At 35.3% G+C, this 144,179-nt stretch overlaps 2 protein-coding genes and 1 pseudogene across 2 annotated transcripts; all 3 read left to right on the top strand.

Moving 5' to 3' along the window:
• Positions 1-30,310: 30,310 nt before the first annotated feature.
• LOC110662211 (putative receptor-like protein kinase At3g47110) lies at positions 30,311-33,720 on the top strand. The gene is made up of 2 exons (XM_021821120.2): positions 30,311-33,070; positions 33,149-33,720. Exons 1-2 carry the CDS (start codon positions 30,388-30,390, stop codon positions 33,499-33,501), a joined length of 3,036 nt encoding a protein of 1,011 aa, XP_021676812.2. The 5' UTR covers positions 30,311-30,387; the 3' UTR covers positions 33,502-33,720.
• Positions 33,721-42,636: 8,916 nt separating this feature from the next.
• Positions 42,637-106,603, top strand: LOC110662179 (putative receptor-like protein kinase At3g47110; annotated as a pseudogene).
• Positions 106,604-111,983: 5,380 nt separating this feature from the next.
• On the top strand, positions 111,984-115,301 carry LOC131169055 (probable LRR receptor-like serine/threonine-protein kinase At3g47570). Its single transcript, XM_058131364.1, has 2 exons — positions 111,984-114,764; positions 114,843-115,301. Exons 1-2 carry the CDS (start codon positions 112,088-112,090, stop codon positions 115,187-115,189), a joined length of 3,024 nt encoding a protein of 1,007 aa, XP_057987347.1. The 5' UTR covers positions 111,984-112,087; the 3' UTR covers positions 115,190-115,301.
• Positions 115,302-144,179: the final 28,878 nt, after the last annotated feature.

The raw sequence follows: 144,179 nt of genomic DNA, 5'->3' as shown, positions 1-144,179 counted from the left end.
ACATAGTATCTCTAAGAACTGCTAGGATTGAGGTGTTCAATCCTTCTTTTGTAAGCGGTTTAATTCCAACTTGGACTAAGCCTATATGGATGTATTTGTATTGTTTTTCACGGTATTTTTGTAAGGATTTTTAAGACATAAGAGAAATCGTCTCAAAAGGTTTTGTAATCTGAAGATCTCTCTCTTCAGTTTTGATTGTGAAATCAGTTTTGAAAAAATTAAGTTTTGTAGTCTGATAGATTTGATCCTTTTGTACTTTTGGAATTTCCCAATTATCTATATATTTTTCAAAATCTTCAATTATAATTTCTTCACTATTAACTATCTTTCTTGACTCAGAGGACGAGGTAGAAGAGTTTGAAGAAGAAACTGTCCTACAGAAAATTGGATTCATACTTAAAGAATTTTTCTAGGTTGATCTTTTGAGTTAAGTGAGGTAATTGCCAAAGGAATCACTGCCCTAAACACGCCCTCTCGGCTACAAAGACGGGACTTACAACCCAGGCCTGTTTACACCTCTAAAGAAGTTGTCTTATCACCTTAAGATCATCTTACCAACCTCTCAAAAATGTTTAAATGTGAATCCAAATCTTAAATAGAACCTTTCCCCCCCAGGTGCGTCCTTGGTATCAGAGCCTGAGAGGGGAAAGGTTCTATTTAAGGTTCAGATTCACATTTAAACATTTTTGAGAGGTTGGTAAGATGATCTTAAGGTGATAAGGCAACTTCTTTAGAGGTGTGAATAGGTCTGGGTTGTAAGTCACGTCTTTGTAGCCGAGAGGGCGTGTTTAGGGCAGTGATTCCTTTGGCGATTACTTCACTTAACTCAAAAGATCAACCTATAAAAATTCTTTAAGTATGAATCCAATTTTCTGTAGGACAATTTCTTCTTTAAACTCTTCTACCTCATCCTCTGAGTCGAGAAAGATAGTCAATAGTGAAGAAATTATAATTGAAGATTTTGAAAAATATATAGATAATTGGGAAATTTCAAAAGTACAAAAGGATCAAATCTATCAGACTACAAAACTTAATTTTTTCAAAACTGATTTCACAATCAAAACTGAAGAGAGAGATCTTCAGATTACAAAACCTTTTGAGACGATTTCTCTTATGTCTTAAAAATCCTTACAAAAACACCGTGAAAAATAATACAAATACATCCATATAGGCTTAGTCCAAGTTGGAATTAAACCGCTTACAAAAGAAGGATTGAACACCTCAATCCTAGCAGTTCTTAGAGATACTATGTTCATAAACTTCCAGGACTCCTTGCTTAGTTCAGTCAAGTCTAGTTTGTGCAGTGGACCAATATCTTTCGATTGCTATCCAAACTTTACTGTTTCATTAAACGACAATAATATTACAAAATCCCTTATTTTACAAATCAAAACTCACAATTACAAAATGCTTGAAGGATCTATTCCTCTCGCACTGCTTTACAAAATCCATTACAAAGCTATGATTTCTGCTTTTGCTACAAAACATAAGTTTCAGAGTAAAAGAGGAGAAACTTTGCTTTTACAAACTGATCTTACAAAATCCAACACTGTAATCCCTAGATCTATCTAGTGGAAGGACATAACCCTGCCAGAAGAATGGATCTTAGAAGGTGTAGTAGAACCAGAATCTTCAAAAATAGTTGAGCCAAACATTCAATTAAGGCCAATAACCTAGTATGACGATGGAAGAATCAGCCTTAGCTTTAACAGAAGCCTTCAGTTTTCAAATGATTCTTCAACATCCAGTACTGTAGACATAGGAAGAGTGTTTTGTATACCTTCTGTCATTAGTTTACCTGTTACAAAACCAATTGGAATACAAAATATTCAACCTAGGTATTCTACCTCAGACTTACCTAGCTCTTCTAGGTTTTCTACTTCAGAAATACCTAGATCCACTTTACAAAACGTAGATTACTCTACAAATATTCCACATCCAGTTTATACAAATTTACAAAACGAGTCTATTCAGGTTGAAACCCAAACAGAGTTAGAACCTATTTCTCCTACCTTTTCAGCCATTACAGAAAATGTAAACCATGAACTTAATGTGCTTGAAAAAGAATTTAAAGTTGACAAACAATATTTGCATGATAATTTTTATTCTCCTAAAAATCATAAAAAGCAAATGTGATTTTTCAAAAATTTCAATGATCAAAGGAAAGAAATTCAAAAGGAATATTATGACTTTATATACCAACATAAAGTTCATATTCTTTTCTTTGACTGGTTTGAGATGCATGCTAAAAAACATAACATTTCATATCCATTTTCCAAAATTCCAAAAACTTTCAAAAAATCAGAACCAGTTTCAAAACCTTCTCAGATTTCAAAACCTAAACAACAGGAGTTAGAAGACAACCATTCAGAGTTCATTGCGGCTCTAAAAACTCTTCTAAAGAAAACAGAAGAAAAACTGTCTATTAACCCTGTCACTGTTAGAAATAAAGTTCCTGAATAGGAAATTTCATATTGTAGAAAAATACAGTTTGAACATCCTCCTCTTAGGAAAGTAAAAATTTCCCACTTATAACAAACAGTAGAAGCATCCCCTTACAAAATTCCAAATGAAAATAATTCTGTGAATATAAAAAACATTGTTCTACAGAATAATTTTACAAATGCCCATTTGCATACCATAGGTAAGCAATTACAAAAATGAAACAAAATCAACAGGCTACAGTTTCCCAAGTTGAAACTAGGCTGGATACAAAACTGAAAAATCCAATCTTAAAATCATTCCAAGTATCCAAAAATAGTCAAAAAGATTTACAAAACAACAACAATTTTGAATTTATCCAAGCTTTGAGAGACATGAAAACTAGGCTAGAAGCTTCGACTTCTACTCCAGTAGCACCTGAAATACCTCAAACCTCCTAAAGAAGTGTCAATATAATTGAGGAAGATTCAGATTCAGATGTCCAAAGCCAAGAAAACCAGCGTATGCATGCTGAAGAAATTCAGTCTTCAAAACCTTTACAAATCAATCGACTTTATTGGCTGTGGGTAGCAACACCCCTCCCAATAACAGCTCCAGACTTAGGCATAGAAAATAGATTTGAAATTCTGACCCAGTTTAAATTCAATGCCTCTACTATCTATGAATGGAATATAGATGGTATGTCTGAATATAATATTTTGAATTTGCTCCAATAAATGACCATGGCAGCAAATGCTTACAAAACCCAAACCAGAACCCCAGACAGAGCTATTGCTAAACTCCTCATTGCAGGGTTCTCAGGACAGCTCAAAGGATGGTGGGATTATCATCTCACGAACCAACAAAAATCTGAGATTCTAGAATCCATACAAACTTAAGAAGATGGCATGCCAATTCTTGATGAGTTAGGCCAACCAATCCCAGATGCAGTAGCCACCTTGATAATAACAATCTCCTTACATTTCGTAGGTGACCCATCTCATCTTAAGGAGAAGAATGCCGAACTCCTTTCAAACCTTAGATGCAAAAAACTGAGTGATTTTCAGAATTACAAAAACATTTTTTTTACTAGAGTAATGCTTAGAGAAGATTCTAATCAGCCATTTTGGAAAGAAAAATTCCTTGCTGGACTTTTGACCCTCTTAGGAGAAAAAGTGAGGAATAAAATTAAGGAAGTGTTTGGAAATCAAATCCCGTATGATAAATTAACCTATGGTGAACTAGTTAGTCTCACTCAAAAAGAAGGTTTAAAGATTTATCAGGATTTGAAATTACAAAAACCTTTGAAATGAGAAATGAGAAAAACTCGCCAAGAGTTAGGATCTTTCTGCAAACAATTTGAAATAGGAACCAAGAAACCTACTCCAGACTGTGGAGGAAGTTCTAGCAGAAAACCTTGCAAAAAATCATCTCAAAAATACAAAACTCTTCAAAACCAGAAAAAGATTCCTATTACAAAAAACCTTCAAAAAAGACCAATAAACCTAGTCCTTAATCCAAAACAAAGTTCAAAAATTTAACTTGCTACAAATGTGGTAACAAAGGCCACACTGCAAATTTTTGCAAGTAAAACAAATAACTTCATGAGTTGCAATTAGAAGAAGAAGTTATTAATAAGATAACTGCTCTTTTAATTGAAACTGAAGGTGAGTCCAGTAATTTTGAATCCACAGAAAATGAAGAAGGATTACAAATTGATGAATTAATCACAAGTTCATCATCCAGTTCTGATTCTGAAATAGAAAATGAACTATTTATAAAACCCAAATTGAAAATCAACGTTCTTTCAAAATATCAGAAGTTACTCTTAGAAATCATTACACAGGTTGAAGATCCTCAACTACAAAAAGAATTTTTAGGAAAACTTTTAAAAACCTTTGAAAACAAACAATACAAAAACCTTATATTCTGCCCTCTATTGCAAAAAACACATATGACCTTACGGCCATATTGGGTAGAAAGAAGACTTCAAAATAATCAACTGTTTCAGTCCAAATCTTCCAGGAAGAAATAAAAGCTATTAAGGTTGAGCTTAATGAGCTTAAAGAAAACAAGTACAGGACTTAGAAACAATTCAAAAATTACTTTCAAAACAAATCAATGAAGAACTCGAAGAAGAAGAAGACGAAGAAAATAATTTAGAAATTCAAAATCTTGAAAAACCTATAAAAGATATTCTCTTCATTCTTAATGAGATTTCTTCCAGAAAATATTTGATTAGAATTTTGATAGTTTTTTCAAAAGAATTCAAGATCGATATAATTGCCTTATTTGATACAGGTGCAGATTTAAATTGTATCAAAGAAGGTATCGTTCTAAAGAAATTTCAAGAAAAAACTACTGAAAAACTTTCAGCTGCAAACAATTCCAAAATCAAAATTAATTACAAAACAGAGGCTTCAATAGCCAATTCAAATCTTCTTCTAAAAACTTCATTTGTTTTAATAAAAGATATCAGTCATAGTGTTATTTTAGGGACGCCATTCATCAATTTGATTACTCCCTACAGAGTCAACTATGATGGTATTTCTTTTAGAACAAAGAACCAAGATCTTGTTTTCCCTTTTGTTGAAAAACCCAAAACAAAAAATTTGAATATCATCAAGGCTTATTCTATTTTTGATAATCAAATAAATGTTTTGGAACAGGAAACAAGGCAATATTTACGAAAAGAAATTTCTTTACAAAACAAGCTTGTTTTCAAAAATCAATTTTTTTATTACTGCTTATTACAAACTAACCCTTGTGAGTTTTTGCAGATGCTAGAATCATCCAACAATGGTGATTTAGTCCACTTTGGACCGATAGTCCTCTCCAAAACTCTTGCTCAAAAATTCAGAATTAATGTAGCCAGAACTGCATATGTTCCCACAGAAAGGCACCAATGTTTATTAGATAATCTTTGGACTTTAATACAAAACAAACGGTTGGGAGTAACAACTCTCAATGCACTTTGTATTGAGTTTGAGGAAGTTAATAAATATGTGGCTGACCTCCTTAGCAGAATTAAATATCATGAGGATCATATCATGGTAGCTCAATCATTCATTGAGTTTTTACAAAATCAAATTTTATACAAAACCATTACATCCAGAGTTAGTCCATCAGATCCATCCACTTCTAACCAAAATCATCACCTTGAATTACAAAAACAAGAATTTGAAGGCCTAGGATCCCCACTTGATTCTAGTGTAAAAATTCAAAAGCAAAGGACTGAAGGCCTAGGATCCCCACTGGATTCTAGTGTAAAATTACCATTGGCCCTACTAGTTAATGTGGAAAATTATCACTACAGTGAAGTCCTTTTTACTTCACTTGGTGCCAATAGGTCTTTAGAACATTTCTAAACTTGTTGCCTGTCTTTCGAAGAAATTCAGGCAATAAGTTCTTAACGGTCTTCCTCAAGAGATCCGTGAGCAAATATTACAAAATATCATCCAGTCCAGAACCAAAGAATAGTTGGATGTCTTCCAAAAATGTCTCAATTTTACAAAAAGCAATCAGCAAAATCACAATGGATGATCATGGGAATAGGAGTACCATTCAAAACTCCGTTTTCATTGCACTCAGGAACATCCTAACCGATATCCTCTTTGCTATCCAGATTGTGAACACAGCTTAGATTTCAGCATCCCCCGCTTCAAAACAGTCCAGATATCTGGAACTCGATATCTAGATGCAAGACAACTATTCAAATGGGGTATATTAGCTGGAGTCCGAGTCACAAGCTCTGATTGTAAAATAATAAGGTTTTTGGGAAATAAAGTCCTACAAGAAGTCAGAAGACTATTATTACGCTAAAAACCAGTCAATATACAAATCATTTCAACACCTCTAGAAGTATTAGCAAATTGAGAGCTACAACAAACGATCAATTACTTCTAACTGGATACAAAACTTCCTCCTCTCTATCATCTTTCGGATTGGCCATACAATCACGAAGATCACTTTCTCCAACTCAACAAATGGTGAGCAAAGATAGTAGTCGATAACTGGCAAAAATACCGATATCCAGAGTATGCGCTAGTTCATACAGGTACATATTCTCGGATGTAAGTCTACTATGAACATTTGCCAAGTCCAAAACCCTTTCATATTGAAACACAGTACGAAAATTATATGGCTCAAGATGAAAGTTATTACGACTTACCTTCTGTCTCATCAGATGACGAAACGAGTGACGATGATGAGACATGGCACAACTTACAAAATATGATGGAAGGATAAAAGATTGGTCCCAGCTCCACTCCACTAAAAAAAAAAAAAATTAAAGACCGGCAAAAGAAATTTATAGCGGCAAAATTATCCACTTTTACTCTTTATTTTCTTGTTTGAATTTTCCATTTTTGCTCTGCACTTATAATTATTTTTGCACTTTTCTTTTTTCAAAACTAGACAGGATACTGTTCACCTGTCACTGTTCACTTTTACTGTTCACACAACAGGAAGAACTGTTCAAGCACTGTTCACCGACAGGAAGAACTGTTCAAGACACTGTTCAAGTACTATTCACATGTGAAAAAGTTAAGTGGCAGGCACTGTTCAAAATTTACAAAATTACAAACCTGCCCTTGGTCACTTCTATATAAGGAGGCACCCATTCAAGGCAAACCAAGCTTCTTCAACCCAAGCTTCTTCACTTTAAGCTTCCTCAAGCCGAGAGAAACTCCGAAGAAGACTTTGAAGAAAGCTCACCCAAGGCATCGAAGGAAGGAAGAAGGTCGTCTATCCCTGCCCTACCTCTGCCTTACCTACAAACCTACAAACACTGTAACTTCCTTGTAGTAAATCTTAGGAAGCTCATGTGCTGAACAACCTCTGTAAGTCCTACCCGGAATTACATCTCCAAAATCTCTGTACAAATCTTACAAAATTTATAAGATTTTGAAGTAAGTTTTCTTCAAATTCTTTTACAAAATTTTAAATTTATTTTACATGCATATGGTCGGTTCAACCGCCTATCTTGCTTAAGTATACGTATATATATTCATAACGGACTGGCTCTGCCGCCTATTGAATATATACATGTATATTCATATTTAAATTTCACGCTTATTTCTGATAAGTATATATATTCATAACGGACTGGCTCTGCCGCCTATTGAATATATATATTTAATCTTTAATTTACAAATTTAATTTTCATTTCTGAAGATTTCTTTTTCTTATACATTTTATTTATTTCTTTAATTATTTATATATTGTTAAAAATTTAGATTGTTGTTTCTTCCCTGTTAGCTCATCCCCCTTTCAATCCCGGTGCGTCCTTGGTATCAGAGCCTGGGGGGAAAGGTTTTATTTAAGGTTCGGATTCACATTTAAACATTTTTGAGAGGTTGGTAAGATGATCTTAAGGTGATAAGATAGCTTCTTTAGAGGTGTAAACAGGCCTGGGTTGTAAGTCTCGTCTTTATAGCCAAGAGGGCATGTTTAGGGCAGTGATTCCTTTGGCGATTACCTCACTTAACTCAAAAGATCAACCTAGAAAAATTCTTTAAGTATGAATCCAATTTTCTGTAGGACAGTTTCTCCTTCAAACTCTTCTACCTCGTCCTTTGAGTCGAGAGAGATAATTAATAGTGAAGAAATAATAATCGAAGATTTTGAAAAATGTATAGATAATTGGGAAATTCCAAAAGTACAAAAGGATCAAATCTATCAGACTACAAAACTTAATTTTTTTCAAAACTGATTTCACAATCAAAACTGAAAAGAGAGATCTTCAGATTATAAAACCTTTTGAGACGATTTCTCTCCTGTCTAAAAAATCCTTACAAAAACACCATGAAAAACAGTACAAATACATCCACATAGGTTTAGTCCAAGTTGGAATTAAACCTCTTACAAAAGAAGGATTGAACACTTCGATCCAAGCAATTCTTAGAGATACTAGGTTCATAAACTTCTAGGACTCCATGCTTAGTTTAGTCGAGTCTTGCTTGTGTAGTGGGCCAATCTCTTTTGATTGCTATCCAAATTTTACTGTTTCATTGAACAACAGTAATATTACAAAATCCCTTGTCTTACAAATCAAAACCCACAATTACAAAATGCTTGATGGATCTATTCCTCTCGCACTGATTTACAAAATCCATTACAAAGCTATGGTTTCTACTTTTGCTACAAAACATAAGTTTCAGAGTAAAAGAGGAGAAACTTTGCTTTTACAAACTGATCTTACAAAATCCAACACTGTAACCCCTAGATCTATCCAGTGGAAGGACATAACCCTGCAAGAAAAATGGATCTTAGAAGGTGCAATAGAACCAGAATCTTCAAATATAGTTGAGCCAAAAGTTCAACTAAGGCAAATAACCCAGTATGACGATGGAAGAGTCAGCCTTAGCTTTAATAGAAGCCTTAGGTTTTAGATGATTCTTCAAAGTCCAGTACTGTAGACATAGGAAGAGTGTCTTGTATACCTTCTGTCTTTAGTTTGCCTGTTACAAAATCAATTGGAATACAAAATATTCAACCTAGGTATTCTACCTCAGACGTACCTAGCTCTTCTAGGTTTTCTACTTCAGAAATGCCTATATCCACTTTACAAAACGTAGATTTTTCTACAAATGTTCCACATCCAGTTTATACAAATTTACAAAATGAGTCTGTTCAGGTTGAAACCCAAGCAGAGTCAGAACCTACTTCACCTACTTTTTCAGCCATTACAGAAAATGCAAACCATAAACTTAATGTGCTTGAAAAACAATTTGAAATAAATAAACAATATTTGCGTGATGATTTTTATTCTCTAAAAAATCGTAAAAAGCAAATATGGTCTTTCAAACATTTCAATAATCGAAGGAAAGAAATTCAAAAAGAATATTATGATTTTGTATATGAATATAAAGTTCATATTCTTTTCTTTGAATAGTTTGAAATGTATGCTGATTATCATGACATTCCATACCCGTTTTCAAAAATTTCTAAAAAATCCAAAAAATCTACAAAATCAACAATCCCAATTTCAAAACCTTCTCAGATTTCAAAACCTAAACAACAGGAGTCAGAAGATAATCAATAAGAGTTCATTGCGGCTCTAAAAGATCTTCTAAAGAAAGCAGAAGAAAAATTGTCTGTTAATCCTGTTACTGTTAAAAATAAAACTCCTCACAAAAAGAATTCAAAACAACAGGTTTTAAAGGAACAAAACCCTCAAGAAACCTTTGAATTACAAAAGAAACCTCTTCCAAAATCAATCCAAGAATTACAAACAGAAAGTGAATTCAAAATCTCTGAATCCACTAACAATAATAAATCATTACAAAAAGAAGAACTAGTCATTCAAAATTTGAGTACTAATTCTTCAACTTCCTCTTCAAACTCCAACCAGGAGTCCGAAGAAAACATGCCTTTACAAAAATATGGATTAGTTAATAATTCATCCAATTCAAATTCTAAATGTCAACATGCTTTTAAAAAATCAAGAATTAGTCTTAGATGTTTTAAAGCATGAAGAAAATCCTGAAGATCAGAAAAAATTACAAAACCCTCCAATCCAATGCCTCCAAAGAGAAATAAAAATCATTAAGAATGAGCTTAAACAGCTTAAAGAGAAAAAGTCACAGGACTCAAAAGCAATCCAGCTTTTGTTTTCAAAACCCCAGGAAGAATCTGAGAAAAATAAAGAAAATAGTTTGGAAACTCAAAAACCTCCAGAAGATTTTCTTTTCATCCTCAATCAGATCACCTCCAGAAAATATTTAATACAAATTACCATTGTTTTTTCAAAAGATTTCAAAATTAATACAATTACCTTATTTGATACAGGAGCATATTTGAACTGTATTAAAGAAGGAATTGTTCCAAAGAAATTTTATGAAAAAACCACTGAAAAACTTTCAGCAGCAAATAATTCAAAAATGGCTATTAGCTATAAGACAAAAGCCTCTGTAGCTAATGGTGATTTTCTTTTCAAAACCTCATTCGTAATTGTTCAAGATACTCATCATAGTGTAAATTAGGGACTCCTTTCATTAACTTGGTAACTCCCTACAATGTTGACGATGATAATATCTCCTTCAAAACTACAAAACAAACTCTTGTTTTCCCTTTCGTTACAAAACCAAAAACAAGAAATCTCAATATTATAAAAGCTTGTTCCATTTATAATAATGAGATTAATATTTTAATAGAAGGAAAAAAGCAACACTTGTTGTATTTACAGCAAGATGTTTCTTTAATAAGAATTGAAAAACAATTACAAAATGATTTGGTGAAAAGGAAAATTTCTGATTTTAAAACCCAAATTGAAAAAGAAATTTGTTATAATTTACCGAATGCCTTTTGGAATGGAAAACAACATATGGTAGATTCACCATATGAAAATGATTTCGATGAAAAATAGATACCTACAAAAGTCAAACCAATCTAGATGAATGCTGAACTAGAACAACACTATCGTTCAGAAATTTTGGATTTAAAGAAAAAATGATTAATTACAGAATCTAGATCTCTTTGGAGTTGTGCAGCTTTTTATGCAAACAAAAATTCAGAAATAGAAAGGGACACTCCTAGATTAGTAATTAATAACAAACTTTTGAATAAAGCTTTGAAATGGATCAAGTATCCAATTCCAAATAAAAAAGATCTTTTACAAAAATTTCATTCTGCATTTGTATTTTCCAAATTTGATATGAAATCAGGATTTTGGCAAATACAAATTGATCCAAAAGATAGATACAAGACCGCATTCACAGTTCGCTTTGGACAGTATGAGTGGAAAGTCATGCCTTTTGGCTTGAAAAATGCCCCATCAGATTTCTAGAGAACTATGAATGAAATCTTTAATCCATATTCAAAATTTTGCATAGTCTATATAGATGATGTTCTTGTGTTCTCGGAATCAATTGAATAACACTTCAAACAGTTAAGAACATTCTTCTCTGTTACAAAACAAAATGGCCTTGCCATTTCAAAATCAAAGATTTCTCTCTTCCAAACCAGGGTTAGGTTTCTAGGCTATTACATATCCCAATGAACCATTACTCCAATAGAGAGAAGTCTAGAATTTTCAAACAAATTTCCTGACAAAATCTTGGATAAAATCCAGCTACAGAGATTCTTAGGTAGCTTGAATTATGTCTTAGATTTTTTTCTAAATATTAACTGTCTAGCAAAACCCTTGCATGATAGGTTAAAGAAAAACCATGTTCCATGGACAGATCATCACACTGAAGTGATCCGTCACATTAAACAACAGGTACAAACTATTCCTTGTCTCCATTTAGCAGATCCATTAGCCCATAAGGTAGTCGAAACAGACGCCTCAGAGTTAGGTTATGGTGGAATTTTAAAACAGATTCAAAACGGAAAAGAACAAATAGTTCAATTCCATTCTGCACATTGGAATGATTGTCAAAAGAAATACTCTACCATCAAAAAAGAGATTCTTACAATTGTCATGTGCATACAAAAATTTCAAAGTGATTTATTAAATCAAAAATTTTTTATTAAATACTCTACCATCCCCCTTTCAATCCCGGTACGTCCTTGGTATATATATATTTATGCTTCGCCCACCACCCTCGAAGCTTCGGGTAATTATTAAACTCAATCACTTAATTTTATGAGTATTTTTATAAAAATTATTAATTTTATTTTTATAAAACTCATTGAATTTTAAATTATTTTCATAAAAATTACTGTGATAAAAAATTAAAAGTTTTCAAGTTAATCTACTTACATATCAACTATTTTATAAATAAAATTACATAACTAGTGAACGTTGGTGGAGGAAAAAACAAAAAAAATGGAGTGATTTTACAGCGAAGGGAGCAACAAGATGCGTTTTATGCATTTTATTTTTTTTCTTTTCTGAAAAATTAATAAAATAATATAATTTTATTTATAAAATAATTGATAAATTAGCATGTTAATTTGATATTTAATTTTTTATTATAATAATTTTTATAAACTCAAATTAAAATTTAATAAATTTTATGAAAAAATTAAAATTTAACGCAGCAGTGTGAATGCATGTTATATTTCAAGTGTTAATTCTCAATTCCAAGGAGCTATCAGTGCATAGACAAAAAGCACTACCTTGACTCGCAATTGGCTATTTGTATGCTTGGTCCACCAACTAGGAGAAATTAGACATGACTACTGCCTCATGATACTAATTGATTTTTTTTATGTAATTAATTTTTATTTAAATTCAAATTTAAAATCACATAATTCTAATTGAATTATAGCTAATAGTTTTTTACTTTTTTATTATTTAACTATGATGGAATTCTAACTTAAATTTCATAACCTAAAAAATACTTAATAATAAAACTAAAGCTGCAAGTTCATAATATTAATGATATCTTAATAATTTTTTTTTAAATTATTAAATGAAAAATGAATTGTTGAGATTTTACTATTAATTTCATACACCATTAGATATTCATTTATTGCTTAAGTATAATTTGATCAATTAATTTAAACTTACTATGAGTTTTAGAGGCTTTATGATTGTCAAAGTTTTAGGGCCAGTGATAGTCAGATTTTGAGTTATTGAACATTCAAACTAGATTTATGTAGTTTTATGACAAGTTTAGGTCCATTTGAATGCTATTTAATAAATATTAAATTTATGTTATGTAATTAATAATTTTTTATAAATTAATATTAATATAATAATATTATTATATTAAATTAACATATATAATTTTTTATAAATTAATTTTAGTTTATATACCATAAACATATCTTTTTAATATTTAATCAAATTTTCTAATTTACAATTAACTCCAATTAATATTACTTAATTTTTAGTGGAGTATAACCTTTTGGAGAAATGCAAAAAAAGTAAAATAGGGTTTTTTTTTTTTTACCTGTAAAAAATTGATATATGTTACTGAATAATGACTATGTACAAAACGGCATAGTTTTATACAAAAAATTGAGGAAAAAAAAAAAAAAAACTAAAGCTCACTCCATCCAGGTGGCTTGGATATAAATAAAAAACTAAGTTGATTCTTTGAAATTTATTGAATATTCCCCTTGAACTAATTTTAGTGCACTATATACTTATAAATTTTTCAGTCATTTCATTAATTGTGAAATATGAATTTCATCTCATCATGAGAGATAAAAATTGTGCTTAAGAAATGCCTAATAAAATCTTAATTTATAATTTTGATCATAGTTAAAATATTAACTTTCTTATCTATCTTATTCGGTGACATAATGTTTATAGTAGTGTTTAGAGATTAAGATAGTGGTTAATGAAAAACTATCCTCTTCACTTTTAGAGGTTGAAAGAGTGTTTTGACACAAAATAATACTATTATTTTTATATTTAATAGCTAATTTAACAGTTATTTTTAACAAACACTTATATTTTAAATCACTATATAAACAATTAACCACTAACAGCTAACGGCAAGTAAAATAGTTGACAACCACTAAAACAATTAATCACTATCGAAATAACTAATATTACCGAATAGATAAGAGAAAAAAAATGGTCACTCTTGGCAGTAATGCTAAATATTAAAGCTAACAGTCCATTCATAATGAACTGAAAGAGAGAACCATGAATTAAGGCTTTAATTAGCACAGTAAAGGTCAAGTTGATGTGAAGGTTTAATTTTAAAGTAATTTTTTAAATTCGAAAATAATTTTGAAAGATGTTTTTAGTCATCCATAGGAAAATAATTTTGAAAGATGCCATAGCTGTTAATTAATAAAATTTCTACCTTTTTCCTAAAAATAAAATAATAATCTAGTAGAATTCATATATAAATTTAAATTTGACTAACAAAAAGCAAAAAGAATTGATAAAAAAAAAGTTTGCCATAAAATATGCTTAAAATAAATTAAATTAGTAGTGAAGATAATGTTTTCAGGATTTGAAGCAAAAATTAGAATATCAAAACTTATAATTTTGTCTGTAATTAAAAAAAAAAAAAAAATCTACCCCATAAATTGGGCTCACTTTAATTCTTGGGCATACTGAGAAGCCTTACAATGAAACCACGTCTTGGTCTACAAGTTGGAAGGAGTGCAAGTTTCCAATCAAAGAGTAAGTCCACCGGAGAACATTAGAGAGATTGGGTAATTTTTACAGGTCGTTTCTAAATTTTTCTCCGTATTTTATTTATATTTCTTAATTTTAATTTATTATTAAAAAATTTTTAAATTTTAATTTTATTTTATAAAAAATTTTATAATTTGCTATAGCAAGTTTTTAAGTTAAAAAATAATGAGATTATATTTTTTTTTTTGCCTCATTTCTTCTCACACTTAAAAAATATTAGTTATTTCAATAATCACCTGAAAATATTACAACGATCTATTTTCTGAAAAGGAAGAGGATTTACCATTTATTGAAAAGTGCTGAAAATATGCTATTACAGGTTAAAGGAATTTTTTAGAAAATAAACTAAAATTTAAGGATTTTTTTAATAATAAAATAAAGTTAAGGAACAGAAGTGAAACATAAAGATAAAATTAAGGAATGAACTATATAAATTACCCGGAGGAGTTATATCTTCCAACTTTCATTCTATGTAAATAATTCTATACAATATGTTAATCTAATTAGAAATACATATATATTTATAATATATATATATAAATATGAATAAATCGTGAACTGATTAAAAAATATATGAGTAAATTTTTATATTTATGAGAATATCCATATTATAAATTAAATTATTTTAATATATATTTTTTATATAGATTCGAATATTTATTAATAAATATTCATGCAACAATAAATCTTGTTTATTAATAAATAAATTTATTACAATAGGAGTTCACATTTCATTTGATTATATTAAAATTTAAAAATATTATTAAATAAAAATTTCTTTCTATTTTTATTAATAAATTAATTAAAATTAAAATAAATACGCAAAAATTAAAATAAGTTACTTAGACTTTAAATATTTGGAAAATACATTTTAATTTTGTATTAAAATATAATAAAATATTATAATATCAAATTTAAATACTCATTCACCTTAAAATTTTATCTATTTAATTAATTTTTATATTATTATCTAAATATTAAAATATATAAATATTTAAAGTTACATTAAAGAATAAAATTAGAATATGATATAAAATTACAACAATATATTTTAAATTATATAATTTAAGTTTTTATTAACATACTTACGACTTTATATGAATTAGCGAAAGAAACATTGGTACTAATTTATATTAGTAACGAATTTACGTCTATCGCTATAGTTGTATTTTTATTAACATTTTTATAATAATATAAATAAGGAAAGATAATTTAGACAAATCCAATATTCCCCTCCCACATTTATATGTTATATAAAATAAATTTATGAATGTAATTGAATTTGAAGAGGATATTTCAAATAACACATCCTTATAAACATTAAGATAATATGTTTTATGTAATATTGTAATCTATTTGTTTTTTTCCATATAAATATTTTTCCTTAGTATATTTGTTTATGTATTCTAGATTCACAACATTCAATTTTCAAGAATAATCAAAATAGTCATTTGTCTAATTCTATGAATTTTATTGGATACTCACAAATTTTTAGTTATCTCAAATGTAAATTTCATCCTATTGTCAAAGATGAATCATGTGATTCGAAAAAAGATTTTATTAGGTGCTCCGGTAACATATGCTTATTTTCTCACAATGAGACAAAGCCCACATCTCATAATTCATGGGATAACTAAATTCTTATGAGCATATAATACGTTAAAAATTAGTGTATCGGAGTATCTTATAATTTTCCTTATGAAAGTACGTAATAAAACATCATTATTCATAATTTTTTTAGATGAATTTATGATGTTGGTCCAAATTTATAAATGATAATTAATTGCAATAGTTGAATTAAATCATTTTAAGAGAGAAGAAATTCAATCGCTCCTTGCAGTGATTTATTCATAATTTTAGGAGAGCTATGAATTAAGGCCTTAATTTGGAAAGCAAAAAAGTCAAGTTGGTGTAAAGGTTTAATTCCAAAATAATTTTTTAAATTCAAAAACAATTTTCAAAATTTGTTTTGGTCGTCCATAGAAAAAATTATTAAATTTTAACCATATATATGCTTAGCCCACCACCCTAGAAGCTTTGGCTAACTACCATAAAAAAATTATTAAATTTTAATTATTTTTATAAAATTTTAACTATTAAATGTAATCATAATAATTATACTGTATTGAATAATATTTCGTCAAAGAAATTATGGATGGTTGATTTTAAAGAAGATTATTCAATATTCTTGTCGCACATACACCTTTACTAAAAATTATTAATGTTTTATTTTTTTAAAAAAATTTTATGAATGACATTTTTATAAGCAATATAGTATTCTAAAATTTCAAACATGAACAAAAGTCTTGCGTAACCAATGTGTTGGAAAAGAATTCATCCATTAGAGGCTGGCCAAAGGTTAACTCTCAATTATGAGAAGGAGCTATCAGTTGATATATAAAAAGCACTACCTTGACAATTGCTATTGACTATATATATATATATATATATATATATATATATATATATATATTTATTTATTTATATATGCTTTGCCACCTCCCTCAAAGCTTCGGGTAATTATCATACTAAGTCACTTAACTTTATAAATATTTTCATAAAAATTATTAAATTTTAATTTATTTTATAAAATTCACTGAATTTTAATTTGGTTTCATAAAAATTATTATGATTGAAAATTAAAGGTTTTAAAGTTAATATGTTGATATGTCAACTATTTTACAAATAAAATTACTTAACTGATGAATGTTAGTGAAGAAGAAGCAGAAAAAAGAGAGGGGTTTGATGGCGAAAGGGGTAGCAAGATGCGTTTTATGCATCTTATTTCTTTTTTTTTTAAGAAATTAATAAAATAATATAATTTTATTTATAAAATAATTGTTAAATTAACAAGTTAATTTAAAAACATTTGATTTTTTTATTATAATAACTTTTATAAAATTAAATTAAAATTTAATAAATTTTATGAAAAATTAAAATTTAATGACTTCGATCAAAACGCAGTAGTGTGAATGCATGATGTATTAAGAAGGTGCTATCAGTGGATAGATAAAAAGCATTACCTTGACTTGCAATTGGCTATATTTATGCTTGGTCCACCAACTAGGAGAAATTAGACATGACCACTGCCTCATTATACTAACTGATTTTTTTTATGTAATTAATTTTTATTGAAATTCAAATTTAAAATCACATAATTCTAATTGAATTATAGCTAATAGTTTTTTACTTTTTTATTATTTAACTATGATGGAATTCTAACTTAAAATTTTATAACCTTAAAAATACTTAATAATAAAACTAAAGCTGCAAGTTCATAATATTAATTATATCTTAATAATTTTTTTAAAAAAATATTAAATGAAAAATGAATTGTTGAGATTTTAACTATTAATTTCATACACCATTAGATATTCATTTATTGCTTAAGTATAATTTGATCAATTAATTTAAACTTACTATGAGTTTTAGATAGGGGTGAGCAGATTTTGGTTCAAACTGAAAAATCAAACCGAATCGAATTGAATTAATTCAGTTTAATCGGTTTGATTTTAAATTTTAATCGGTTCGGTTCGGTTTTATACTATAAAAATTTCAGTTATTTCAGTTTGGTTCGGTTTTGAAGATAAAAAAATCGGTTAAACCGAACTAAACTGAATAGTAATTTTATATATTCAAATCGAACTAAATCGAACCGAATTAATTTTTGAATTGACTTATTTTTATGAGGAATTTATGAATTATATTTAATTATATATATATATATAAATTGTTTAATTTCATTGATTAATAGTTATTAGGTTCAAACCAAAGTCAAAATTAGACCAAATAACTTGAAAATCAAGTCTAAATTAAAAAATAATCAAGAATAAAAAATGATCTGTTTGAACTGAACCGAATCGAAGCAATTCGGTTCGATTCAATTTTTCTTCAATTTTAGTTCGATTCGATTTGTAAAATATATAATTCGATTTTCATAATTTAATTCAGTTTAATTCGATTCGGTTCAGTTCGAACCGAATGCTCACCCCTAGTTTTAGAGGCTTTATTGTTGTCTAAGTTTTAGCATCAGTCATAGTCAGATTTTGGGTTATTGAACATTCAAACTAGATTTATGTAGTTTTATGATATGTTTAGGTCCATTTGAATACTATTTAATAAATATTAAATTTATGTTATGTAATTAATAAATTTTTATAAATTAATATTAATGTAATAATATTATTATATTAAATTAACATATATCATTTTTTTATAAATTAATTTTAGTTTATATACCATAAACATGTTCTTTTAATATTTAATCAAATTTTCTAATTTACAATTAACTCCAATTAATATTACTTAATTTTTAGTTGGGTAACCTTTTGGAGAAATGCAAAAAAAGTAAAATAGGGTCTTTTTTTTTTACCCGTAAAAAATTGGTATGTGTTACTAAATAATGACTATTATGTGTACAAAACGGCATAGAGTAGTGCCATCAAGAGGAGTGCCATCAAGAGGTGTAAGTTTACAATTGAGCTCCATCGGGGTTGATACTATTTTGCTATCAGTGATGCTTGCTCGAGAAAGTAAGTCGGATGCATACTTGGCTTGAGAGAGATAATAGCCATCAGTTTGAGAAACTTCAAGATCCCAAAAATAGCTGAGAGAACCCAGGTCTTTCATTTTAAAATGCTGATTGAGATAATGTTGAAACTTTGAAATACCAGATGAATCATCTCTTATTATTATCATATCATCAACATAAAGCAATAGAAGAATAAGACCACAGTCAGTTCGGCGAGTGAATAATGCAGAATCATGTGGACTAGAGAGAAAACCAAGTTAAGCAAGAGTGGAACTAAATTTGGCAAACCAGGCCCTAGGAGCTTGTTTTAATCCATATAAGGCTCGCCGAAGTTTGCAAACCTTATGAGGAGAATGATAACCAGGAGGAGGATGCATATAAACCTCTTCTGTTAAATCACCTTGAAGAAAAACATTTTTGACATCCATTTGAAAAAGTTTCCATTTACAAACTGCAGCAATAGCTAAGGGACTGTGAACAGATGTTAATCGAAAGTTTCTTCATAGTCGATACCATACTCTTGAGTGTACCCTTTGGCTACTAAGTGAGCATTGTAGCGTTCAAGAGTTCCATCAGAACGGGTCTTGATTTTGTAAATCCATTTGCAACCAATAGGGGTCTTGTTTGGTGGAAGATTAACTAAATCCCAAGTATGAGTTTTCTCTAAAGCCTGAAGTTCTTCAGTCATAGCTTGCAGCCAAAGAGGGTCAGTACTTGCCTCACGATAAAAACAAGGCTCATGAAGGGTTGCAATAGTAGAGTAACAGTGAAAATCAGAAAGATAATGAGGAGTTTCTCTTACACGGGTAGAACGACGAAGAGTACTGTTAGGAGGAAATGCAGGCGCAGGTACTGGATCAACAACTGGTGCAAGTACTGGATCAACAACTGGTGCAAGTTCAATAGGGGTAGGTGGAGTTGGGCTAGTATTAAGCACATCAAAATCACCTGGATCAGGACTTGGAAATAGCTCTTTGGAGGAGTCAGTGAAAAATAGAGAGTCAGTATTGACAGAGTGATGAAATTTGGAAAGAGAAGAGAACATAGTATTGTCCCAAAAGGTAACATGACGAGAGATGTGTAACTTATTAGAAACAGGATTCCAACAACGATACCCTTTGTGTTCAATGCCATAACCAAGAAAACAACATAGACGAGCACAGGGTTCTAATTTAGTATGTTCATGAGGTTGTAAAAGAACAAAAGAAACACATCCAAAAGGTTTAAGGATGGAATAGTCAGGAGTTGTCTAAACAACTTTTCAAAAGGAGATAAATTATGAAGAACCAAGGTAAAAAGACAGTTAATAATATAAACAGCATGAAGAGCTACTTTTCCCCAAAATTTTTTTGGACATGAGGCAGAAAGAAGAAGAGTACGGACAGAATCAAGAATATGGTGATGCTTGCGTTTGGATCGCCCATTCTGTTGAGAGGTGTGAGGACAAGAATGTTGAACAACTGTGCCTTGTTGACTAAGAAACAGAAGTAAAGAAGAATCCCGATATTCTATGGCATTATCTGTTCGGAGAATTTTAATGTCACAAGAGAATTGAGTTTTAATCATTTTTGCAAATGTGATGTAAATTTGTGATCACTCAGATCGATGTTTCAAGAAATATATCCAAGTAAACTGAGAATAATCATAAATAAATATCACAAAATAACAAAAACCATTTATTGAAGAAATAGGAGAAGGACCTCAAATGTCAGAATGAATTAAGCCAAAAGGAGTGTCTGAAGTAGCATTATTATGAGAAAAAGACAATGCAGGTTGTTTTGCAAGCTGATAATTTAAACAATTAAATGACTCGAACTTAGTAGATCCTAATAATCCATGGGAAATTAAAGGTTGGATTTTACTGGTAGAGGCATGACCAAGACGAAGATGCCATTGGTGAATGGAGGAATTAGGAATTGTAGCTGCAAACACAAGTCTCCGAGGAAGATGTAAAGATGCAAGCTCAAATAATCAACCCACTCTGCGACCCATCCTAAGAACCTGTCCCATTTGTGGATCTCGTACCTGGACACCATGGAGAGAAAAAAATAACATTTAGTCATTTTTCACACAACTGACCAACAGAAATAAGATTGAGTGCCAAATTAGGGATATAATAGGCGTCAGGGAGATGAAGATTTGAGGTAGACACATGACCAGTATGTGTGATATTCATTTTAGTACCATTTGCAGTATTGATTGGTGGTAAGAAAGATACAGGTTTTGCAGAAGACAAGAATTTAATATTAGTGGTTATATGATTACAACATGCAGAGTCAAAAAGCCAATAAGAATTATCCGGAGTGGCAGACATGGCAGCAGGGGAATTAGAAGAGATAACCTATTTGAATAGTGCCTCAAGATCACTCATGGTGATGGCAGTAGAACCTTCAGTAGCAGCAACACCAGTGACCGAGAAAGATCCAGGCTTTGAGACATTCTTGAATTTAGAATGCCCTCCTTTTGGTCTTGGAGGGCGTGTGGGACAATATTCAAGAATATGACCGTAACCATGATAATATTTGCATTCTATAGTAGGACAATAAGCAAAAGCATGACCAATTTGATTACAATTCTTACAGAGTTGATTGCCAGATCTCTGATGTGAGGATCGAGTAGTTGCAAGAGTTGTTTCAAATTGAGGAGTTTTATCCAAACTGAAATGAGTCTCTTCAAAAATAATCTCTTGAATAGCAGTATCCAATGATGGGAGTGAATTTCGATGTAGCAGGGACGCTCGAATGACCTCATACTCTGGTTGAAGAGCCATTAGAACTTGAATGAGATGAAGATGATCTTCACTGATTTTGGCTTGAGATATTTGATTCCAAATGGGTTGGACCTGGGCAAGAAAATCATTCACAGATTTACCTGCTTCTTATTTCAGATTATAAAGAGTAGTCCACAACTGATAATAGTGGGCAAGTCCAGTTGTCTGATATCGATTAGCCAAAAAATCCTAGATTTCTTTTGCAGAGTCATAATCAGCAAATTGGATGTGAATGGATGGGACAGAGGTATTGCGAAACCATGTGATGATCTGATGAATTTTACTATCCCAATCCTTAAGACGGTCATCAAATTTTGCATCAGTTTCATCATTCTCTTTTGTCGGCATAGTGATATCTCCGATAACAATACCGTAAAGCTTGCGACTTATCAAAAAACTTTTCATTCCTTGAACCCAAAGATTATAGTTGGAACCAGTCAGAACCGTCGTAATAGGTTTTGAAATATCAGATTTCTCCATTGGTTTTTTGGTCTGTAGCAGAGTGTAGATTGATAACAAGATGAGGAAAAAAAGTGGTATAATAACAGGAATAAAAGAATGAACCAGAACATGTTGTAGAGAGAGAAGAGAGACCCCAGAAACTAGGAATAAAAGCCTTAAGGCTCTGATACCATATTAGCAGAAAGAATACAAGTGATGATGGAAAAGATTGTGTATATGTATGCTATCTTATTTACAGAGATACTACATCTATTTATACATGAGAATATGAACTAATTTTGATAAGAATAATAATTGCTGTAATTATGCTAAACTAATCTCCTATAATCATACTAATTGCTGTAATTATGCTAAATAAATCTCCTATAATCATGTAAAGATAGATTTTCCTATAATCATGCTAACAGCTCCCATCGTTGCAACGTTTTGTCCCTATAGTAAAGGACTCTAGTTCCTTGATCACCATTGCAAGAACCACCATAATCACCACCTCTATCAAGGTAAGTCATATTGATTGGGGCGATTTCCCCGCTCTGATACCACCTGACACAGCGTGAAGTTCAAATAAAAATATACTCCGTACACAAGAGTGAAAAATAAAGAGAGAAACCTCTATTGAATTTTTATTAATAATAAACTAATACAAAGACTAAACATTGCCATTGATATAGCAACTGCAATAGAGTATCTTCACAATGGTAGCTCATCAACAATTATAAATGGTGATCTAAAGCCAAGCAATGTTCTTTTAGATGAGGAGATGATTGCCCATATTGGAGATTTTGGCTTGTCTAAGATTGTCGCCTCAGTTTCTAGTGAGATTCAACAGTATCAAAGCAGTTCTACAACAATCAAGGGGTCTATTGGCTATGTTGCTCCAAATACCCTTCTTTTTCTTTTCTAATCTGTAAAAAGAAAAAGCTATGTTGCTTCATAGTTTGTATTGTATCTATTTACAGAGTATGGGTTGGCCGATCCAGTTTCTAAAGAAGGGGATGTATATAGCTATGCGATTCTGTTATTGCAGATGTTTACTGGAAAGAAGCCAATTGATGAATCTTTTAAATATGATCTAAATCTTCATACTTTTGTCGAAAAAAATTTGCTTGATAGAGTGATGGAGATTGTGGATCCAAGAATTGCATTTGAAGATGGAGGAGGGAGTTTCAAAGATTGCATCCTCTCTGTAATGGGAATTGGAGTTGCATGTTCAATGGAACAACCAGGAGAAAGAATAAAAATGAGAGATGTAATAAGTGAATTGGTAAAGATCAAGGGCTCTTATCTCAAGGAAAGGCTGAAGCAGGGGTGAAGAAATGCCTACCAGATTGGAGGTCCAAGCACCTTGCACATTTAATTTAGTATCTTAATTCTGCAATTCCAATCTATGAAGTTAAACTCAAGTTGCTACTTTTGTGTGCTGAACAACTTTTCTACTTTTGCTTATTTTCATTTAAATTATTTGAATGACAGTCATAAACAAATTTTGGATTTATAAATGTGATTTAAGAATTTATTTAGAATTTATACAATTTTTAATAGCAAATGTTCTCTATGGGCTTTCCTTTTCAACCAAGCTTACCCCCAAATATGGCCGGAGCAAGAAGATCAGAGGAGAAGTAATTGCCTGAACCATTTACATAAATAATTAGTCAAATGTAAAATATATATTTTTATAATAATATTTATAATTTTTATATATTCTATTTTAAATAAAATAAATTTTACATATTTTATAAAATTAATAAAATTTTAAAATATTAATTATTAATATTTTTTTTTAATATTTAGTATTTAGATTTTAAAATTTTAGGGTTTTAGGGTTTAGAATTTTAGAGTTTAGATACTTAGAATTTAGGTTTTTAGGATTTGGAATTTAGATTTTAGGATTTTGAGTTTGGAATATTAGAATTTAAATTTTTAGCATTAGTTAGGACATATTATTGATGGATTAAGTAGCATTACTCATATATTAAAGCCAAGCCTTTAAAATAACTTTATATAAATGTGCCACCTCATTAAATAAAGGTTCCCAAAAAAAAGGTGATGTGGCACAATTTTTTATTTTTATTTTTATTTTTATTTTCACATTTTGTAATTAATTTAAAACATCATATTAAATATTAACTTTTCATCTAAAAATTTTGAACTTTAATTATTAAAATTTTATCTTATGTAAAAATATTAATAATTAAGTAAAAATTTTTTATCAATTTTTTTAAATTTTAAATTTCTACTGATGATCGCAATATCTCTAAATATTTAACTATTTTTAATTTATTTTTATTAAATTAAAAAAGAGTGAATTATTTTTTAAAAATTATATATATATATATATATATATATATATATATATATATATATATATATACACACACACTTTAAAGCTGAGCCTAAAAATGGATTCACAAAAGTATGTCTCTTTTTTATTATTTTTTAAATATTTTTTATATAAAATTTATCATATTAAATCTCAACTTTTTATTTAAATGTTTTCAAATTTCAACTATTAAAATCTTATCTCATATAAAAAAAATAATTATCTAAAATTCTTTTTACTACAAATATCTTTTAAGAATTTTAAATTCTTAAGATTATAGTATCAAGTATTATAAAATTATACCCATCATATTAATTATATATATATATATATATATATATATTCACTATAAAATTATTTATAAAATTTAAACATATATATTTAAAAACATTCTTATATTTAAAGTCTAATAATTTTAATAATGATAATTTAAAAATCGCCACTTGACAAATGTTTTTTTTTTCTACTTATTTATCTTTTTAAAGCAATATGTCAACTAATTTAAAAAATAATAGAGAATAATCCATTAAACAACATATTTTAAAATTTAAAATTAAATTTTATATATTTTTATATCTTTTGTCAAATACAAAATTATATCATTTGTTATTAAAAATTTTGTATATTAACACTTAAAATAAAATTAAAATTAACTAAAAATAATTTTATAGCATGATTTTGAAAATATAAAATATATATTAAATTATGTTATTAAAATAAAATAATAATAATCCGCTTAACGCATGGGTAAAACGACTAGCTTATATATTAAAACAGAGGATATACAACCATGCAAATGTAAAACAAGAACTGCTTTTATTTCTTTTTTTTTTTCTTGATTTTCGTAGCTTTCAACTCTCCTCTCAGTAGCTCACATTTTCTCTTTGCTCCACTCTCATATTCAGCAGCAAGCTGTTATCTGTTATAGAGAAACATTACTTGCTTTAGTTAATATATGCCCATACTTATAAAGATTTTCATATAATCTTTGTCCAAAATCACATCAACTTTTAATAATTCTCCTTGATGGGATTTTTGCTAGAGGTGGACGTCTTCATCTTGGATCATAAGTTTTTCAAACAACTTTAAAAATTGATCTTTTTTTGCTAGCCATTTTGCAAACAACAAGCTCCTCCTTGATAGCAACCAAAGATTCATAAAAAGAAGGCTCATGCCTTTCAATAACAAATTTTCTTTTGCAGTTTTTGGACTTGCTAAGGTCCCTTCCAACAAGGTTCCTGCAGTTTTCTGGCATGCTTAGGCCCTTTCAAACAAAAGTTCTTATAGTTTTGAGACTTGCAGGTCTAAATCCCTAGTTTAAAGACTTGCAGGTTTGAAATTTTTATTATTTGTAATTTAAAGATTTGCAGGTCTAAAACATCAGTTTAAAGACATGTTATCAATTTATAGACCTGTGGATCTTCTTCAAGCAGCTTCAACAGGTTTGCAATGGTTTTGAAACAAGCCTCCAAAGATCATTCGGGCTCTCATACTATGTTGGAAAAATAAAAGACATGGAGCAGAATTTGTATTTCATTGAAGACAAAATAAAACTCTCTTAAACACAAAATAAAATAGACAAGAAAATGAAGAGAAACACAAATTTGTATACTAAAACAGAGGATATACAATCAGCTATATTTAAAACAAGAAGTGCTTTTCTTTATCTTTTTTTTTTTTTTTTATTTTCATAGCTTTCAACTCTCCCCTCAGCAGTTCACATTTTCCCTCTGCTTCACTCTCCTATTCAGTAGCAAGCTCTTTGCTTGCTTTAGTCAACATATGCCCATAATTAGGTATGGTTATGTTTCTTTTCTTATACACAAAGATTTTCATCTGATCATTCTCCAAAATCACATCAACTTCCAATAACCACTAAACAATCCTCTTCTACAATAACTAACTGAAAACCTTTATCAATTGCCAACAACAGAGCCTCTTTGTAGGCTACTGCTTCAAGTACCAAAGGTTCCATAATATGCCTGAATTCCTTACATCGCCACACCAAAGGAATCCCAAGACTATTATGGCCTATCACTGCTGAAGCACCTTTGCTCTTGGACTTACTAATAATAGCATCAAAATTAAATTTCACAGAATCAGATGGAGAAGGCTGCCAAATCTTCAAATTGGAATTAAAACACTCCATAAATGATTGAGGCTTAACTGAATCTTCATTGACTGAATTAAAATCCTTGCAATGCTGAAGAGTTGCCGATGTGGTTTCTAAAACATCAATCTGTTAGTTTTTGAATATAAGAGCACTTTGACTCTTTCAAATTTACCACAACAGAAAGACTACAAGTTGAGTAAGAGACTTCCTCACCTAAATGGACAATTAAACCAAACCCCCTCCACTTGAGGACAAGAGAAAAAAAAATGCTTAAAGAGTTTCAACTTCCTCACAATGAGTTCAGGTTTGGTCAATATGAGAGAGCCTTCGATAAATGACGTCTTTTGACGGGAGTTTTGCTCAACGCACAAGCCATAGAAACACTGATAACTTAGTAGGCAGCGAGAGATTCCAGATACTCTTCCAAAATGCATCTGAATGAGCATAAGAACTTGGCCCTTGGTTTGAATTGACAGATAACAATTGATTCTGAAGAAGCTTTTGCGTTATATTATACCCGTATTTGACTTTATGAAGCCCTGGTTATTGACATGACAAACTATCTTATCCTTTCATCTGAACATATTGATGGGGATGGCCAAAATATTATGAACCTCTTCTGATACAAAATTAGCCTCCAGTATTTGCCCATTCCATGAATTGGTCGAGTGATTAATTAATTGTGAAACCCAAACAACAAAAGGATCAGGATTTGATTTCACTCTAGGCAGGGAAGGGAATGATTTACTAATCCACTTGTCCAATTTGCACAAAGTTGAATAATCCATAGATTCACTTGAGGTGATATGTAATTTGTTTAAATTAATATTTAATTTTAAATAATTAATTTACAAAATTTAATTTATTACATTTTTTATAATTTAGAAGTAAATTATTTTTTAAAAAAATTAATTTATATATTAAATACATTTATATCATACTTTTGAGAAAATAAATTATTTGAAAGTCTATTTTCTTTGAAGTATACATCCCAATAAATAGAGTGGTTTTCAACCTAATAATTAGACCTATGAGTCATGTGTTGTCCACTTTCGAAGAAGCGGCTGAATGGGCAAGCCAAGATTCAAATCATTAGCCAACCAGAAAATGGAGGACAAGCATTTCCAATTAATCGCACGTATGGTTTCCTGTTGGGGATACTTTTAAATCAAAAGAAGCTAAGGCAATTAGGTGGTGACCTTTTAAATTTACTAGTATTTTTCAACCTTTGTATTTGTTATACTTAATCGTGATTGAATTTTTTTATATCTAATTTTTTTAAAAAAATTTCATGCTAATTAGCTAATAAAATGTGTAAATATAATAACATAATAAAATTAAGAAAAAAAAATTAAAGTAAGGGTCTAAACTAAAATTATGTGAATATTTAAAAAATACACTCTCTTTATATTCTAGTGATATATATTTAAGTAAACAAGATGTATTTTTATTTATTAATAATATCTTTTATTTTACCTAAGGTATAATATTTTCTGCTCTCAATTTTTTTTATTATTCATAATTTTTTAAAAGAATTTAAATTAGCCTTGAGAATAAAAATTTAATTTTTATAAAAAAATTTTTGCCATTAATTATAACAATTCTTTAATTTTTATAAAATTTTGCTTGATTTTAAATATTTATTATTTTTATTAAATAGTGACAATTGAAATAAATCTATGATAAAAAGTATAATATGTCAATTGATTGAAATGGAGATTAATGGTGAAAATTACGTAATATTAGCTGAATTAAATCAATTCTGATTATGGGTATTAATACTTTAAAAATCGAGGTAAAATTTTTTAAAAAAATAGCCAACAAAAACAAAAATCCAAAAAACTATTTTTTTTCCCTAAAATTAATTCTTTAAATTACATAATATTATTTATCCATAATAATATAGATAAATTTGTAAAGGGCGGATAGTAGGTTTGACAAAAAAAAACCCTTTACTATTCATATTATTTATAAAAATACTGAAAAAAATGTATGATAAAAATGTATTTATGGTGTCAGATATATGAATTCATTGCTAATAATATTTATTAATAATAATTAATTCAAATTAAATAATCGATAATAATTTTTAATGACAATATACTTTTAGCAATGGAAGAATATCCATATTAACCTGTTGCTAATAATCTTTAGCAAAGGACATGTTTTTTTACTAAATTTATAAATAATTTTAATTTAAATATTAATATATTTAATATAAATTAAAATTTTAATATTATTTTAGTAATGATTTGACCTATAAAAAAAATCTATTATAATTTCTAATATAATAATTCTATAATATTAACCCTACTAATTCATTAAAAGTTATTTTATTTATTAAAATTAAATTAATAAAAACTTTAAGTACCGAATCTTTCTTCTACTATTTCATTATTAATTGTTCTAATTTTTTACAAACTTATAATATACAATAAATAACATTTATTTTATATATATATGGAGAAAAATAGGATAAAAAAATCCCCAATATAATTATAAAATTACTATTAAAACTATTTGATTAAAATAATTATAAAATTATTATTAAAAGATTAAATATTTGATTGAATAAAAAAAATTAATTTTATATAAATAGATGTATGAAATATTATAAACCTATTAATTGACAATTATTATTATTTTTTTAATTTATAGCTTTCTTTTAAAAAAAAATTTAGGAATGGATAAGTTTAACTAAATAGAATACATACATATATTAATAATAGAAATAAATCGTTATTAAAATTATGAATAATCTTAACAAAAATTTTATTTTTATATAACTCATATATATACATATTTTACGGTTAATATGAGATCCCGCAAAGACTTATCAGTGAATGGATAGAAAGCACGACTTGGCAATTGCTATCGACTTCGCCCACCATCCTAGAAGCTTCTCAAAGGTTCACTCTCAATTCCGAGAAGGAGCTGTAAGTGGATGGATAAAAAGCACTACCTTGACTTGCTTTTGGCTTTATGCATGCTTAGTCCGTCCACCAAGGGACCAACTAGGAGAAATTAGACATCTTGATGTAATAGATTTTTTATTTTTATTTTTTTTAATGCAATTGATCAAATTTCAAGTTATCGCACCTTTAAATTAGATTTTTGCAGCTTTATGGCATATGAGAAATTATTTAATATGTTTGTATCCTTTCTCTAAATATATCGTTTCACACATTTTTAAAATTAAGAAAAAAACTAAAATTTTCTATGGGAGCATATACAATAATTAGAATAGTAGTGGAAATTGGGCTCACTGAAATGCTTGGGTATACAAGAGCCCTTATAATGAACCATGTCTTGGTCTTACAAGGTAGAAGAAGCAGGTCAAGTAGCTAGTCAATAGTCAAGTCCACTGGCGAACGCAGGGGAGAAATTATATTTTATCACTGTTATTCCATGTAAATAATTCAATATAAAATGTTAATTAAAATTTATTTTTTTTATTCTAAATACAAAAATTTGGATTTCAAAATGAATTCCATCATATTATTAGCATTGCGTCCATTTTCAATTAAACGGTCCATTCATAATGAGCTTGAAAACAGACAGCCATGACTTTGAGGCCATAATACGGAAAGCAAAGGTTTAATTCTAAAATATTTTTCTAAATTCAAAAATATCCATAGAAAATATATAAACAAATTCTACATTAGTCCTGCAGAGCTACAACTGATCCAAAAGCATAGCTCGTAGTTCTGAAGAAGCTATGGCAATTAAGTGGTTGAGCTTTTACATACCTTTGATGTGGTCGTGCTTGTGCTCCTTCAAGTTCAACCCAGCCACTTGCTTGCAAAATGAGACTGATCGACTTGCTTTGATCTCCTTCAAAAAAGCCATACTTCAAGACAGATTTCAAGTCTTGAATTCTTGGAATGATTCGTTGCACCACTGCAATTGGCATGGCGTTTCATGTGGTAGGCGGCATCCTGACAGGGTCGTGGCCTTGAACCTCAACTCTCAAGACTTGGTGGGATCACTGTCACCTTATGTAGGAAATCTCTCATTTCTCAGGCTAATGAATTTCCAAAATAATAGCTTCCATGGCCAAATCCCACAGGAGATTGGTCGACTGCGCCGCCTACGATATTTAATCCTCAGCAATAATTCATTCCAAGGTAATATACCCACCAACTTATCTCATTGTTCAAACCTCAAGTTTCTTGATCTCATTGACAACAGGCTGGTGGGGAACATCCCTGCCGAGCTTGACTCTTTACGAAAACTCGGAGCTCTAGGATTGGGCAGAAATAAACTTACAGGAAGTATTCCACCCTCCATTGGGAATCTCTCATCCCTATGGCAAATCTTTCTAGGAGAAAATGATTTGAAAGGACAGATTCCAGAGGAAATCTCTCGTCTTGGGAACTTAGAAAATTTGGCGTTTACAGATATTAATGTAACTGGCGAGATTCCTCCTGGTCTCTTCAACATCTCCAGCATTTCCGAAATATCAGTGGACAATAACCAACTGCATGGAAGACTCCCTTCGGATATAGGCCTCACTCTTCCAAATCTGAGAGCCCTTAGATTTTCAGACAATAGATTTACTGGACCCATCCCAATTTCATTGTCAAATGCATCTGCCCTTAAAGAAATTTCCATTCAGTCTAATAGATTTTCTGGCTTAGTTCCCAAAGAATTCGGAATGCTGCAGCATCTTATGTATCTTGAATTTGCCCAGAATCAACTGCAAGATGACTTGAGTTTGTTTAATTCTTTAACTAATTGCACCATTTTGACATATATCGATTTGTCATCAAATTTTCTCAAAGGAACCCTGCCCAATTCCGTGGCCAATCTCTCCAAACACGTGCAGGTTTTATCTCTGTCCGAAAATCAGCTACATAACGCGATTCCCTTGGGTATTGTGAACCTCCCTAATCTGAGATTCTTCGATCTTAGCAGTAATTATCTCACTGGCCCTGTGCTTGTTGATTTTGAGAAACTTGGACGTTTGGAATATTTGGTTTTGGAGAATAACAAGTTCACAGGAATAATTCCATCTTCAATTAGATATTTATCTTTTCTGAGTTTTGTCTTCATGAAGTTCAACAATTTCAATGGAAGCATACCCGCAAGTCTTGCAACCTGTCGTAACTTGATCGTGTTGGATCTCTCTCATAATAGTCTCAGTGGTTCCATACCTCCAGAGGTTATCGGCCTTCAATCCCTTTCAATATTACTCGATTTATCTGGTAATGGACTCACTGGTCCTGTACCATCAGAAATCGGTTTGCTGCAAAATCTAGCACAGTTGGATTTATCTGATAATAGATTATTTGGAATTGTTCCAAGCACAATTGGCAAGTGTTCGAGTTTAGAACTGCTTCGCCTGCAGGGAAATTCATTTGATGGAGAGATACCTCAGGTTTTATCTGCTTTACAGGGTTTACTAGAGCTGGACATTTCACGCAACAATTTTTCAGGGGGAATTCCAGATTCTTTAACTCAGCTACGAGGGCTGAAGTATTTGAATCTGTCTTTTAATCAACTTCACGGTATGGTTCCAAAACGCGGAATCTTTCTAAATGCAAGTGCTGTTTCTTTGATGGGAAACAATGATCTATGTGGAGGTATCACTGAAATGAAGCTTCCTTCCTGCCTTATCACAAACTCCAAGAAAAACAACCTCTCCCTTGCACTGAAAGTGACAATCCCAGTTGTTGTTGCAGCTATATTTTTCGGTCTGTTGGTGTGTTCCTTAATTTTCTGGCATCGGAAAAGAATTTCCAGAAAGAAGAATATTTCCATGCCATCATTTGAGCATCAGTTTCTGAGAATATCCTATGCAGAACTCCTAAAAGCCACAGACGGATTCTCTTTGGCCAATATAATTGGTGTGGGAAGCTATGGATCTGTTTATAAAGGATTTCTTGAGCAAGTAGGCATAGAAGTGGCGGTCAAAGTGCTAAACCTGCAAAGAAGAGGAGCTTCAAATAGTTTCATGTCTGAATGCCAAGCTCTTAGAACCATCAGGCATCGAAATCTTCTGAAGCTATTGAGCGTCTGCTCTAGCATTGACTTTGAAGGCTATGATTTCAAAGCTCTGATATATGAATTCATGGTGAATGGGAACCTGGAGAAATGGCTGCATGGTCGCAATGTAGGAGAAGATGGACAAGAAGGAGAATCAGGAAATCTGAAACTAATAGACAGACTAAACATTGCCATTGATATTGCAACTGCAATAGAGTATCTTCACAATGGTAGCTCATCAACAATTATACATGGTGATCTGAAGCCAAGTAATGTTCTTCTAGATGAGGAGATGACCGCCCATATTGGAGATTTTGGCCTGGCTAAGATTGTCTCATCAATTTCTGGTGAGGTCCATCGGTATCAAAGCAGTTCTACAGCAATCAAGGGATCTATTGGCTATGTTGCTCCAGGTACCGTTCTTTCTCTTTTATAATCTGTAAAAAGAAAAAGCTATGTTGCTTCATACTTTGTATTGTATCTATTTGCAGAGTATGGGTTGGGCGATCCTGTTTCTAAAGAAGGGGATGTATATAGCTATGCGATTCTTCTATTGGAGATGTTTACTGGAAAGAAGCCAATTGATGAATCTTTTAAAGATGATCTAAATCTTCATACTTTTGTTGAAACAAATTTGCCTGATAGAGTGATGGAGATTGTGGATCCAAGAATTGCATTTGAAGATGGAGGAGGGAGTTTCAAAGATTGCATCCTCTCTGTAATGAGAATTGGAGTTGCATGTTCAGTGGAACAACCAGGAGAAAGAATGAAAATGAGAGATGTAATAAGTGAATTGATAAAGATCAGGTGCTCTTATCTCAAGGAAAGTCTGAATCAGGGGTGAAGAAACGCACACCAGAGTTCCAAGCACCTCTCGCATTTAATTTAGTAGCTTAATTTTGCAATTCCAAACTACGAACTTAAACTATGTGTGTGCTGAACAACTTATGCTTTTGCTTATTTTCAGGAAATGTTTTGTATAAGTGAATACAATAAAATTTTATGATGTGTTTTGTGATTAGACATAAGAAAATTTATTTAATTTTCATTGAAATTATTTGAATGATAGTTAGTTAGATTCATAAAGAAATTTTGGATTTATAAATGTGATTTAAAATTTATTTGATCTTTGATTTAATTGACCCCTTTTCATGGGAGATTTTATTTAGAATTTATGCGGCTGGCAATAGCAAATGTTATACCTGAAAATTATCTTTCAATTATTTTTTCAAATTTAAAAGAAAATTTTGTGAATTAAATTATGGTTTTAAAATATTTCTATCATTTAATTTTCACATATAAAATAAGTTTGATTAGCAATTTTAGTTATTTTTTAGTCTTCAAAAAATTTTTTAGTATTATTTTGTAGGGTGAGCATTTGATTCGGTTTTCAAAAAAATAAATACTTAATTTCATTTAAAATTAAAAATAAAATTGAATTAAACTACATATACTATTGAATCAAACTAAATCGAAATAAATAAATTCTATTCGATGTACATATTTAATTTTTTAATCTCCATTTGCTTTAATGTTCAATTTAAAAATACACAATCATAAATTCAATTAAATATCTAAAACAAAATAATCAAAAACAAAATTTTCATTAACACATTTAACTCAAAATCAGAATCATCCAACTCAATATAATAAGATCAAAATTACATATTGCAGAAAATAAATTAAAAAATAAAGGAACAAAGAAATGGAGGAGTTTAGGCTGCGATGCAAGTGCTGCGGCGCTATGGCGTTGGTGCTATAGCACTGCGAGGCATTGGGCCCTAAGGTTGGAAGAACATGCAGTGATGCAAAGCTATGCATAGTAGAAAATAATGGAAGAAATGAAGTGCGAAGCTAATGAAGGAAGAAAAGAAACTAATATTTTACGAAAGGAAGAAGTGATCAGAAAGCAAAATGAGAGAGAAAACAAATAGCAAAAGAAGAAAACAGATGAGGAGGGTGAGTGGCGGGGCAAGTATAATATTAGAAGAAGATACAGGGTTCTTCCCAAGAATGATTATATATATGATGGACTGGAGGGCTAAGATTATTTCTAAGAGATGGATGGCTTAGTTTAAAGGTTTTGTAAAAGTTCAAAAAAAAAAAAAAAGTATGCTGCTGGGTCTCAAAACCAGGACCTCTTAATCCCTAAACAGGTAAATTGCCACCAAGCTATAACATAAGGAAGGTGTTGTATTTCTTTTCAAATTCAATTTATTTCGACAAAATTTTTTTCAAAATCAAATCAAACTGAATAAATTGAAATATATACAAATCAAAACTAAATCAAATCGGATCAAATTTTTATAAAAACTGAACTAAATTCGATTAGGTCATATTTTTTTTGAACCAAATACTACTCATCCCTATTAATATTTTGACTCTCTCTAAAGGAGAGAGGAGACAAAGGACAAATACCCAATCAGAAAGAGATTGAAAATGAGAGAGGAAAACCTCCCCCTCCAAGAAAATTGTGAATATATAGAAAAATAAATACGAAGAACAAATATAAATTTTGAAAATGAATATAGAGAATAAATAATATGATACCAATAAAATGTATATAATAAATTCTTATAAGATGAAGATTACCTTAGTGATATTTTTGTAAATTGTTCATCTTCTTCTAATGCATTGGCTACTAAAGTATCTTTTGGCAAGTTTGAGAGAAAATCTTAATTGGATATTGTATCTTTTTTTTTTTTGTATTAGGAGGCGACTAATTTAATTTTCGATCTGTGATATTGATTTATATAGTTTATGACCTTGACTTTTAGTTTTCTTAATATTAATTAAATTGTAACTATTGTAATAATTTTTTTTATTTAGGAATTAAGTACATAATTTTATAATTTTAGTGGATGATAAAAGGTGGCTTTTGTTTGTATAATTTATAACTATGGATCTTAGTTTTTCTAGTATTAATTAAATTGTAACTATTATCATAATTTTTTTTATAAAATGCCTGGTAGGTCTATTAGTATTTACATGTTATTATATGTCATCAATTGATGTTGTAAAATTGTTGGGAGAATAGGGGCAAATGGACAAATAAAAAAAAAAAAAAAAACTAATAGAGCATCACTTGTCATTCTTTGGTGAAGTTCATTTTGAGACTAGCCTTATTATGTTTATATAGATGCTATGTAACATAAAGTTGCCCAGTAATGCTAAATAGCATTTGATTTTTCTTATTTTTCAACTTATATAGATTGCATTTGGTATAAATGATTTTTACAAAATTTTATTGTAACAACCCAATTAGAGGCTGATACCCGCGCTAGAGTTTAAGGCTATCCGAATTCACAGCAAGTCTAAACCTGTTGAAAATATTTATTTATTCCATTCAAATCAATAACTCAAAGCAACTCAACAACTATACTCTAACTTTCCATACACAGACCTTTATTATTTTATTTGAAGATAGCTCTAAAATTTGAGCATTTTCGTAAACAATAAAGAAAGTTAAAGTATAGTCTTTTTAATCATGCATAATCATAACAGAGTGCTTAGAGTGTGAGAGAACATAAAGTTCATACATATATTTTACATTACATAACTTACAACAATCTACAGCCAAAGCACAGTAGTAAATTGTTAAATTACATGTCTAACAAAACTTCATAACATACATTAACAATGCTAAGCCACTACAAAGTTATCTTCTCTGTTGATTCCTCTATTCCTGTTGTTCTACGCCTGGAGTTAAGGGAAAGGGTTAAGCTTTAGGGAAGCTTAGTGAGTAAACTAACAGATATTATACTTCATTTATCATATTATTCAATTCATATATATGCAATGCATCAATCACATGATTTTATATAACACAAATAATTCACATAAGATAGACTTGTCACCAATGATTTCCCATAACTAATTAGCCCAGCTCATAAAGATGCTTTCTAGGACTTCCTCTTAATACATAACATAACCAATGTGCCTGGCTTATAAAGAAACTCCTCGAGTCTTCCTCTATCATAATAGTGATCCAAGAGCTTATTAGGCCTCATCTGGTTTTACCACATCATATCATGCCTTATTATAACATATCCATAACATAGGAAAAATCAGTGGGTCATTGAACATCTATCGATCATTAATAATTAATTATGCAGTAATGCAACTTATTCATATTCTAGATACATATAACCTAATAATATCATGAAATGATGCATGTGAATGGACATGAGTTTCATTATAATTAATTTAAAAAAATTTAGCATTCATTAAGTTAGTGTTACTTACCTCTTGTAGCTTATTAACACCTAAAACAGGAATTGATAGCTGTTCCTTAACTGCAACTTTCTGGGTTTCTCACATCCGATCCTATAACAGACGGATCCTAATGAGTTATCTAAACTTCTAAAACTCTATATACATATCATAGCATCAATTTTAGGTCATTTCTATACATGAAATTGGCTTTTCCACCCTTGGAATGAAAAAGGAAAAATGGGCAGGCAGAAGTAACTTTGGCTGTCAAAGTCCTGAACTTCAAATGCCCTTGCAAAGTAGTAACTACTCCAGCTACTGAAACAATGATTTTCTGCAGCCAAACCAATGGATTTCAGTAGCCAAAATTGGAAATTTCCAGAATTCCCAATTCAAACTCTGTAGCAACTTCCCATTTCCAAAATACATAAACTCTTATCTAAAGCTCCAAAAACTCAACTCAACATATATACATGCAAGAAACTCAAGAACCAACTCTTTCAAACTTAAAAATTCAACATGCATCACCCAATTCCTTAAGATCCATAACAAAACTCAAACCATTAACCAAGTTCTAAATAATTGAAACCAAAATTCCAAAGCATAACACCTTTATTCAATTCCTATCTTTAACATTAACACTACAACTAACTATAAGCAACCAAAACATGACATGCATCAACTTAAACATGTTACATGCATAACTTCACTAAAAGAGACCCATCCTCTTTAAGAAATTAACACCTTACACTTTTCTTTCTTCAAACATATGAAATCAAGCTATCGAGGGAAAAGTAGCTTTTTGTGTAAGAGAAAGTTACCTCTTTGAAGATTAAACTCCTAGACTTTGATTTGCATGGAAAAACTTCCCCTTGAAACACCTTAACTCTCACATATACTCTAAAACATAAGAAAAAATATTTAATCTTGTCAAAATCTACTCAAGAAGAGAAATCACATAAGAGAATGGGAGCCTGGAGTGTCATTGTACCTGGATAGAGAAAAATGGTGAACTTTACACGAATTTTCGTCTATCTAGGTCTATATACCTCTGACACCCAAAGCATTTTTTGTAGCCGGAAGAGAGGATTTCGAAGGTCAAAAGTTCTTCTTTCTTCATTTTTATTTTTAACTCCAAAGCCTTAATTCTCAACTTACCAAGCTAATATCAAACACTCATAACACACTTAGACTCTTCACACTTCGTCCACCATCCATGAAACCCTAAGTTTCACCTTAAATTCTCATCAATAGCGTAAATTCCGACATCAAAATGTGGTGGATGTTACATTTATGCTATATTTGGATTGAATGATTTAAAATAAGAGAAACCATTTTATTTTAATTTAAATTATCTGGACGAGAATTTATTCAATTCATGTGTTTAATTAGATTCATGAATAAGTATTATATTTATGAACACATTAAGAACTCAGTTGATGTCAAAGATGATAAATTTTCACCCTATTTGAATTTACCCAATTCAAAGTGAATCACAACTTATTTGAATTCATATAAAATTTAAAATAATCTAAATATTAATAATTTATAAAATTGGCGGTTTAATTGAGTATCAACCTGATGACTTGTATGACATGATTTGAAATTGACCAATTTGAAATTGGACTCAAAAATTAAATAAATACAAATTACTTTTCTTAATAATATATATATATATACACTTGAAATTGTAGGCTCTGATACCAAGCGTCGTCCCAAAAAATGGAGTCCAAAAAGAGGGTGAATTAGATTATACTTTTTTTTTTGTTTTTTTTTTTTTTTTTTGCTCTTACTTGAAACCTATTGAAAAATCTTAGCTAGGCTCCTGTTGCAGTACAGCCGCAACCTAAACAGAGAATAGGGGTAAGGGGGGTTTAGAACAGAAGGAAGGACGAAGAAGGGGAGAAACAAAATAGAGAGAGAGAGAGAGAGAGGGATGGACAAAGAGAATTTAGGAAGAGATAGAATTCTTATATTGTTTCGTTGATATCCTAAAATTACAACTCAATTCTCTATTTATACTAGCACAGGTATAATAATCCTAACATTACCCACCCCAATTAGATCATCCTCGTCCCCAAGAATGAACTGAGATTGAAAAATAGATCGTCATTCAAGTTTACTTTTCTCGTAATTACTGAATTTGGACATCACAATTTCAAGAAAGGCAACTTAGACATTATTACAAACACCTTAATGGCTGAGGTACTCTATTGACAAGATTCATCTTCTTCCTTTGCCTTCTCCACATCTCAAACCTATATTCTTTACGAATCAAATGATTATTTGATTACAATTCCAAATCACATCACCAGACATAATTTCTTCCTTCTAGTGGTTCATTTCTTTCTTTATCAAAAATAGCCTTTAAAATAAGAAAAAAAAATCTTCTTGAATTGAAGCTTCCACATGGACCACATATGTCGTAGAGTTTTTCTGCTAATTAAATTGTTCTTCATCGATATGCTTGGAAGCCACTAGAATTGGCCTTTCAAACTTATGCACATTACCTTCAGCTAAACCTTGAAAGAAAGAATTTAGCTTGAGGGCGCGAACTTGATCCTCACTGCCATCACTATCCTCATGATCTTCTTCTTTAAGATGGGAATAACCAAAATTTGCAGAACCTTCTTTGTCAATGGCAAGACCATTATCACCATGGAAATTATGATCTTCTTCTTCAAGATTGAAACAATCTAAATTTGTGCACCCTTAACTGTTGACAGTAATGGCAAGACTATTAGAACAAAAATAAATGCGAAAAAATAAAGAACATTTTTATTGAATAGGAAGAAAAAATCTGTACAACTCTATTAATCAAAAGACTATTAATTGTGCTATTTATATAGCAAAAGTCTAACTAAATACAATAAAATCCCATGTAAATCTCAACACTTAGTCAAGATTAGATCATTATTTTAAAAATTGAAATGCAACAACCTTAAAAGCTATTATCCCTAAAATCTTGAAGGATATTATGAAGACTAAATCAATCCTGTTTGAATTAGGTTCCAACATTCTCTCCCTTAATTCAAACATGGACTCAAAACAACTTTTTTTTTTTTAATTGTGATTGGAGCACTTCTCTCCAGCCAACAATTTTGAGTGTTGGAGCACTTCTCTCCAGCCGATAATTTTGGTGCACTTCTCACCATTTGTTGATGCACTTCTCACCAACCTTTGCTTTTGATCTTCTTGGAGTACTTCTCTCCAATTTCTTCATTATTGATGCACTTCAAATTTTCTTAGAGCACTTCTCTCCAATAATGCATGATAAATTTATGTTTAAAGATTTCTCTTATCCTTAAGATCATTGAGGCTCTGATACCACTATTAAAACAAAAATAAATGCAGAAAAATAAAGAACATTTTTATTGAATAGTAAGAAACAATCTGTACAACTCTATTAATCCAAAAATTATTAATTGTGCTATTTATATAGCAAAAGTCTAACTAAATACAATAAAATCCCATGTAAATCTCAACACTTAGTCAAGATTAGATTATTATTTTAAAAATTGAAATGCAACAACCTTAAAAGCTATTATCCCTAAAATCTTGAAGGATATTATGAAGACTAAATCAATCCTGTTTGAATTAGGTTCCAACAAAAACCCAATTCTTAAGCTAGTAATTCTAAGAATTTATCCATTTTCTGATTCACTTCTTGGCTCCTCTACTGATTCTTCTAATAAAAATATTCAAATGTCTTAGAACTCATCTCAAAGGTTGCATGCATTTCCTGGTTTCCATCACCTGCTTTTTTTTTGCCATTTTTGTTGAAGAAGCAAATAGTCGGGTCTTTAGAATCGTTGAGCTTTGATACCTATTATTGTGGTAGAGCCATAACCCAAACAGAAAACAAAAGAAAGGGGGAAGAAAATAGAAGAAAGGGGAGAAGGAATTCTTATACTATTTGATTTATATCCCAAAATTACAACTCAATTCTCTATTTACACTAGCACAAGTATAACAATTCGAACAAGTCTTCTATGTATATGTTTATGCAGTGATTATCTGCAGCGAAGAACCATAATTAACAACTAATTCTATCATGTGTAGCACCAAACAAGTAAAATATGATATGTTTTGAAGCTATAATATGGGGTAGAATAGGGCAATAATGTTTACAACTCAAGAAATAATAAATCAACTTAGTATAAGCATCAATCATACATAAAAACCCTTAAACATAACTAAGAAAACATCCAATAAAGTAACTCAATACATATATATCAAAATGAACAAGTTCAAGTGCTAAAAATTAAGAGTAAGGAGACGAGAGAAGCAAACACAAGGATTTATAATGGTTCAACACCCTAAGACTACATTCACTCCTCAAAGTATCCTTTTGAGATTTTGTTTCCATTAGTGAACTCTTTTCATGGGCAAGAGTTAAGCTTCTTTTGTACCAACAAGTTTTCCAATAGGGCTTGTCCAACTATTCACAAGTGTTTCTACACGTAATCATTCCTCAAATTTCACAAGGTGCTTGAAAACCTTTTATAACACGAAAATATAGGCATGTCTTTTGATTTGAGGTCGCTCTCAATTCACAATTACAAAATTAAATAGCTATTTAAGACGAAAGAGATGATTTGCTAAATAAGAATAAGAATAGTTTTTAGCTCAAGAATGAAAGCACTTAAAGATCTCAACTTTTCTCTAATAATTAAATGGCTTTCTTCAAGTTACAATGTCTAAAAATGAAGGCTTACATATGTCTAATTCAAAAAAAAAAAATTGTTCTGACATAAAAATAGTCATTGTATATCTCAAAATTCATGAAACAATCAACTGTGCAAATTTTGTAAAGCTAGCTAGCCGCCGAGTTTTTATCATTAGCTAGCTAAATTCACTTCCACGTGGAATCCGAGTAAAATTAGCAAGCTAGTTTCAGAAATTAGCTAACTACTTTTTGCTACTGCCTCCAAAAGTTGTGGCTCTTCAAGAACCTTAAAAACACATCTTAAAACTTGGACAAACATTTGGATTTGCAATTTATAATTTGGCAAAAAATTCTCTCTTACCTTTTCCATGCTTTGAGAAGAAAGCTTAATTTTATCTTGAACTTTTGGTCCATGTCCCAATAAACTCATTCTTAAGTTTTTATCACAATTAACCCACAACTTTCTATTTAAGTTCAAACAGCCCAATCTTTTGTAATGATAATGATAATAATAATAGTAATAATAATAACAATAAATATAATTTTTCTAATTACTTTTTTGTTTTTGTATATTAATAATAATAATTTTTAATATATATATATATATATTAATATTTTATTATAAAAATAAAAAAAAATTATTTTTTTTTTGACATCACAACTCCATCAACTATAGACGAGAGGTCTTGTCACTAACTGATCCAATCAATGAATGCTCAATTAGAAAACAATCTGATCCAAAACAACAAACAAAAAGACAAAAGAGAAAACTGGTGAACAATTTCATAGTGATTATAAAAAATAAATGAAAAAGATTATTTTTGTTTCTTATTATTAGTTATTAAAAAAAAAAAAAAAACCTTCAACTACTTTGTTTTTGTTTATTGGAATGTCCTACTCATGTGGATCATACACATCAATTTCAAATTAGTTGAAATCAAACAAGAGCCATATCTTGTCAATTAATAAGTCAAGAGTCAATTAACAAAAAATTGGAGCATAACCTAACCATCAGTTCTTAGCACCAGAATTTCAAATCAAAACTAATATTGGCAGACACGGAACTGCGAAAGATTGGCTTGTAATCTTGAAGAAGCTATGGCAACTAAATGGTGGCCCTTTTGCATTCCTCTGTTGTGGTGCTGCTTGTGCTCCTTCAAGTTCAACCCAGCCACTTGCTTGCAAAATGAGACTGATTGACTTGCATTGATCTCGTTGAAACAAGCCATACTTCAAGTCACATTTCAAGTCTTCAATTCTTGGAATGATTCACTGCACTTCTGCAATTGGCATGGTGTTTCATGTGGTAGGCGGCATCCTGACAAGGTTGTGGCCTTGGATCTCAACTCTCAAGGCTTGGTAGAAACTCATTCACCACATATAGGAAATCTGTTGACAGTGTCTTAGGACCTGCAACTGCTGAAGTTGTTACCAGAATCATAGGAGAAGTCCAAGTTTTTAGGCTTTTAGTTTCAGTTTGTTATTCTGTTTTTTTGTCACACCTTACCCCTCCGTAAGATGTAACATGATTCCGTAGTACATCTAATAAATTATCGTACTTCGCTTACCGGTAATCCATTAAATATACTACAAGGGATTTTAAAACCATTTTCTTACATTTTGGAAGTGGTGAGCATTTTGGTAGGAATTAAAAACATTTAATTGAAGTTTCAAAATTAGTAAAAATTTTTGTCATTTTTTATTTTTTCGCAAATTTTATAAAAATTTCGGTAGAGTGCTGTCTATATTTTGAGAAAATAGTTCTTCAATTACCTAAAAAAAAACACTTCCAATAAATTTTTCACAACTCCCAACCTCCAAATAATCTCAATTCAACTCAAAATTCTCAAATCAAACCATTTCAAAATAATTCCATCAATATTGCATTCAATAAAGCTAATTTACATTCACAAGTTTAACTTACAGACATAAAATCCAAAAATAATATTATTACAATTTATAAATACAATTGCTCAACTTTACATTAATACATATGAACAATATTTATTTACATCAAACTAAATTACATTGGGTATAAAATAATACCCGTACAAAATCAGCAAAGGCTTTTCCAGTTCAGCAGCTCACTCTGCTGCTTTTTCCTTGCTCCTATCTGCGACAGTAAAATAAGCTATCGCTGAGTATAAAAATACTCAGCGGTGCACAATAAAAATTTGAAATAGAGTACATAAAACATTCATTAATAAATCACAATTTAAATATTACACAAATCATCAAAACTCATTATAGCACAATTTTGGTCAAATAATTTAATAAACATAGTGTTGCCAATTCATACACAACTTAAGCCATGACACAAAATTTCCGATCAATGCCGTGTTGTATACCACGACAAAGCGATCTACAACCCCACTAATCGAAATCAATGAGGGAGGTGGCTAGCTAGCTAATGAGTACTCATCCGATCTATAACCTCAACTGGTAAACCAGAGAGGGAGGAAAATAATCGATCTCACCCCATAAATGGAGGAGAAATAATAAGGCACTGTCATGCTAAGTGTGAATTAAAAATCTATTTCAAACATTTTATTCAAATAATTCATGAGAAATCCAATAAATTTCGAAAGTCATAGTTTCGTTCATAAAGTGGCAACACAATTCATGATTAACACCAAATTTTCATAAATCATACTAAATCAATTTTTCAATGACAAAATGCTCAATTAAGGTTTATTGTGCACAAACCTGACGTGAGTCGCCTCTAGGCCTTGACTCAGTCTCTTAGACCTTCCGGGTTTTTTTCAGCTGAAACACAAAATTTGTAGTGTCTCAGTATCCTTACCTTACAATAATTTCAATAATTAATCCTAATATGCTTAAACTTACATTCTTGCAAATTTTCATGTTGTGGTTACTATTCATGGTACTATTCAAGTCAAAATATTGACTTTCTTATACTTAAAAGGTATAGAAACTCCAACTATACTCACATACCACATTTTGGTCACCAATTTTATTGGTTTTGGTTGTTTTCTCAAAACTTAGGTCTTTTAAGCAAAATTGTAAATTTTCAGTTTTGATATCCTGTATTGTACTGTTCCATTGGTCATGTTGCTGTCAAAATTTGGCTAAGTTTTCTTCATAGAAATTGTTCCTTAATATCTTAACTTTATTCTCCTTTTTGAATCACTCCATTTGGAGTTTTGTAGCTCAAGTTATAGCCATTTGAATCATGGCTGTAGGATTGGACTTAACCAGATTTCTGGGCAAATTTCTGGGTTCTGGCAATTTTAAGTCCCCAATTTTGGGTGGCTAAATGACTTGGTTAAGGGCATAATTTGGTTTTGTGTTCTTCATGAAAGTTTTAGGTCTATATCTCAGCTTTCTACTGGTAAAATTTTAGGTTATTTAGACCTGCCTAACCCAAGTTATGGCCAAATGAACAAACACTGTCATTTGGTCATTTTTGTACAGGTCAGATTGCCTAAGTCCGGATTTAGTCAATTTGTTCACTAGGTTTTAGTCACTTTCTAGGCATGATTCCTAAATAAAAAATGTGTCATTTTGTGTCTAGTTTCATTGCCAATTGGCCTCATACCAATTGGGCTTGTAAATTTTCAGTTTTGGTCCCTAAAAGGGACCTTGGTCATGCTGCTTGCATACTACCCATAACCAATCCGAATTTCCATTTGGTTCTAACACTTCCAACATACACCAATTGGTCACAAATGACCATTTTTCACCTCAAACAAGGTCAAACACACCATTTGACCACTTCTCCAATTTTTGTCTTCCAAACCCTAGGTGCCAAACCCTAATTCCCAATTTGTTACATTCAACTACTACAATGCATACCAACATCACTTCCATACTCATACCAACTTACCTACACTTTGAATTCAATCAAATTCATGCATACACACATCAAAACCCTAGCTGGCCAAAATTAAGGTTTGGTCCCTCACAATTGTTTTTACTTCATTTCTTTAATTTCTAAGTTACTTTAAGTAACTAAGCATGCATTTAACTAGAAATTAAAAGTTTAGCTTACTAACATCACTTTGAATTTTCACCTCTTCAAAACTTCTTCCTTTCTTCTTCTTTTTGTTGTCAAGTTCTCTATCAAAGCTTGAATTCAAGATTTAATGATGGAAGTTTAAATTTCTATGGTGGAATTTAGGGTTTGATCAAGCTCAAAATGAGCTTCCATGGAGTTTAGTGAGGGAGAGGGAGAGAGAGACGGCAAAGTGGAAGAGATGAAGACTTCTGCAATTTTTTTTTTCTTTTATAAATTAATCTCTTATGGAAAACCACAATTATCCAATTTTATTTAATTTTTTAATTAGTATTTATTACATCATGCATGATGTCATGCATGATGTCACCAATTTCCACTTTTCCTTTTTCTTTTTTTTTTCTATTTATTTTTCCATTAGTTCTTTCATTTAATTCCCGATTTTGAAATTTTCTTTTCTCCGATTTTATTTGACAGTTAAGTTAGGAATCAGCTCTCGGGGTCAATTGACCAAATTGCCCCTCGCAGGTTCGACCCGGTTTGCAAATAATTCAATATTTCTTTTGGATCCCTGACCTAATTATTTGATTGGCTTAACAGTTCTTTTTCATGATTTTCTCTTTTCTACTGTGTTCGCAATAGTCCTAAGGGCCGCAGTGTCACATTTTACAGTTCGAAATTTGAGTTTAAATCGACTTTGCAGTCCTTCCCGAGAAGGTCACCCATCGCTGTGACTCTTGGCTCATTTAACTTCTTGTGTTCTGTTTTTCTTATTTATACTTAACCAATTGACAATTACTAATTATTTGTGTTCAGGGCTTATCTAGTTGTCTTAAGTGTGATTCTAATCCCCTAAATTATCCGGACCAACACCGGTCACCGGAATAGTGAAATATACCAGGCTATGCAAATAGGGGTGTTACAATTCTCCCCCCCTTAAAATAAATTTCGTCTCAAAATTTTACCTGGTATCAATCTCTGAACAGTTGTGGGTGCTGTGTCCTCATGTCCTCCTCTCTTTCCCAAGTAGCCTCCTGGCCCGAATGATGGTTCCACAGCACTTTCACTAACGGGATCTGCTTATTCTGTAGCTGCTTCACCTCATAAGCCAGAATCTCTATGGGTTCTTCTTCATATGTAAGGTCTGGATTTACTTCAATTTCTTCTACTGGTAGTACATGAGATGAGTCTGATCGATACCTCCTCAACATGGACACATGGAAGACACTATGTATCTTCTCCAACTCTGGAGGTAGTGCCAACCGATATGCCAAAGGACCCACTCTTTCCAGAACCTCATATGGCCCGATGAAACGAGGACTCAGTTTCCCCTTTCTGCCGAATCTCATAATTTTCTTCCAAGGAGAAACCTTGAGGAATACTTTCTCACCCACTATGTATTCAATATCCCTTCTTTTCAAATCAATATAGGACTTCTGACGGTCTGGTGCAGCCTTGAGTCGATCTCTAATCATCCTGATCTTCTCCTCAGTTTGCTGAATAATTTCTGACCTAATCATCTTTCTTTCACCTATCTCATCCCAACACAGGGGAGTTCTGCATTTTCTGCCATACAAAGCTTCATATGGAGGCATCCCAATGCTTGATTGGTAGCTGTTGTTGTAAGCAAACTCAATCAAAGGCAAGTGCGTGTCCCAACTGCCCTCAAACTCAATCACACAAGCCCGTAGTATGTCCTCCAAGATCTGAATTACCCTCTCAGACTGGCCATCTGTCTGTGGGTGGAATGCCATGCTGAAGTTCCATCTAGTTCCTAGGGCTCTCTGAAGACTAGCCCAGAATTTAGAAGTGAACCTAGGATCTCTGTCTGATACGATGGATACTGGCACTCCATGTAGTCTCACAATCTCATCAATGTACAACTTGGCCAATCTTTCTAAACTGTAATCCATCCGAACTGGCAGAAAATGAGCAGACTTGGTCAGTCTATCAACAATGACCCATACTGCATCATGACTTTTCTGTGTCCTCGGAAGTCCCATCACAAAATCCATTGTTATTCTCTTTAACACCCCCGTTTGCATAGCCTGGTAGATTTCACTGTTCCGGTGATCGATGTTGGTATGGACAATTAAGGTGATTAGAACAACACTTAAGACAACTAGAGAAGCTATAAACACAAATAATTAGCAATGTCCAATTAGTTAAGTATAAACAAGAAAAATAGAACATAAGAAGTTAAACGAGCCGAGAGTCACAGCGATGGGTGACCTTCTCGGGAACGACTGCGAAGTCATTTTAAACTCAAATTTTGAACCGTAAAATATGACGCCGCGGTCCTTAGGACCCTTATAAACACAATGGAAAAGAGAAAATCACGAAAAATAACTGTTAAGCCAGTCAAATAATTAGGTCAGGGAGCCGGAAGAAATATGGAATTAATTGCAAACCGGGATGAACCGGCGAGGGGCAATTTGGTCAATTGACCTTAGAGTGACTCGACCTAATCACAAATAAAATCGAAGAAAAGAAAATTTCGGAATTGAAAATTAAATTAAAGAACTAATAGAAAAAAAAAAGAAAAAAGAAGGAAAATGAAAAAGGTGTAGGGAAATGACATTATGCATGATGCCATAAATCCCATAATTAATAATTTGATTAAATGGATTTTTGGATCTTCCATAAGACAAAAGACATAAAGAAAGAAAAGCAAAAAAAAAAAAAAAAACACAAAGTCTTCTTCTTCAAAACGTCACTTTCCCTCTCCCTCATATCTCCATAGTTAAACCTCCATTAAAGCTTGTCTTCAAGCTTTGAAACCCTTACCAAATCCCAACTTCTTCCATAATCACTCCATAAAACCTTATTCCCTTCCCTTGAGAAAGAAATTTAACAAGAAAGAAAGAAGAAAAGAGAAGAAAAATTGAAGATTGGATGTCAAAGTTGAGGTAAGCACATCAAATTGAAAGTTTGAGATTAATTGTTGTGTTTTTAGCTTGAATTACTTGTAAATAAACTTAAAATAAAAAAAAAATATGTGTGAGGGACTAAACTGAAATTCATCCAGTAGGGAGGGGAGAGTGATTTGCATGAGTTTGATTGAGTTAAACATGTTAAAATGCTTGAATGAGTTGAAAGATTGTGTTTATATGCTTTGAATTAGTTAATTACAATGAATTAGTGTGGTTAGGGTTTGAAACCTAGGGTTTTGAGGCAAAAATTTTGGAGAAATTGGTAAATGATATATTTGACCTCATGTGAAGTGAAAAATGGTCATTTGTGACCAAATGAGGTGTGTTAGAAGTGTTGGAATTAAAAGCCAATTCGGATTGGATAAGGTCATGTGCTGGCAACATGACCAAAATTTCCTTTGAGGGACCAAAAATGAAATTTTGTAAGTCCAATGGATATGGGACCAATGGAGGATAAAAATAGGCATTAAATGACACAATTTTCATTTAGGAAGCCTGCCCAAAAAGTGACTAAAACCTAGTGAACAAAGTGACCGAAGTCGAGAAATCGCAGGCTGCCCTGCATAACCTGACCAAATGAACAGTGTTTGTTCATTTGGTCATAACTCTAGCTAGGCGGGTCAAAATGACCTGAAATTTTACCAGTGGTTAGATGAGATATAGACCTAAAACTTTCATGAAGAATATCAACCCAAATTATGCTATTAACCCAATCAAATTACTGAGCCAAGTTGGGTCACTGAATCTGCTAACTATAGATTTGCCATTTGAACAGTAAAGTTTCAATGGCTATAACTCTCTTTAGAAAACTCCGATTTAGGTGATTCTTGAACCGATGGAAATGTAAGACATAGTATAACATTTCATATGAAGAAAGTTAGACCAAATTATGGACCTAACTTGATCAAATTGCTGAACAAAGTTGGAATTAATAATCTGCCAGAACAAAATTCTGCAGCATGAACAGTAAACGTAATTTGCTTATAACTTGAGCTACAAAACTTCAATTGGGGTGATTCAAAAAGGAGAACAAACTTGAGACAATAGGAAACATTTTCTATGAAGAAAGTTTTGCCAAATTCCAACAGTAAACTGACCAATGAAACAGTACAATTAGGGACACCAAAACTGAAAATTGACAATTTTGCCTAAAAGACCTAAGTTTTGAGAAAATGACAAAAACCAATAAGTTTAGTGACCAAAATGTGGTATGTGGGTGAAGTTGGAGTTCTCATACCTATCAAGCCTTAGAAAGTCAACTATTTGACTTGAATAGTATAGTGAATAGTAACCCGAAACATAAAAATTTCGAGAACGTCGAATTTAGCACGTTAGAGCTAGGTAAAAGTGAAGCTAAATTTATTTTAGGTTTATGTTAAGTTCTAGTACTGAAACATTGTAAAATTGTGTGTTTCAGTTGGAAAGGATACCGAGAAAGAACCCGAGGAACCGAATCGAGGCCAAGAGGTGACTCGCTTGAGGTTTGTGCACAACATATAATTTTTGTAAATTATTTCTGCATATTGTTTTGAATAATTTGAATCAGTAAATTATGACAATTTTTATGATGTTTTGATTTAAATTGTGGAAAGTTAGTTGTGTATATTTGAAATGACAATATTTAGCAAATTGTTAAGATAAGTTTTGAAACCACAGTGTCATGACCATATATTTGAATACCTCACTAGCATGACTAGTGGGGGTAATTAGTTTCGAATTTTGATTCCTTCTCTGGAGAAGTGTTGAGGTGTGCCAGTAGAAGAGGATGTGAATGGATATCCATATATTTGAGCTAGCTAGCCTTGTGATGTGATTTCTCTTTAGCCTCTGGCTATTGAGATTCTATTTGTTTCGATTGGCATGATCTAACTGTGGGTTTTATGAAATGTGTTTTGATACTTTGAAATGAACTTGGTTTGCATTTAAAATCTCATAATGCATGATTTGTACTTGTCGCAAGGGGTTTTGCGGTTGCCTGAACGAACCCTCACCGAAGTGGTAAAAAGTGAGGAGTCGCCACTTTAATTTTGTGGGAAATTAAAGAAAACCATTTGCGAAAATAAATTAAAATGAAACTACTTCAAAAATAGAGATTCTAGGTTCGGGGTCCGTAAACGGGTGGGGAAGGTGTTAGGCACCCCACCTCGTCCCTCAATGAGGGTAAGCAGATTTAACTTCAAGCTTTTTATAAACTAGAATTGATAGTTAGGGGGTTCGAATGGAGATGTTAATCCTCTTGGTAAAAAGGAATATTTGATTTTTCACCAATTCGGGTTGCCCAGATACATAAATAAATGAGTCGACCCTTTGTGAGTTACTGTTGCATATTAGTTTTGTTTAAGGGGCCATTTTGTATATTTGTTAGAATTCAATTTGAGAATCGAATAAGAACTCTCCTCCGATCTCTTTTAGATTAAAATTAGAATTTTGGATTGAGAATCGGATAAGAACTCTCCTCCGATCTCTTTTAAATATTTGTTAAAATTTTTTAAGTGAGAATCGGATAAGAATTCTCCTCCGATCCCTTTTTAAATATTTGTTAAAATTTTAAGTGAGAATTGGATAAGAACTCTCCTCCGATCTCTTTTTAAATATTTGTTAAAATTTTTAAGTGAGAATCGGATAAGAACTCTCCTCCGATCTCCTTTAGACATTTATTAAAATTTTTAAGTGAGAATCGGATAAGAACTCTCCTCCGATCTCTTTTTAAATATTTGTTAAAATTTTTAAGAGAGAATCGGATAAGAACTCTCCTCCGATCTCTTTTTAAATATTTGTTAAAATTTTAGGCTTGAGGATCGGATAAGAACTCTCTTCCGATCTCTTCTATTTTAATGGGAGTCGGATAAGGACTTTTCTGACCTATCGAAATTTGATTATAGCTACACATCATAAGAGCCTAAGACTAAGGGTTCTGGCATTCAAAGGTGCCGGGGATCGGAATAAGACTTCTTTTAACTCCTTGGTACCTCGTGACTGGACAGGGGATACCGAACTGAATTTTACCGACCTCCTAAGTGGTCGCCTAGCCAGTACCTTTTGATACCCGATCTGTTCTATTTATTTATCTAAGGTTTGGTTTTTATTTCGCTTTATGGCGTCTTACCCGATTGTCTTCTGCGTTAGCCTAATGATTCAATTTTACTATTTTCGTGACTTATTATTCAGACCTTTCGTTTTTAAAGAAACGCCTTAGATACAGTTACCTACATTTTATCCAACTAGAACTCTTGCATTTAGAAGTAACGAAGATTGACAAAAGGATGGACTGATTAACAAAGAAGTAAACCCGGGAATAACCTTCTACGCGTTTTTTAACGCAATATAAACTTGGTGAAAATTACAAACACAAAAATAAAGGACATACGTAAAATTAAAACAAGCACTTGATAAAGCAGCGATATAAGCACTCACCTGTAGGAAGCCGAATCTATTGAACTAACTACGGGATCGTAAAACGTAATGGGGCTGCGGGCTGATAACCTGAAGACTAAGGTTCGCCTTAAAATGAAGAATACCTTGCTAAAATTATAACTGAGTTTGAATGAAGTTGAGTTTGGACAACTAGAATGGAAATAAAGATAACAAAGACAGAAAGTGAGAGTGTCACAGGATAATGAACGAACTGAACATGGAGAGTTTCAGTATTCAGAAATCCCTTTGCGAGAAAATACTTCAGAAAACTGGTTTTAAAAGTTTTTCTTCTGAAAGCTCAAAATAGCAGAGTAACGAGCTGAATTAAGTTTCAGAGTCCTTCCGCTATATTCCCTATTCGTCCCTCCCTTGAACAGTTTTCATGCAGGTATTTATGGGGATTGGGTGCTCTCCATGAAGGGTCAGGATTCATTGTGAGGGAGATGGAAGGTCAGGATTTTAAAGGACATGATCTGAGGCTCTGGAATTAAAGAGAATTAGAACGAACCGCTGAGATTCCTTTCAGAATATTTGTCCTTTCTCTCTTCTAATCTGACGGCCCAAAATTTTCTCATCAAGGGCGATCCGAGGGCTAGAAGTGAAAGGCGCTGGTCTTGTCGTCTTCTTCTTCGATCCAAGGGCTCCGGGCTCGTCCTTACAAGTAAGATCAACGGTGGAGATTGGGATGTACAGCGCTGTCATGACATACTCTGGCGCCTGTCAGTAATGTGGGCGATTCTGAGGCGTGCGGTTGCGATCTCATCTGCAACGCTTTAACTACCTTAGCTCCGATTATGATGACAGTTAGCGGAAGTTGTCTTATTCTCTTTGCCCTCCGACCTCCCCTCCATTCTGGTCTTCCTAACACGCTCCTTTTTCGATCTTTCGAGCCAGCCTCCCTTCTTCCGATCTCTATCATTCCGATCTTCCCTTTTATTGGGTTCGGTCCAGTCAAAGCATTTATTTCCCTCAATTCTCGAGGCGTCCACTTCGTTTTCTGCTTAGCAATAAATGCTCGGACCTCCTCTATATATACCTTCAACAGGGAAACTTTCTGCATTTGATTTTCTCCCCTTTTCTCCTCATTTTTCCCGTTCTAGCTGCTCCGGCAATAATCCCGGACATGATAACTGCTTTTGATCTTTTTCCGGTTACCCTCTTTGTCCCTTGCCTGAAAATTTACGATCCTGGTGAACGGGAGATTATGATAACCTCATTTGATGACCGTGAGAGAACCGGACTAATTTACCGACCTGGATCGAGGACCTCGATCTCATTGATCTTGAATCGTTCGACCGATACAAATGGCGAACTGATTTTGGGCGAGAAGACTGCTAATATTCCCCTTAACACCGGTGACTGCTCCTTGGCATTCATCTGGCTCCTCACCACACTGGGTGTTCAGACAGCGGCTCGGTTTCGAGCGGTAACTTTGATGACGACCTCTCTCATTCTCATGAGAGTCATAGTCTCCCCATCTAAGCTGTACATCTATCCGATGTCAACAGCCGGTCTCCTGGTCAAACACATCTTTTGACTCAGCCACGAGACTAGGTTTTGACATAGGCCTTTTAGATAGGATGTTCCACCGATCTCTAAAGATCGCCCTTATGATGTAATCAGACCTTTAATGTAATCCGATCTTTAGAGATCGCCCAAATGATGTAATATGACCTTTTGGAAATAAAATTTTATTTTGTCAATTATCATTTTTATTATTATTTCATTGGTTATTTCCAATCTCTGAAGTATTTACCCGATCTGACTCTTAATTTGAATGGCTTTATCCGATCCGTAATTCAAAGCACTTTAATCTGCCGCTCTATAGTTAGCCGATCTCTTTATGGAATCTCCGGAATATTCATGAGGCGTGTCAAAACAGACTGGCAGATCTCGTTAACCGATGCGCCGCTTGGGACATCGTGAGCATTAAATGCTCGGACGGGTATAAATAGGGGAAGGGTTAGCCAGTTGCTCCCTTATGTCATTTTCAGCCTCTCGCGAACAACTTCAAAATTCTCTCATTTTCTCAAGTTCTTCCGATACCGATCAGAGTCCGGTAAGGGTTTTGATCTTTCTTTTAGTTTAAAATCTCTATTTCCTTTGAAAATGAGCGGTGCCGAGGGTCAGAGAGCGGCAAGCCCCCCTTCCGTTCATATCTCGTGGTCATCTGATGAAGTGGAGGTAGTCGGACCAAGCGTGCGACCTGAACCTCCTAAGGTCTCTGTTCTAGCTCGGGGGCAAGCAGCACCATCAAGGCACGTACCTTCTTCAGGGAGAGAGAATCTTCCCATGGATGAGCTGCCATCAATCTTGTAAGAAACCGACCTACAGTCGTTCAGCCAGGAGTACAACATTGAGCCTGATTCATACGAACTTATCCGGTGTCATGGTGATCTCCGAGCCGATCACTTCTTCGAGGAGAACGACATGATTATAGTATACGAAGAGCAACTAAAAGCCGGGCTGCGGTTCCCTCTTGATGACTTCTTCAAGGAAGTCTTAAAATTTCACCAAGTGTGCATAGCCCAAGTCCACCCGAACTCGTGGCGAATCCTAGTAGCCTTCAGAGGCCTCTGCCGAGCTAAGGGATTCCTTCCTACAGCTAAGGTATTCGCCGAACTGCATAGATTAACTCGTCGAAAGGACAACGAGTATTGGTTCTTCCAGGCGAAGCCGCATTGCGGGCTTTTCACCGATCTGCCCTCCTCCCTGAAGAATTGGAAGAATCGCTTCTTCATTCTAAGGAGCAAAATTCCAAACGGCTTTTAGGGTTTCCCTCGTAGCTGGCTACACCAAGGCCCTTTAATTCCGAAGTGTCTCACCTTGAATAGGGAAGAAGGCCTGATGGTGATGGAGCTGAAAGAACAAGCGGGCAGAGAGAAGTTCTCTTGTTTGGATGCAATGACTGCCGAACTGCATCACTGGACAATGGAGTTGATCACTGGCGAAAATCGGGGGCTTCAACTCTCTGACCTCGGTATCGGTATTTTCTATATCTCAGATCTTTGGACCTTAGCGATCTCACTGACCTCTTCTTTGTGCAGGTATGGCAAGCGGCGAAGATTTCAAGGAGAGCCAAAAGCGAAAGAGAGAGGTCTCCCGGAAAGTGCGGGAGATGAAGCGATCCGAGCTGCTCCAGACACCTAGGCATGAAGCTGAGGAAATGCAAGGGGGCTCATCTCAACCTTCGGGGCAGCTGATCCCCGAGGTAGAAGTGATCCGATCTCCTCCTCGCCAAGAAGAGCCGCCTCCACCTCCTCCAGTCGCTTCGAGCGCGGAAGGGGGTCCTTCTCAACCTTCTATAAGGAACCTTTCCCGCGGTGCCCAAGTCTTGATCCACTCGCTGGAGAAGAACCGCACGATTCGAGAGAACTCAGGTTTTGCTAAGGTCTTGGGGTCCTCCATCTGCCTTCGGGAAGATCGGGATAGGCTGTCTCCGGATAATCTTGATGACATCCTAACTAGATCTATGAGCCTGAACGTGGAGTGCTTGGTGAGCCAGCACATTGTCCGGGAGAAGGCTCACCGCCTGGGTAAGGAGGTCGGGAAGATGGGTCATGAAGTGGCTTCCCTCCGATCCCAACTCTCATCCGCTCAGAACTACATATTTGAAATTGAGAGGCGGATGAAGTTCTACGAGGATAAGCTGGCCGAGCAAGCTCATGTTCTGACCGAGCGAACCCATGTTCTTGAAGAAGTTCAAGCGCTCCGGGCCGGTGAAGTTGCTCACCTCATTGAGGAGCTCAAAGCGAAAGAAGAAGAAGCGGTGACAAGGGAGGCCGGTGCTTATGTGAATGCTCATAGGGATCTCTTGGCCGAGCTTCAGAAGCGTTATCCCGAGGAGGACTTCTCCTGGATGGTCGACCTGGCTCCCCAAGACGAAGAGGAAAGCGAGGAGGAGGCTGAGGGCGAGAGAGGAAGTGAGCAAAATTTAGATCAGGCTGGGAGTGATCCTCCAGCCGAATGACTTGTACAAATTTTAATATGAAATGAAATTCCCTTTTGTTCAGTGAATAGATGTGATCGAAAAATCTCTAAATTACTTAAGCACTTGATTGTTTGAGCATATTAAAACAACTAAAAGTGATTATTAGTCTAAGTGTAAGAGATCGGAAAACACAATAAGCATGAGATTGGTAGGGAACCAACGCTAAACGGGACTTGATTAAAATTGGAAATTTGGCTTGAACACTTAAGATCGGGATCATCATTAAACCGGATTGGAACCTTAACTTGATTATTCCTAAACTTTTAAAAGGGAGATCGGCAATAAAACTGGTGACATAAAGATCTAGTGTTGGTTCAATTTCATTTGTCAAGAGAGATCGGGAATGTAATTGACTAGTCAGGAGATTTGACAATTGGTTTGAGAGGTCGGCGAGGCTTTAAATGACATGGGGACTTAGTATTGATTCGATTCCTTTTAAGGAGAGATCGGAAATGTGGTTGTCCGGCAAAGAGAGATCGGAAATGTAATTGGTTGGCAAAGGGAGATTTAGTGCTGGGGATCGGTTTTGAAATTTATTGATTCTGGGGATCGGCCAAAATATGGTGTCGACAGCTGCCCCTCTTTACATAATTTCTATTAAAGGGAAAAATTTTCCTGTGTAGGAATTATGTAAAGATTCAGACCCATATTTTGGGCGATTAGGTGTTCAAGGTTAGGAAACTAAAACCTACTTAAGTTAGTGACCTAGGGATTGGTAACAGGAGTTAAAATGCTAGAAAATTAAAATCAACTTGGATCAAGGAACCAGAGGTTGATAACAGGAAATTTAAAATGCTGAAAATTAAAATCAACTTAGATCAAGGAACCAGAGATTGATAACAGGAAATTTAAAATGCTGAAAATTAAAATCAACTTAGATCAAGGAACCAGAGGTTGATAACAGGAAATTTAAAATGCTGAAAATTAAAATCAACTTAGATCAAGGAACCAGAGGTTGATAACAGGAAATTTAAAATGCTGAAAATTAAAATCAACTTAGATCAAGGAACCAGACGTTGATAACAGGAAATATAAAATGCTGAAAATTAAAATCAACTTAGATCAAGGAACCAGAGGTTGATAACAGGAAATTTAAAATACTGAAAATTAAAATCAACTTAGATTAAGGAACCAGAGGTTGATAACAGGAAATTTAAAATGCTGAAAATTAAAATCAACTTAGATCAAGGAACCAGAGATTGATAACAGGAAATTTAAAATGCTGAAAATTAAAATCAACTTAGATCAAGGAACCAAAGGTTGATTACAGGAAATTTAAAATGCTGAAAATTAAAATCAACTTAGATCAAGGAACCAAATGCTAAAAATTAAAATCAACTTAGATCAAGGAACCAAAGGTTGATAACAGGAAATTTAAAATGCTGAAAATTAAAATCAACTTAGATCAAAGAACCAGAGGTTGATTACAGGAAATTTAAAATGCTGAAAATTAAAATCAACTTAGATCAAGGAACCAGAGGTTGACAACAGGAAATTTGAAATGCTGAAAATTAAAATCAACTTAGGTCAAGGAACCAGAGGTTGATAACAGGAAATTTGAAATGCTGAAAAATAAAATCAACTTAGATCAAGGAACCAGAGGTTGATAACAGGAAATTTGAAATGCTGAAAATTAAAATCAACTTAGATCAAGGAACAAGAGGTTGATAACAGGAAATTTAAAATGCTGAAAATTAAAATCAACTTAGATCAAGGAACTAGAGGTTGATTACAGGAAATTTAAAATGCTGAAAATTAAAATCAACTTAGATCAAGGAACCAGAGGTTGATAACAGGAAATTTGAAATGCTGAAAATTGAAATCAACTTACAAAGCAAGTCTAATCCCGACACGAGAAGTTCTTCCCCGATGAAGTGTACTTAACAGGATCCCGAAGGCCAATGATTAATGGAGGACGAGTTACAAGACTTGACCTACGACCTCCTTTCTTCGGATGCCCCTTTTCAGTTCTTGACTTTCTTCTTACTTTGCGAAAAGCGCCCTTGCGGGTTTTCACTTTCCTTTCGTCCATTTGACTAGAAGCGCCCTTCCAGGTTTTCACCTCTATTTTTTTTTTTTTTAACTTGCTCTTTCAGGACGCCCTTTCGGGTTTTCATCCTTCACTCATTTTCCAGAAAGTGCCCTTCCATGGTTTTCGCCTTCTCTCACACATTTTGCTAGGAGCGCCCTTTCGGGTTTTCACCCCTACCCCCCCTTTTTTTTTTTTTTTTTTTTTTTCAGGCCATTCCCTGCAAATCTCATAGTAAAGTACGTGAGGTTATCAATTGTCAAATCCTAATCTTATGGCAAAAATTTTAACTGATTAATAGCGCATTAAATAACGAGATTGTAGAAAGATAATGTTAAAGAGTGAGTATAAGGGAAAGATAAAAGCAGAGGGAATAAAGTATGACTTTATTACGGTTTTAAGAAAAACAAAGATAGAGTTTCAAAGAAAAAGGGTACAATGATAGATCTCACATATTCCTTGTGGTTGGCTTTGAAGTCTCTTAACTGCCATTATTTCAAGTTCTCTGAAGCCTCATGCCATGACGGTTTCTTTCCATCCTTGGTTTCATGCCCCATTCCTTATTTCTCTCTTTTGGTTCTTGGGATGCCCTTTCGGGTTTTCACCCCTAGATTTTTTTTTTTTTTTTTAGCTCGCTCTTTCAGAACGCCCTTTCGGGTTTTCATCATTTACTCATTTTACAGAAAGCGCCCCTTCGGGGTTTTCGCCTTCTTTCACACATTTTGCTAGGAGCGCCCTTTCGGGTTTTCACTCCTACCCCTTTTTTTTTTTTTTTTTTTAGGCATAGTATCTCTTGATAGCGTCAACATTCACAGGTCTTGGAAATTCTTCACCGTCCATGTGGGTCAAGATCAAGGCCCCACCAGAAAATGCCTTTTTAACCACATAAGGTCCCTCGTGGGTTGGTGACCATTTACCCTGGGATCGTTTTGATTCGGAAACACTTTCTTCAGAACTAGGTCCCTAGGTTGAAATTCGCATGGGCGAACGCTTTTGTCAAATGCCTTGGCCATTCTCCTCTGGTATAACTGCCCATGACATGCTATTGCTAGCCTCTTCTCGTCCAGCAAGTTTAATTGATCTAACCTCGACTGGATCCACTCTGACTCATCAATCCCCGATTCCTTCAGAATCCTTAGGGAAGGAATTTCAACTTCGATAGGCAATACAGCTTCCATCCCGTAAATCAGTGAGTACGGAGTTGCCCCAGTTGATATTCTTACAGAGGTCCGATATGCATGAAGAGCGTAGGGAAGCATATCATGCCAATCCCTATACGTGACCGTCATTTTCCGGATTATCCTCTTGAGATTTTTGTTTGCGGCTTCCACTGCTCCATTCATCTGGGGACGGTATGGGGAGGAATTAAGGTGTCGAATCTTGTATTGATCACATAACTTCTGGATCTTTGGACCATACAAATTCTTGGCATTGTCAGTGACGATTTCATTGGGGAGGCCATGCCGGCAGATGATATTATTTCTAAGGAATTTGAGAAATGTGTTCTGTGTAATGTGGGCATAGGATGTCGCTTCGACCCATTTAGAGAAATAGTCGATAGCTACTAGGATAAATCTGTGCCCATTGGATGCCTTAGGGTTGATGGGGCCAATCACATCGATGCCCCACATTGCGAAAGGCCATGGTGAAACGAGATTGAACAATTGGTGAGGCGGAACATTTATCGGATCTGCGTAGATTTGAAACTTGTGGCACCTTCGAAAATACTCGACACAATCTTTTTCCATGGTAGTCCAAAAATATCCTCGTCTCATGATTTGTTTAGCCATCATATGCCCGTTGGCATGGGTTGCACAGTTTCCCTCATGAGTCTCGAAAAGGATTCTCTTCGCCTCTTTTGCATCCACACATCTCAACAATTCGCCGTTGGAGCTCCTTTTGTATAGGGTTTCTCCACTAGGGAAGTATCCCAACGCTAATCTCCGAATCATCCTTTTTTCGTTTCTGCTCGCCCCTGAGGGGAATTCTCTGGTTCTGCTGTAAAGCAAGATGTCATGGTACCAAGGTTTACCATCAGGTTCTTCTTCGATCATGAAGCAGTAAGCTGGCTCATTCCTTGCTTTAATCTTTAATAACTGAGTCGTCTGCCCTTCTTCCATTTGAGCCATAACAGCCAAGGTGGCCAAGGCGTCTGCAAATTGATTCTTGTCTCGACTAAGGTGAGTGAAAGAGATTTCTTCGAACTTTTTAATCAGCTCCAGTAAGTACTTCTGATATGGGATTAGCTTCGGATCCTTGGTTTGCCATTCTCCTTTGACTTGATAAATGATCAGGGCTGAGTCTCCGTATACCCCCAACTTCCTGACCTTCATTTCGATAGCAGCTTGTAGACCCATTACACAAGCTTCATATTCTACGACGTTGTTAGTGCAGTCAAATCTCAACTTGATAGCTATCGGAAAGTGTTTGCCATCCGGGGATACCAATACAGCTCCGATTCCATTACTGGACAAATTGACAGCTCCGTCGAAATACATTTCCCATACATCAGCTGGCTCTTCTTCTCCGCAGTCTATTTCGTTAATATGCTCATCAGGGAACTCAAAATCTAGAGCTTCATAATCCTGGATAGGATTTTCTGCTAGGAGATCAGCGATCACGCAACCTTTCACCGCTTTCCGGGTCATATAGACAATGTCATATTGAGATAGTATGACCTGCCACTTGGCTATCCTTCCCGGCACGAATGGGCTTTCGAATACATACTTGATAGGATCCATTTTGGAAATGAGCCATGTCTTGTGATTTAACATGTAGTGCTTGAGGCGATTTGCTGTCCAGGCTAACGCGCAACAAGTTTTCTCTAGGAAAGAGTACCTTAACTCACAATCGTTGAACTTCTTGCTCAGGTAATAGATAGCCCTCTCCTTTCGGCTGGTATCATCATGTTGCCCCAAAACACATCCCATTGAGCTTTGTTGGACCGCCATATACAAAATCAGAGGCCTTCCCCCCACTGGTGGAACCAATACTGGTGGGTTTGACAGGTACTGTTTGATTTTCTCAAAAGCCTCTTGACAGACCGAATCCCATTGAGTGGTGTTGTTCTTTCGGAGTAGTCTAAAAATAGGCTCAGCTTTAGCGGTGAGATTGGAAATAAATCTTGATATGTAGTTCAACTTCCCCAAGAAACTGCGCACCTCCCTTTCTATTCTTGGGGATGGCATCTCATGAATGGCTCGGACTTTGTCTGGATCAACTTCTATTCCTTTCTCGCTCACTATGAATCCCAACAATTTCCCAGATCTAGCTCCGAATATGCATTTGGTAGGGTTCAGTTTCAGCTGATATTTCCTGAGTCTCTCAAATACTTTCCTCATCACCTGCACATGGCTCTCTTCTCCCCTGGATTTGATGATCATATCATCCATGTACACCTCCACTTCTTTATGCATCATATCGTGGAATAATGTGAACATAGCGCGTTGGTAGGTGGCGTCGGCATTCTTCAACCCGAAAGGCATGACCCGGTAGCAAAATACCCCCCATTGGGTGATAAAGGCAGTTTTCTCCTTGTCTAACTCGTCCATTGGGATTTGATTGTATCCCGATGCCCTGTCGATACACGAACACCTGCCCAATCCCGCAGCATTGTCTACTAACACATCAATGTGAGGGAGAGGGAAATCATCTTTCAAGCTTGCTTTATTAAGATCCCTGTAATCAACGCACACCCTGACTTTCTCGTCCTTTTTCATCACCGGGACAATGTTAGCTATCCATTGTGGGTATTTGACTACTTCCAGAAACCCAGCATCATACTGCTTCTTGACCTCATCCCTAACTTTGAGCAGTGTGTCAGGATTCATTCTTCTTAATTTCTGTTTTACCGGGATTGTCCCCGGAATTAGGGGAATTTTGTGCGTCACTATATGAGGGTCCAAACCAATCATATCGTCATAGCTCCATGAAAATACATCCAGGAATTCTTTGAGCAAACTGATCATATCTTCTAATTCTTCACTCTCCACAACCTTAAGTTCCCGTTTTACTTCTTCCGTACCTAAGTTTATGGTGTACGTTTTGTCTCCACAAGGCACTAGGGAAGGCTCATCTCTTTTATCCCTTTCTCCTGTGAGCTGCACCTCAGAATCACTTGAAGTTATGGGGATTTCAAAATTAACCAGAGGAATTTCTGAGTCTATTGAATTATTAGGTGTTAATTGATGAATGGTCCTGAATGAAGGAAAATAGAATATATTATAAGGATGGAATTCAAAAGGAAAGAAAAAGAGAATTGGATATAAAATGCGCTATTAATTCATTAACATTTATGATATAAGAGAAGGGTCCATTTACAATATTACACTTGCCACCATGGACAAAGTGATCAAGTGTGGATAACCAAAGGTACTTTACTCGAAATTAAGTACAGGGATGTCCTCTACTATCCAGTTGCCCAGTTCTTGCCCCTCAGCTATTGGCGAGACCAGAGCCTCATACAAGGAATCCAAGTGGATGACATAAATGGATGGTTCATCGGGTGATTCTTCCACCTCTGCCGGATTTTCAATGACCGGTTTAGTGAAGACTTCCGTGATTCTCGGGACTACCTTCATTCTCCCGATTTTCTGATCGAATCTCTGATCCCTAAGTCTGTTCCTCATCCAGAATCTCCCATCCATGAGGGCATCTTCCTCATAACCCAAATCGCAGCGGCCTAGCTTCTGGATAGCCGGTATAGGTTTAACAATCCCTTGCAATGCGGCGCCTAGGCCTTTGCCCTCTTCATACCCATTCCTTGACATTACCTTGGCTACCATAGCCATAGCCCCTTCATTTCTTAAGACGGTTTCTTGTAATTCGAGGGCCTGGAAGGAGCTTTCCAATGACTCCTCAGCAGCTTCCACATAAGGAAGTGATTGTGGCTTGGTGACCAGTATGGCTTCTTCCCCTCTCACAGTGATGATTTTACCGTCTATAATGTACTTTATCTTCTGGTGCAAAGTTGAAGGAACGGCATTTGCTGAATGGATCCAAGGCCTCCCCAGCAGCATAGTATAGGCAGGTTCAATGTTCATCACTTGGAATGTGACGTTGAAGGTGCATGCGCCAATTTGGAGGGGTAAGTCAATGTCTCCCAGCACTTCTCTCCTTGTACTGTCAAAGGCTCTTACCACCATAGCACTCTGATGTATATTCGATCGGTCAACCGGCAGCCGGGCTAAGGTGGCACTAGGCAGTACATTGAGCGCTGATCCATTATCAATGAGGACCTTAGCCACTATGCAACCTTTACATTTTACCGTCACATGTAGAGCCTTAGTATGTGCTAAGCCTGCAGGGTCTATCTCTTCTTCAGAAAAGGTGACAAAACTGGATGCCTGGATTTGTTCCACTATCTTCTCAAACTGCCCCGGCGTGATGTCGGGGTTCACAAAGGCCTGATCCAGAATTTTCTGCAGGGCTTAACGGTGTACCTCTAAGCTCAAAATTAGTGACAATAGTGAAATTCTGGCGGGTGTCTTCCTTAACTGCTCAATAACGTCATATTCACTCTGCTTCATTATTTGAAGCAACAGTTCCTCCTCTTCTTTAGGCCCGGCGGGTTCTACTTCCTCCGTTTTCTCAACCTTCTCTTCTGTACTCTTCTGTAACTCTCCCATTTTTACTTTCCCTCTCTTCTTTTCTTTTTCATCAGACCCGTAACATCTCCCACTTCTGGTTATAAACTCAACCTCTGATTCAAGCGGGGAAGATTTTATGGCAGTGGCGGGCTGAGGATTAGGTTGGGGAGTAGTACTGCTGGTAGGTCCGGCGTAAGTCATTCTGAAATGCTCGTGGGGAGTGAAGCACGGTTTTGGAGGTGCCGAAGGTGAAGCAAGATTAGGAGCCGACATACTGCTTGACGCTCCTTGGGTGAAAACTTGGAAGTTACAATTCCAAGGTATGGCATGGGTATTTGTGACAGGGAGCTGAGGCGGGGTTCGGATAATCGTCACTGGTGGTGAGGCTGCTGGGGGTGAGAAGGTGATTCTGGGTTTAGAGGTGGAAGCATTTTGGCTGAATCTAGCCGTGTTCACTCCCCCTTCCATCTTTGACCTTGCCTGGCATCTCAAGACCTTGAGGGACAGTAAGTTCTGAACTTCTTGCTTAAACTCTTCATAATTTTGCAACTGGTGGTTAGCTGCCCTTCCATGATAGGAGCAACCTGCCCCATCTTCAGGTTCTGGTGCTTGAGGGTAGAGGTAACCTTCCCTTACTGCCATCCTAAAAATTGCCTCAAAGTGAGGAATCAGATTATCTGCCTTTGGGGTTGACCCTTCTCCGTCAGACTCTATCATATTTACACCATTGCCCGCATTATGATTGGGCAACGGGTTTGAGGTAACATTGGGGAGGGAATCATTTCCCTCAATCTTCAACCACCATTCCTGATTAAAGCGTGCACTCTCCCTCTGAGTGCCCCGCAGTTGTCAGTTGAATGCCCTTGTGCCCCTCCATGATACTCACAACGGGCAGTGGCATCATACCACCTGGGGTATCGTGGCTGAATTGGGTCTAGGGGAACCGATACTATCTGGTTTATACCGACGAGGTATTGGTATATTTCGCTGAGTGGGAGGGAAAGGGGTGGATCAGGGTTTCTTGGTGGTCTGGGGTTATTTTGAGGTGGTCCGGTTTGGGTAGGTGGAGGAGGTGGCCTGGGTTGATAATTCGTAGGCGGTGGATACTGTGGGCGCGGGTGTGGATAATTAGGGAAAGGGGGTGGAACGTTTGCAATGGTTTGGCCATGAGGGGGAGGATATGGCCGGTAGTTATTTTGAGGAAGTGGGGAGTAATTATTTTGCCGGGTGATGGAATGCACATCACCCTCCTTCTTTTTGCCAAAACTGGCAGTTTTCTTCGCAGGATTCTCAGTCAACTCCTGCAGTCGCCCCATCCTTAAGTTGGCCTCTATTCTCTCACCAGCTTGGATAATATCCGAGAAGCTGTTGGAAGTGTTTCTAATCATCAAATTGAAGTAAGGAGCCTTCAATGTCTCGATGAACAGGGAGCATAGTTCATTGTCGGTCACTGGAGGATATACTTCTGCAGACTTCTCTCTCCATCTTTGGGCATATTCCTTGAAGCTTTCCCTGTCCCTCTGCACCAGGTTTTGGAGGTCCCTCCTTGTGGGGGCCACATCACAGTTAAATTTGTATTGCTTCAAAAATGCATCAGCTAAATCCTTCTAGGAGCGCAGTTTGCTCCTATCCATCTGAATGCACCATCTCAGGGCTACTCCGGAGAGGCTCTCGTGAAAGAAGTGAACAAGAAGTCTGTCATCTTCTGTCAATGCAGACATCTTGGCAATGTAGGTTGCCAGGTGAATGCGGGGGTTTGAATTCCCGGTGTATTTATCGAAATCCGGGACTTTGAATTTGGGTGGCACCACCACATCTGGCACCAATCTAAGTGACGCCACATCGACTGAACCATACATGTTCAGCCCCTCTATTGCTCTCAGTCTTTCCTCTAGAGCAGACAGCTTTTCATTTTCCCTAGTCTTATTTTCTCCTCCTACTGCAAAAGATGCTCCCCCAGCTGGGAAATGAGGGGTGGAGTGAACCGGAGGGATCAGTATTGAAGGGTATGGGTCGGCATTTGAGACGACCGGGTAATGGGAGAAAGGTAGGTCATTATTTATAGTAGCCGGATTGACAGTGATTGTCGGATCCGGGATAGGTGACTGAAAGGTGAAAGAAGTTGAAGCTTGATGCGGATCATTTGTTGTAGGTGGTGGGGGAGGTAGTGGTAAGTTAGGTTCTGAAGCAGGTTTATTCTGGGACATCTCCCTTATTAGTCTCATAAGTTCTGAGATCTGATCTTTCAGCTCGGACACTTGCCCTTGTAGGTTCTGTACTTGTTCCTGGTCTTCCATTAGTCTTCTTGTTCGTGATCTTGTTAAGTACACTCGTTTGGGTTGAACTGTGTGCTTGGTCAGACTTGCTTTGTTTGAAGCAATGTTGATTTTCTGTAGGAAAGTAAAAAAAGCTTTTAATAAATTTTGAATTTCTTAAAAAAACTAAAGGTCCTTGTTCGGACAAAGGATACAGTGGCATTTGGGAGCCAAAATGAAGTCTGCAGAAGGATAATTGTATTAATTTTATCATGGCATCGTTCGATAGTCTGACTGTGAATGACTGGATTGAATGCGCATCTATGATACCTGTCCATATGGCACATCCAATTTTTCACATAACCCTGGCGAGGGGGTTCCTACGGGAGTCATACTATTCATTCATAATTTTGCTAAACCATGGCCCAAAAATCATTCTATTGACTGAATAATTCATACACAGCATTCTTTACATCGGCCTAGGCTCAGGGAGGTTCTTTATAATGAGATGACATTTTCTGAGATACTCATATAACCTTTCTTCCTGTCTGGCAGGGTTAGACACTTTCAGAGCATATTCGGATTCAGGTAGGAGTTCTTGTTTTCCTTGTGCTATCATTCTCTCCAGCTGGTCAACATTCTCTTTCAGCTCCTGATAGAGAGCAGCTTGTCTTTCTTTTTCCTTTCTTTCCTTAGCACATTCTTTCAGAATATTGTTGATGAGTAGTGCCTGTTCCTTCAATTCGAGCTTCTTCTTTTTGTTTTCTTGTTTATACTCTTCTACGAGTATCTCTTGGTATTTCATTTTTTCCTGAAGCTTACTATTCTGTACTTCTACTTCTTTTACCAGAGCTTGGAGAGAGCTTTTTTCCTTTTCCCACCATGCCTCTTGCTCTTTGAACCCCATCTTGTCGGTTCTTGCCTCTTCCCTGAGTCTTCTTACTTTTCTTTTAAGGTTTTGCTGTTGATCCTCCAACTGTTTTATTTGTTCTTGCAGTTGCGAGTTCTCGGTGTTTGCCTTTTGTAGGGAATCAGCCAGATGATTATTAGCTTCTTCTGATAGGACGTTTCGGCGAGGGTCGCTGTCTTCGAATTTTGTTGAATCTGCAGTTAAGTGTTCTTGATCCCTGTCAGCCCTCCATTTAAGATAATCGCCCGTGGCACTTGGACCTTTAGGTGACCTTTCCATCAGAGTGATGTTTTCCCAAGATTTGCGAGCTATTTTCAACCCTTCCTCTTCCTTGAGCTCATGGTAGAAATGACCTTGGTGGTATTCTTCAATGTTGATTCTGAACTGTGTTGAGCCAAACTGTCTCATTACTAATGCCGGAGTGTAACTTGTGTATCCAGTCACTCCGATTAGGGATACCGATTGATTACCCCCCGTGCTGATCAAAATGGATTGACTTGACGTCCACAATTTCCTCCAACAGTAGTCATGGCTATTGAAGCTCAAAATCCGTTCTTGCCACTGTGGCTCATTCTTCGGGCTGATTACTAATCGGGTCATTTTCTCGATGAGAGGCTGGTCAAGGTACCAAGTCAATCCCTTTGTCTCCACAGGACACATATGACTGATAATCCAGAGATGCAACAATTGAGAACAACACTTAATGGACCCCTTGCCTTGTTGTCTGCAGTAAGAGTTAAGAAAGTCTCGGCAAGAATTGCCGGTATTGGATTGACCTTCTGTTTCTCTACTGCCCAGAACATTTCCACAACGCCGCAGGTTATGATTCCGGAAGGTCCAGGGAACAAGATCAAGCTGTAGACTGCTAAAGCAAGCATCAATGAAGCTTGGTCCCACTACTCATCTTGTATGCATTGATCTAACCCCTTCTTGAGATAAGTCTAATACCATCCATGCATGTTTCCTTTGACAGTTTCTCTCGCCTTTGCTTCTTCTGGTGGGATCCCCAGCATATGTGCGAACCGTTTCCAGGTCTGCCTATGTTTGAGGTGTAGGTAAATCCGATTCTGCGCCGCATAAGGGATTTCTAGCAATGCTTGATATTCTTCCATAGTGGGAGCAGTATCGATGTCGTTGAAAAGGAACACCCCAAACTTAGGGTTCCAAACTGTCAACATGGCCTTTAGTGCCGGGACTTGAACTTTAACTCGCATCAAGGTTGCAATCCTCGCATATTTCTTCTCAAATTGTGCTTTGACCTGATCGGGAAATGACTTCCAACCATTGGCCAGACCCTCGAGACTATTCATTCTGACTTCAATCTTGCTCAGGTCCAATGGAGGTGATGAGCTAGTATCACTTTGTAGGGGCACTAAACTATTTTTAGGCCATGGTTTAGCATTCTGTTCTGATTTAAGAACTTCTTCTGCCGACTGACTCGAGGATGCCATGTTAAAAAAAAATGATGCTTATCCTTTTACAGACCTTAATTTGGTGATGCCTGTGGGAAAAACTTGTTAGCGGGATAAATTCAGGTAATCTTGAATTATACTGTTGGTAGAGTGACACCTACACATTTATCAAAGTAGGAAAGCGTGTAGGTTTTCTTAATAGTATGATTCAAGATTACCCTAAAAAATAAGAACTAAATAAAACACAAGCAGAATAGGGTAAGAATAAGTATGCCCCTTTTGTCCTAAAATAAGGAGAGTCCTAGTACCGGCTGGGTGCTACCTAATTGGATAGTTTTATCTTATAGGGTAGCTTGCTACGGCTTCCAACTATCGTGATAGTTTAGCTCAAGGTCTAATTTTCTAAAAGCCACCGGTTCCCAAATTGCCCCTACTGTAAACAGTAGAGCCCCATTCTATCCCCCATGATACTATCGGGAAAGTTCCACGGGTATCACAGTGAATAGAACGAGTTTCAATTTGAGCAGAAGCCTTCACGGATACTAACGGGGTAAAACCCACGGGTACCGCTACATGACCCCCTCCTACTTTCCTAAAAGGGTAAGAAAGCCCGGGTATAAGGATGAAGTGTGAAAGGACATCGTGTGAATGTTCAGTGTGTGAAGGGACACCTTTACCTCTTCCCAATACAGGGGGAAATTTTCTCTCTTTTTTTCTTTTAAACGAAGAGCGCTGTAGGAAGTAAAACAAGCAAGACAAGCCAAAACAATTAGCAGGAATAACAATAATTAACGTATAAAATTTTGCGGAGTGAGCCCACCTAACTATGATTTGATTGCAAAATTAAATCTACTTTTGGACCTCTGGACCGGGGTTAAGTCATCGATCCCCAGTGGAGTCGCCAAGCTGTCGCAAGGGGTTTTGCGGTTGCCTGAACGAACCCTCACCGAAGTGGTAAAAAGTGAGGAGTCGCCACTTTAATTTTGTGGGAAATTAAAGAAAACCATTTGCGAAAATAAATTAAAACAAAACCACTTCAAAAAAAGAGATTCTAGGTTCGGGGTCCGTAAACGGGTGGGGAAGGTGTTAGGCACCCCACCTCGTCCCTCAATGAGGGTAAGCAGATTTAACTTCAAGCTTTTTATAAACTAGAATTGATAGTTAGGGGGTTCGAACAGAGATGTTAATCCTCTTGGTAAAAAGGAATATTTGATTTTTCACCAATTCGGGTTGCCCAGATACATAAATAAATGAGTCGACCCTTAGTGAGTTACTGTTGCATATTAGTTTTGTTTAAGGGGCCATTTTGTATATTTGTTAGAATTCAATTTGAGAATCGAATAAGAACTCTCCTCCAATCTCTTTTAGATTAAAATTAGAATTTTGGATTGAGAATCGGATAAGAACTCTCCTCCGATCTCTTTTAAATATTTGTTAAAATTTTTTAAGTGAGAATCGGATAAGAATTCTCCTCCGATCTCTTTTTAAATATTTGTTAAAATTTTAAGTGAGAATTGGATAAGAACTCTCCTCCGATCTCTTTTTAAATATTTGTTAAAATTTTTAAGTGAGAATCGGATAAGAACTCTCCTCCGATCTTCTTTAGACATTTATTAAAATTTTTAAGTGAGAATCGGATAAGAACTCTCCTCCGATCTCTTTTTAAATATTTGTTAAAATTTTTAAGAGAGAATCGAATAAGAACTCTCCTCCGATCTCTTTTTAAATATTTGTTAAAATTTTAGGCTTGAGGATCAGATAAGAACTCTCTTCCGATCTCTTCTATTTTGATGGGAGTCGGATAAGGACTTTTTCGACCTATCGAAATTTGATTACAGCTACACATCATAAAAGCCTAAGACTAAGGGTTCTGGCATTCAAAGGTGCCGGGGATCGGAATAAGACTTCTTTTAACTCCTTGGTACCTCGTGACTGGACAGGGGATACCGAACTAAATTTTACCGACCTCCTAAGTGGTCGCCTAGCCAGTACCTTTTGATACCCGATCTGTTCTATTTATTTATCTGAGGTTTGGTTTTTATTTCGCTTTATGGCGTCTTACCCGATTGTCTTCTGCGTTAGCCTAATGATTCAATTTTACTATTTTCGTGACTTATTATTCAGACCTTTCGTTTTTAAAGAAACACCTTAGATACAGTTACCTACATTTTATCCAACTAGAACTCTTGCATTTAGAAGTAACGAAGATTGACAAAAGGATGGACTGATTAACAAAGAAGTAAACCCGGGAATAACCTTCTACGCGTTTTTTAATGCAATATAAACTTGGTGAAAATTACAAACACAAAAATAAAGGACATACGTAAAATTAAAACAAGCACTTGATAAAGCAGCGATATAAGCACTCACCTGTAGGAAGCCGAATCTATTGAACTAACTACGGGATTGCAAAACGTAATGGGGCTGCGGGCTGATAACCTGAAGACTAAGGTTCGCCTTAAAATGAAGAATACCTTGCTAAAATTATAACTGAGTTTGAATGAAGTTGAGTTTGGACAACTGGAATGGAAATAAAGATAACAAAGACAGAAAGTGAGAGTGTCACAGGATAATGAACGAACTGAACATAGAGAGTTTCAGTATTCAGAAATCCCTTTGCAAGAAAATACTTTAGAAAACTGGTTTCAAAAGTTTTTCTTCTGAAAGCTCAAAATAGCAGAGTAACGAGCTAAATTAAGTTTCAGAGTCCTTCCGCTATATTCCCTATTCGTCCCTCCCTTGAACAGTTTTCATGTAGGTATTTATAGGGATTGGGTGCTCTCCATGAAGGGTCAGGATTCATTGTGAGGGAGATGGAAGGTCAGGATTTTAAAGGACATGATCTGAGGCTCAGGAATTAAAGAGAATTAGAACGAACCGCTGAGATTCCTTTCAGAATATTTGTCCTTTCTCTCTTCTAATCTGACGGCCCAAAATTTTCTCATCAAGGGCGATCCGAGGCCTAGGAGTGAAAGGCGCTGGTCTTGTCGTCTTCTTCTTCGATCCAAGGGCTCCGGGCTCATCCTTACAAGTAAGATCAATGGTGGAGATTGGGATGTACAGCGCTGTCATGACATACTCTGGCGCCTGTCAGTAATGTGAGCGATTCTGAGGCATGCGGTTGCGATCTCGTCTGCAACGCTTTAACTACCTCAGCTCCGATTATGACGACAGTTAGCGGAAGTTGTCTTATTCTCTTTGCCCTCCGACCTCCCCTCCATTCCGGTCTTCCTAACACGCTCCTTTTTCGATCTTTCGAGCCAGCCTCCCTTCTTCCGATCTCTATCATTCCGATCTTCCCTTTTATCGGGTTCGGTCCAGTCAAAGCATTTATTTCCCTCAATTCTCGAGGCGTCCACTTCGTTTTCTGCTTAGCAATAAATGCTCGGACCTCCTCTATAAATACCTTCAACAGGGAAACTTTCTGCATTTGATTTTCTCCCCTTTTTCCTCATTTTTCCCGTTCTAGCTGCTCCGGCAACAATCCTGGACATGATAACTGCTTTTGATCTTTCTCCGGTTGCCCTCTTTGTCCCTTGCCTGAAAATTTACGATCCTGGTGAACGGGAGATTATGATAACCTCATTTGATGACTGTGAGAGAACCGGACTAATTTACCGACCTGGATCGAGGACCTCGATCTCATTGATCTCGAATCGTTCGACCGATACAAATGGCAAACTGATTTTGGGCGAGAAGACTGCTAATATTCCCCTTAACACCGGTGACTGCTCCTTGGCATTCATCTGGCTCCTCACCACACTGGGTGTTCAGACAGCGGCTCAGTTTCGAGCGGTAACTTTGATGACGACCTCTCTCATTCTCATGAGAGTCATAGTCTCCCCATCTAAGCTGTACATCTATTCGATGTCAACAGCCGGTCTCCTGGTCAAACACATCTTTTGACTCAGCCACGAGACTAGGTTTTGACATAGGCCTTTTAGATAGGATGTTCCACCGATCTCTAAAGATCGCCCTTATGATGTAATTAGACTTTTAATGTAATCCGATCTCTAGAGATCGCCCAAATGATGTAATCCGACCTTTTGGAAATAAAATTTTATTTTGTCAATTATCATTTTTATTATTATTTCATTGGTTATTTCCGATCTCTGAAGTATTTACCCGATCTGACTCTTAATTTGAATGACTTTATTCGATCCGTAATTCAAAGCACTTTAATCTGCTGCTCTATAGTTAGCCGATCTCTTTATGGAATCTCCGGAATATTCGTGAGGTGTGTCAAAACAGACTGGCAGATCTCGTTAACCGATGCGCCGCTTGGGACATCGTGAGCATTAAATGTCACACCTTACCCCTCTGTAAGGCATAGCATGATCCCGTAGAATACCTAATGAACTACCGCACTTCACCTACCGATAACTCATTAAGTACCCTACAAGGGATTTTAAAACAATTTTCTTCTTTTTGATAAGTGGTGAGCATTTTCTAATAAGTATTTAAAACATTTAGTTAAAATTAAAACTAGTTAATATTTTTGGCCCATTTTAGTTTTCCGCAAATTTTATAAAAATTTTGACAGAGTTTCCTCTGTATTTTGAGAAAACCGTTCTTCAAATACCTGTAAAAAGCACTTCTAAAAGTTTTTCTCAACCACTACTTTGGTTTCACAGTCAAACTCAATCAATTTCACAATCATTTTAATAAATTTCTCAAGTTCAAAATTCAATAGTCCTCAAGGTACAGTCAATCAATTTCATACATTCATATTTCTTTAAAGATAAACAATTTATGTATACATCATACAAAAATTTACATTAAGAAAATCCAAACTAAAGTTTATTACAAATTTTATACAGATTTTGTACAAGCTGCTCAAAACCCATCTTCACATGTCCATACATTTCTGTGCAATATATACATCAAAAGAAGCATTTACAGTTAGGGTATAAATTATACCCGAAGACTTCAAGCTGTATGATCCTCAATCTTCAGCAGCTCAGTCTGCTGCTCCTCTAGTCTCTAAATCTGCGACAGCAATGAAAGCTATCGCTGAGTACAAGGACTCAGTGGTGCACAACATACTAAAATAATCTTTATGCAAATATAAATCACATTTATTCAAAAATTTGACTAAACATGAGCATTAAACACAAAACATGAATTATGAGGTTTTAATGCAAACCAGGTTCATTTCGAAGTATCAAAACACATTTCATAAAACCCACAGTTAGATCACGCCATTCGAAACAAATAGAATCTCAATAGCCAGAGGCTAAAGAGAAATCACATCACAAGGCTAGCTAGCTCAAATATATGGATATCCATTCACATCCTCTTCTACTGGCACACTTCAACACTTCTCCAGAGAAGGAATCAAAATTCGAAACTAATTACCCCCACTAGTCGTGCTAGTGAGGTGTTCAAATATATGGTCATGATATTGTGGTTTCAAAACTTATCTGAACAATTTGCTAAACATTGTCATTTCAAATATACACAATAACTTTCACAATTTAAATCAAAACATCATAAATAAGGTCACAATACTTTCAACAATTCAAAGCAACAGTAAAATGCATATTTCATTCATTTAATCAATGAATTTTTAAAGCATAGTGATGTTGTGCACAAACCTCAAACGAGTCGTCCCTTAGCCTCGACTCGGTTCCTCGGGTTCCTTCCCGATATTCTTTTCAACTGAAACACACAATTTTACAATGTTTCAGTACTAGAACTTAACATAAATCCAAAATAAATTTAGCTTCACATTTACCTAGCTCTAACGTGTTAAATTCGACGTTCTCGAAATTTTGTGTTTCGGGTTACTATTCACTGCACTATTCAAGTCAAATAGTTGACTTTCTAAGGCTTAATAGGTATGGGAAGTCCAACTTCACCCACATACCACATTTTGGTCATTAAACTTGTTGGTTTTGGTCATTTTCTCAAAGCTTAGGTCATTTTGGCAAAATTGCCAATTTTCGGTTTTGGTGCTCCGAAGTTGCACTGTTCCATTGGTCGATCTACTGTTGGAATTTGACAAAACTTCCTTCATAGAAAATGTTCCTTATTGTCTTATGTGTATTCTCATTTTTGGATCACCTCAATCGGAGTTTTTTAGCTCAAGTTATGGCCAAAATACTATTATCGCTTCACGCAATCGCTCATGCTGAGATTTTGGGTTCTGGCAGATTTTGATCCAACTTTGGTCAGTAATTTGATCAAGTTAAGTTCATAATTTGGTCTAACTTTCTTCATATGAAATGTTCTACTATGTCTTATGTTTCCATCGGTTCAAGAATCACCTAAATCAGAGTTTTCTAAAGAGAGTTATAGCCCTTCAAACATTACTGCTCAATGGCAATTCTGCAGAATCGCAGGTACAGTAGTTTAACTTTGCTCAATGATTTGACAAGGTTAACGACATAATTTGGGGTGATGTTCTTCATGAAAGTTTTAGATCTATATCTTATCTAATTACGGTTAAAATTTCAGGTCAATTTGGCCTACCTAGGTCAGTTTGGTGCAGTGGCAGCCTGCTCTCATTTCATTTTGGTCAATTGTTTCACTAAGTTTTGGTCAGTTTTCGGCCATGGTTCCTTAATGAAAATTGTGCTATTTTATGTCTATTTTCATCTCCAATTGGTGGCATATCAATTGGATTTGTAAAATTTGAGTTTTGGTCCTTCAAAGTGGATTTGGTCATGCTGCCAGCAGCATGACCATTTGACCTACGAATTTAGTTTTCATTCCAACAATTCCCACACATCTCTTTTGGTCATTATTGACCATTTTTCATCTCATAATAGACCAAAGTCATCATTTAAGCATTTCTCCAAAATTTGGTTCACAAACCCTAGCATTCAAACCCTAACTCATACATTTCATGCAATTAACTATATCTAATGGTTTTAATGCTAATCAATCAACTAAGTAAGGTTCCTAAACTCATTCAAAACCCTCAAACCATACAAAATCATACTCCCTCTAAGCTGGACGAAATTTCAGCAATGGTCCTTCCCCATATTTGTTTCATTTAATCAAGTTGTAAGCTCACTTAAATACCTACACATGCATTTGAAGTAGAAAATTGAAAGTTAGCACACTAACCTTTCTTAAATCCTCCAAACCCTATCTTTAACTCCTCTTTCTTCTTGTAATCCTTGTGCTTAAGTTGAGATTGCAAGTTCTAACAAGGTTTTTAGGGGATTTATGAAGATTAAGTGGAGCAAATTAAGCTTAAGTGTAAGCTTAATGGAAGAAACTTTCATGGAGAAGAGAGGGAGAAGGTGGGGCGGCACAACAAGGAAGAAGGAAGCTAAAATAATTTTTGTTTTTCTTTTATCTTCTTTAATCTTATCCCTTTTGAAGACCAAAAATCCCAAATTAATAAAATAAGTTAATTAATCTTTTATGACATCATTCATGATGTCATCACCTTTGACTTTTCTAACTTCTTTCTCTTTTTTTTTCTATTTATTTTTTTCTATTAGTTCTTTAATTTAATTCTCGATTCCGAAATTTTCTTTTCTCCATTTTTATTTGACAGTTAGGTGAGGAGTCACTCTGGTCAATTGACCAAATTGCCCTCGCTGTTCATCCTGCCATAAATAATCCAATATTTCTTCCGGCTCCCTGACCTAATTATTTGACTGGCTTAACAGTTCTTTTTCGTGATTTTCTCTTTTCCACTGTGTCCATAAGGGTCCTAAGGACCGCAGCGTCACTTTTTACAGTTCGATATTTGAGTTTAAAATGACTTCAGCTGCTCTCAGGAGGTCACTCATCGCTGTGACTCTCGGCTCGTTTAACCTCTTATGTTCTGTTTTTCTTATTTATAGTTAACTAATTAAACATTACTAATTATTGGTGTTTATGGTTTCTCTAGTTGTCTTAAGTATGGTTCTAATCTCCTTAATTGTCCGGACCGACACCGGTCACCGGAACAGTGAAATCTACCAGGCTATGCAACGGGGGTGTTACATTAAATGCTCGGACGGGTATAAATAGGGGAAGGGTTAGCCAGTTGCTCCCTTATATCATTTTCAGCCTCTCGCGAACAACTTCAAAATTCTCTCATTTTCTCAAGTTCTTCCGACACCGATCAGACTCCGGTAAGGGTTTTGATCTTTCTTTTAGTTTAAAATCTCTATTTCCTTTGAAAATGAGCGGCGCCGAGGGTCAGAGAGTGGCAAGCCCCCCTTCCATTCAGATCTAGTGGTCATCTGATGAAGTGGAGGTGGTCGGACCAAGCGTGCGACCTGAACCTCCTAGGGTCTCTGTTCCAGCTCGGGGGCAAGCAGCACCATCAAGGCACGTACCTTCTTCAGGGAGAGAGAATCTTCCCATGGACGAGCTGCCATCAATCTTGCAAGAAACCGACCTGCAGTCATTCAGCCAGGAGTACAACATTGAGCCTGATTCATACGAACTTATCCGGTGTCACGGCGATCTCCGAGCCGATCACTTCTTCGAGGAGAACGACATGATTATAGTATACGAAGAGCAACTAAAAGCCGGGCTGCGGTTCCCTCTTGATGACTTCTTCAAGGAAGTCTTAAAATTTCACCAAGTGTGCATAGCCCAAGTCCACCCGAACTCGTGGCGGATCCTAGTAGCCTTCAGAGGCCTCTGTCGAGCTAAGGGATTCCGTCCTACAGCTAAGGTATTCGCCGAACTGCATAGATTAACTCGTCGAAAGGACGACGAGTATTGGTTCTTCCAGGCGAAGCCGCATTGCGGGCTTTTCACCGATCTGCCCTCCTCCCTGAAGAATTGGAAGAATCGCTTCTTCATTCTAAGGAGCAAAATTTCGAACGGCTTTGAGGGTTTCCCTCGTAGCTGGCTACACCAAGGCCCTTTAATTCCGAAGCACCTCACCTTGAATAGGGAAGAAGGCCTGATGGTGATGGAGCTGAAAGAACAGGCGGGCAGAGAGAAGTTCTCTTGTTTGGATGCAGTGGATCGCGAATCGCATCATCGGACAATGGAGTTGATCACTGGCGAAAATCGGGGGCTTCAACTCTCTGACCTCAGCATCGGTATTTTTTATATCTCAGATCTTTGGACCTTAGCGATCTCACTGACCTCTTCTTTGTGCAGGTATGGCAAGCGGCGAAGCTTCCAAGGAGAGCCGAAAGCAAAAGAGAGAGGTCTCCCGGAAAGTGCGGGAGATAAAGTGATCCGAGCTGCTCCAGACACCCAGGCATGAAGCTGAGGAAATGCAAGGGGGCTTATCTCAACCTTCCGGGCAGCCGATGCCCGAAGTAGAAGTGATCCGATCTCCTCCTTGCCAAGAAGAGCCGCCTCCACCTCCTCCTATCGCTTCGAGTGCGGAAGGGGGTCCTTCTCAACCTCCTGTAAGGACCCTTTCCCGCGGTGCCCAAGTCTTGATCCACTCGTTGGAGAAGAACCGCACGGTTCGAGAGAACCCGGGTTTCACTAAGGTCTTGGGGTCCTCCATCTGCCTTCGGGAAGATCGGGATAGGCTGTCTCCGGATAATCTTGATGACATCCTGACCAGATCTATGAGCCTGAACATGGAGTGCTTGGTGAACTAGCACATTGTCCGGGAGAAGGCTCACCGCCTGGGTAAGGAGGTTGAGAAGATGGGTCATGAAGTGGCTTTCCTCCGATCCCAACTCTCATCCGCTCAGAACTACATATCTGAAATTGAGGGGCGGATGAAGTTCTACGAGGATAAGCTGGCCGAGCAAGCTCATGTTCTGGCTGAGCGAACCCATGTTCTTGAAGAAGTTCAAGCGCTCCGGGCCGGTGAAGTTGCTTACCTCACTGAGGAGCTCAAAGCGAAAGAAGAAGAAGCGGTGACAAGGGAGGCCGGTGCTTATGTGAATGCTCACAGGGATCTCTAGGCCGAGCTTCAGAAGCGTTATCCCGAGGAGGACTTCTCCTGGATGGTCGACTTGGCTCCCCATGACGAAGAGGAAAGCGAGGAGGAGGCTGAGGGCGAGAGAGGAAGTGAGCAAAATGTAGATCAGGCTGGGGGTGATCCTCCAGCCGAATGACTTGTATAAATTTTAATATGAAATGAAATTCCCTTTTGTTCAGTGAATAGATGTGATCGGAAAATCTCTAAATTACTTAAGCACTTGATTGTCTGAGCATATTAAAACAACTAAAAGTGATTATTAGTCTAAGTGTGAGAGATCGGAAAACACAATAAGCATGAGATCGGTAGGGAACCAACGCTAAACGGGACTTGATTAAAATTGGAAATTTGGCTTGAACACTTAAGATCGGGATCATCATTAAACCGGATTGGAACCTTAACTTGATTATTCATAAACTTTTAAAAGGGAGAGCGGCAATAAAACTGGTGACATAAAGATCTAGTGTTGGTTCAATTTCGTTTGTCAAGAGAAATTGGGAATGTAATTGACTAGTCAGGAGATTTGACAATTGGTTTGAGAGGTCGGCGAGGCTTTAAATGACATGGGGACTTAGTATTGATTTGATTCCTTTTAAGGAGAGATCGGAAATGTGAAATGTAATTGGCTGGCAAAGGGAGACTTAGTGCTGGGGATCGGTTTCGAAATTTATTGATTATGGGGATCGGCCAAAATATGGTGTCGACAGTACTTATTTCTCATGTTCAGCCAAATTTTTGAATAAATGTGATTTAAGTTTTGCATAAAGATTATTTTAGTATGTTGTGCACCACTGAGTCCTAGTACTCAGCGATAGCTTCTATTGCTGTCGCAGATCTGAGAGACTAGAGGAGCAGCGAGATCTTTGAGGTGTGAGGAGCTATCAGCTTGAAGTCACCGGGTATAATTTATACCCTAATTGTAAATATTTCTTTTGATGTATGTATTGCATATAAATGTATGGACATGTAAATGGGTCTTGAGCAGCTTGTACAAAGTTTGTATGAAGTTTATAATAAAAATTTAGTTTGAACTTCCTTTGATGTAAATTTTGTAATGATGTATATATAAATTGTTTTGTCTCTAATGAAATATGAATGGAACTATTTTATTTAATTTGAATGAAATGGATTTCTAGTATTTTGATGATCATTGGATAGTGGATTTGAAATTTGAAAGTTGATAAATGTGTTGAGAAATTGATTGAGATTGAGTATGAAATTGAAGCAGTTGTTGAGAAAAATTTTTAGAAGTGCTTTTTACAGGTATTCGAAGAACTGTTTTCTCAAAATACAGAGGGAACTCTGTCAAAATTTTTATAAAATTTGCATAAAAATAAAATGGGCTAAAAATATTAACTAGTTTTAATTTTAACTAAATGTTTTAAATACCTATTAGAAAATGCTCACCACTTGTCAAAAGTAAGAAAATTGTTTAAAATCCCTTGTAGGGTACTTAATGAGTTATCGGTAGGTGAAGTTCGGTAGTTCATTAGGTATTCTACGGGATCATTTTATGCCTTACAGAGGGGTAAGGTGTGACATGTTTTAGTGGTATCAGAGCAAGTTTTTGAAGTATGTTTTAAATTGTGAATTTGTGTCTTTTCTTTGTTAAGTACAACTGCTCAATGTCCATAATTGTTACATACAGTGCATTACATCATGAATATAAACTAACGGAGGGAAATCTCCATGTGTTACTTGTTCAGGAGATACCCTAACTTCAGCCTGAAATGGAAGAAGGGGATCGCCGCTTGAGCAAATTGCTGAAGCTGAGGCACAAGGGGAAGCCCCAGCTTTACCGAATGTCAGTGGGTCAGTAGCACCAGCCCCACAAATGCCGCAGTTTCCTGCACAGTTCGCACAGCAGATGGCTGCGATGTTTCAACAAATGGCTGGGGGTATGCCTGTTCAAGCTCCACCCCAGACACCTGTGGCACAACCACTGCCTCCAGCCAGACAGTATGACAAGTTATTGAAGTATGGGGCTGCAGAATTTAAGGGTACATTAGACCCGCTTGAGGCAGAGCAATGGCTTGAAAGAATGGACAGAGTATTTAAGAAGCTGCACTGCCAAGATGAATTGAAGTTTGAATACTCTGTGTCGCTATTGTAAGGGGATGCGAATGATTGGTGGAAGACCATCCCCACGGCTTGGTGAACCACGATCTTGACACAGGATGACTTCATCGAGAGTTCGCATGAAATACATCCCAGATGCATATGTTGATCAGAAGTTGCTAGAATTTTTGAGTTTGAAACAAGGAAATCGATGGCAGAGTATGAGAGAGGGAGTTCTCACTTTGAGTCACTATGCGGGGAGTCTCCTTACTACCAGCAAGGCAAGATGCAAGAGATTTGAGACGGGTTTGAAGCCCAGCATAAGGATGCAAGCTATGGGATTTCGACATAGTAACTTCTCTGAGCTTATGTCTCAAGCACTTGAACTGGAGAGAATTGAATCAAAAGCAACCCCAGTGAAAGAAAAATCAGAGAAAGCTGAGAAATCAGAAAAAGACAAGGGGGAAAAGTCAGTAGAGCCGAGTTCTGGTGGTACCTCTGGAAAGAAAAAGAAGTTTAGTGGACCCAGCAGGGGTCGAGGTGGAAGATTCGGTAGGGGCAGATTTTCCGGACAGAGACGCCCTAGGTCTGGTCAGCAGTCGAGCAGGGGTTCACATTCTGCCCACCCCTGTGAGACTTGTGGCAAGATTCATGGAGGAGAATGCTATTGGGCCACTGGAGCCTGCTTTAACTGCGGAGGCAAGGGTCATTTAGCAAGAGACTGCACTAGTGCTCCGTCTTCGAGATATGGTCCAGCTCCTACTACTGCCAAGGGATCTACTGCAGTCCCGCTCCCGAGTTCACGATGGGCGAGAGGAAGAGGCAGAGGTAGAGGCACCTTCAGCGATCAAGGCACGATTGGTCACCGCACAGGAAGTGCGTCAGCCAGAGTTTACACGATGAGACAGCGAGAAGAGGCTGAGACTTCCGATGTGGTAGCTGGTACATTCTCTATCTCTGATCAAGATGTATTTGTGTTGTTTGATCCGGGTTCAACCCATTCATATGTTAGTGCTAGCATAGTCAGTTCACTTGCTATTCCAGGTGTGCAAATGGGTTTTGAAGTGCTAGTAATTAGTGCGTTAGGACAAGAGGTTCGGGTCAACAGAATCTATAGAGACTATCCTTTGGTGATCCAAGGACATGTTTTCCTGTCAGACTTGATTGAAATGCCATTCAGAGAGTATGATATCATCTTGGGCATGGATTGGTTAGCCAGGCATCACGCCATGATTGACTGTAGACTGAAGACAATTACTTTTGGTCTCCCTCTGTACGGTGATGTGGTAATACATGGGGAGAGGCATTTACTACCATCAAACATTATTTCGGCTGCACTAGCTAGAAGGATGATTAGAAAGGGGTGTGAAGCATACTTGGCACATGTGATAGACACCCAAGTGGGAAGTCCAGCACTGAGGGACATCCTTACTGTATGTGACTTTCCGGATGTGTTTCCTGATGAATTGCCAGGATTACCTCCAGAAAGAGAGGTGCAGTTTGAAATTGATGTTATGCCTGGTGTGGACCCAATCTCCATAACGCCATATAGAATGGCACCTGCAGAATTAAAAGAGTTGAAAGTACAGTTGCAAGAGTTGCTTGACAAGGGCTTCATCCGCCCTAGTGTGTCACCTTGGGGAGCGCCAGTGTTGTTTGTAAAGAAGAAAGATGGCACTCTCCGCTTGTGTATTGATTATCGGCAGTTGAATAAGGTGACAATAAAGAATAGATATCCATTACCCCGCATTGATGACTTGTTTGATCAGTTGAGGGGTGCAGCTGTGTTTTCCAAAATTGACCCGAGATCAGGGTATTATCAGCTGAAAGTACAAGAGCAGAGTATTCCTAAAACTACCTTTAGAACCCGTTATGGCCATTATGAGTTCTTGGTCATGCCATTCGGGTTAACTAATGCTCATACGCTTTTATGGATCGATGAACACTATCTTCGCACCATACCTCGACCGATTTGTTGTGGTATTCATAGATGATATATTGGTCTATTCGAGGAATGCAGAAGAGCATGATAGACATCTGCGGATTGTACTGTAGACTTTGAGGGAGAAACAACTATATGCCAAATTGTCAAAGTGTGAATTTTGGCTGAAGGAAATATCTTTCTTGGGGCATGTAGTATCAGAAGAGGGCATTAAAGTAGATCCAAGTAAGATTGAAGCTGTCCTTAATTGGAGGCCACCCGAAATGTCACGTAAATTGTAGTTTTCTGGGTTTAGCTGGATACTACCGTAGATTTGTGAAGGGATTCTCCATGTTGGCATCTCCATTGACCAAGCTGATTAGAAAAGATGTAAAATTTCAGTGGACGGATAAATGCCAACAGAGTTTTGATGAATTGAAGAGATGTTTGACTGAAGCTCCAGTCCTGACTTTACCTATTCCGGGTAAAGAATACACAGTTTATAGTGATGCTTCTCACAATGGGTTAGGTTGTGTATTGATGCAAGATCGAAATGTCATTGCCTATGCATCACGCCAGCTAAAACCGCATGAGAGGAATTATCTGACACATGATTTGGAGCTTGCAGCTATCGTGTTTGCTCTTAAGATCTGGAGACATTATTTGTATGGAGAAAAGTGTTACATCTACACAGATCATAAGAGTTCAAAATATTTGGGCACTCAGAAGGAGTTGAATTTGAGACAGAGGAGATGGTTAGAGTTGATAAAAGACTATGACTATCTGATAGACTATCAGCTAGGGAAAGCTAATGTTGTGGTTGATGCCTTAAGTCACAAGACTATGGCAAGTCTACAGGTTACTCCTTTGTCTTTGGTACATGAGTTAAGATCATTGCATGCCAGCTTAGAGATTAATGATGATGGGCAGACAGCAGTTGCATGGCATGTATAGCCAGTATTGATTGATCAGATCAGAATGGCTGCTCAGAATGATCAGAAGTATCAGAAGCTGATGGAAGAAGTCCGAAAGGGCAAGAAACTAGAATTCTCAATCAGAGATGATGGTCTATTGCTACACCAGGGTAGAATATGTGTTCCTAATGATGTTAATTTGAGGTAGATTATTTTAAAGGAAGCACATGAGTCTCCTTTTGCCATGCACCCTGGTGGCACAAAAATGTATAGAGGGCTAAAGGAGCATTACTGGTGGATGGGTAAGAAAAGAGATGTGGCAGAGTTTGTATCCAAATGCCTAACTTGTCAGCAAGTGAAGGCAGAGCATCAAGTACCCACTGGGTTGTTACATCCACTACCAGTACCAGAATGGAAATGGGAAAGAATAACAATGGATTTTGTGATGGGACTTCCGAGGACATAGAAGAGTCATGATGCAGTATGGGTCATTGTAGACAGACTAACTAAGTCTGCTCATTTTCTGCCAGTCTGGATGGACTACAATTTAGAAAGATTGGCCAAGTTATACATCGATGAGATTGTGAGACTGCATGGAGTGCTAGTATCCATCGTGTCAGACAGAGATCCTAGGTTCACTTCTAGATTCTGGGGTAGTCTTAAGAGAGCCCTAGGAACTAGATTGAACTTCAGTACTGCATTCCACCCACGCATGCATGGCCACCCGAGAGGGTAATTCAGATCTTGGAGGACATGCTACAGGCCTGTGTGATTGAGTTTGAGGGCAGTTGGGATACACACTTGCCTTTGATTGAGTTTGCTTACAACAACAGCTACCAATCAAGCATTGGAATGCCTCCATATGAAGCCTTGTATGGCAAAAAATGTAGAACCCCGTTGTGTTGGGATGACTTGGATGAAAGAAAGATGATTGGACCCGAAATTATTCAGCAGACTGAGGAGAAGATCAGGGTGATCAGAGATCGACTTAAGACTGCATCAGACCGTCAGAAGTCCTACATTGATTTGAAAAGAAGGGATATTGAGTATGCAGTGGGTGAGAAAGTTTTCCTCAAAGTTTCTCCTTGGAAGAGAATTATGAGATTCGGTAGAAAGGGGAAACTGAGTCCTCGTTTCATTGGGCCATATGAGGTTTTGGAAAGAGTAGGTCCTTTGGCATATCGTTTGGCACTACCTCTAGAGTTAGAGAAGATACATAATGTCTTCCATGTGTCTATGTTGAGGAGGTATCGATCAGACCCATCTCATGTACTACCAGTAGAGGAAATTGAAGTGAATCCAGACCTCACATATGAAGAAGAACCCCATTGAGATTCTGGCTTATGAGGTGAAGCAGCTACGGAACAAGCAGATACCATTAGTAAAAGTACTGTGGAACCATCTGTAACACCCCTCACCCAACTATAGTGTAGCCGAGCAAGGCGTGCTATAATCGGTGCCGGAGCACCCTAACTTATCTTACTTTATTTTTTTAAAAAATTTTGTTCTCGTTATATTTAATATCGATTATTTTTCGACGAAGAAACTAACTGAGTTTCCCCTATTTTATTTTCGTTTGACGTATTTTACTATTCATCTGTTTGAAAATTCACCAATATTTTCTAAGTATAATCTCATCCATACTCATATCATCATTTAAAAAATCATTATGTAATTCAAATCTATACTCATTTGTACAAATTCATTCATGCTCCATTCTTATAGCAAAATTCTCAAATTTGCATTAATTTACATCATTTGCAATAATTAAATAAATCTTTAATTTACATGATATACAAATTAATTACAATTTGCTAATTTATATTGCAATATAAGAAATAAATAACATACATAAAATACATGATATGCTTAATGTGAGCCCTATCTACATGCATTGCTGAGGAGGTGACAACCTTGAATGCTCTGCAGATCAGAACTCCCAAAATTCCCAGTCAAACGTCCATTGGGTTCTAGCTTCAGTACCTGCGCGAAGGAAACAATTCCATCGCGCTAAGCATTGCTGCTTAGTGGTGCAATAATATAACAAAGAAATAATATACAAATAAAGATAGAAATAAAACATAATTCAAATAATCAAGATTTATTTATATTTCACATGCGGTTTCTAAAATTTAATGTGTTATATCCTAATTTAGTCTTCTTTGAAAGTGTTTATTTGCCAATGTACAGTAATAATGTACAAAGAAAAATGATTTGAAAATAATAAATTTATGCTTATATTGTTATATAAGCACATTTGCAATATTTATTTATGTTATAATTTTCTTTGCTAATCTTTTAGCATTTTCTCTATACTTGCTAGGTTGTCTCAGATTATTTCATAATAAGTAAATTTTGATATCTGTCCAGTTCATTTCGATTCTTTCTAATAAATAATTATCCTAATTTATTTTAGGTCATCTTACTCATTTATTTTATTTAATTTCTAATATTTTTAATTGCTAATATTCTTAACTTATCTCAATAAATTACACTGCCCAAGTAACCTATGACAGGCTGACTAAACTGGATAACAGGTCGTTGGCACAGGACACCGCGGTGCCTCGGGCCGTCATACCATGGGACACAGAACGTCAACCACGTATGCAGTCAGTATGGCCAAAAAGCCATGATAACACATAATCGGGCATAAAAGCCATGAATGTTGGCATAAAGCCATGAATACGGGCATAAAGCCTTAAATATGGGCATAAAGCCTTTCGCAGTACTGCTAAAACAATACCCTATTGGCATGCCAATCTATCTAATCTGACACACGTGTCTAGGCAATACAAGGGCACATAATATCATTAAATATTAATATATTGTGTTTTATGAATTCATTATTTCATGATAAATTTCAATTATAATTCATACATTCATTTGATCATTTATATGATCACAATTCACATCAATTATCCTTTTATACCATTGTACTCAAAATACTTCTCCTTTCTATAATAATGAGAACTAATGTCTCATTCATACATTAATATAGTTCATTTATTCATTCATTATGTTATTCATATTGATCACAATTCTAAACAATGGTTCATATGTACCATTGTATTCAAAACATTTTTCCTTTCTCATTTATACATTCAAGAATCTACTTATGTAATTACAAATTTTATATTTCAAGTTGAGTTACTAATATTTTATGAATTCCATTTGTGATGGGCATATAAGCCCTAACTATCTATTCACATCAATTAGGTGACTTATTTTTCATGTTTCAAGTAATCCATGAATATTTCATGGATTTCAAATTTATGGTCTTAATTTCCTTTTAACAATTTTGACTAAGATACATAGTCCACATTTGTCATACAATTCTAAGCATTTAAGCTTAGAATTGGTTCTAGGTCTTCATCTTAGTTTGTTACTCATTTTGATTACTATTCACCTTACTGGTCAACCAAAATGTTGACTTTTTCATACTTAAGGGATATGTTAATTCTAATTACACCAAGATCCCACATTTTGAGTTTTACATTTGCTAGTATTAATTGCCAATTGCAATTTAAAGTCCCCTAGATGCATTTCTAATTTCAAATTTTGAATTTCAAGTTTTGGTGTCACTATTCACCTCATTGGTCAACAAAAATGTTGACTTTTGGATAGAAAATAGGTGTATTGGTTTTAACACCCCAAACATACCACATTTTGTATTTAAAACTTGTTGGAATTGATTGCCATTACCATTTCTATGCTTAAAATCAAGAGGGCAGAATTTTCAGTTTTTGAAGCCTAACTTTACTGTTCCATTAAGCCCTGTTGCAGTGGGAATTTGAGGAAATGGTAAACATGAAAGTTGTTCCTTATTTTGTCTAGTTGAATTTCCTTTTTTGAATCACTCCATTTGGAGTTTTGTAGCTCCAGATATGGTCCAAAAACCACAGCTGGCCGGATTGCCAAACTGCAGAATTGACCATATCTACAGTAACATGAACAGTGACTGGAATCACTTTGTTGGATGGGTTCTGGCCATAATTTGGGGTAGGTTCCTTCATAAAAGTTGTTTGTCTATGTCTTAACTTGTTGCTGTAAAAATTTCAGGTCAATTGACCATATCTACAGTGAGTTATGGCCAAATGAACAGTTACTATTCATTTGGTCATTTCTGCAGGTGCTGTTGCAGGGTATCCGGATTGGGACCAGCTTTTGGTCCTCTTGCTTTGGTCTTTTGGGCATGGTTTCTTCAGCAAAAATGTGCCATTATAAGCCTAGTTTCATGTCCAATTGGCCAAACACCAATTGGACCTACACAGCCAAAGTTATGGCTGTCTAAGTGGACTGAAATTTCAGTCACCCTGCTGCTGTCCCTAGGCAGCATACTCATTCACTTTGCCATGCTACATTTCAGTCCAAATTATGGTCAACTTACCTAAAATGGTCACTAATTGACCCTTAAAATGTTCTCTAACAATTTCCTAAGCCAAGTCAAATTTTCACTTCTCAAAACCCTAGTTTCCATTATAAGTTTTCACAATATACCTTAATTACTAACTCATTCACTAACCACATGCATACATGCTTTAAACATGATTTTTAATCCACTTTAAGTCCATTAAAACAATCAAACTCATCCTTCCTTAGGGCTGCCAAAAATTGAAGATACCCTAACATATATAATTTACTTCAAATTTTTACAATTTTTTTAACTTAAAGTGATGCTCTAACAAAGATTAAAAGAGTGAGAGTGGAAGTATAGCACTAACCTCACTTGAGAGCTTTTCCAAGAGCTCAAATTCTTCACTTTCTTTCCTTTCCTTTCCTAGGCTGCTAATCACTTTCCCAAGAGGTATGGACAAGTTTTAGTGAAGGTGACTTAGGGTTTAGTAGTGGAATTTCATGGGAAATAGAAGTAATTAAAGGAAACATTCATGGAGGGTTATGGAGGAGAAACTCACGTTTTGGCTGAAGAAGAAGAAGAAGAGCAGAATTTTTTTGGTCTTCTTTGTCTCTTTTAAGTGATTTAAGAAAGCTTGTTGAATGGTGATTGGTTGGGAGAAAGTAAATGACATCATGTGATGTCATTATCCTTAATTTCCACTATTTTTCTTTTCTTTTCTTTTCTACCACATTTCAATTTAATTTTTAGCAATATTTATTCATATTTTGAGTCATAATAATTATTTACTTAACTGGACAAGTCGGCCAAAAATCACCTATGAAGGCGAAATGACCAAAATGCCCTCCGTTTGGCTTAACGGGTCAAAATTGTCTGTACCGATTGAAAAATTTTTCTAAACCTTTTCTTAGCATTCTAATGCCATAGAAACCTCAATGACTCTTCTCTGGAGTCTCAAAAATTATTTTATGAATTTTCTCCCGGGTCTAGGGCTCCTAGTTGCGAGAACCGCAACTTCCCACTGGGTTACCCATCGCTAGGGCACCGGCTCATTTAACTTGGTTGTATTTTATTTCTAAAATTTTTCCTAAATTTTTCTTATTAATATTTGAGTTATTTATGACTCCTCACTCTAGTCTAATTATTTTTCCAGACGTTCTAGCTGTCCGGACCGGCACCGGTCACCGGAACAGTAGAATGTACGTAATTGCTACAGTGAGGGTGTTACACCATCATTCGGGCCAGGAGGCTACTTGGGAATGAGAGAAGGACATGAGGAGACAGCACCCACAACTGTTCAAAGATTGATACCAGGTAAAATTTCGAGACGAAATTTATTTTAAGGGGGGGGGGGGGGAGAATTGTAACACCCCCGTTTGCATAGCCTGGTAGATTTCACTATTCCGGTGACCGGTGTCGGTCTAGACAATTAAGGGGATTAGAACCACACTTAAGACAACTAGAGAAGCTATAAACACAAATAATTAGTAATGTCCAATTAGTTAAGTATAAACAAGAAAAATAGAACATAAGAAGTTAAACGAGCCGAGAGTCACAGTGATGGGTGACCTTCTCGGGAACGACTGCGAAGTCGTTTTAAACTCAAATTTTGAACCGTAAAATGTGACGCCGCAGTCCTTAAGACCCTTATAAACACAGTGGAAAAGAGAAAATCACAAAAAATAACTGTTAAGCCAGTCAAATAATTAGGTCAGGGAGCCGGAAGAAATATGGAATTAATTGCAAACTGGGATGAACCGGCGAGGGGCAATTTAGTCAATTGACCCCAAGAGTTGACTCCTGACCTAACTGTCAAATAAAATCGAAGAAAAGAAAATTTCAGAATCGAAAATTAAATTAAAGAACTAATAGAAAAAAAAAAGAAAAAAGAAGGAAAATGAAAAAGGTGTAGGGAAATGACATCATGCATGACATCATGTAGATGCCATAAATCCCATAATTAATAATTTGATTAAATGGATTTTTGGGTCTTCCATAAGACAAAAGACATAAAGAAAGAAAAGAAAAAAAAATGAAACACAAAGTCTTCTTCTTCAAAACGTCACTTTCCCTCTCCCTCATATCTCCATAGTTAAACCTCCATTAAAGCTTGTCTTCAAGCTTTGAAACCCTTACCAAATCCCAACTTCTTCCATAATCACTCCATAAAACCTTATTCCCTTCCCTTGAGAAAGAAATTTAACAGGAAAGAAAGAAGAAAAGAGGAGAAAAATTGAAGATTGGATATCAAAGTTGAGGTAAGCACATCAAATTGAAAGTTTGAGATTAATTGTTGTGTTTTTAGCTTGAATTACTTGTAAATAAACTTAAAATAAAAAAAAAATATGTGTGAGGGACTAAATTGAAATTCGTCCAGCAGGGAGGGGAGAGTGATTTGCATGAGTTTGATTGAGTTAAACATGTTAAAATGCTTGAATGAGTTGAAAGATTGTGTTTATATGCTTTGAATTAGTTAATTACAATGAATTAGTGTGGTTAGGGTTTGAAACCTAGGGTTTTGAGGCAAAAATTTTGGATAAATTGGTAAATGATATATTTGACCTAATGTGAAGTGAAAAATGGTCATTTGTGACCAAATGAGGTGTGTTAGAAGTATTGGAATTAAAAGCCAATTCGGATTGGATAAGGTCATGTGCTGGCAGCATGACCAAAATTTCCTTTGAGGGACCAAAAATAAAATTTTACAAGTCCAATGGATATGGGACCAATTGGGGATGAAAATAGGCACTAAATGACACAATTTTCATTTAGGAAGCCTGCCCAAAAAGTGACTAAAACCTTGTGAACAAAATGACCGAAGTTGAGAAATCGCAGGCTGCCCTGCATAACCTGACCAAATGAACAGTGTTTGTTCATTTGGTCATAACTCTAGCTAGGCAGGTCAAAATAACCTGAAATTTTACCAGTGGTTAGATGAGATATAGACCTAAAACTTTCATGAAGAACACTAACCCAAATTATGCCATTAACCCAATCAAATTACTGAGCCAAGTTGGGTCACTGAATCTGTAGACTACAGATTTGCCATTTGAACAGTAAAGTTTCAATGGCTATAACTCTCTCTAGAAAACTCCGATTTAGGTGATTCTTGAACCGATGGAAACCTAAGGCATAGTATAACATTTCATATGAAGAAAGTTAGACCAAATTATGGACCTAACTTGATCAAATTGCTGAACGAATTTGGAATTAATAATCTGCCAGAACAAAATTCTGCAGCATAAACAGTAAATGTAATTTGCTTATAACTTGAGCTACAAAATTCCAATTGGGGTGATTCAAAAAGGAGAATAAACTTGAGACAATAGGGAACATTTTCTATGAAGAAAGTTTTGCCAAATTCCAACAGTAAACTGACCAATGAAACAGTACAATTAGTGACACCAAAACTGAAAATTGGCAATTTTGCCTAAAAGACCTAAGTTTTGAGAAAATGACCAAAACCAATAAGTTTAGTGACCAAAATGTGGTATGTGGGTGAAGTTGGAGTTTCCATACCTATTAAGCCTTAGAAAGTCAACTATTTGACTTGAATAGTATAGTGAATAGTAACCCGAAACATAAAAATTTCGAGAACGTCGAATTTAGCACTTTAGAGCTAGGTAAAAGTGAAGCTAAATTTATTTTGGGTTTATGTTAAGTTCTAGTACTGAAACATTGTAAAATTGTGCATTTCAGTTGGAAAGGATACTGGAAAAGAACCCGAGGAACCGAGTCGAGGCCAAGAGGTGACTCGCTTGAGGTTTGTGTACAACGTATAATTTTTGTAAATTATTTCTGCATATTGTTTTGAATAATTTGAATCAGTAAATTATGACAATTTTTATGATGTTTTGATTTAAATTGTGGAAAGTTAGTTGTGTATATTTGAAATGACAATATTTAGCAAATTGTTAAGATAAGTTTTGAAACCATAGTGTCATGACCATATATTTGAACACCTCACTAGCATGACTAGTGGGGGTAATTAGTTTCGAATTTTGATTCCTTCTCTGGAGAAGTGTTGAGGTGTGCCAGTAGAAGAGGATGTGAATGGATATCCATATATTTGAGCTAGCTAGCCTTGTGATGTGATTTCTCTTTAGCCTCTGGCTATTGAGATTCTATTTGTTTCGAATGGCATGATCTAACTATGGGTTTTATGAAATGTGTTTTGATACTTTGAAATGAACTTGGTTTGCATTTAAAATCTCATAATGCATGATTTGTACTTAATTCTCATGTTCAGCCAAATTTTTGAATAAATGTGATTTAAGTTTTGCATAAAGATTATTTTAGTATGTTGTGCACCACTGAGTCCTAGTACTCAGCGATAGCTTCTATTGCTGTCGCAGATACAGAGACTAGAGGAGCAGCAGACTGAGCTGCTGAGGTGTGAGGAGCTATCAGCTTGAAGTCACCGGGTATAATTTATACCCTAATTGTAAATATTTCTTTTGATGTATGTATTGCATATAAATGTATGGACATGTAAATGGGTCTTGAGCAGCTTGTACAAAGTTTGTATGAAGTTTATAATAAAAATTTAGTTTGAACTTCCTTTGATGTAAATTTTGTAATGATGTATATATAAATTGTTTTGTCTCTAATGAAATATGAATGGAACTATTTTATTTAATTTGAATGAAATGGATTGCTAGTATTTTGATGATCATTGGATAGTGGATTTGAAATTTGAAAGTTGATAAATGTGTTGAGAAATTGATTGAGATTGAGTATGAAATTGAAGCAGTTGTTGAGAAAAATTTTTAGAAGTGCTTTTTACAGGTATTCGAAGAACTGTTTTCTCAAAATACAGAGGGAACTCTGTCAAAATTTTTATAAAATTTGCGTAAAAATAAAATGGGCTAAAAATATTAACTAGTTTTAATTTTAACTAAATGTTTTAAACACCTATTAGAAAATGCTCACCACTTGTCAAAAGTAAGAAAATTGTTTAAAATCCCTTGTAGGGTACTTAATGAGTTATCGGTAGGTGAAGTTCGATAGTTCATTAGGTATTCTACGGGATCATATTATGCCTTACAGAGAGGTAAGGTGTGACATTCTCTCTCATTTCCATTCTGGTACTAATAATGGATGTAACAACCCAGCAGGTACTTGATGCTCTGCCTTTACTTGCTAGCAAGTTAGGCATTTGGAAACAAATTTTGCCACATCTCTTTTCATACTCATCCACCAGTAATGCTCCTTTAGCCCTATATACATTTTTGTGCCCTCAGGGTATATGACAAAAGGAGACTCACGTGCTTCCTTCAAAATGATCTGCTTCAAATCAACATCATTAGGAACACATATTCTACCCTGGTGTAGCAGTAGACCATCATCTCTAATTGAGAATTCTGGTTTCTTGCCCTGCCGGACTTCTTCTAACGACTCGATCATTACGAGCACCATTACGACCGATCACTCAATACTGGCTGTACATGCCATGCAACTGTTGTCTGCCCCTCATCATCAATCTCTAAGCTGGCATGTAATGATCTCATCTCATGTACCATAGACAAAGGAGTAACCTGTAGACTTGCCATAGTCTTGCGACTTAAGGCGTTAACCACAACATTAGCTTTCCCTGGCTGATAGTCTATCAGAAAATCATAGTCTTTTATCAATTCTAACCATTTCCTCTGTCTCAAATTCAACACTTTCGGAGTGCCCAAATACTTCTAACTCTTATGATCTGTGTAGATATAGCACTTCTCCCCATACAAATAATGTCTCCAGATTTTAAGAGCGAACACAATAGCTGCAAGCTCCAAGTCATGTGTCGGATAATTCTTCTTATGCGGTTTCAGCTGGCTTGATGCATAGGCAATGACATTTCAATCTTGCATCAGTACACAGCCTAACCCATTGTGAGAAGCATCACTGTAAACTGTGTATTCTTTACCTGGGGTAGGTAAAGTCAGGACTGGAGCCTCAGTCAAACACCTCTTCAATTCATCAAAACTCTGTTGGCATTTATTGGTCCACTGAAATTTCACATTTTTCCTAAGCAGTTTGGTCAATGGAGATGCCAACATGGAGAATCCTTTCACAAATCGGCGGTAGTATCCAGCCAACCCCAGAAAACTGTGAATCTCTGTGATATTTCTGGGTGGCTTCCAATTAAGGACAGCTTCTATCTTGCTAGGATCTACCTTAAAGCCCTCTACCGATACTACATACCCCAAGAAAGATATTTCTTTCAGCCAAAATTCACACTTCGATAATTTGGCATATAGTTGTTTATTCCTTAAAGTCTGCAGTACAATCTGCAGATGTCTATCATGCTCTTCTGCATTCCTCGAATAAACCAATATATCATCTATAATACCACAACAAACTGGTCGAGGTATGGTCTGAAGATAGTGTTCATTAGATCCATAAAAGCAGCCAGAGCATTAGTTAACTCGAATGGCATGACCAAGAACTCATAATGGCCATAGCGGGTTCTAAAGGTAGTTTTAGAAATACTCTGCTCTTGTACTTTCAGCTAATAATAACCTGATCTTAGGTCAATTTTGGAGAACACAGCTGCACCCCTCAACTGATCAAATAAGTCATCAATGCGGGGCAATGGGTATATATTATTTATTGTCACCTTATTCAACTGCCGATAGTCAATGCATAATCGGAGAGTGCCATCCTTCTTTTTTACAAACAACACTGGCGCTCCCCAAGGTGACACACTAGGGCGGATGAAGCCCTTGTCAAGTAGCTCTTGCAACTGCACTTTCAACTCTTTCAATTCTGCAGGTGCCATTCTATATGGCGTTATGGAGATTGGGTCCACACTAGGCATAACATCAATTTCAAACTGCACTTCTCTTTCTGGAGGTAATCCTGGCAATTCATCAGGAAACACATCTGAAAAGTCACATACCGTAGGGATGTCCCTCAATGCTAGACTACCCACTTGGGTGTCTATCATATGTGCCAAATACGCCGCACACCCCTTCCTAATCATTTTTCTGGCCAGTGCAGCTGAAATGATGTTTGATGGCAATAACTGCCTCTCCCCATGTATTACTACATCACCATACTGAGGGAGACCAAAAGTGACTGTCTTCAGTCTACAGTCAATCATGGCATGATGCCTGGCTAACCAATCCATGCCCAAGATAATGTCATAATCTCTGAAGGGCATTTTAATCAAATTAGACAGAAAAGTGTGTCCTTGGATCACCAAAGGACAATCCCTATATAGTCTATTTACCTTGACCTCCTGGCCTAATGGACTAGTTACTAGCACATCATAGTCCATTGGTACACACTGAATAGCAGTAGAACACATCACACTAGCACTGACATATGAATATATGGAGCCAGGATCAAATAACACATATACATCTTGGTTAAGGATGGAGAAAATACCAGCTACTACGTCTGACGTTTCAGCCTCCTCCCTCTGACGCATTGTATACACTCTGACTGGTGCGCTATTGGGTACTGGCTAGTTAACAGTGCTTTGACTTCCAGGAGTATTACCAGGACCCCTACCTCTGCCTCTACCTCTACCAGCTGGCTGTGATCCTCTAGGTGCAGAGACTTGGGCTGATCCCTTAGATGTAGCAGAAGGTCTAGATCAGTGCGGACTAGTACAATCCTTGGCGAAATGTCCGCTCCCTCCACAGTTAAAACATGCACCTGTGGCCTTGAAACAAACCCCACTGTGTGTTCTACCACAAGTTTCACACTGCTGTACTGATAGAGCTCCTCGGGGTGCTTGCTGGGTCTGCTGACCAGACCGGGGTGGTCTTTGGCCAGAGAATCTGCCTCTGCCAAATCTGCGAGAGCTAGATCCTCCAAATTGTTTTCTTTTCCCAAAGCCACTCTCAGTAGCTTGGCCAGTAACCTTTTTAGTTTTCTCTTTCTCTTGTGTACTCTTTTTCACTGCCCCTTCTGATTCTATCCTTTCCAGTTCCAGGGCTTGTGAAATCAACTCAGAAAAATTCTGGTGTTTGAATCCCACAACTTGCATTCTTAAGCTAGGCCTCAACCCAGCTTCAAACCTCTTACATCTGTCTCTGGGAGTGGAAACTAGACTTCCAGCATAGTGGCTTAGCCTTGAAAAGTCCCGCTCATACTCCGCTATTGTTCTGTCCCCTTGCTTCAGACTCAAGAATTCTTGCAATTTCATATCTACATATGCATCAGGAACCCATTTCTGCCTGAATTGCCTCAGGAAGTTTGTCCATGTCAGCACAGGTGGCTCAACCAGGCTGTGGGGGATGGTCTTCCACCATTCATATGCATCCCCTTGCAGAAAAGTTACTGAATATTCAAATTTTAATTCTTCAGCACACTGTAGTTTTCTGAATACCCTTTCCATTCTTTCTAACCACTGTTCTGCCTCCAGTGGATCCACAGTATCCTTAAACTCGGTGGCCTCAAATTTCATTAATTTTTCATATTGCCGAGCCGAGGGCTGTGGTTGTGCTATGGGTGCTTGCATATGAGCTTGAGGTGGCACATTTCCCGCCATTTATTGGAAAAACGTAGCCATCTGCTAAACTGAGCAGGAAACTGCGGCGCTGGAGTAGGAGCTGGAGTGGTTGACCCACTCACGTTCTGGAGTGCTGGGGCTTCCCCTTGAACCTCAGCCTCAACAGATTGTTCTACGGAATGATCTCCTTCTTTCATTCCGTTTCCCAAAAATTTCTACTTCCTGAGATCAAACACAAGGAGGTTTTCTTCGTTAGTGCATATTCATAATGTAAAAATATCATATGTATCAATTAAAGACACTTGAGCAGTTGCACTTATCAAAGAAATATTCATACACATAATCAAAATTTATTGAAAAACCATGCTTTGATACCACTAAACATGTCACACCCTACCCCTCCGTAAGATGTAACATGATCCCGTAGTACATCTAATGAATTACCGTACTTCGCCTACCAGTAACCCATTAAATATACTACAAGGGATTTTAAAACTATTTTCTTACATTTTGGAAGTGGTGAGCATTTTGGTAGGAATTAAAAACATTTAATTGAAGTTTCAAAATTAGTAAAAATTTTTGTCCATTTTTATTTTTCCGCAAATTTTATAAAAATTTCGGCAGAGTGCCGTCTATATTTTGAGAAAACAGTTCTTCAAATACCTGAAAAAAAACACTTCCAATAAATTTTCCACAACTCCTAACCTCCAAATAATCTCAATTCAACTCAAAATTCTCAAATCAAACCATTTCAAAATAATTCCATTAACATTGCATTCAATAAAGCTAATTTACATTCACAAGTTTAACTTACAGACATAAAATCCAAAAATAATATTATTACAATTTATAAATACAACTGCTCAACTTTACATTAATACATATGAACAATATTTATTTACATCAAACTAAATTACATTGGGTATAAAATAATACCCGTATAAAATCAGCAAAGGCTTTTCCAGTTCAGCAGCTCACTCTGTTGTTTTTTCCTTGCTCCTATTTGCGATAGCAAAATAAGCTATCGCTGAGTATAAAAATACTCAGTAGTGTACAATAAAATTTTGAAATACAGTACATAAAACATTCAAAACTCATTATAGCACAATTTTGGTCAAACAATTTAATAAACATAGTGTTGCCAATTCATACACAACTTAAGCCATGACACAAAATTTTCGATCAATATCGTGTTGTACACCACGACAAAGCGATCTACAACCCCACTAATTGAAATCAATGAGGGAGGTGGCTAGTTAGCTAATGAGTACTCATCCGATCTATAATCTCAACTGGTAAACCAGAGAGGGAGGAAAATAATCGATCTCACCCCATAAATGGAGGAGCAATAATAAGGCACTGTCATACTAAGTGTGAATCAAAAATCTATTTCAAACATTTTATTCAAATAATTCATGAAAAATCCAATAAATTTCCAAAGTCATAGTTTCGTTCACAAAGTGGCAACACAATTCATGATTAACACCAAATTTTCATAAATCATACTAAATTAATTTTTCAATGACAAAATGCTCAAATAAGGTTTATTGTGCACAAACCTGATGTGAGTCGCCTCTAGGCCTTGACTCAGTCTCTTAGACCTTCCGGGTCTTTTTCAGCTGAAACACAAAATTTATAGTGTCTCAGTATCCTTGCCTCACAATAATTCCAATAATTAATCCTAATATGCCTAAACTTACATTCTTATAAATTTTCATGTTGTGGTTACTATTCATGATACTATTCAAGTCAAAATATTGACTTTTTTATACTTAAAAGGTATGGAAACTCCAACTATACTCACATACCACATTTTGGTCACCAATTTTGTTGGTTTTGGTTGTTTTCTCAAAACTTAGGTCTTTTAAGCAAAATTGTAAATTTTCAGTTTTGGTGTCCTGTTTTGTACTGTTCTATTGGTCATGTTGCTGTCAAAATTTGGCTAAGTTTTCTTCATAGAAATTGTTCCTTAATGTCTTAAATTTATTCTCCTTTTTGAATCACTCCATTTGGAGTTTTGTAGCTCAAGTTATAGCCATTTGAATCATGGCTGCCGGATTGGACTTAACCAGATTTCTGGGCAAATTTCTGGGTTCTGGCAGTTTTAAGTCACCAAATTTGGGTAGCTAAATGACTTGGTTAAGGGCATAAATTGGGTTTATGTTCTTCATGAAAGTTTTATGTCTATATCTCAGCTTTCTACTGGTAAAATTTCAGGTCATTTAGACCTGCCTAGCCCAAGTTATGGCCAAATGAACAAATACTATTCATTTGGCCATTTTTGTACAAGTCAGATTGCCTAAGTCCGGATTTGGTTAATTTGTTCACTAGGTTTTAGTCACTTTCTGGGCATGATTCCTAAATGAAAAATGTGTCATTTTGTGTCTAGTTTCATTTTCAATTGGCCTCACACCAATTGGGCTTGTCAATTTTCAGTTTTGGCCCCTAAAAGGGACCTTGGTCATACTGCCTGCATACTGCCCAAAACCAGTCCAAATTTCCATTTGGTTCTAACACTTCCAACATACACCAATTGGTCATAAATGACCATTTTTCACCTCAAACAAGGTCAAACACACCATTTGACCACTTCTCCAATTTTTGTCTTCCAAATCCTAGGTGCTAAACCCTAATTCCCAATTTGTTACATTCAACTACTACAATGCATACCAACATCACTTCCATACTCATACCAACTTACCTACACTTTGAATTCAATCAAATTCATGTAAACACACATCAAAACCCTAGCTGGCCGAAATTAAGGTTTGGTCCCTCACAATTGTTTTTATTTCATTTCTTTAATTTCTAAGTTACTTTAAGTAACTAAGCATGCATTTAACTAGAAATTAAAAGTTTAGCTTACTAACCTCACTTTGAATTTTCACCTCTTCAAAACTTATTCCTTTCTTCTTCTTTTTGTTGTCATGTTCTCTATCAAAGCTTGAATTCAAGATTTAATGATGGAAGTTTAAATTTCTATGGTGGGATTTAGGGTTTGATCAAGCTCAAAATGAGCTTCCATGGAGTTTGGTGAGGGAGAGGGAGAGAGAGACGACAAAGTGGAAGAGATGAAGACTTTTGCAAATTTTTTTTTCTTTTATAAATTAATCCCTTATGGAAGACCACAATTATCCAATTTTATTTAATTTTTTAATTAGTGTTTATTACATCATGCATGATGTCACCAATTTCCACTTTTCCTTTTTCTTTTTTTTTTTCTATTTATTTTTTCATTAGTTCTTTAATTTAATTCCCGATTCTGAAATTTTCTTTTCTCCGATTTTATTTGACAGTTAAGTCAGGAATCAGCTCTTGAGGTCAATTGACTAAATTGCCCCTCGCTGGTTCGACCCGATTTGCAAATAATTCAATATTTCTTTTGGATCCCTAACCTAATTATTTGACTGGTTTAATAGTTCTTTTTTCGTGATTTTCTCTTTTCCAATGTGTTCACAATAGTCATAAGGATCGTAGCGTCACATTTTACAGTTCGAAATTTGAGTTTAAATCGACTTCGCAGTCCTTCCCGAGAAGGTCACCCATTGTTGTGACTCTCGGCTCATTTAACTTCTTGTGTTCTGTTTTTCTTATTTATACTTAACTAATTAATAATTACTAATTATTTGTATTCAGGGCTTATCTAGTTATCTTAAGTATGGTTCTAATCCCCTAAATTATCCAGACCGACACCGGTCACTGGAATAGTGAAATATACCAGGCTATGCAAATAGGGGTGTTACATTTTTAATATAGCTAATGGCATTTTTTTATGTTATTAGTGGACAACTTTAGCTAGTTTTCAGTAATTTTTTTTATAATTCAGTTATATTTGCACTTGTATTTAAGCAAGCATTTTGTTAAATGAAGTATCAGACTTTCCAAGTCATTTTTTTCTTGTCTTTGCTGATATACAATAACAGTGGTATTAGAGCTTTTTTGTTCTTAAGGGACTTGTGTGTAGCTTGTGAGTTTATTGACTGAGTGAACCCCAAACACTATATCTGACCCTCCATTAAAAAACCTATAGAAAGATGGATGGAGAAACCTCATTCTCAACAATTTCTCCACCAGTGTTTAATGGAGAAAATTATCAAGTTTAGGCAGTTAGGATGGAAGCCTACATGGATGCATGTGATCTCTGGGACCAGTGGAGGAGGACTATGAAATTCCTCCTTTACCAGGCAATCCTACTTTGGCTCAAATCAAAAATCACAAGGAGAAGAAGACCAGGAAGTCTAAGGCCAAGGCCAGCCTCTATGCTGCAATATCTCCCACCATCTTCTCTAGAATTATGACACTTGGCTTAGCTAAGGCAATATGGGATTTTCTAAAGGAAGAGTATCAAGGAGATGAGAGGATTTGAGGTATGAAGGTCCTGAACTTGGTGAGAGAATTTGAGATACAAAGAATGAAGGAATCTGAGACTATCAAAGAGTACTCAGATAGGCTTATCAGTCTAGCAAATAAGGTAAGGCTACTTGGTGCTGAATTTTCTGACAATAGAATTGTACAGAAAATTCTTGTTACCTTACTGGAGAAATTTGAAGCTACTATTGCATCTCTAGAGAATGTAAAGGATCTATTAAGGATTACCTTGGCAGAGCTATTAAATGCCTTGCAAGCACAGGAATAAAGAAGGCTAATGAGGGATGAAGGAGCTGTTGAAGGTGCTTTACAAGCAAGGCAACAATCCAACTCTGGAGTCAAAGGCAAGAAACAAAAAGGAAAGAAGAACAATGCTACATCAACTGAAGCTGCTATAAGTGACAACAACACTAGCAGTAGCAACAAGGGGGGAAAATATCCACCTTGTCAGCATTGTGGAAAAAGGAATCATCCACACTTCAAGTGCTGGAGAAAACCTGATATGAGATGCAGAAAATGCCATAAACTTGGCCATGTAGAGATCATTTGTAAGGAAAAGGTGACACAACAATCAAATGAAGCTCAAATTGCAGATCAACAAGAGGGAGAACATTTGTTTGTAGCTACTTGTTTTGTAAGTGGTAGTTCAAGTGAAAGTTGGTTGATTGATAGTGGTTGTACAAACCATATGACTTATGATAAGGAACTTTGCAGAGACTTGGACATAACTACAACCTCAAAAGTCAAAATAGGCAATGGTGACTATATTGCTGTAAAAGGGAAAGGAAAGTAGCAATTGAAAGCTACTCTGGTACTAAGCTTATCTCAAATGTACTTTATGCTCCTGAGATTGATTAGAATTTGCTAAGTGTAGGCCAGCTGCTGGAGAGTGGCTTCAAGGTCATCTTTGAGGCCAAGAAGTGTATGATTATTAATGCAAACGGGCACAAGGTCTTTCATATCAAGATGAATGGCAAGAGTTTTTCCTTTAATCCAATGGAGGAAAAACAAGTTGCATATCCTAGCCAAGTGATAGCAGCAGAAGTTTGGCATAAGAGACTTGGACACTTCCATCACAGGGCACTCTTATACATACAAAAGAATGATTTAGTCCTGGGACTACCATCTCTAGAGGAGGAGCTCCCAAGTTGCAGGGCATGTCAGCTAGGCAAGCAAACAAGGCTACCTTTTGCCAAGACAACCTGGAGGGCATCTGAGAAGCTCCAGCTAATTCATACAGACTTATGTGGACCACAAAAACTACATCTCTTAATGGTAGCAAATACTACATAGCATTTATTGATGATATGACAAGAATGTGTTGGATTTATTTTCTCAGGTTCAAATATGAAGTAGCAGAAGTGTTTTGGAAGTTTAAAGCCCCGGTGGAAAATCAAAGTGGCTGTAGAATGCAAGTGCTGAGATCAGACAATGGTACTGAGTACACATTTAATCAATTTAATAGATTTTGTGAAGAAGCTGGAATTGAACATCAACTTACTGGCCCATACACTCCACAACAAAATGGGGTTAGTGAGCGGAAGAACAGAACAATAATGGAAATGTGCAGGTGTTTATTGCATGAGAAGGGCCTTCCAAAGTGTTTTTGGGCAGAAACAGCTAACACTGCTGTTTTTCTTTTGAATAGGTTGCCTACAAGAGTTGTAGAGGGCAAGACACCTTTTAAGGCATGGAATGGATATAAACCTTCCTTAAAAAATCTAAAAATTTTTTGCTGTTTATGTTTCTCTTACATTCCACAAGTAAAGAGAGACAAGTTAGATAAGAAGGCTGAACCAGGTGTTTTCATTGGATATAGCACAGTCTCCAAAGCTTACAGGATTTTCAAACCAGATACAGGAAAGATCCTGATAAGTAGGGATGTATTTTTCATGGAGGATGAACAATGGAATTGGGAGAAAGGTAAACAAAAGCAAATTCCAGATGATCTACAGGATGCTAATGAAGACATAGATGATCAACCTGTGAGAGGAACAAGGTTGCTCTCTGAAATATATCAGAGATGCAACGTGGCCATTTTAGAGCTTGTTGGATTTGAGGAGGCTATTTCAAACCCCAAGTGGCAAGCTGCAATGGAGGAAGAGCATGCAATGATTGAGAAGAACAAGACTTGGCAGCTTGTGGATAAGCCTCAAGACAGAAAAATCATTGGTGTGAAGTGGGTCTACAGAACTAAATTGAATGCTGATGGTTCAGTCAACAAGTTCAAGGCAAAACTTGTTGTTAAAGGGTACGCACAGATTTTTGGAGTCGATTACTCAGATACTTTTGCGCCAGTTGCTAGACTTGACACTATAAGACTCCTACTAGCCATTGCTGCTCAAAAAAGCTGGAGGATCTTTCATTTAGATGTCAAGTCTGCTTTTCTAAATGGTTTTCTGTAGGAGGAGATTTTTGTGGAGCAGCCTCAAGGTTTTGCAATAAAAGGACATGAAGATAAAGTGTATCTGTTAAAGAAAGCCCTGTACGGTTTAAAACAGTCGAGTTGATGATCATCTGCAAGGCTTGGGTTTTAAAAAAAGTCTAAGTGAATCAACTCTTTATGTCAGGAAATCAAATTTTGATATTGTAATTATTTCACTATATGTTGATGATCTTCTTGTGACAGGTAGCAATCCTGAGTTAATTGAGGAGTTTAAGATAGAAATGAAGAAAGAGTTTGAGATGACAGACTTGGGAGAGATGTCTTATTTTCTTGGGATTCAGATTCAACAAGCCCAAAATGCTGTGTTTATCAGTCAAGAAATATGCAAAGGAAATACTGAAAAAGTTCAAGATGGAGGAGTGTAAAGCAATGAACACGCCAATGAATCTAAAGGAAAAGCTGCTGAAAGATGATGGCTCAGACAAAGTAGATGAAGGAATCTACAGAAGTATTATTGGTTGTCCCATGTATCTCACAGCCACCAGACCAGATATTCTGCAAAGTGTGAGTGTGCTATCTAGGTTCTTGAATTGTACAAGTGAAATGCACATGAAAGCAGCTAAAAAGGGTGATAAGGTATGTGAAAGTAACTTTGGATTATGGCATTAAGTTTACTAAGTGTCAGAATTTCAAGCTGCAAGGATATTCTGATAGTGACTAGGCAGGATCAGTGGATGATATGAAAAGCACTTCTGGATATTGCTTTAATTTTGGTTCTAGTTGTTTTTTATGGTGCTCAAAGAAGCAAGACATTGTAGCACAATCAACTGCCGAAGCAGAGTTCATTGCTGCTACTGCAGCAACGAACCAGGCCCTGTGGCTAAGAAAGATCTTAAATGATCTTGATTTGGAGCAAAAAGTCAGTACTGAGGTGTTTGTGGATAATCAGGCTGCCATAGCCATTTCCCATAATCCAGTTTTCCATGGGAAAACCAAGCATTTTAATATTAGATTGTATTTTCTTAGGGAAATACAAGAAGGTGGCGAGGTGAAGTTACTGTATTGCAGATCAGAAGAGCAAATAGCTGATATATTCACCAAATCTTTTCATGAAAACAGACTTGAGTTTCTTCGAGAGAAGCTTGGAATTTGCAGTTCCTGATCCAGGAGGAGTGTTGACAATGTCTCAGGACCTGCAACTGCTGAAGTTGTTACCAGAATCATAGGAGAAGACAAGTTTTTAGGCTTTTAGTTTCAGTTTGTTATTCTGTTTTTTAATATAGCTAATGGCATTTTTTTCTGTTATTAGTGGACAACTTTAGCTAGTTTTCAGCAATTTTTTTTGTAATTCAGTTATATTTGCACTTGTATTTAAGCAAGCCTTTTGTTAAATGAAGTATCAGACTTTCCAAGTCATTTTTTTCTTGTCTTCGCTGATATACAATAACAAAATCTCTCATTTCTCAGGCTGATGGATTTACAAAATAATAGCTTCCATGGCCAAATCCCACAGGAGATTCCGCCTACAACGTTTAGCTCTCGGCAATAATTCATTCCAAGGTAATATACCCACCAACTTATCTCATTGTTCAAACCTCATGTATCTTGATCTCATTGACAACAAGTTGGTGGGGAAAATCCCTGCCGAGCTTGACTCTTCACAAAAACTTGGAGCCCTAGAATTGGGAAGAAATAAACTCACAGGAAGTGTTCCACACTCCATTGGGAATCTCACATCTTTATGGGCAATCATTCTAGGAGTAAGTGATTTGCAAGGACAGATTCCAGAGGAAACATCTCGTATTGGGAACTTTGAATATTTGATGTTAACAGATAATAATCTAATTGGCAAGATTCCTCCTGGTCTCTTCAACATCTCCAGCATTTGCAAAATATCTGTGGACCATAACCAACCACATGGAAGACTCCCTTCGGATACCACTCTTCCAAATATGAGTGCCCTTGGATTTTCATTCAATTGGTTTACTGGACCCATCCCAATTTCATGGTCAAATGCTTCTGCCCTTTACCTAATTTCCATTGAGTCTGACAGATTTTCTGGCTTAGTTCCTAGAGGATTTGGTATGCTGCAGCACCTTCTATATCTTATACTTCATCAGAATCAACTGCAGGATGACTTGAGTTTCACTAATTCCCTAACAAATTGCACCAGTTTAAAAAGTCTCATTTTATCATCAAATTTTCTCGAAGGGACCCTGCCCAACTTCATAGCCAATCTCTCCAAACGCATGCAGTATATATCTCAGTCAGGAAATCAGCTATATAATGCTATTCCCTTGGGTATTGTAAACCTTCCTAGTCTGAGAAGGTTCGAATGTAACCATAATTATCTCACAGGCCCTGTACTTGTTGATTTTGAGAAACTTCGACATTTGGAATATTTGAATTTGGAGAATAACAAATTCACAGGAATAATTCCATCTTCAATTGGACATTTATCTTTTCTGAGCCATATCCTCATGGGGTTCAACAATTTCAGTGGAAGCATGCCTACAAGTCTTGGAACTTGTCATAGCTTGATCGAGTTGGATCTCTCACATAATAGTCTGAGTGTTTCTATACCTCGAGAAGTTATCAGCCTCACATCCCTTTCAATTTTACTAAATTTATCTGATAATGAACTTACGGGTCCTATTCCATCAGAAATCGGTTTCCTGCGGAATCTAGCGCAGTTGGATTTATGAGATAATAGATTATCTGGAATGATTCCTAGCACAATTGGCAAGTGTTTGAGTTTAGAACAGCTTCGCCTGGAGGGAAATTCATTTGATGGAGAGATACCTCAGGTTTTATCTGCTTTACAGGGTTTACAAGGGCTAGGCATTTCATGCAACAATTTTTTAGGGGGAATCCCAGATTCTTTAACTCAGCCCCACGAGCTGAACTATTTGAATCTGTCTTTTAATCAACTTCATGGGATGGTTCCGAAATGCGGAATCTTTCTAAATGCAAGTGCTGTTTCATTGATGGGAAACAATGATATCTGTGGAGGTATCACTGAAATGAAGCTTCCTTCTTGCCTTATCACAAACTCAAAGAAGAACAACCTCTCCTTTACAATGAAAGTGACAATCCCGGTGGTTGTTGCAGCCATATTTTCCGGCTCTGTTCGTGTGCTCCTTAATTTTCTGGCATCGGAAAAGAATTTCTAGAAAGAAGAATATTTCCATGCCATCATTTGAGCACCAGTTTCTGAGAATATCCTATGCAGAACTCTTCAAAGCCACAGATGGATTCTCTATCGCCAATATAATTGGTGTCGGAAGCTATGGATCTGTTTATAAAGGACTTTTTGAGCAAGTAGGCATGGAAGTGGCAGTCAAAGTGCTAAACCTGCAACGAAGAGGAGCTTTAAATGGTTTCATGTCTGAATGCCAAGCTCTTAGAACCATCAGGCATCGAAAACTTCTGAAGCTATTGAGTGTCTGCTCTAGCATTGACTTCGAAGGCAATTATTTCAAAGCTCTGATATATGAATTCATGGTGAATGGGAGCCTGGAGAAATGGCTGCATGCTGGCAGTGTAGAAGAAGATGGACAAGAAGGAGAATCAAGAAATCTGAAACCAATAGACAGACTAAACATTGCCATTGATATAGCAACTGCAATAGAGTATCTTCACAATGGTAGCTCATCAACAATTATACATGGTGCTCTAAAGCCAAGTAATGTTCTTTTAGATGAGGTGATGACTACCTATATTGGTGATTTTGGCTTGGCAAAGATTGTTGCCTCTGTTTCTGGTGAGATTCAACAGTATCAAAGCAGTTCTACAGCAATCAAGGGATCTATTGGCTATGTTGCTCCAGGTAACCCTCGTTTTCTTTTCCAATCTGTAAAAAGAAAAAGTTAGGTTGCTTCATAGTTTGTATTATATCAATTTGCAGAGTATGGGTTGGGCGATCCAGTTTCTAAGGCAGGAGACATGTATAGCTATGCGATTCTGTTACTGGAGATGTTTACAGGAAAGAAGCCAATTGATGAATCTTTTAAAGATGATCTAAATCTTCATACTTATGTTGAAAGAAACTTGCCCGATGGAGTGATGGAGATTGTGGATCCAAGAATTGCATTTGAAGATGGAGGAGGGAGTTTCGAAGATTGCATCCTCTCTATAATGAGAATTGGAGTTGCATGTTCTATGGAACAACCAGGAAAAAGAATGAAAATGGGAGATGTAATAAGTGAATTGGCAAAGATCAAAGCCTCTTGTCTGAAGGAAAGGCTGAAGTAGGCTTTCACATGCTTAATTTTGCAATTCCAAAATCCAAACTATGAACTTAAACTCAAGTTACTATGTGTGTTGTAAAAGTTCTACTTTTGCTTATTTTTCAGGAATATGTTCCGTGCAAGTCAAACTTATTTGGATTCTAAAATATTTTAAGAATTTATATGACTATTGACTCATACTTTAAGAGCAACAATAAGCCTTTTACCTTATATATATATATATAATGGACTGGATAGCTGAAATTAATTTAAGAGATGGATGGCTAGGGTTAGTTTAAAGGTTTAGTGTTAAAAAAAAAGAAAAAAAAGTATGCTGACCTCTTGGTCCCTAGACAGGTTTGCTGTTGAGCAACAACGTGAGAAAGGTGTTGTATTTCTTTTCAAATTAGGTTTTTTTTGGTTGAGTTTAGTTTTATTGATTTTTTTCCAAAATAGAATTGAATAAACCAAAATATATATAAATCAAAATCGAATTAAACCAAATTTCTATAAGAATCAACATGAATTTCTGAATTAATTTAGTTCAATTAATTTTTTTAATTTGAACCGAATACTATTCACCCTTATTATTTTAGCTCTTCCGAATGGATAGAGAAGACAAAGGGCAATTACATACCCGATCATAAAGAGATGGAAAATGAGAGAGAAAACCCGCCTCCCCTCCCCCTCTTCCTTGCCATCTCCACGCCTCCATAACCACCGGTGACCCTTTCTCCATCACCAATGACTCATGATGACTTTGACAGGCATTAGCAAGCAACAAAATGATGGCGAGAATGACAAATTTTAAGGAACAATACATTGGATTTGAGACAAATTTATGTTTAAGAAATAATACAATAGATTCAAGTTTTATATGTTATATCTTCGTTACTCAAATTTATTTTCCACAGTAGACGATATTTTCGAGAAAGGAAAAATGTTTTCTTTGAAGATAACATCGCGGGAAATACAAACAGACTATGTGTCAAGGTTATACATTTTATAGGCCTTTTGACCAGGTGGGTAGCCTAGAAAGATATATCTATAGGCTCTTGGGGCAAATTTGGGTTTATGAGGAGTAGTGTTTGTGGCATAGCATAAGTAACCGAAATTTTTAATGAGGGAATAATCTGGGCTACGTCTATTGAGCACATCAAATGGGGTTTTCCAACCAAGAACTTTTGTAGGTATTATGTTGATGAGGAAAGTGGCAGTAAGAAGGGACTCACTCCAAAATTTGGTGGGTAAATGTGATTGAAACATTAATGATCGAGCAATTTGAAGAAGGTACTAGTGTCTCCGCTCTACTATGTCGTTTTGTTACGGAGAATAAGCACATGATTTTTGGTGAATGATTCCTCACGTGTGAAATAATTCAATGCAAGTAGAGTTGATAAATTCACTCCCATTATCACTTCGAATGATCTTGACTGTGGTTTGGTATTGGCTTTGGATAGCATTGAGAAAAACAGTGAGAACTGTTGGAACTTGTATTTTATTTTGCAGTAGGTAGGTCCATGTAGCTCTGCTATAATCATCCACTAGTGTCAATATATATTGAGCTTTTGTAATGGAAGGCACCTTATAAGGTCCCCATAAATCAATGTGCACTAATTGAAAAGGAGACTTTGAACATGTTGTGCTAATTGGGAAAGGCATCCTTTGTTGCTTGGGTAAGCGACATACATCACAATCATCAATACTTATATGATGAGCAAGCTATGGAATGTGTTCAAGTGCAATTGAGGAAACATGTCCCATTCTGTAGTGCCATAACGAGTCATGTATAGGAGTGCCTTTATTTATAGCAGTATATGTATAGGCTGATGAATTAAAATGACTCGTAACAGATACATGATTCCCGGGTATTGGGTGTGAAGTACACGGTACTAACATAGAAATTGTTGAACTGTCTAACCTGTAGAAGCCTCCTTTCATTCTCCCAATAGCAACCACTTCTTTAGTCCATTGTTCCTGCAAAACGCAATGTTTAGGGTAGAAAATAACAACAAGATTGGATGTTTCAAGAAGCCAACAGACAGAAGATTATATCTAAAGTTAGGAAGGTAAAAGACTTTTGTTAATTTGATTTTTGGATGTAATGTAACTGTGCCAATTTTAGCTACATGTTGTGTTGATCCATCTGGAAGGTAGACCTGTGTCGTGGTGGTCAGTGTTTGGTTTGAATCAAAATAAGTTGGGTCAGAAATCATGTGTGTTGATGCCCTTGTGTCTATGATCCACTGACCTTTGCAATTACTCTTAAAACTGAAAAAACAAGTAGTGTTACACATACCTGCAAATCCAACAAAACCAGAAAAATTTTAGCAATTATCCTCAATACTTATCTTGCCTTTCATGATTTTTGCTACTTCTTGCTGGACTGCATTAGAAAAATTTTTGCCCCATTCATCGGATCTTTTGGATACATCAGTTCCCATTTCATCTAGAGGAGCGTCTTGTGTAGTCATGTAGGCTTGCGGCTTATTGTTCTTTTTCTGCTTGAATTCCTAAAACCATTCAAGGTAGCCATTGAGTTTGAAGCATGTGTCCCTTACATGGCCAGATTTGTTATAATAAGTGCAATATCTGTCATCTTTCTTTTCTCCCTTCTTGGAAAACTGAGCTCTACTACTGTCAGTATCCCTTTTCTCAGAATTTCCTCTAACTAATATTGTAACATTTTTGCTAGCCTCAACAACAGTGTTATGTACTTCCTTATGCCTTTCTACATGCAACATCATAGAGTAGGCTTTGTTGGCACTAGGCATAGGATCTGTAAGCAATATTTGGTTTTTTGCGTGGTCATATTCCTCGCCCAGTCCCATCAAAAATTGAATTCGTTTGTCATCTTCATCAAAATCTACAATTGCCTTTGATGCACTGCAAGTACATCCACATGTACAAACTAGAAATGGTTTCAAACAATACAATTCATCCCACATCTTCTTAAGCTTGGTGAAATACACTATCAATGACATACTACCTTGAGAAAAGGAACCAATCTCACGTTTGATATTGTATAACAGAGGCCCATTACTTTCACCAAAACGTTGTTGTAATTCATTCCACAAATCTTTTGCAATAGTCACATATAGAAAAGCATCTGCTAATTCTTTTGAAATAGAATTTATTATCCAAGAGATCACCATGCAATCTACTCGTCTCCACTTCTTAAACAAAGGTGAATTAGCAGCAGGTTTTTTAATCTTACCGGTGATGAATCCAAGTTTGTCTTTGGCACAGAAAGCGATGATCATCGCGTGGCTCCACGTCAAGAGTTCTTGCCATTTAATGGCACACTCACAAGGATCATCCCTGGGTTATCTGAATTCTGTAGACAAAGAGCTTCTTACATCAGTTGATCCATTGAAACCCTTTCTTCACTTGAATTTTTAGACTCCATTTGATTCTACCACTTGTTGTTTCAGTAATCAATCAACAAATCTGGATCTTGATCTTTCCTGATCAATTTGATCAAGAAATGAGAATAGCAGTTTCAGAAAAAATAAAAAATTTATCTACACAGGAACATGCTCTGATACCATGTTGTTAGCGCACAGAAAATAGAGAATGCAAAATGGAAGAAAACACTCTAATCTACTATTGACGGTTACCAAATTGTTTATATACAGATTACATGCAGCTAACACTCGTAACAAACATGCTTAACATCTTGCACTAGCTCAGCTACTTTCCTATGAAAACAAAACCGTTCCCGCCAATAAGTTACAATACTCTACATAAACCAACTTAGTTTAAGCATCAATCATACATAAAAACACCTAAACGTAATTAAGAAAACATCCAAGAAAGTAACTCAATACGTATATATCAAAATGAACAAGTTAAAGTGTTAAAAATTAAGAGTAGGGAGATGAGAGAAGCAAACACAAGGAATCCTTTTGAGATTTTCTTTCCACTAGTGAACTTTTTTCATGGGCAAGTGTTCAGCCTTTTTTTTTTTTTTTTTGCACCAACAAGTTTTTTAATAGTGCTTGTCTAACCATTCACAAGTGTTTCTACAGTCAATCATTCTTTAAGGTTCACAAAGTGTTTGAAAACTTTTATAACATGAATGTATAAGTACTGAGGTCACTCTCAACTCATAATTACAAAATTAAATAGCTATTTAAGATGAAAGAGATGATTTACTAAAGAAGAATAGTTTTTTAGCTCAAGAATTGAAAGCACTTAAAGATCTCAAGTTTTCTCCAATAATTAAATGGCTTTCATCAGGTTACAATGCCCAGAAATGATAAAAATAAAACTCAATGGTATTGTTCTGACATAAAAAATTACTTTTGCTATTGCCTCCAAAAGTTGTGACTTTGAAATACACTTTGAAAATTATTTTGATCCTTCAAGAACCTTAAAAACACATCTAAAAACTTCGACAAATATTTGGATTTTAAATTTAAAAAATGGATTGTTATAATTTGGTAAAAATTCTATCTTACCTTTTCCATGCTCGAGAAGAAAGCTCAATTTTTTCTTGAGCTTTTGGTCCATGTTCAAATAAATTCATTTTTAAGTTTTTATCATAATTAACCCACAATTTTCTATTTAAGTTCAAATAGCCAAATTTTTTTATTATAATAATAATAATAATTTTTCTAATTAATTTTTATATTTTTTTATTAATAATAATAGTTTTTAATATATATATATTTATATTTTATAATTGAAAAATAGAAAATTTATTATTTTTTGTTTTGACACCACTAATCCAATAGAGAGAAACAATGGCTACAGTTAATGGGTACCAAGGCAACAAGCCCACAACCTCTCCTTCAAGAACTCCATCGAAGCAGGTTCAACTGTGCCAATGGCGATTCAGTGAAGAAAATTATACACAATCTATGCCCAAAATTTTTTTTTTTAATGGGCTTGATTGGTTTTTATTAATAATCGAGTCTTTCGAATTGGTTTGTAACTTTGCACGCCATCTTGTTCCTCAACCCGTACACAGAGGTGTGGATTTTGAGTTTTTTTTTTTTAACTTATTTTTCGATTTTAGAATCAAAATGATTGATTGCACAACTCTATCTTCTATATACGGGAATTCTTGTCACCAAATCAACGAACGTTCATTAGAAAACAATCTGATCCAAGACAAGAAAGAAAAAGACAAAAAAAAGATGGTGAACTGTTTCATAGTGATTATAAAAAATAAATGAAAAAGATGTTTTTGTTTCTTCTAATTAGTTTTCAAAGAAACCTTCAACTAATTCGTTTTTGTTTCTTCTAATTAGTTTTCAAAGAAACCTTCAACTAATTCGTTTTTGTTTCTTCTACTGTCCTACTCATAGAGATCATATACATCAATTTCAAATTAGTTGAAATCAAACAAGAGCCATATCTTGTCAATTAACAAGTCAAGGGTCAATTACCCAAAAATTGGAGCATAACCTAACCATCAGTTCTTAGCACCAGAATTTCAAATCAAAACAAATATCGGTAGACACTGAACTGCAAAAGCTTGGTTTGTGATCTTGAATAAGCTATGGCAAATAAATGGTGGCCCTTTTGCGTTCCTCTGTTGTGGTGCTGCTTGTGCTCCTTCAAGTTCAACCCAGCCACTTGCTTGCAAAATGAGACTGATCGACTTGCTTTGATCTCCTTCAAACAAGCCATACTTCAAGACGCATTTCAAGTCTTCAATTCTTGGAACGATTCGGTGCACTTCTGCAATTGGAGTGGCGTTTCATGTGGCAGGCGGCATCCTGACAGGGTCGTGGCCTTGAATCTCAACTCTCAAGGCTTGGTAGGAACTCTTTCACCTCATATAGGAAATCTCTCATTTCTCAGGCTGATGGATTTACAAAATAATAGCTTCCATGGCCAAATCCCACAGGAGATTGGTCGACTGAGCCGCCTACAGCATTTAGTTCTCAGCAATAATTCATTCCAAGGTAATATACCCACCAACTTATCTCATTGTTCAAACCTCATGTATCTTGATCTCATTGACAACAAGCTGGTGGGGAACATCCCTGCCGAGCTTGACTCTTTACAAAAACTTGGAGCTCTAGAATTGGGAAGAAATAAACTCACAGGTAGTATTCCACCCTCCATTGGGAATCTCTCATCCTTATGGGCAATCATTCTAGGAGTAAGTGATTTGCAAGGACAGATTCCAGAGGAAATATCTCGTCTTGGGAACTTAGAATATTTGATGTTAACAGATAATAATCTTGTTGGCGAGGTTCCTCCTGGTCTCTTCAACATCTCCAGCATTTCCAAAATATCTGTGGACCATAACCAACTACATGGAAGACTCCCTTCTGATACCACTCTTCCAAATCTGAAAGCCCTTGGATTTTCTTTCAATAGGTTTACTGGACCCATCCCAAATTCATGGTCAAATGCTTCTGCCCTTTACCTAATTTCCATTGAATCTAATAGATTTTCTGGCTTAGTTCCTAGAGGATTTGGCATGCTGCAGCACCTTCTATATCTTATACTTCATCAGAATCAACTGCAAGATGACTTGAGTTTCATTAATTCCCTAACTAATTGCACTAGTTTAAAAGGTCTTATTTTATCATCAAATTTTCTCGAAGGGACAGTGCCCAACTCCATAGCCAATCTCTCCAAAAGCGTGCAGTATATATCTCTGTCAGAAAATCAGCTGCATAATGCGATTCCCTTGGGTATTGTAAACCTTCCTAATCTGAGAAGGTTCGAATGTAACCATAATTATCTCACTGGCCCTTTACTTGTTGATTTTGAGAAACTTCGACATTTGGAATATTTGGATTTGGAGAATAACAAATTCACAGGAATAATTCCATCTTCAATTAGAAATTTATCTTTTCTGAGCCATATCCTCATGGGGTTCAACAATTTCAGTGGAAGCATACCTGCAAGTCTTGGAACTTGTCATAACTTGATCGAGTTGGATCTCTCACATAATAGTCTCAGTGGTTCTATACCTCGAGAAGTTATCAGCCTCACATCCCTTTCAATTTTACTCAATTTATCTGGTAATGAACTTACGGGTCCTATTCCATCAGAAATAGGTTTCCTGCAGAACCTAGCACAGTTGGATTTATCTGATAATAGATTATCTGGAATGATTCCTAGCACAATTGGCAAGTGTTTGAGTTTAGAACAGCTTCGCCTGGAGGGAAATTCATTTGATGGAGAGATACCTCAGGTTTTATCTGCTTTACAGGGTTTACAAGAGCTAGACATTTCACGCAACAATTTTTCAGGGGGAATCCCAGATTCTTTAACTCAGCTCCACGGGCTGAGCTATTTGAATCTGTCTTTTAATAAACTTCATGGGATGGTTCCGAATCGCGGAATCTTTCTAAATGCAAGTGCTGTTTCATTGATGGGAAACAATGATCTCTGTGGAGGTATCACTGAAATGAAGCTTCCTTCTTGCCTCATCACAAACTCCAAGAAGATCAACCTCTTCCATGGACTGAAAATGACAATCCCGGTGGTTGTTGCAGCCATATTGTCGGCTCTGTTCGTGTGTTCCTTAATTTTCTGGCATCGGAAAAGAATTTCTAGAAAGAAGAATATTTCCATGCCATTATTTGAGCACCAGTTTCTGAGAATATCCTATGCAGAACTCTTCAAAGCGACAGATGGATTCTCTATCGCCAATATAATTGGTGTCGGAAGCTATGGATCGGTTTATAAAGGACTTTTCGAGCAATTAGGAATGGAAGTGGCAGTCAAAGTGCTAAACCTGCAACGAAGAGGAGCTTCAAATAGTTTCATGTCTGAATGCCAAGCTCTTAGAACCATCAGGCATCGAAATCTTCTGAAGCTATTGAGCGTCTGCTCTAGCATTGACTTTGAAGGCAATTATTTCAAAGCTCTGATATATGAATTCATGGTGAATGGGAGCCTGGAGAAATGGCTGCATGCTGGCAGTGTAGAAGAAGATGCACAAGAAGGAGAATCAAGAAATCTTAAAGTAATAGAGAGACTAAACATTGCCATTGATATAGCAACTGCAATAGAGTATCTTCACAATGGTAGCTCATCAACAATTATACATGGTGATCTAAAGCCAAGTAATGTTCTTTTAGATGAGGAGATGACTGCCCATATTGGTGATTTTGGCTTGGCAAAGATTGTTGCCTCTGTTTCTGGTGAGATTCAACAGTATCAAAGTAGTTCTACAGCAATCAAGGGATCTATTGGCTATGTTGCTCCAGGTACCCTTTGTTTTCTTTTCCAATCTGTAAAAAGAAAAAGTTATGTTGCTTCATAGTTTGTGTTATATCAATTTGCAGAGTATGGGTTGGGCGATCCAGTTTCTAAGGAAGGAGACATGTATAGCTATGCGATACTGTTACTGGAGATGTTTACAGGAAAGAAGCCAATTGATGAATCTTTTAAAGATGATCTAAATCTTCATACTTATGTTGAAAGAAACTTGCCTGATAGAGTGATGGAGATTGTGGATCCAAGAATTGCATTTGAAGATGGAGGAGGGAGTTTCGAAGATTGCATCCTCTCTATAATGAGAATTGGAGTTGCATGTTCTATGGAACAACCAGGAAAAAGAATGAAAATGGGAGATGTAATAAGTGAATTGGTAAAGATCAAAGGCTTTTATCTGAAGGAAAGGCTGAAGTAGGCTCTCACATGCTTAATTTTGCAATTCCAAGATCCAAACTGTGAACTTAAACTCAAGTTACTATGTGGGTGTTGTAAAAGTTCTACTTTTGCTTATTTTTCAGGAATATGCTCCGTACAAGTAATTTAATAAAATCTTATGATATGTTTGAATGCAGTGATTTGAATTAAGAAAATTTATTTAATTTTCATTTAAATTATTTGAATGATAGTTCCCTCTTTGTGTTTTTTTTTTTAAGTTAGATTTATAAATAAATTTTGAATTTATAAATGTGAGGTTTTGAGTTCAATTCTCAGTATCAACATTAAAAAAAATTAAAAAAAATATGAAAAACAGATTCAATTAACTATTTGAATTGGCTCAATCAATCAGGTCACACTGATTTACCGACTCTATTGCCAGATTGACTGAGTCACACCGATTTGTTTCATTGTCTTTTTCAATGCAAACTTGGATTGGTTTGAGGATTGATTCACTAATTCACCGGTTCGATCAGCCAATTCGGTTCATGTTTAACAACTATGCTTCCTATAATTTTCTAATATTTAATAAATTAAAATTATATTTTTTAGTATTATTGTGTAGAGTGAGCTTTCGATTAGTTCTGTTCAAAATCAAACCAAAAACCAAATTTCTTTTCAAATTAAAAACTGAATCAAATTGCATATACCACCGAATCAAATCAAACCAAAATAAATTGATTCGGTTAAATTTACATATTCAATTTTTCAGACATTTATTTTTCTTTCATGTTCAAATCATAGATACAAAATTATAAATTCAAATAAATATCCAAAACAAAATAACCAAAAACAAAATTTCTATTAACATATTTAGCTCAAAATCATAGTCATCCAACTCAAATAATAAGATTAAAATTACATATTGTAGAAAATAAATAAAAAAAAAAACTTATTAATATGCTCTAGGATGCAGCAAATATTTACTAGGGTATTGCAAATTAAATACGCAAATTACTAATGAAAACCCCGTAGATTAAAAGATATTTGTGCACGGCCTTAACTGAATTTATACTAGAGACAAATTATAATTCAGTCTTTTTCTTATCTGTTCTTAAAAGTTAAAGGACTTATTTGTTCTTAAGATAGTAAAAGGACTTATTTGATTTATTTTTAAAATTTGAATGACTTATTTAATCTTTTTTAAAACTTGAAAGGCTTATTTGGATCACAAAATACTTTAAGGACTTATATGACTATTGATCGATATTTTAAAAGTAAGAATAGGCCTTTTTGTCTTATATATATATATATATATATATATATATATATATATATATATATATATATATATATATATATATATATATATATATATATATGATGCGTGTCTCCTCAAGTATACAGGCAGTATCAAGTAATAAAGTGATAAGTAAAATATCGTTCTTATGAGGAATTGTGTTTAAGTACTAGACTATGGTTATTTTGATTATTTAGACTAATAGCAAATTATGGAAGAACTAAATTAACTAAATGCAGCAATTTAAATGGAAAATAAAGAAAATAGGTATGGGTAATGTAAATAAAGTCTTAATCTATGCAAATATTAGCTAAATTAATAATGGGCAAGCAAGAACAAAGACTAATTGATAGTAAAAATGATTCTAGAGATGGGATTTATGAATTAAATCTATTGGGATTTATCTTAGTTCATCCAATTTTAGGAGAAAATAAAATTTGAAGATGATTGATTCTAAAATCCTTTTATATCTTTTTCAAGCAAATCAAGGAGTATTTTAATAAAAGAGTATTTTAAGAAAACTAAACATACTTTTGTACGATATTTGATTCATTTAAAACCCATTAAGTTTTGTAATCAATCAATGAATCCTCTTAAATCTCTTGTTTAATTCTAAATCTAGGTGTTTCTAAGTTTAAATCCTTGATTATCTATTAATGATTTTCACATTTTGGTCTTTCAATCAAAGATTAAAAATTAGATCCAATGGGATCCAACATTTGGTAAGTCATAAAGCACACAATAAAAAGAATCAAAACTCATAATTATATAAATCTAGATAAAACTCAATCCAAATCCACAAATAAATTCAAAACATTACAACCTAACTATGAAATCTTAGAAAAACTATTCTATCATGGTAAAATTTATAAGAAAAAAATGATAAAACTAACGAAGGAAACATAAAAATAGACTAAGAATAGAAGAACCCAGGTGAAGGAAAGCCCAAAACTTTGAAAGACTATAGCTGAGCATCACTTGGCAACAGCTCTCCAGCAGAAATGGTGCCCTCCCTTCTCCTTCTTGTTCTTTTTATTATTATTATTATTTTCTTTCCTTCTTTCTTTTTAGGGCAAAAACTAGAAAATGATATTTTTATATAGTCCCACAAGTTGTCCTAAAGTAAGTCTAAAAATGGATAAGAGCCAATGATGGATAGGAGATAAAGTGTAAAAATTTCCAAGTCAGTAAAGCTTTTCACGTTCCAGGTTGCCTGCTGATGATATTGCTTACCCTAAGCAACATCTTAAGTAAATTTCGGGTTCTGCATGGCCTGTCTGTATAGGGTAAGTAGTACCCTCAGCAAATCTCGATAGGTTTGTGCTGAAATTAGTTTTTTTGCTTATACTTAACTTCCAGCTTGACTCAAGTCATACCTTAAGCATTGCCGCATACCCTAAGCATGACCCCAAGTAAATCTCGGCAAGTTTGATGTTAAAAACTCTGAATATGTTGCAATTAAGCTGCACTTGACTTGTAGCTTGCCCCAGGTCATAGGCTAAGTAGTGCGACATATCCTAAGCAACATCATAAGCAAGATCTCAAACAAATCTCAACCAATTTAATATTTTAAAGCTTGATTTCTTCAACTTTTCTCCATACTTAAGGGCTCCAAATTTCTTCAAATCACCTCCTAATGCATTCATTGACCTTCAATTTACCACAAAACCTATTAAAAAAATCAAAATCATAAAAATCAAATACAATGTAACTAAAATTAACAAATAAGCTAAAACAAAGCTAAAAACATAAAAAATACAGGTAAAATGTAACACCCCTCACCCATCTATAGTGTAGCCAAGTAAGGTGTGCTACATTCGGTGCCGGAGCACTCTATCCTGTCCTGTTGTATATAATATTAATTTTAATGTCTCTTTTATTTATAATATTCCATGTATAAATTTTTTTTTATTCCATTTCATTCTTATGGAGACCCAAACAGAGTCCCCTCTGTTCTATTAGTGCATGGTGGATTTCATGTTATCTGTTAAAACAATTTATATCCATGTTCATTTGGCCATAACTCTCTCTAGACAGGTCCAAATGACCTGAATTTTATTTGCAATTCAATGCCAACAAACTTAGAAATCAAAATGTGATATAATTATGTATCAAATATTTGTATACATATTATGTATGAAAAAGTCAAGAATTTGAGTGAATAGTAATATGTGAATAGTAATCTCAAAGACATAAGAAATAATAAAAGAAATTAAAGAAGTCATTATGAACATTAATATATATATTGTAATTAGTGAATTGAATAAATGAATCAAATGAATGTAAGCATGAGACATTAGTTCTCATTATTGTAGAAACGAAAAATACTTTGTGTACAATGGTATAGAAGGATAATTGATGTGAATTGCGATCATATGAATGATCAAATGAATGTATAAATTATAATTGGAATTTCTCATGAAATAATGAAGTCATAAAACACAATATATTAACATTTAATGGTATTATTTGCCCATGTATTGCCTAGACACGTGTGTCAGATTGGATAGATTGGCATGCCAATAGGGTATTGTTTTAGCAGTACTGCGTAAGGCTTTATGCCTGTATTCATGGCTTTATGCCCTCACTCATGGCTTTTATGCCTGATTACTTGTTATCATGGCTTTTTAGCCATACTGACTGCATACGTGGTTGACGTACTGAGCTTACATGTCCCATGGTATGACGGCCCGAGGCACCGCGGTGTCTAACGCCAACTACCCGTTAACCAGTTTAGTCAGCCTGTCATAGGTTACTTGGGCAGTGAAATTTATTGAAATGAGTTAATAATAATAGCAACTGAAAATATTAGCAATTAAATAAAAAGAGTAAGAATATTTAAAATAAATTAGATTAGTTATTTAGCAGAAAGAATTGAAATGAATTGGAACGATATTAAAATTTAATTATTATGAAATAATCTGCGATAACTTAAAAAGTATTGAATGAAATGATAAAAAGATTTGCAAAAGAGATATAAGTATATTACTACTGTGAATTTGGGAATAAATTGCTTCTTAAGAGGAATAAATTAGAACGAAAGATAGTTGATATTAGAAGTATTATATTAAATTAGATTAAATTCCAGAGTATCCAAAGTATAATCCATTTCTTTCTTTATTTGTATATTATTTTCTTTGTTATATTATCGTACCACTAAGCAGCAATGCTTAGCGCGATGGATTGTTTCCTTCGCGCAGGTACTGAAATTAAAATCCAGTAGACAATTGACTGAAATTTTTGGAGTCCAGATCTGCAGAAGTGTCTGAAGTATTCAAGGTTGTCACCTCCTCAGTAATGCATGTAGATAGGGCTCACATTAGTCATATTATGTAATTTGTGCATTATAATTATTTATTATGTTTTAATAAAAATTAGTAAATTGTATGTAATATGCACCTGATATAAATTATGAATTTATGCAATTAATTTGCAAATTATGTAAACTAATGAAATTGAGAATTTTGATATATGTAATAAGCAGGAATGAATTTGTACAAATGAGTATGGATTTGAATTACATACTGATTTTGAAATGATGATATGAGTATGGATGAATTATTTTATGGAAAATATTGTTGAGATTTTTAAACAGGTAAATAGTGAAATACGCCAAACGATAATATAATAGGGGAAACTCCCCTAGTTTCTCCTTAGAAAAATAATTAATATTAAAATATAACGAGAACAAAATTATTAAAGGAATAAAGTAAGATAAGATAGGGTGCTCCGGTACCAAGTGTGATATGCCTTGATCGACTACACTGTAGACGGGTGAGGGGTGTCACATAAAATGGATGCAAAACTACCCTAAAATGCCTATATGAAATGAGTGCAATAAATTCCCCAAACTCAAACTTTTGCTTGTCCTCAAGCAATTATAAAAAATAATTAATAAAATTGGGGTACATTTCCTTTAAATTCATGAAAATCAACTATCCAAACTCTCAAGCTTACCTCTAGCAACCAACAAATTATATACCCACTTTCAAGGTACAAAGAATTCAATCCTTACCAAAGCTATCACCACTTAGCCTTGGGTTAATTATCTATCTCATCAAACCCAAACCAATCAAATACAAAGAATGATCATGCCCAAATAGACTCTAGAGCAATCTATAAACTAAAGTGTCTAAAATAATGATGGAAATAAATGAATGGATGAATGATGTCCAAATCCCATTGGCAATCCTCCTATTCCAATCTCTACTAATATAGCAAAACATTATCAAAAGATTAAAATGACTTTTAAGGGTTGTAATGGGGCTAAGGGGATAATAATGTGGCTAACAAAGAAAGGATAAAGGTAACAAAGCATGAGAATAATTAAATTATTAAAAGATTAAGATACATAATTTGTTTTTTTGTTTCTTCTTCTTTTTTTTTAATTTATTGAATCAAATGGGAACTTTACAATAAATCATCAATGCTAGCATATAACTTTGAAACTTTTAGAGGGCTACTTAAATAACATTGACTTTGAATTACAATTATCCATTTTAATTCACCCCCAAACTTATTTCTTTGCATACATGGGTGATGAATTGCTTTACATACCATGATTGAATTTGCTAGCCTCTTTAATTTAGTTACTTCTCCTATTTAATTATTATATATTTTTTTCCTTTTTCTCTATTTTTTTTATTTTTATTAGTGTATCTATTGCTTAAAGAATTATTCTCATGAAAGATAGGTAAGTGTTTGGGTTTATGGCTAGGTAGTAATATGGGTACCAAAGAAAGAAAAGGGAATAAATGTAGGCTCAAATTGATTCCAAAGTGATACTTTTAAGGGGAGTTGGCTAAGGCTAAAATGTAAGTTTAAAATCCAAAGAATGCTTAGATCATTTCTTTTTTTCAAGTGCATGCAAGGACTTTGCCTTGAAAGATTTAGAAAGATTATTCTAGGATTGGTGATGTGACACCCCTTACCTGTCTATAGTGTAGCCGAGCAAGATATGCCACGCAGTGTACCGTAACACCCTATTTTAATTCAATCATTTTTATTCTTCCTAATTTATTTTTTTTTCATAGTTAAAGGTCCCTTAGGCAAATCCCACATCGGCAAAGCACGGAGATGGTCTTGGGTTCAAAAAGTAATGATATATAAGATGAGAGAACTAATCACTAGAGTCGGTCTTTAGTGGAATGGCCTAGAAAGTTGGAAGAACTCCAGGGTTAAGCGTGCTCGCTTGAGAGAAATCCTAGGATGGGTGACCTCCTAGGAAGTTCTCCATTCCACCTGTGGGACAAAACCGTGAGGCTTATGGCCAAAACGGACAATTCCTCTAGTGGTTGGAGACTGATCGTTACAGGTGAGACATCAATTAGCTACTTTTTACCCTAGAGTTTTCTCTAAGCACTGGAACTCAATGCAATTGATTGGGTGGCTCTTGGCTAAGAAGATATAAACTAAGGTAATAATCTAATAGCCTTACACCTATCCAAAATGTTCAATCCATCAAACTCTTCGAAAAGTTAGCTCAATTACTTTTCAAAGCAACTCTCAAACCTCTAAAGTCAAGGTAAAATTTTATTTTTATGATATGCATGATTCTAAAATGAATGCATAAATTAAATTAAAATTAAGTACAACCTATAAGAAAACTATATGCAAGTGTATGTGTAGAGGTATGTGTGATATAAGTATAATTTATAGGCTAACTATGTGTGAATGAATAAAATGCAATAAATAAATAAAAATGCTCAAAAATTTTAAAAATTTTGCAAAAATTTTGCTCTCACTCCCTAACTCAAATGAGACATTATCCTCAATGTCTATAAATGAATGCAAAGATAGGCAAAATTGAATAAACCAATCAATTCATGAAATATGTACAATTGAGAATTAAGTCTAAGTAACCACAAAAAAATTCAAAATTAAGCTTAATAAGATATTAACAATGTATTTCAAAGAGAAAAATGTGTAAAAGTATCCCAAATATATGAATTGGCAATCCTTAGGAAACTGCTTAACAAGTTGCTTACCTTGTCTTGACAGTGACATAGGGTAAGCAATATCATAAGCAATAACAACATGCCATAATATAGTAAAGTTCAATTGTTACATTATGATGATTTTAAATGTGCAAAAGATCATGAAAATTTAGGGCTTTAAAAGAAATAACTTAATTGTTGACATGGGGTAGCGGCTTAGGGTAAGCACAAAATGACTTAGGGTAGCGGCTTAGGGTAAGCAACATCATCAGTAAATTTCGGCAAGTTTTGTTAAAAACTAAGATTTTGCTCACTAAGAACATTCCAAATGCTACCAAAAGGCTATCCTAACCCTTAGCATATACCCAATGTACACTTACACCATAAAACTAAAACTCAACCCAAAAACTTCCAAAAACAAGATAGACACAACATGAAAAATTTAAGTTTAAGAATTGAACAACTCAAAACTCAAACATACTCAGCAAAAAAAATTGTGCAACCCATGAAATCAAAATAAACATAAACTAAAACTCAAGCAACTACCTCAGCAACATCTTAAGCCCACAGTAAGCATCAAACTTACATCAGCAACTATATCAGCAACATGAAAACAAAAGTGTAAAATATCTTTCCTTAAATAGTTGCATTGCATTTCTTGCATTTCATAACAAATTTCAATTTGCCCAATCATCATAAATGACCTACAAAAGATAAACAAATGTCACTTTTGAGTTGAATAGGATAAAAACTCAAATAAAACTTGAAAATTTTAAAACTTAAATAAAAGAAAAATAATCAAACTACAAAGATAAAGCTTGGGATGCCTCCCAAGAAGTGCTAGTTTAAGGTCATTAGCTTAACCCCTTTAGATATGCTAATCAAAAAGCAGCTTCCTTCCATAATAATTGTCATGTAACATGACATATGGATCTTGATTTAAAGTGCCATCAAGATTGGCCAGACTGAAGAAAACTTTGCATTTAGCTTGAACAACACTTGGCTTTGAATCACATGCTTGGAATGAAGATTACTTTAGCTCATAGAAAATATAAGATGGTGCAGGAGGTGTCCATAATAGAAAAAGGTCTTCTGGTGGTGTATGTGAAAGATCCATCAATAAACTAAAATTGATGGTCTCATCAATTTCCTCTTTCGCAAATTTCTTTTCTAGCTCCTTTTTTTGTCAAAACTCTTCTAATAGCTCGTATTTAAGGGATTTTTCTTCTACCAATTTAAGCTCCACTTCTTCCACATGTCCAAATTCCCATGAAGTTTTATCACAGCTTAACTTATTTTCCCCGCTTTGATTGTTTAGTTCCTTCTCATAAAGTCCATTCATCATCTTGATTGATAGCTCATTTTTCTTCATTGATGTTTCAATATCATCCAATTTAGCTACCATTTCTTTAAGTTTCATTCCTTAGTCTTCTTAAATCTTCAATAATTGGTTAAAGAAACTTTCAAATTTATCTTCTACCTCTTCAAGTCCCACTACCTTCTCTTCTTCAAACTCAAATGGTTGGCGTGAAATGTTGGGTTGGTAGTGGTATGAGGGATATTGGTGACTACAACTCTGCAATCAAGGGTCCCAATGCCAATGGCAATCAAAATCTGCCATGTCATTCAATAAGTGAATGACATCCTCATGACCTCTTTAATGAGCATGATCACTAGTTGCCCAAGCTCCATAATCTACCTAATTTCTTGTCGCTTTATCTAAACCATCATAGAAATAAAGAATTAGAGACTGATTTGAAAGGTTGTGGTTGGAAAATCTCTTTACCATATCATTGAATCTTCCCCAAACAGCATAAAAGGGCTCCAAGTATAGTTGAGCAAAACTTGTAAAGACTTATAGATGAAACATTCTAAAATACCTCACAAGATAAGCAAACAGAAACAAAATTAGAAATATAAAAGAAAAATTCAAAAAGAAAAACACAAAGTAAAGTAATAATAAAAGAAAATTAAAAAGAAAATGTCTAGATTAACCAAATAACAAAATCATCTAATATCAAACAATAATTTTCCGACAATGGCGCCAAAAACTTGATGTCTGTTTCTGTAAGTATACGCGAGCCGTATCAAGTAAAAAAATGATATGTAAAGTGTCATTCTCATGAGAAATTATGTTTAAGTACTAAACTATGGTTGTTTCGATTATTTAGACTAATAGCAAATTATGGGAGAACTAAATTAACTAAATACAGTATTTTAAATAGAAATAAAGAAAATAGGCAATGGGTAATGTAAATAAAGTCTTAATCTATGCAAAAATTAGCTAAATTAATAATGGGAAAGCAAGAACAAAGACTAATTGATCATAAAAATGATTCCAGAGATGGGGTTTATAAATTAAATCTATTAGGATTGCCTTGGTTCATTCAATTTTAAGAGAAAATAAAGTTCAGGAAATTGATTCTGAAATCCTTTGATAACTTTTTCAAGCAAACCAAAGAGTATTTTAAGAAAACCAAACTTACTTTTGTACAATATTTGATTCACTTAAAACTCATTAAGTTTTGTAATCAATCAATGAATTCTCTTAAATCCCTTGTTTATTTCTAAATCTATGTGTTTTTAAATTCAAATCCTTGATTATCTATCAATGATTTTCATATTTCGGTCCTTCAATCAAAGATTAAAAACTAGACCTAATGGGATCCAACATTAGATAAGTCATAAAGCACACAAAGAAAAAAAATCAAAACTCATATTTATATAAATCTAGATTAAACTCAATCCAAATCCATAAATAAATTCAAAACATTACAACCTAACTTTGAAATCTTAAAAAATTATTCTATCATGGTAAAATTTATAAGAGAAATAATAAAACTAACAAAGAAAACATAAAAATAGACTAAGAATAGAAGAACCCAGGTGAAGGAAAGCCCAAAACTCTGAAAGATTACAGCTGAGCATCACTTAGCAGCAACTCTCCAGCAGAAATGGCGTCCACCCTTCTCCTTTTTATTCTTTTTTTTTTCTTTTCTTCTTTCTTCTTAGGGCAAAAACTAGAAAATGATGCTTTTATATGGTCTCAAAAGTTACCCTAAAGTAGGTCTAAAAATGGATAAGAGCCAATGAATGGATAGAAGATGAGGTGTAAAAATTTTCAGATTAGCAAAGCTTCTCACATTCTGGGTTGCTTGCTAATGATGTTGCTTGCCCTAAGCAATATCTTAGGCAAATTTTGGGTTCTGCATGGCCTGTCTGCATAGGGTAATCAGTACCCTCAGCAAATCTCTACAGGTTTGTGTTGAAATTAGTTTTTTCGCTTATACTTGACTTTCAGCTTGACCCAAGTCGCACCTTAAGTACTGCCGCATACCCTAAGCAAGATCTCAAGCAGGACCCCAATCAAATCTCAACAAATTATGGGAGAACTAAATTAAGTAAATACAATAATTTAAATAGAAAATAAAGAAAATAGGCAATGGGTAATGTAAATAAAGTCTTACTCTATGCAAAAATTAGCTAAATTAATAATGGGAAAGCAAGAACAAAGACTAATTGATAATAAAAATGATTCCAGAGATGTGGTTTATAAATTAAATCTATTGGGATTTGCCTTGGTTCATTCAATTTTAAGAGAAAATAAAGTGCAGGTAATTAATTCTGAAATCCTTTGATAACTTTTTCAAGCAAACCAAAGAGTATTTTAAGAAAACCAAACTTACTTTTGTACAATATTTGATTCACTCAAAACTCATTAAGTTTTGTAATCAATCAATGAATTCTCTTAAATCCCTAGTTTATTTCTAAATTTAGGTATTTTTAAATTCAAATCCTTGATTATCTATCAATGATTTTCACATTTCGGTCCTTCAATCAAAGATTAAAACTAGACCTAATGGGATCCAACATTAGGTAAGTCATAAAGCACACAAGGAAAAGAATCAAAACTCATATTTATATAAATCTAGATTAAACTCAATCCAAATCCATAAATAAATTCAAAACATTACAACCTAACTTTGAAATCTTAGAAAAATTATTCTATCATGGTAAAATTTATAAGAGAAAATAATAAAACTAACAAAGAAAATGTAAAAATAGACTAAGAATAGAAGAACTCAGGTGAAGGAAAGCCCAAAACTCTGAAAGATTACAGCTGAGCATCACTTGGCAGCAACTCTCCAGCAGAAATGGCGTCCACCCTTCTCCTTTTTATTCTTTTTTTTTTCTTTCCTTCTTTCTTCTTAGGGCAAAAACTAGAAAATGATGTTTTTATATGGTCTCAAAAGTTGCCCTAAAGTAGGTATAAAAATGGATAAGAGCCAATGAATGGATAGAAGATGAGGTGTAAAAATTTTCAGGCCAGCAAAGCTTCTCACATTCTTGGTTGCTTGCTAATGATGTTGCTTGCCCTAAGCAACATCTTAGGCAAATTTCAGGTTCTGCATGGCCTGTCTGCATAGGGTAAGCAGTACCCTCAGCAAATCTCGATAGGTTGTGCTGAAATTAGTTTTTTCGCTTATACTTAACTTTCAGCTTGACCCAAGTCGCACCTTAAGCACTGCCGCATACCCTAAGCAAGATCTCAAGTAGGACCCCAAGCAAATCTCAACAAATTATGGGAGAACTAAATTAAGTAAATACAGTAATTTAAATAGAAAATAAAGAAAATAGGCAATGGGTAATGTAAATAAAGTATTAATCTATGTAAAAATTAGCTAAATTAATAATGGAAAAGCAAGAACAAAGACTAATTGATAGTAAAAATGATTCCAGAGATGGGGTTTATAAATTAAATCTATTGGGATTTGCCTTGGTTCATTCAATTTTAAGAGAAAATAAAGTTCAGGTAATTGATTCTAAAATCCTTTGATAACTTTTTCAAGCAAACCAAAGAGTATTTTAAGAAAACCAAACTTACTTTCGTATAATATTTGATTCACTTAAAACTCATTAAGTTTTGTAATCAATCAATGAATTATCTTAAATCCCTAGTTTATTTCTAAATCTAGGTGTTTTTAAATTCAAATCCTTGATTATTTATCAATGATTTTCACATTTCGGTCCTTCAATAAAAGATTAAAAATTAGACCTAATGGGATCCAACATCAGGTAAGTCATAAAGCACACAAGTAAAAGAATCAAAAGACATATTTATATAAATCTAGATTAAACTCAATCCAAATCCATAAATAAATTCAAAACATTACAACCTAACTTTGAAATCTTAGAAAAATTATTCTATCATGGTAAAATTTATAAGAGAAAATAATAAAACTAACAAAGAAAATGTAAAAATAGACTAAGAATAGAAGAACTCAGGTGAAGGAAAGCCCAAAACTCTGAAAGATTACAGCTGAGCATCACTTGGCAGCAACTCTCCAGCAGAAATGGCGTCCACCCTTCTCCTTTTTATTCTTTTTTTTTTTCTTTCCTTCTTTCTTCTTAGGGCAAAAAGTAGAAAATGATGCTTTTATATGATCTCAAAAGTTGCCCTAAAGTAGGTCTAAAAATGGATAAGAGCCAATGAATGGATAGAAGATGAGGTGTAAAAATTTCCAGGTCAGCAAAGCTTTTCACATTCTGGGTTGCTTGCTAATGATGTTGCTTGCCCTAAGCAACATCTTAGGCAAATTTTGGGTTCTGCATGGCCTGTCTGCATAGGGTAAGAAGTACCCTCAGCAAATCTCGACAGGTTTGTGCTGAAATTAGTTTTTTCGCTTATACTTGACTTTCAGCTTGACCCAAGTCGCACCTTAAGTACTGCCGCATACCCTAAGAAAGATCTCAAGCAGGACCCCAAGCAAATCTCAACAGGTTTGACGTTGAAAACTCTAAAGATGTTGGAATTAAGTTGCGCTTGACTTGTGGCTTACCCCAAGTCATAGGCTAAGCAGTGTGACATACCCTAAGTAAGATCTCAAGCAAATCTTAGCCAATTTAATTTTTTTAAAACTTGGTTTTTTTTAACTTTTCTCCATACTTAAGGGCTCCAAATTTTTTCAAATCACCTCCTAATGCATTCATTGACCTTCAATTTACCACAAAACCTATTAAAAACATCAAAATTACAAAAATCAAATGTAAAGTAACTAAAATTAACAAATAAGCTAAAACAAAGCTAAAAATATAAAAAATACTTAAATATAAGAGCAAAATAGATGCAAAACTACCCTAAAATGTCTATATGAAATGAGTGCCACAATATGAATGATGGATTGGATAGCTGAAATTATTTTAAGAGATAGATGGCTAGGATTAGTTTAAAGGTATAGTGTTTAAAAAAAAAAGTATCCTGACCTCTTGGTCCCTAGACAGGTTTGCCATTGAGCTACAATGTGAGGAAGGTTTTGTATTTCTTTTCAAATTAGATTTATTTTAGTTCAGTTTAGTTTAATCAATTTTTTTCTCAAAATAGAACTGAATAAATCAAAATACATATAAATTAAAATCGAACCAAACCAAACTTTTATAAGAACAAAACTAAATTTTTGAATTAATTTGGTTCAATCAGTTTTTTTAATTTGAATCGAATACTACTTACTCTTATTGTTTCAGCTCTCCCAAATGAATAGAAAAAAAAAAAGGCAATTAAATACCCAATCATAAAGAGATGGAAAATGAGAGAGGAAACCCGCCTCCCCTCCCCCCCCCCCCCCCCCCCCCCCCCCTCTTCCTTGCCATCTCCACACCTCTATAACCATTAGTGACCCTTTCTCCATCACCAATGACTCATGATGACTTTGAAAGGCATTAGCAAGCTGTTAGAATTATGACTCGAAATCCTAATGGGATTTGGAGAGAGATATTTTCCTAATTTAAGTGGGAGAAATATTCCTCAATAGGATGGAGGAATATTTCCTATAATGAACAAAACTCTTATTTTAGTGTTATTCATAAATTGAGTAAGACTTTTAATTAGATAAGGATTGAGGGAATTAGCACTATAAATAGGAGAATGATGAAAAAGGTTATTTAGCTTTTGCCCATTGAAGAGAGTGATTTTCAGCCAATGGAGTGAGGCTGTCACCCATTGTAGAGAGGAGCTTTGCCAATTGCTACGGATTTGGCTCTGCCCATTGATGAGGGGCTTTTGCCCATTGATGAGGGGTTTTTGCCCATTGCAGTAGAGAGAGGCTTTGGCCTAAGGTGGAGAAAGGACATAGAATTCAAGAGGAATGGATTCTTATCCATTGGTGAGAGGGCTCTTGCCTATATGGTTGAAGGCACCCTTTGTGGTATAGTCTTATAATAGTAAATATATTGGGTTATGTCTAGAGGAGACTGAGAGGGACTAACTAATATATTTACTATGAGCAGTTTGATGTAGTATTGATTCTCTTGGGTGTAATTAGGTTGATGGGTAGTATAGCTATGAGCTTGTAATGATGATTATTTATTGATGATAGTAGAAGATGGCATGCCCGTGGACGTAGCCTTATATTAAGAGGGTGAATCACATATATATTGGTGTTTTGTATATTTGCTTTGTTTCTTTGCAGTTTACACGCTTCTGCGATGCACAACTAATTAGTATCAGAGCATGGGGATAATCTTGGTGAGTTTGGTTGAAGGTGGAGCTGTTGCAACATGTAGAAAATCACACATACAATAATAGTGGTGGAAGAGAGTTGAAATTGAGGTGGAGCTCTTGATGCAAAATCAAGGTGGTTAATGACGTGAATATTTTTTGAAGAATAAAGCAAGTTACAGCCAAGATGAAGATTTAAGAATTGATAATTTAAAGGGTTCAAGCTCAAGCATGGAGATTTGATGATTTGATAACACCCAAGAATTTGAGGTATGCAATGGTTGATGAATTTTGAGTTAAGGTGGAGATTGTTAAAATTATAACTCAAAATCCTAATGGAATTTGGAGAGAGATATTTTCCAAATTTAAGTGTGAGAAATATTCCTCAATAGGATGGAGAAATATTTTCTATAATGAGTAGAACTCTTATTTTAGTGTTATTCATAAATTGAGTGGGACTCTTAATCAGATAAGAATTGAGGGAATTAACACTATAAATAGGAGAATGATGGAAAAGGTTGTTTGGCTTTTGCCCATTGAAGAGAGTGGTTTTCAGCCCATAGAGTGAGACTGTCACCCATTGTAGAGAGGGGCTTTGCCAATTGCTGCGGATTTGGCTCTGCCCATTGATGAGGGGCTTTTGCCCATTGTAGTAGAGAGAGGCTTTGGCCTAAGGTGGAGAAACGACATAGAATTTAAGAGGAAAAGATTCTTGTCTATTTGTTACACCTTACCCCTCCGTAAGGCACAACATGATCCCGTATTATACTTGATGAATTTCCGAACTTCGCTCACCGATAACCCATTAAATACACTACAAGGCATTTTAAAACAATTTTATCTTCTTTTGAAGGTGGTGAGCACTTTTGACAGGTATTAAAAGCTTTTAATTTCATTTTAAAGACTAGGTAAAAATTTTGATAACTTTTATTTTTCTGCAAATTTTGTGAAAATTTCGGCAGAGTGCCGTCTGTAATTGGAAAAAACCCAAATTTTAAAGGCCTGTAAAAAGCACTTCCAATAATTTATTTCACAACCCCCAACCTCCAAATAAATCTCAAACCAACACAATTCAACCAATTTCCATTCAAAATTCACATCTCAAATATTTTCAAAAATAACTAAATAAATTCACGCACATTGCATAAAAAAAATTAATTTACAGACATAAAATCTAAAAATAATATTATTATAAATTTACTGTACAACTACTCAATTTACATCAATACATATGAACAATTCTATATTTACATCAAAATAAATATATTGGGTATAAAATAATACCCGTACTAAAAAGTCAGTGAAGTCCTCTATCCAAATAGCAGCTCACTCTGCTGCTTTCTCCTTTTCCTTATCTGCGATAGCAGATAAAGCTATCGCTAAGTATGATTTACTCAGTGGTTTGCAATTAAAATTTAAAATGCTGAACATAAAAAATTTATTACTAAATCATAATTTAAACATTTTACAATCACATTTCACAATTTTCAATTCACATTTATAATACAATTTTGTCAAATAATTTAATAAATACAGTGTTATCAATCCATATACAACTTAGGTCATGACACAAAATTTTCAATCAATGCCATGTTGTACACCACGATAAAGCAATCTACAACCTCACTAATCGAAATCAATAAGGGAGGTGGCTAGCTAGCTATGTGAGTACTCATCCGATCTCAACCTGAACTGGCAAGCCAGAGAGGGAGGAAAATAATCGATCTCAACCCCATAAATTGAGGAGGAATAATATGGTACTGTCATGCTAAGTGTGAATCCGAAATCAATTTAAAATTATTTATTCAAATATTGCATGCAAAATCCAATCAATTTCCAAAGTCTCATTTACATTCACAAAGTGGCAACACAATAGTTTTTGAAATTCAAAATTAGCACAATACACTTACAATGAGTAACAAATCAAGGTTTTAATGTGAAAACAATAGTTTAAAGTTATTGTGCACAAATTTAAACTGAGTGGCCTCTAGGCCTTGACTTACTTGTCCTTATCCTTCTCAGGGTCTTTTTCAACTGAAACACATAGTTTACAATGTTTCAGTATCACATCCCATAATAAACAACAATTTATTTCATACTTATTTAATGGTACCCTTAAATGTGCTTAAAATGGTATTCTTTGAATTTTACATTTTGGGGTTACCATTGATGTGTCCCAACCGCAAGTGCACGGGTCATTCAAGTAGTATAGAAAAAGATATCGTTCCCACGGAGAGTTGTGTTTTCAATTGAATTTTTTATGTAAAATAAAATATGTTAAAATTGTATTTTAATCAAATTAATAAAAGAAATTTAGGAATTTGAAGCATAAGGTATGAAAATGCAAAACTAAATTCAAACAATGACTAATTTAATAATTCGCTAAATAAAGAAATTGATAATATTAATAATGAAAATTAATAAAATGAGATTAAACTAAATACTAAAAAGTCAAATTCTAAGCAATAATTGATAAAAGACGATTCTGGAGTTAAGGGTTTATATTTAAGTCATTTTGGAATTTTCCCTAGCTAGCCCAATCCATGAAATTTATGGGTTTAAAGGAGATTAATTCTAAAATCCTTTGAAAACTCTTTCGAGTGAGACAAAGAGTGCCTTAATTAACTTAATCCTACTTTCGTGGAGTTAAAATTAACCAAGACCTATTAGGTTCTTTAATCAATCTATTAAAACCCTCTTAACCCTTAGTCTATTTCTAGATCTAAGTTTATTAAGTCCAATTTCTTGATTAATTATCACTTGGTTTTCTCCTTTCGGTGCTTCAACCAAGGATTAAGAACATAACTTAATGGGGCCCTTCATTAAGCATGTGAATAAGCACACAATAAATGGATTAAACCTCATAAATTTCATTAAATTGGGACTAACCCAGTTCAAATCCACAAAAATAACTAAAATATTACATCCCTTACTCCAGAATCAAAGAAAACTACTCACAATCCATGTTTAACACAAGAAATTCTAAGTAAAAAGAGGAAATAAATCATGAAAATAAACTAAAACTAAAGAAACCCGATAGGAGAAATGTAGAAAATGGTGAAAAAGAGAAGAAGAAGCTGGATTCTGCTCCCCAAAAATGGAAGTCGACTGCTCCTCTGTTTTTCTGCCCCTTTTTCTGTCTTCCTCCCTTTCTTCTTCCTTTCTAAAATGAAATAAGGGCCTATTTATATCTTTTTCTGACAAGTAGCCCTAAAATTGTGTGTTTGAGGTGTGTTTTCATGTGGGAATCTTCTGTCAGCTCATTATGAAGGCTCTATAAAACTGCATAAGTGGACTGCATAAGTTATGTAGTCCCTTATGCAGTTTTCGGCAGGTTTCTGGGCCCTCTGTGTGAAGCTGCATAAGCAGGGTGCGAGACTGCATAAGTTATACAGTTTTCCGTGAAGTTGCATAAGCAGGGCATGAATCTGCATAAGTTATGCGGTAACTTATGCAGATTTCGGCAGGTTTGGAAAATTGCTTCTTCTCCCTGTGTAGAACTGCACAACTTATGCAGCAAGTTTTGCGCAATTTGGCCAATGCATACTTCAACGTTGAAACTTGTTTTTGACATCTTTGGCTGTAGAAATCACTCCTCATTGGTAAAATTTCTTTTTTAGTCCCTCAAAAACACCATTTTTCCTACAAAACAAAGTAAAATTACAAATTAATCTAAAAATTAACAATCATGAAAAACTATCTAAATAACTAATAAAATTGGCTAAAAGTGACTAATAATTAAATAAAATGGCCATGAAATTAAACCTAAATGACTATGCAAAATACATGTATCAAATACCCCCAAACTCAAGTCTTTGCTTGTCCTCAAGCAAAATTTAAAATATAATACAATTTTTAGGGGTGCCTTGTCTAAAGAGCTATGAAAATCACCTATCAAAGTAACTTAACATACCATTAGCCATACCAACAATCCATATACCCATCCTTCAAGATGCAAAGAATCTAATGCTTATCCAAGCTTTCACCGCTTAGCCATCAAGTCAATTATCATCCAAAATTCCCAAACCAACCAATCAAAAGAGAAAGTCATGCTTAAAAAGAATTCTAGATCAATCAATAGCCAAAGTGTCTCTATATAGAATGATGGAATTTAATGAATGAATTTCCAATCCTATAGGCAAACTCCCTACTCCTATCTCCACTAATGTAGCAAGTATATTCAAGAGATCAAAGGTCTTTTTAGGGATGTAATGGGGCTATGGGGTTCAAAATGAGGCTAAGAAGAAAAAGGGTAAAAAGGATTCAAAGCATAAGAATATTTTCAATCTTGAAAATATAAGGTACACTCTTTTTTTTTTCTTCTTCTTCTCTTTTTTTTTTTTTATATAAGGAGGAGAGAAATACACAATGAGAATTTTCAAGTGCTAGCATATTTTACAAAATATATAAAATGGAGGGACACTTTGATACTTTAAGCTTGTATCTTGTATTTTCTCTTGATGATTGTCCCAAAAAATGCCACCCCCAAACTCATTTCCTTTAATTACTTTGGGTGGATTTCTTTCAATTTGAATGACAATAATGAAAATCATGTATACTAGCATTTTTACATCATGATAAGCATTTCTTCTCATTTTTATTATTTTTTTTCTCCCTTTTTTTCTTTTTTTATAGTGTACCTAATATTATAAATAATTATTCTCATAAAAAGGGTTAGAGTGTTTGGTTCATTAGCTAGGTAGCAATAAGGGTTTCAAGAAAAATTAGGAATATAAAGGCTCAAAGGGGTTTGCAAAGGTTAATTTTAATTAGGAAAAAGGCCAAAGGTTTAAATCAAAGAATGCCTAATCAACTTTCTTTTTAAGTACAAGCTGGTATTTTTCCTCGAAAGGTTTAGAAAATTTGTTCTAGGATTGGTGAGACACTACTTGACTACTTTTTATCCTATAGCTCTCTCTAAACACTCCCATCTCCAAATGACTAGTTGGGTGGCTTTTTGGCTAAGAAGATATAGGCAAACGACAAACACTTCAAAACTTTGCACCTCTTAGGAAACTTTCAATCCACAAACCCAACTAAAGGTAAGTCAAATCACTCTCATAAACAACTTCCTATAACTCAAAGGACTTGGCAAAAATTTTATTTTATAAATGCATGATTCCTAAAAAAAAATTGAGCAATGCATTAACTAAATAAAACAAATCTATTTGTAATATCTATATGGTATGATTCCTAGATAATGTGTAATGTATGTATATATGTACAATATAATGTATGCAATCTATTTACAATGTATATGTATGCTAATGAAATGGAATGAAATGTTTTTTTTTTGTACTATTTCCTATATTAAAATGTGAAAACTTTTTGCAAAAATCAAAATTAAAACATTAATGCATACCCCCAAACTCAAAATTGGACATTGTCCTCAATGTCTAAGGCGGTGCAGCATGAAAACTCAAAGCAAAGAGGAATAACCAGGAATAGTTAAATTTTAAAGCAAAAAGAAAGAGTTACCTGGTATGGGGCAGTGTTTTATCATCTACAATGTGAATTTAAAAGATGATGGTGATGCATAAGAAAGCTGCACAAGTTATGCAGAATAAATGCTGTGCAGAACAGGTGCATAAGGAGAGTGCATAAGCTGTGCAGTATGGCATGAGTTGCATAAGGGACTGCACAGGCTATGCAGAACATTTGCATAAGTAGTTTCACAGCCTGTGCAGTATATTGAAAAGCTGCAGCATAATGATATATCATGAAAAACTTAAAAACACCAGCAGAGGTATGTAAATATGTACAATGTATTGACAAGTATGCACAAAGGGGCAACAAAAGCAATGAAAAGCAATGAAAAACCAATGGAATAGCCATCCAATTGTACTTCAAGAAAATAGAATTCAAAACAAACTAAAATTGTTCCACCACATCTAAAAAGAAAAGCTCCTAGAAGTTGAACAAGAGCAAGATAAAAATTAATCTATTTCTATGGTTTTGCCCTTGTCCAAAGGTGCTGCTAGAGGACTGGATGGAGCTGGCTACTACTGCTGAAGATTGCTTCTTGCTAGAGGAGGGAGATTTGGCTTGTGGGTTTAAGGGATTGATGCCGAGAAAATTGGGAAGGAGATGAACAGTAATGACGAGAAGTGGGAGGTGGGAAAAAAGGGTGTGCCGAAAATTTTAATTTGCACAGGTCATGCGAGTTCCTGTGTAATGGCCCGGCCCACTAGTGATATTGTCCGCTCTGGACCGAAGCCCTCACGGTTTTAAAACGTGTCAATAGGGGTTACGAACCACCAACTTATAAATCCAACATCTCTCTCGTGTTTTGCCGATGTGGGATTTGCCTAGGGTGTTACATCCTGCATGAGGGGAAAATGTTGTGCATAAGTTATGCAGGTTCTTATGCAAGTTTCGGCAGAAATGGAAATCCCAGAAAATTTGGTTATGCAAAAGTGCATAAGCTGTACACTTGGTCATGCAGATTTCGGCAGAAATGAAAATTCAGGATTTGAAGTTATGTAAGAGTGCATAAGTTATGCACACACTTATGCAAGTTTCGGCAGAAATGGAAATCCAAGAAAATTTAGTTATGCAAAAGTGCATAAGCTGTGCACTTGGTCATGCAGATTTCAGCAGAAATGAAAATGCAGGATTTAAAGTTATGCAAGAGTGCATAAGTTATGCACACACTTATGCAAGTTTCGGCAAAAATGAAAATTAGCAAAAATGTGGCGGTGCAGAATTGCATAAGTTATGCACACCCTTATGCAAATTTCGGTAAGAAATGAAATGGCAAAAATTTGATTATGCAGGATTGCATAAGTTATGCAAAAGCTTATGCAGGTTTCAGCAGAAAAGAAAAAATGGCAAAAAATGAGACCTGAAAGCTGCATAAGCTATGCAGTTACTTATGCACATTTCAACAAGATTCAGATTATAATAAAAAATGTTTTGCAAGTTTGAAAAATACACTAGAATGAAGAAATATAATCCTGTGAAGCATAAATCATGAGAAATTATCACCAAAAACACATCAATATATGCGGAATCCATCACAATTGCACCATACAAGCTTGTAGAAGTAAGTCCTGTATAAGAGACATATATGAATTATGCCATTTCAACTCAAACCTTGTAAATTAACATTTAGCACATTAAAGCTCAATAAAAATCTGCACAAAATTGCACTTATCCACAAAAGAAAATAGACTCTCCAAGTTATGCCAAGAAAATACAGCATGTGCACATTGAGTCACACAACCCAAATAAGTTCAAAACTACTAAAATGACCCATTTACCATCATATTAACATGATAAGCACAATTACATAAAAGTTACACACCCAACCTCAACAAAGAAGCAAATACCATATGCTACAGACCCTTTTTGCTAAAAATTTTCTGTGACACCCCTTACCCGCGTATAGTATATCCGAGTAAGCCATGTCACACGGTGTATCGGCACATTCTATTTTACCTTAATCAATTTTTGTCATAGTTTTGAATATAATTTATGAAATATAATTTATTTTAACCATTTATCGAAATTATTATTTATTTGAGGTTCCGAAAATTTTATAGAAAATCCTGCAGAGTACCGGCTATAAATGGAGAAAACAGTTCTTCGGAACCTGTGAAAAACACTTCCTATATTCATATTCAATCATCTCAACTCCATTTATCAAAATCTCAACATTTTTCAATTTCATTTCTCAATCATTCATCTCATGTGATAATCAAGTACCATTCACAGATGAATATTCACATTTTCCATTCACCAACACAATTTTCATTATTTACATGAACATCAAAATAAATTACATAAGTTCAAATACATATGAGAAAATAAAAATTAGCTACAAAATACCAAAATGAAAACTAGTGTCCTATCAATGCACTGTGGACGGTGAGGTGACACGGACACTATGCAGAGCTGCAGGATGGACTCACCCAGTCTGCGGTCTACTGGGCTCACGATCAGTATCTCCAGAACCTACGCGTGGCAAAAGCAACGCGCTAAGTAATAATGCTTAGTGGTGCAAATAATAAAATAGAAGGAAATAACAGAAAATAAATATGTATTGAATGTATATGTCTTATTTGTTTTGTATTTGTATATCCACTTATTTCGTTAACTTTGTCCATTTTCATTCATTTGGTTGCCCAAGTAACCTATACTGGATGACTGGACTGGATAACAGGTAAACTGGCACTGGGTATCTAGTACCTCGGGCCGTCACACCATCGGTCACATATGTATCTCCCGGTGTATTACCTTGAGCAGCTAACAAGCTGTAAATAGTATTAGGCACGAGGCCAAGTCTCAATACAATGTCAAAATGGCTAAAAGCCATAAAATCACAGAATGGCATAATTCCATGTGTAGTACTGCAATTGGCATGCCAAACTATCCAAACCAATCTTGTTAGGTATACTAGGGCATTTGATACTTTTGAATTCTTCAATTTTTGAATTTCAAGTTTTGGTGTCACTATTCACCTCATTGGTCAACAAAAATGTTGACTTTTGGATAGAAAGTAGGTATATTGGTTTTGACACTCCCAACATACCACATTTTTCATTGAAAACTTGTTGGCATTAAGTATTAATACCATTTCTAAGCTTAAACCAAGGGAAGCAGAATTTTCAGTTTTTGTAACCCAACTTTACTGTTCTATTATGCACTGTTGCAGTGGAAATTTGAGGAAATGGTAAACATGAAAGTTGTTCCTTATTTTGTCTAGTTGAATTTCCTTTTTTGAATCACTCCATTTGGAGTTTTGTAGCTCCAGATATGGTCCAAAAACCACAGCTGGCCGGATTTCCAATCTGCAGAATTTACCAAATCTACAGTACCATGAACAGTGACTGTGACTGCCATTTTGGTTAGGTTCTGGTCATAATTTGGGGTAGGTTTCTTCATAAAAGTTGTTTGTCTATGTCTTAAATTGTTGCTGTAAAACTTTCAAGTCAATTGACCCATTCTACAGTGAGTTATGGCCAAATGAACAGTTACTGTTCATTTGGTCATTCTGCAGAATTTGCTTGCAGGGTATCCGGATTGGGACCAATTTTTGGTCCACTTGCTTTGGTCTTTTGGACATGGTTTCTTCAGGAAAATTGTGCCATTATAAGTCTAGTTTCATGTCCAATTGGCCAAAAACCAATTGAACCTACACAGCCAAAGATATGGCAGTCCAAGTGGGCTGGACTCACAGCCTCCCTACTGCTGTCACTAGGCAGCCTGCCCATTTCACTTTGCCATGCAATAGTTCACTCCTAATTATGGTCAACTTACCTCAAATGGTCATTAATTGAACATTAGAATGTTCCTTAACAATTTCATAAGCAAAGTCAAATTTTCACTCCTAAACCCTAGATCAAATTCATGGTTTTCACAAATTTCCTTAGTTAACTCTTTCATTCTTTGTATATATATATGTATACACTTTAAACATAATCTCTAATTCACTCTAAGTCCATTAAAAAAATCAAACTCATTCCTTCCTAGGGCTGCCGAAAATTTAAGATACTCTAACATATATAATTTACTTCAAATTTTTACAATTTCTTAACTTAAATTGATGCTCTAACAAAGATTAAAAGAGTGAGAGAGGAAATATAGCACTAACCTCTTTGCTCAACTTATTGAGCTTGTGAAAACTCTAGAATTTCTCCTCTTTGTGGCTGCCTAGAGTTGCCTTGTGATGTGGGGATAAGTTTTAGTGAAGGTGACTTAGGGTTTTGGGGTAAGGTTAGAGGGATTTGCAAGCTTGAATGAAGAAGGAGATGAGGGCTCCTTGGCTATGGTGCGGCTGCCTTGGGGAAGAAGATGGCTGTTTGTTTTCTTTAATTCTTTGGTCTTTATTTATCTCTTTTATTAGTTAATGATATGATTGTTTAATTAAAATTGGTGGAGACTTTTAAATGACATCTTAATGATGTCATATTTAGCATTTCATTGTATTTTCTTTTCTTTTCTTTTCTACTAACTTCAAATCAATTTTTCATCAACATTAATTCATATTTTATGTCATAATAATTATTTACTCAACTGGACAAGTCGGCCAAAAATCGTCTCTGAAGGCGAAATGACCAAAATGCCCTCCGTTTGGCTTAACGGGTCAAAATTGTCTGTACCGATTGAAAAATTTTTCTAAATATTTTCTTGGCATTCTAATGCCATAGGAACCTCAATGACCCTTCTCTGGAGTCTCAAAAATTATTTTATGAATTTTTCCCTGGGTCTAGGGCTCCTAGTTGCGAGAACCGCAACTTCCCTCTGGGTTACCCATCGCTTGGGCACCGGCTCATTTGACTTAGTTGTATTTTATTTCTAAAATTTTTACTAAATTTTTCTTATTAATATTTGAGTTAATTTTGATTCCTGACTTTAGTTTAAATATTTTTCCGGACGTTCTAGCTGTCCGGACCAACACCGGTCACCGGAACAGTAGAATGTACGGAGTTGATACAGGGAGGGTGTTACAACTCTTCCCCTCTAATTTAAATTTCGTCCTCAAAATTTACCTGATGCAAATAGTTGAGGGAACTGTTGCCTCATCGTCTCTTCACTTTCCCAAGTTGCCTCCTCGGCATTGTGGTGCCTCCAAAGCACTTTCACCAGTGGAATCTGCTTGTTCCTCAACTCTTTCACTTCCCGAGCTAGGATCCGTAGAGGTTCTTCTTCATATGTCAAATCCGGTTGTATTTCAATTTCTTCCCTGGAAATGACATGTGAAGGATCTGAGCGGTATCTTTTTAGCATAGATACATGGAGCACATTGTGGATCTTGTCCAGCTCTGGTGGCAAAGCTAGCCTGTAGGCTACTGGTCCCACACATTCAATGACTTCATATGGGCCAATGAACCTAGGGCTTAACTTACCTTTTCTTCCAAACCTCAGTACCTTCTTCCATGGTGACACCTTGAGGAACACTTTGTTGCCAACCACATATTCTATTTCTTTTCTCTTCAGGTCGGCATAAGATTTCTGTCTATCTGAGGCAACCTTCAGATTAGCTTTGATTAGTTTCACTTTCTCCTCTGTCTGTTTTACCAGGTCTGGCCCTACCAGTTTGTCTTCGCCCAATTCAGTCCAGCACACTGGAGTTCTACATTTCCTCCCATACAGTGCTTCATACAGGGCCATTTGGATACTAGCTTGGTAGCTATTGTTGTATGCAAATTCTGCCAGTGGGAGGTATCTATCCCAACTTTCCTCAAACTCAATGACACAACTCCTCAGCATATCCTCAAGGACCTGACATATATTTCATGTTATTATTATCATTTTAATTCAATATTTGTATCAATTTCATTGGTTTCAATTGTTTACCTGGATTACTCTTTCTGATTGCCCATCCGTCTGAGGATGGAAAGCTGTGCTGAAATGGAGTTGTGTACCCAAGGATTCATGCAACTTCTTCCAAAATCTCGATGTAAACCTTGGGTCTCGATCAGATATGATGGAAAGTGGAATTCCATGTAGCCTAACTATCTCACTGATATACAATTCTGCTAACTTCTCCAGTGAGTAGTCAGTCCTAACTGGCAGAAAGTGTGCTGACTTCGTCAATCTATCCACTATCACCCATACTGCATCATGTTTCTTCTGGGTGAGAGGTAGACTACTTACAAAATCCATGGTGACCCGATCCCATTTCCATTCAGGTATGCGTATAGGCTGTAGCAATCCTAATGGAACTTGATGTTCTGCCTTGACTTGCTGACATGTCAAGCATTTAGTCACATAGTCAGCTCTGTCCTTCTTCATACCAGGCCACCAATACTGAAGCTTCAGATCATAATACATCTTTGTATTTCCTGGGTGCATAGCATAAACACTGGCATGTGCCTCTTCCAGAATACTGGCTTTTAATTCCCCATCATCTGGTACACACAATCTTCCTTTGTAATACAGACATCCATCTGCTTTCACCTCATAGTCAGTTGCTTTTCCTCTGAGATTTTGCTCATAATAGCCATTAGCTTCTCATCTACCTTCTGCCCATCTAAAATCTGCTGTAACAGGTTTGGCCTTACTTGCAACTCAGCCAAAATAGCTCCATCTCGAACCAAAGATAGACGGGCATTCAATGATCTCAAAGCATCAGTAACTACATTTGCCTTCCCAGGATGGTAGTCAATTACATAATCATAGTCCTTCAGGAACTCAATCCATCGCCTCTGTCTAAGGTTGAGCTCCTTCTGAGTTGGCAAATATTTTAGACTTTTGTGGTCTGTGTAAATGTAGCACTTTTCACCATACAAGTAATGCCTCCATATCTTCAGTGCGAAGATAATTGTTGCAAGCTCTAGATCATGGGTAGGGTAGTTCTGTTCATGTGGCCTTAGCTGTCTGGAAGCATAAGCGACCACCTTCCCCTCTTGCATCAATACACACCCCAACCCATTATGAGAGGCATCACTGTAGACCACGAAGTCTTTTCCTGACACTGGCTGTGTTAACACTGGTGCCTTTGTTAACATAGCCTTCAACTTCTCAAAACTGGTCTGACACTTGTCATTCTAGTCAAATCTGACATTCTTGTGTAACAACTTGGTCATTGGAGCAGCTATTAAGGAAAATCCCTTCACAAATCTCCTGTAATACCCAGCTAGCCCCAAGAAACTTCTGACCTCAGTGGTGTTCCTGGGAGGCTTCCATTCCATCACTGCTTCTATTTTCTTGGGATCCACCCTAATCCCATCAGCTGATACTATGTGTCCAAGGAATGCAATCTCTTTCAACCAAAAGTTACACTTGGACAACTTAGCATACAGCTTCTTTTCTCTCAGGGTTTGCAGAACAATCCTCAAATGTTCATCATGTTCTTCACTGGTCTTGGAATACACCAAAATATCATCAATAAAGACCACTATGAATCGATCTAAGTATGGATGGAAGATACGGTTCATAAGGTCCATGAATGCCGCTGGTGCATTTGTTAGGCCAAAGGGCATCACTAGGAACTCATAATGCCCATATCGGGTCCTGAATGCAGTCTTTGGCACATTTGCATCCTTCACCCTCAACTGATGATACCCTGATCTGAGATCAATTTTAGAAAATACTCCTGCTCCCTTCAACTGATCAAATAGATCATCAATTCTAGGCAACAGATATTTGTTCTTCACAGTCACTTTATTCAACTGCCGGTAATCAATGCAAAGCCTCAAAGTCCCATCCTTCTTCTTTACAAACAGCACTGGAGCTCCCCATGGTGACACACTGGGGCGTATGAACCCCTTATCAAGCAACTCTTGCAACTGAGTTTTCAACTCCCTCAATTCAGTGGGTGCCATCCTATAAGGAGCAATGGAAATGGGTGCTGTACCTAGCAGTGTCTCAATAGCAAATTCAACTTCCCTTTCTGGTGGCAAACCAGGCAACTCTTCAGGAAATACCTCTGGGAAGTCTCTCACTGTGGGTATGTCACTCAAGTTTGGCTTAGCCTGCCTAGTATCCACCACATGTATTAGGTAGGCTTCACAGCCTTTTCTCATCATTCTTCTTGCAACTGTGGCTGAGATAACATTGGACAGGAAATCTGTCCTTTCACCCACAACAGTGATCTCATTACCCTCAGAAGTTTTCAAAGAAATTCTCTTCAATTTGCAATCAACTATTACCTGATGACGTGACAACCAGTCCATTCCCAAAATCACGTCAAACTCGTGGAAAGACAACTCAATTAGGTCTGCCAAGAATTCATACCCCTGAATCCTTAACGGGCAACCCTTGTATACTTTGTTCACCACTACACTGTGGCCCAATGGATTAGTGACCAGAATGTCTTGGTCACTCTCCCCTACTAGTATCCCCCTTTCTACGAGTAGGTTGATGCCGATGTATGAATGAGTGGATCCTGGATCCACCAATGCATGCACAGATGTATTGTAGAGGGAGAACGTACCCCTGATGACGTCCGGGGCATCTTGCTCCTCCTGAGCTCTAATAGCATAAGCTCGGCGGGTGGTCTCTTGTCGAGCCTCTCTGCTGGCTCGAGCGAGCCTCTGTGATGGTCCCACGGCTTGGATTTACAGATTTCCTACCCCTTTGTGGTGCGGGGCGGTGCATGCTTGTGTTGGAGCAGCTGCAGTAGTTCTGCGTGGGCGGTTCTTCAACCGATGCTCTGTTGACCCACACCTTAGCGAGCACCATTCACTCTCCAACACTCCCCCTTATGCCACTTGAGCGGTGTGGACATGCGAGAAGATCTTTGGGCTGGTCCCTGAACCCCATCCTCGGAGCTGCCCACCGATGGTGTGGGTGGCCTCTCCTAGAGGTAAGCGTGGCTGGGCCCCGAGGTGACCCTGACCTTGTGGCTGAC

Source organism: Hevea brasiliensis, chromosome 12 (assembly GCF_030052815.1).
Source record: "Hevea brasiliensis isolate MT/VB/25A 57/8 chromosome 12, ASM3005281v1, whole genome shotgun sequence".
In the NCBI taxonomy this organism is placed as follows: Eukaryota; Viridiplantae; Streptophyta; class Magnoliopsida; order Malpighiales; family Euphorbiaceae; genus Hevea; species Hevea brasiliensis.
The sequence above is the reverse complement of the archived record's forward strand: the minus strand, read 5'-3'. Positions and strand labels throughout refer to the sequence as shown.

What these genes read in the sequence shown, in the direction of transcription:
- LOC110662211 (XM_021821120.2), top strand. Translation starts at nt 30,388, where the DNA reads ATGGCAATTAAGTGGTTGAGCTTTTACATACCTTTGATGTGGTCGTGC. An exon ending in TATTGGCTATGTTGCTCCAG is followed by an intron (nt 33,071 to 33,148) that starts GTACCGTTCTTT and finishes ATCTATTTGCAG; the next exon opens with AGTATGGGTTGGGCGATCCT.
- LOC131169055 (XM_058131364.1), top strand. Translation starts at nt 112,088, where the DNA reads ATGGCAAATAAATGGTGGCCCTTTTGCGTTCCTCTGTTGTGGTGCTGC. An exon ending in TATTGGCTATGTTGCTCCAG is followed by an intron (nt 114,765 to 114,842) that starts GTACCCTTTGTT and finishes ATCAATTTGCAG; the next exon opens with AGTATGGGTTGGGCGATCCA.